The sequence below is a fragment of the Xiphophorus maculatus genome, chromosome 6 (genome assembly GCF_002775205.1).
Source record: "Xiphophorus maculatus strain JP 163 A chromosome 6, X_maculatus-5.0-male, whole genome shotgun sequence".
Classification (NCBI taxonomy): Eukaryota; Metazoa; Chordata; class Actinopteri; order Cyprinodontiformes; family Poeciliidae; genus Xiphophorus; species Xiphophorus maculatus.
Window position 1 is genome coordinate 25,959,841 of NC_036448.1, and position 144,179 is coordinate 26,104,019.

The 144,179-nt window shown below is 37.4% G+C and overlaps 3 protein-coding genes across 3 annotated transcripts; 2 read left to right on the top strand and 1 right to left on the bottom strand.

Annotated features, from left to right (window-relative positions):
* Positions 1 to 2,811: 2,811 nt before the first annotated feature.
* On the bottom strand, positions 2,812 to 85,781 carry LOC102225079 (neuropilin-1a-like). Its single transcript, XM_023335050.1, has 18 exons — positions 85,129 to 85,781; positions 83,910 to 84,084; positions 61,855 to 62,039; positions 51,449 to 51,676; positions 47,080 to 47,250; positions 43,633 to 43,799; positions 30,876 to 31,031; positions 29,805 to 29,949; positions 28,226 to 28,401; positions 26,650 to 26,805; positions 25,847 to 25,991; positions 22,884 to 23,069; positions 21,921 to 21,959; positions 17,843 to 17,980; positions 15,471 to 15,775; positions 14,026 to 14,122; positions 13,890 to 13,934; positions 2,812 to 7,065 (listed from the first exon to the last, which is right to left on the bottom strand). The coding sequence occupies exons 1-18, from the start codon at positions 85,214 to 85,216 to the stop codon at positions 6,788 to 6,790; spliced, it is 2,880 nt and encodes a 959-aa protein (XP_023190818.1). The 5' UTR covers positions 85,217 to 85,781; the 3' UTR covers positions 2,812 to 6,787.
* Positions 7,536 to 9,602, top strand: LOC111608826 (tripartite motif-containing protein 16-like). Its single transcript, XM_023335052.1, has one exon. It carries the CDS (start codon positions 7,613 to 7,615, stop codon positions 9,260 to 9,262), a length of 1,650 nt encoding a protein of 549 aa, XP_023190820.1. The 5' UTR covers positions 7,536 to 7,612; the 3' UTR covers positions 9,263 to 9,602.
* On the top strand, positions 10,634 to 13,059 carry LOC111608825 (tripartite motif-containing protein 16-like). The gene has a single exon (XM_023335051.1). It carries the CDS (start codon positions 10,874 to 10,876, stop codon positions 12,608 to 12,610), a length of 1,737 nt encoding a protein of 578 aa, XP_023190819.1. The 5' UTR covers positions 10,634 to 10,873; the 3' UTR covers positions 12,611 to 13,059.
* Positions 85,782 to 144,179: the final 58,398 nt, after the last annotated feature.

Genomic DNA, 144,179 nt, shown 5'->3' on the forward strand with positions numbered 1-144,179 from the left:
TTTTACACAAAGTAGAGTCCCTAAAACATGAACGTTTTTCAAGAAGAAAAGAAGAACAATCCTTGTGTTGGTTTGAAATCCATTACAATCCTAAAATTCCTCATTAATAATAAAGAAGTCAAAGATCAAGAAGCAATTTTGACACTTAAAGAATAGTTATCTGTTGAGATCAGATGATTAAATTAAACATGAAACCCTCAAGCCACTTTCAAGGCGGCTGCATTGCAACACAGTGGATTCTTGCGATATAAACACTATGAAATATCTATGAGAAATCGTACTGAGGTCAGAAACCTCAACCAAGCAGAAGCTGGTGTGACTGAAGTTCACACCAGACTCAGAACAGGTTGAAGACCACACTATCTCAGGTATATTTTTATACACTTTGAGTCATCCATCTTTATGTTTTCCTTTTGGCATTTTTGTAAACTTTTTATGTAAAAACCCCCCAAAAATAGTCCAAAAGAAACTGAAATGATCAAGACAGCCTTCAAGAATTTAGTGTTGTCCAAAACTTTTGTACATTACTGTCAATTAATTTAAAAATAATAAGAAAAAAGGTAGCTTTGATACGGCAATGTTGCATTTTATATTGTAACACTGCCACCTTGTGGCCAAAGAGGCAAACAGCAGGCGATTCATTTGACAGCCGTTTGTAAAATTAAACAGAACCTATGAATTATGATAACAGTTAAAAACATATATAAAAGATGGCAAAAATTACACAGGAGCCCCTGTACATTAATAAATTTATCTAAAATATATGTTAAAATGTAATACTTGTAAAGAAAACACCGATATGATCCTTTTACTTACAGAACGGCAACAGGAAAAAAAGGGGGAGGAGCTGTCAGTTACTGGTTGCCATGGTAACCGCAACATACCATAACTTATGAAGCAATAAATATGAGAAAATTACTTTTTTAATTAAACAAAATATGTTTGAAGAATAAATAAAAATTTTTGGACAAACTTCACATCTTTAATGTCAAAATAAAACTCTGTTACACTTATAAAAATATATTCAGGAAAAACAATTTATTTGAAGAAAAAAATAAAGGAGAATATTATAAGTAAAAATAACTGGATTGTACCTGATTTAAACAATTAAACAAAAGGTGAATTAAAATGTATCTCCAAATACAACCCAATCAGATTTAATTCAAACTGGACTGTACCTGATTGAATTAAATCTGACTGGGCTGTATTTGGAGATACATTTTAATTCAGCTTTTGTTTAATTTCTTGTTTTGGGAAGAAATACCACATTAAGTTAGTCAAACAAATAAAGTAATCTGAATTTTTGTTGGAAAGGGATGTGTAAATTATTGTACATTCAAAACTTTAAAACGTTTTGAGAGTTTGCCTAAATAAAAAAAGCATTCAGTTTCCAAATTTATTTCAATCTTGACTGAAAAAAATGATTTAAATAAAGATTTGGTAAATTCTGAGCAATAAAAACAGAATTAGTTTGTATTGAAGACAGTATTTTTCTATTGCTATGAAGGAGAAAGAGGTAAATGTGGTGAGAGAGCTATTTTTCTATTTACAGCACAGACTTTCAACAGATGTACTTCATAATTATGCAATTAGTAATACTTAACAAAACCTGGCAGGATACATTGAAAATGCAATCTAGGACCAAATGTGAGGTGATAGAGAGTATAATTTTGATGTTTCTGACTAAAATCATGCTGTTAAACACCATCTGTTTTCATAAAACTGCAGTTTTAATTAGCACTAGTGTAGAGTGCACCTGTAGCTACAGCCATGATGAACAGAAAGTGCAGCCCTTTAATGGTTTTTAGTGTGTATTTTTATTTTAATTCTATAATAAGCAACAATATGGTGTCGGTGTGGCAATATTTTTTATGTACTTGAGGTTAGATTTTAGTTTCAATGGTGGCTAAACCAGATAATTCATTTTGTGAACCAAAGAACTGATCATGGAAATTTTTTTTGATTAGCGTAAGCCTGAATTTAAGACAACAATAGTTACAACAGTTAACAGTAATGTTAACTGTTAGCAGTTATTGTTAGTATGCTAACAATAACTGCTAACAGGAATCAAAGCATGTTAAGTGAAAAAGACTTTCACCGTCCTATTCTTTTACTCTCACAAGGGACAACTATTTATTTATTTTTGTCATTGCTAATGGCTAACTCTTTATGCTAACAGCAACGGCTAATATTAGCGTACACATGCTAAAATAGAAGTTATAATAAAAGGTATTGTCTAACCTCAATTTACCTGCCTTTAATGTATTAAGTGATAATTAGTGAATGATCACAGCTGAAAATTAAAACACTACAAATTAAATAGCATGCTAACAGTAACAGCAACCAAAATTAGCATTATCATGCTAACATCATAGGAGTACAATGTATTGCGCAAACTGTGTCAACCGCTTAGACTTGGAGATGGAAATTTAAGCAACAACAACTGGAAACAATTAAGAAAAACAACAAAACACACTATAGGGGCGTGCCGTGGTGGCGTAGGGGACAGCGCAACCCATGTTTGGAGGCCTTGAGTCCTTGTCGCGGGTTCGATTCCCGGACCCGACGATATTTGCCGCATGTCTTTCCCCATTTCCTGTCAGCCTACTTTCATATAAGGGACATTAGAGCCACAAAAGATCCCCTGGAGGGTTAAAACAAAAAACACTGTAAAAACAACATGAGCTAAATTATGCTAGCGTAAGCTAACACATTTTTACTATATAGTGTTTGGTAGTTAGTGAAAGGATGGGTAGTTCCAGAAATTACATTTTTGGGTAAAATTTAAAAAATAAAACAGACCAGAGCAAGTTTTATTTAAAACATTTATTTGACCCAATTCTTTGGAATGTAATAGTCAATGATGAGAGTCCGAAACAACAGAGATGGATGAGTCGGGTGCGGAGCAGAAAGTCAAAGTACAAACAATACTTTAAGTCACATAAGGCCTCACAGCTTTCTGATTCTTTTTACTTCCTTGTTTTTCTTTGTTTTTTTTAGACAAGAAAACTACAGAAACGGTACAGAAAATAAAACGCTTTCTCTTGTCATCCAAAGAAAAACAGAAGAAAACAATGGCACGTACATCAGTGACGGTACAAAAAACACAAGGTGATATTATACCAAGTAAATAAAATCGTTACTCGTATATAAGCTTTTTCGAGAATGAAAAACATCTCTGTAAATTGTACAATTCAGAATTATACCATGGCTGTCTAAAACCATGTTAAAAAGAAGCAACAATAACACTGTCCTCTCCGTCTTTCCTCCTCTCTTTTCATAAATCAACATCATAAACACATAGATTTTTTCTTTTTTAAATATATCAGTGCAACATTTGTTTTCTGGACGAGTGCTGCAGCATCCTTTTTCTTTAGAAGAGTCAAGCTGAAACATCAGAGATTCCTATAGAAAAGGAGAAAAGACTTTACGCATCTGTTTCTCCCAAAAGTTTCAAATGATGATGTGTATTTATCATTTATATCTGCTCATGAACATAAACAAGCTGTTGAAACAGTTTTTCTCCCAGAGTTTTCTTTCAATTGTAAAGCAACATTCCCTATGTTGGTTTAGAAAGATATGAATCCACTAAAGTAAAAAAAAAAGGCTTAAACAAAATGAAATTATTTGCTCAGCTGAGATAAAACTAAAACACATTCAGGATTTTCTTTTCCAACTAAATGGAAATGTTCATATCTGTTCTTTGGAGAAGGAAATGATCAACTTTTCTCACAAGGAGTGGATCTTCCCTAAATCTTCAAAAATGATCATCTGTCATATCAAAAATTAAGAAAAATTATCCCTGTAATGAAGAAGAACTGTGTCAAAAGGTGGTAAAAATGGAGGAAAGGAACAGATGTCCCCCAAACTTTTCCAAAATCATCTGAAATTAAGTCACTGAAGAAACAAAAACACAGAAATTCATCCTCCAGGTGATTCTGAATCCCAATGCTTTTCCAGGCTTGAAGGGATTTTTGGTGCCTCTAGTAGCTGAGTTCCCACTGATCATGCAATTACTAAAATAAATTTGCTTAATAGGAACACGCTAATTTTGAAAAAAGAAATTGGGTTTTCAGCAGTATCTGAATTGGTGTATTTCACAAAACTGCAATGGAAACACTTTATTTGCATTATAGAAGTTTCTATCCAGCTGCTTATTTGTAGGCATTAGCCTCCTTGGACAATGTAACCATCAAGATACTTGAACTGCTCTGCTTAAGGCCCAATGCAGAAAAACAATGAGAAGCAAAGCCTCAGGCTCTGAATAGTAGACTCTTCTTAATGTAAAGACTAATGGCTTAATGATGCTAATAGCATCATATCATCTGCAAAAACGCAAAGATGAGACCCAGAGGTCCCCACAGCAGATAACCTTCTCTCCATAATGAGCCTCTGCCTTGTTTCCACTGAGCAGAATGGCACACATCGGTGTAGATTGGTACACCATTTTGTCTGTTTACATTGTAAAAATAGAACCGACTCATACTGGACTATTCCTGGGCTGCCTGCAGTTGTAGGTCCGTAGGACAATGGTACGTTACAGTTAGGTTGGCGATACTGGCATCAGGCAACACAGTCCACTGATTGGGGGACAGAAAAGCATCACTGCTTCTGACAGGCACGAGACATTTGTTGTCCTACTAGTAGGACGATACGATTTAACCCCGCCTGTCCAGTAAGAGTCCAACTGGCAGTGGAAACGGTCTCTTGAGACCCAGATGTTCCCAAACCAGGTAACCTACTCTTCTTAATAGACCTTTTCCTCGTTTCTACTGAGAGATATGGGGCGAGTCGGTGTGGCTTGGTTTGATATTTTATGTCTGATTCCATTGTAAAAGTGGCCCATACAGTCGACCTGTACCCATTCCTGGGTTCCCTTCAGTTGTAGGTCCATAGGACAATGGAACGGTACGGTGAGGGTCAGGGATCAAATGTACTCAACAACCCAATCTACTTTGGAAAGGAGTAAAGATGGCCAGGAGGAAACGCTAACCCAGAGACAATGTTTGACAATCAATTTGAAGTCGCTCTACTGTTGGAACAAAAAACACTATTTCCAAGAAATCAATGGGAATTGGTTAAAATTCAAGCACGAGACATCACCATGTCACCATGTCAGACATTTGGCTTTAATCCAGTGAGAGTCCAACTGGTGGTGGAAACGTTCTCTTGAATATGGCGAACCATAAAACAGAAAACTGCACAGACAACAGGATCTGTGGCCAGAGGCAGTTGTAATGCCAACAATGCAAGCAAAAGCTCTTGTTTTGGATTTAAAGGACTGGGCCGCCCATAAAAAGCAAACCTGGCATTCTGTATTCCAACAAGATTCATCAAAGGGACATATTTAAGCGCTCTTTTGATCCATGAAACACAAATGGACTGGACAACCCAATCAACTTTGTGAAGGTAAAAATGGGCAGCAGGAAAGTCTAAAACAACAACAATTTCCCAGAAAACAATGGAAACTAGTTAAAATTCAGCATCTGTACTACAAATTAAGACTATAAATCAAAGTTATTTACCTTTCTGAAAAGAATGTTAACTCTAATGTGTTGTTTCATTGCCTCCTATTAGGTCTTCAAGCCTATCACCAGAGGTTCTGCAGCTAGCCTGCATTGCGGCGGCCATGTTGTTACATACAGGTCCCTGTAGTTTGTATTCTGGTACCTCAACATTACATTCTCACAAGATGAATACTTGGAGGCAGTTTAACAACGTGTCCAGCCAGATCCAAGTGTAATCAATGAAACCCCTTTGACTTTCTGTCACTGTAGCTGCTGAGGTTGTGTGTTTTTACCCTGTTAAGACATAAATTCCCTTTCATTGGTGCGTTTTCTCCTCTGAATCACCAGGGATGGTAAACATCCTTCAGCGACTGGTGTGATTTGAAACAGAAAGGATACTGCAGCACTGGCGTCTTCCTCTATAGAAAAGGGCGCTCAAATATATATTAAAACCTATGTACAATACGTTGGATGTGTCATGTGCCATGAATATGAGGCATTCAGGGCTCCTACACATTTACCATATTGGGAATTTTCATAGTTTTCTTCAGTTCTGCGAATATAAACCTGGAACTCAACAGCTGAGTGAATGCCAGGGTAACCAGATGCTGTTTTATGGTAAAATTACAGCAATAAAAAGATGCTGCTTTACAGACACAGTCTGGAAACCGTTCCCTGTAGTTTGTATAGGAACCCTGGAAAGAATGCCAGCCGATGGGAAAACAACCAGCAGAAAACAAGGCAACAGAAAAACAGGAAAAAAAAGGCACTGTCGGAGCAGGTCAGTGGTCCTGCGTCAAGATCACACACACACACACGGTTTGTATAGTCAGACACACCTCAGATGCAGATGTATATGAATGAGACGTCCACACACACTTCCACTCGCGTTAAGCTAGCTTTGCTCATTCTTCAAAACATTTGAACGAAAAGACGAGAAAAACAACAAACAGAAACATTAAATCTTTCTGCAAAAGTTCACTAACGATACTTTCGTCTGAATTGGTCTCAACACCAGCATGTGATTACGTGAAATCAACAAAGCACGCCGAAAAACAAAGAGAATCCTTAGTTTTCTTCTTTTTTGCTGTACATGTTCTTTATACACAGTGCCCCCTACAGGTGAGTCCCTTCCACCAACGCTCCTGAGAAATAAAAATGAAATCGGCTCACTGTTAGCCCACCCTGCCGTCCCATTAGTGGTGTCAGCCCCGTGATTGGCTGCTTGTAACGTGTCCGCTAGTGGAGCTGCCAAAGCTCCGGCCCCTGCGCCTTCGGGCTCACGCCTCTGAGTAGTTGTTTGTCTGTCCGTTTATCTTGTCCTTCTTTAGCTTGACGCCGTCCACCAGCTCAAAGTTATAGTTCTCCAGAGCGGATAAGTTCCTGTCGGTCATGCTGCCCTGCGAGCAAGCGCAGTACAGCACGACGCCGCAGATGGCGCCCAGGAAGACGCCCAGAGCCGACATGGCGATGATGGTGATGAGGATGGGGTCTATCGTCTTCAGCATGTTGCCCGGCCTGCCGAGTTCACCCGTTTCCTGAGAGAGGGAGTCCATGGCTGCAAGGGACAAGAAGACGTTCAAATTAGATGGTTGAGATCAGGAAATATTTTCAACTAACTAAGTATTTAACTGAGATGGGTATTAACTGGTTACATGGAGAAGCAGAATTCAGCTTCTATGCACCACATATCTGGAACAAACTTCCAGAAAATTACAAAACAGCTGAAACACCGAATCCTTGAAATCAAGACTAAAAACCCATCTGTCTAGAGTTGCTTTTAAAACATTATAAAAGAAACATTGACCAACATTTTGAGAACCGGTTCTTCTACACCAACAATGTCTGCACTAATATGGTTGCTTTTTCTTTATTACAGGACAAACTGGCTCTTTCTAATTTCATTCATTTGCTTAATCTTCTTCCAGCCTCTCCCTCAGGCTGACTTTCCTGTTCAAACATGCCTTGAAGCTGGGAGGAACCAGCGGCTGAAGGTGAAACCTGATTAGCTGAAGCCTCTGCACTGAGGTGTGAATCACAGATCAGAGCTCAAACCGGTTGCTGTTTTCAGTAAACTCACACAGCTACTGTGACTGAGAGCCAGAATGGAGCACAATCATCTGGCTCAACAAACTTTATGCTGTTCGATCTGTCTGGATCTACTGAAGGATCCGGTGGCTATTGCCTGTGGACACAACTACTGCATGAACTGTATCAAAACCCACTGGGATGAAGAGGATGAGAAAGGAATCCACAGTTGTCCACAGTGCAGGGAGACATTCACACCGAGGCCTGCGCTAAAGAAGAACACCATGCTAGCAGCTTTAGTGGAACAGATGAAGAAGACTGGACTCCAAGCTGCTCCTGCTGATCACCGCTATGCTGGACATGAAGATGTAGGATGTGATTTCTGCACTGAGAGAAAACTGAAAGCCATCAAGTCCTGTTTAGTCTGTCTGGCCTCTTACTGTGAGAAACACCTTCAGCCTCATTATGATTCAGACACATTTAAGAAACACAAGCTGGTGGAGCCGTCCAAGAACCTCCAGGAGAACATCTGCTCTAAGCATGGTAAGGTGACTGATATCTTCTGTCGCACTGATCAGAAGTGTATCTGTTATCTCTGCTCTGTGGAGCAACATAAAGGTCACGACACAGTGTCAGCTGCAGCAGAAATAGCTGAGAGGCAGAGAGAGCTGGAGGAGAGACGAGGAAACATCCAGCAGAGAATCCAGGACAGAGAGAAAGATGTGAAGCTGCTTCAACAGGAGGTGGAGGCCATCAATCACTCTGCTGATAAAACAGTGGAGGACACTGAAACCATCATCACCAAGCTGATCCGTCTCCTCCGGAAAAGAAGATCTGATGTGAAGCAGCAAATCAGATCCCAGCAGGAAACTGAAGTGAGTCGAGTCAAAGATGTTCAGGAGAAGCTGGAGCAGGAGATCACTGAGCTGAAGAGGAAAGACGCTGAGCTGGAGCAGCTCTCACACACAGAGGATCACAACCAGTTTCTCCTCAACTACCCCTCACTGCCAGCACTCAGTGAGTCTACACACTCATCCAGCATCAACATCCGTCCTCTGAGACACTTTGAGGACGTGACAGCAGCTGTGTCAGAGCTCAGAGAGAAACTACAGGACGTCCTGAGAGACTCATGGACAAACATCTCACTGATGGTCACTAAGGTGGATGTTCTACTGTCAGAACCAGAACCAAAGAGCAGAGCTGCATTCTTAAAATATTCATGTGAAATCACACTGGATCCAAACACAGCACAAACGCGGCTGAAATTATCAGAGGGGAACAGGAAGGTGAGACTGATGGGTCAATCTCAGTCTTATCCTAGACATCCAGACAGATTCACTCATTGGCATCAGGTTCTGAGCAGAGAGAGTCTGACTGGACGTTGTTACTGGGAGGTGGAGTACAGCGGGTTAGTAAACGTAGCAGTTACATATAAGAATATCTGCAGAGAAGGAAGAGGGAATGAATGTTTCTTTGGAAATAATGACAAATCTTGGGCTTTAAATTGTAATGGTTCTAGTTTTGGTCACAACACAATCTGGACCTTCATCTCAGGTCCAGTTTCCTCCAGAGTGGGAGTGTACCTGGATCACAGAGCAGGTATTCTGTCCTTCTACAGCGTCTCTGAAACCATGACTCTCCTCCACAGAGTCCAGACCAGATTCACTGAACCGCTGCTGGCTGGACTTAATGTTTATAACGGTGGAGGTTCTGCAGAGTTCTGTTAACCCAACTAGAGTCTCTCTCATCTCTGATTCTTGATTAGGGTTCATTCTGCTGTTATGTTCTTTATCTTTCTGGTTTAAATGTAGATTTCTGTGTTCCAGGAGCCATAAAAGAAAACATCAGCAGCGTTTTCTTTTATTCTTACATGACAGAAATATTTCTCCACATGAACATCTAAACTTCTCTGGGCTCCAGTCAGTTTGGTTTCATATTTCTATTGATGTATTTCAATGTTGTTGTTCTCGCTTAAATCAGTTGAAATTTAAGTGAACTTACTTCTGTTTTTTTTATTGTGAATCAATGAAAAAAGTGAAACTACCATCGACTCAGAACTGATGCTAGTTTTCTTATACATCTTTATATGTAGATAAGACAAATAAATGTTTTGTTTTCTTCAATAAAACAACTTAATTACAAAGAATTTTTTATTTGTTTTTCTTCATTTTTACAATAAATTGTGAGATTTGTCGCCTAAAGTGCAGAAACATTTTCTTCAGAAAGTCTCAGGTGATGGTGGAGAAGATCAGACCAAGATCTAACGTATACAGCAACAGTTTTACATATTGGATGGATGGATGGATGGACGGACGGACGGACGGATGGATGGCAATGAGGGGCACCAGGACATTTCCCAGTGGGCGGGTTATAGGCCCGCTCAGAACCGTTTTGGGATTCTGACCCAAAGGTTCAGTTTGGTTCGGCTTTGATACAAAACGATCCATTCTGTTTGTGCGTCTCACTCTGGTATCTGCTGACTAAAACTCCCACAAGTTACCCAGGTCCCTCTTGAAAATGAGATCTAGATCTCAACGGGGTTTACCTGGTTAAAAAGAGGAATAATGAAAATGAATGAAAATTTGAAAAGGGAAAAAACAGACGCACCATGTTGTCCACGTTGCAATATTTCCCAGGTTCTGGTACTGGTGTCACTACAGCCTGTTTCCAACTGTTATGTAATGTTCCACATTCCCATACTTTATTGTACAACTCAATTTCAATTCAATTCAGCTTGTTTGTTTATATTGCACCAATTCACAACAAATCACCAAGGAACTTTACAAAAATAACTAATTTAAATTCAGTCACTCCTGCATATTCCAACTGATCGTAGTTATCAAACAGTACAATACGCTAAATTAATTATGCTAAGTAGTTTAAAAGTTTATATCTAAAGATATAAGAAAAGAAAAATCCAATAAGATTAACTTTTAATGTTCCCTAGGTACACTTATAATATATCAGATTTAATCAATTCCTGGAGTTGACATCTTAATCTTTCTTAAAGAATGTCGTAACAATTTAAAAATTCATAATAATGACATTATCTCTCTTAGTGTTGCATTATTTCCTTAATTTGTATTAAAGTTGCTACTCTACATTGCTCATTAATATTATTTGTACGATGTATTTTGGAAAACGTCTGCACTAACATTGTAGATATTGTTCATTACAGGACAACCTGATTCTTCTCATATCATTCATTTGATTAATCATTCTCCAGACTCTCCCTCAGGCTCACACTCCTCCCATCTTCCTGTTCAAACATGCCTTAAAGCTTTGAGGAACCAGCAGCAGAAGGTGAAAGCTGATTGGCTGCAGCCAGTGAGTCATAGATGAGAGCTCAAACATGTTTCTGTTTTCAGGAAATAAAACTCATACAGTCTTTGAGACTGAGAGCAGAAATGGAGCAGCAGGCAGTTCAGTTGGATAGAGAAACTTTTTTCTGTTCGATCTGTCTGGATCTACTGAAGGATCCGGTGGCTATTGCCTGTGGACACAACTACTGTATGAACTGTATCAAAACCCACTGGGATGAAGAGGATGAGAAAGGAATTCACAGTTGTCCACAGTGCAGGGAGACATTCACACCGAGGCCTGCGCTAAAGAAGAACACCATGCTAGCAGCTTTAGTGGAACAGATGAAGAAGACTGGACTCCAAGCTGCTCCTGCTGATCACCGCTATGCTGGACATGAAGATGTAGGATGTGATTTCTGCACTGAGAGAAAACTGAAAGCCATCAAGTCCTGTTTAGTCTGTCTGGCCTCTTACTGTGAGAAACACCTTCAGCCTCATTATGATCTTGCTCCTTTAAAGAAACACAAGCTGGTGGAGCCGTCCAAGAACCTCCAGGAGAACATCTGCTCTAAGCATGGTAAGGTGACTGATATCTTCTGTCGCACCGATCAGAAGTGTATCTGTTATCTCTGCTCTGTGGAGCAACATAAAGGTCACGACACAGTGTCAGCTGCAGCAGAAATAGCTGAGAGGCAGAGAGAGCTGGAGGAGAGACGAGGAAACATCCAGCAGAGAATCCAGGACAGAGAGAAAGATGTGAAGCTGCTTCAACAGGAGGTGGAGGCCATCAATCACTCTGCTGATAAAACAGTGGAGGACACTGAAACCATCATCACCAAGCTGATCCGTCTCCTCCGGAAAAGAAGATCTGATGTGAAGCAGCAGATCAGATCCCAGCAGGAAACTGAAGTGAGTCGAGTCAAAGATGTTCAGGAGAAGCTGGAGCAGGAGATCACTGAGCTGAAGAGGAAAGACGCTGAGCTGGAGCAGCTCTCACACACAGAGGATCACAACCAGTTTCTCCTCAACTACCCCTCACTGTCAGCACTCAGTGAGTCTACACACTCATCCAGCATCAACATCCGTCCTCTGAGACACTTTGAGGACGTGGCAGCAGCTGTGTCAGAGCTCAGAGAGAAACTACAGGACGTCCTGAGAGACTCATGGACAAACATCTCACTGATGGTCACTAAGGTGGATGTTCTACTGTCAGAACCAGAACCAAAGAGCAGAGCTGGATTCTTAAAATATTTTTGTGAAATCACTCTGGATCCAAACACAGCACAAACACAGCTGGCACTATCAGAAGGGAACAGGAAGGTGGTATTGATGGGTCAATCTCAGTCTTATCCTAGACATCCAGACAGATTCACTCATTATTATCAGGTTCTGAGTAGAGAGAGTCTGACTGGGCGTTGTTACTGGGAGGTGGAGTGGAGTGGAGGACCAACTATCATAGGAGTCGCATACAAGAATATCAGCAGAGTAGGAATAGGAAAGGAATGTTTAATTGGAGATAATGGCAAATCGTGGGCATTAAATTGTCATGATTCTAAATTTGGTCACAACAACATCTGGACCTCCATCTCAGGTCCAGTTTCCTCCAGAGCGGGAGTGTACCTGGATCACAGAGCAGGTATTCTGTCCTTCTACAGCATCTCTGAAACCATGACTCTGATCCACAGAATCCAGACCACATTCACTGAACCGCTGCTGGCTGGACTTTATGTTTATAAAACTGGATGTTCTGCAGAGTTCTGTAAACCCAACTAGATTTTCTCTCTGATTGTTGATTAGGGTTCATTATTCTGATTGTTCATTAGGGTTGATTATTCTGTTCTACAGTTTTGTTTCTGATTTTTTGGGTTTAAATGTATTTCTCTCAGTCAAGGAGCCATAAAGGAAACCACTGCTGACATTTTCTTTTATTCTAATATGACATAAGTATTTCTCCACAAGAAAATGTAAATGCTTCTGGGATCTAGTAGTTTTTCTGTAATATTTCTGTTGAGCTATTAGGATGTTGTTGTTGTTTAAATCAGTTGAGATTGAAATGAACTGAACTTACTTCATGTTGGTTCCTTTATCGTAATTCAAAGAAGAAAGTGAAACTACCATAATCTTAGAACTAATGCTGTTTTCTTATAAATCTTTATATCAATATCAGTAAAATAAATTTCTGCTGTTGTGTCTCTTTGGCTTTCTTCAATAAAACAACTTGATTACAGAGACATTTTGACTTATTTTTCTTAATATTTACAAGTTTTTTTTTACAAGTCTTATCGTCTAAAGTGCAGAAACATTTCCTTCAGCAGGTCTCAGGTGATGCTGGAGAAGAAAAGATCCACATCTAACGTATACAGCAACAATCGGACCTGAGTTAAAATTGATTACATTTATCTTTAAGATCAAGTTCCCATCCTGGAAAGTTGTGCCAGTTTATGCCGGGATGGATGATTGGATGTATGACTGCATGAATGTATGGATGGATGAGAGACGACTGGTTGGTTGGTTGATGGATGGATGGATAAGAAGATATACAAATGGATAGTTAGATGGATGGACCAATCATTTGGACCAATCATTGAATGGTTGATTTTGTTGTTGGATGGAAATCTGAATAAATTGGTGGCATTAACTAGCGGTTAGATTGATGAATGGAAGAATAGAAGACTTGGGAGATTGGTTGGTTGTTCTGGATGGATAGTAAGAAGAATGGATGAATTGATGGAGGGACGGAAAAATGGATGAATGGTTGGATGGAAGAATCATTGATTAGATAGAATCACTAAAGGAAAATCTTAAAACTTTGGCAGAAAACATGGAGACCTATTGATCAAAGGAATATGGAAAGAAATAAGAAATGACTCAAAACTTTGGCCCAATCCTGTCTATTGAACAGGAGCGTACACAAGGTCATTACAATGAAAAATATTATATATATAAACGTTTGCTGAGACTCTGCAAAGACGTTCTTGGTTAAAAAGAATATATTTTACTAACAAATGTGTCAAAATAAACATTAGCAGGATGTAAAATACGCATCACTTACGTAGCATTAAGATCTTTGTGGGTGGAGATGTTGGAGCTTCTGGATCTGGAGACAAAAACAAGAATTAAGAACAAGTTAATTCACTTCCTGAAGGTTTATTTCACCTTAATATTGATAACTTATTATAAATGCAAACCCTTGCAGTCCTGAATGTTGAGCCCGTCCATGATTTGGATGTCGTCCACCGCTATGTGGCCTGTGGTGCGTCTGTTTCCGATTCCCTCCACCAACACCTGGAAACAGCAGCAAACAGGAAGCTCAAACAACAAGTAAACAAGCTTCTTAAATGGTGTCTAATGGCCTATTTAAAGAGTCACTTTGGCTGTTTATTGCATTTGGGATGTGGACGTTTTAAATTCACATTAAAGATGTCATTTTTTTCCTGGGTTTCAGCTCTTTCAACTGTTATTCATCAAATCACAGTAGAACTAACACCCAAAAAGCTTCACAAAATATTTCTTTAATCGGTTGATTATCTATACATGTACACACAAATATATAGCAGGGTTTTATTTTAATATTATAGATGTAAAGTTGGTCAAAATTGCTTTCTGTATTCTTCAGATTCATTTTGTTCAGTTAAAAAGTTATTTTCTCCTGACATTTATTGCTATAGAATTTCTGCTCTTGGCAGTTGGTGGTTACCGTAGCAACCGGTAACTGTCAGCTCCTCCCCCTTTTTCTGTTGCTGTCCTGTAACTGTGATACATATTATTATAATCATTAGGATCAGAACCATGAACCATTACTCTCTACTTTATATTAAGGTTATTTATTGTATTTTATTTACTGAGTAAGGCCAGAAGCTGCTGGACTGATGATATCCAAAAACTTGATTTTTTCTTTTGTTAGAATAAATTCAAAAAATATAAATGAGACAAACATAGAAGGGTTACAGCATCATATGCTTTACATTGTTTTAACATATATTTTAAAAAAACAAACTTCACTCTGAAGGCGTGAAGTTTTATTCACTTTTATTTTCGTGATCAATTACATGTACACTGCCAAAACACAAAATCTTATCAAGTGTTTTTGGTCTAGTTTCTAGTGCAAATATTGTAATATATGTGAATTAAAACAAAACTAACTTACAAGAAACTTTTCAGCAAGACATAGGAGCTTGTTTTATAATAATAATTCCTTAATATTGGTTGAAAAAGTAAGTGAAATGTCAAAGAAACAAGATATTTTTCACATATTGTAAGTTAAAATTACTTCCTCCAATGGTAGCTAATTTCTCTTATAACTAGTACATTTTCATCAATATTTAGGAATTAGTCACTTAACACAAACTCATATTTTTTGCTGAAAAGTTACTTTTGAGTTAGTTTGGTCTTTTCTCAAGTGTACCAAGATATTTGCACTATAAACTAAATCAGAAACATGAGATAAGAGTTTGTTTTTTGCAGTGTAGAGGAAACCCTGGATGTCATGCTTGTTTCTGATTCAAATGTCAGTCCATCCATAAGTTAATAATGTTGTAACTGGCAGAAACGTCTCTGGCTGAGCCTCTTTTTGTTACCGTCAACACAAACCCGCCATTTTGAATTTTTCTCAGCTGTTACAGACGCTCCTTACTTGATAGGAGAGTCTTGTTTGAGGAAGTACGACACGGCCTTCCCTCCATCTGCTGCCCTGATGACCGCTATTTGTCCACAGGACCTGGACTTCGTCATCGTCGTCGTGGCGATAGCTGATGTGCAGCGACCCTCCACGCTCGCCAGCCATCTGGTACCAGAAGGACATGCAGAGGCTTGCGTCCGGCGTGGTGATGGATAAACTGACCAGCCGGGCCACCTTCTCCTCCCCGCTCTGCTCCTCTCCAGGCTTACTGGGTGTGATTGTGTCTGTCAGCTGCATGTAGATGAAGTTCCCTGAAGCGCCTGCAGGGGGCAGCAAAACACCAACCATGGCAGACAGAGATGAGCTTCAGAAAAGGCTCCATGAATGAAACATGCAAGTTTTTTTTCTTTCATATTTCTCAGTGAGAAAGAGGTGCTTTATAAAAAGCCCACACAGCTCTCAAGGGTGTTCTGGTCAAAGAGTCTTTTCACTTTCCGAATATCTGCCTCAAACACTCCGAAGACATCAAGGACTTCACAAGGTTTTTCAGGGAAAACAAAGGATCGGGTATCAGGAGAAAGTCAGCCCTGCCGTCACAAAGAGCTCATTTTTTTACTTGTGATCTGGTTAAGTCAAAGAATCAAGGAGAAATCATTCATTTTGGCGCTGCTGTCGCCTCCACGCAAACATCCATCAAATCCATCCAATGGAGAAGAAGGCCAGAGAGGTGAAGCATGCTGATGGATTTCTCTGTTGAGACGTTTTTCAGAAAAAAAGTCGAACACTTCAAGGTTGTTCCATCGCTTAGAGAAATGTTTAAATGCTGCAAACTTCTGAAGGTTCGCTCTATTCAACATCCTGCTTATTATCAAGAGTTATAAACCTCTGGATTTCTTAAAGCTGCTTTAAAGAGACAGGAAGGAAGATTTTATAGGAAAATCTCTTATTGTGGAAGTTATTGTCGTCATGTGTAATTTATGATCACTATATTATCATAAATAACTTCAACTGATTTTAACCAGGACAGATTTTTAATCCACACATGACTAAAATTACACATAAAGCCTAAACTATTTACATATTAAAAGGTAAAACATTTCCCATTTTATAGATAGTTTTCATTCCACACCGTCGTTTTTTATTTTTAAGCATTTGTGAGGGACGTTAGCAAAACCTTAAACTGCTGCTGCACAAGTTACTCAATAGGTTGTTGCTAGGTAACCAAAGAATGAAAGAGTTAGTTGATGCCACCAACCCAGCTTAGCTAGCTGTGAGATGTTGAGCGGCTAAAGCCTTTCCTAGACCTACATCTCCCAGAATGATGTGCGGTTCTGGATCGGAGTTCAGTGAACATATTATCTGTTGATATTGATCACGTATATATAATGTCAACGATTTATTGCTTAGCTCTATGAGAAGGTAGCCTTTAAATTCTCAAAAGGTAACCTGTTCGCTACAGTTAAGTACGTTGTTGGTCGTGAGAAACAAAAAGTTCAGGAAATAAACCTGCAACCTTTACTGCAGGAAAACTCATATTCAAGAAAGAAAGTTCTGGAAAGGAAAACTGCTGATGTAGAACCAATGAAAACACACTGTAAGTTCTGGAGACGTAATCTCTAAGTTATGGAAAGCAACCTCTATTTCAGAAGACAGTTTCAGAAAAGTATTGTTAAGTTATAGAAAGTGACACATTAAGTTCTGGAAAGTAACCTGTGAGTTAGTTACACAAAAGTACTCTGTAAGTCCTGGGAAAACAAGCTCTGGGATAGTATCATGTAGATCCCAGAAAGTAATCTACACGTTTCAGAAAACCGATAGTTGAAGAAAAGTTTGATTTAAGTTCTAGAAAGTAACGCGTAAGTCATACAGAAGTACTCTGTAGGTTCTGAGAAAACACCCTGTAAACTCTGGGATTGTTCCATATGGTTTCCATATGTCAGAAAATAATCTTAAAGTTTCAAAGCGTAAGCTTTGTGTTCCAGAAAGTAAACTTTGTATTCTGGAAAGTAACTCTCGTATTGCTCGCGTTGATTATTGGTCAATTGATTACTTTGAAAACGTAATTTTTACACCAACATTCTACTATGATCACACCACCAATGAGAAGTTTTAAAGATTTAATTGAATGTGAATAGTTAATCATTTCACCGCAAAAAAAATGGTTCAAATAAATCATTAAAAACCTAAAATTATTACTATATTTGAGTGTAACTCCTGACCAGAGCTGCTTTTATGTGAAGACAGAAAAGTAATGCTGTTGTTTTCCTCCTGCATTGGGAATGAAATGTGTTATTTAAAGATTTTATGAACATGCTTTGCTCAGCAGAGTCCCAAGGCTTGTTTCATCCTGGAATAAACTTTATTATTATTATTTATGTGTGGCCTACCTGTGTGGTCGAGCGTCGGGCCTCTGTGGACAGCCGGAGCCTCGCTGCTCTGGATGAACCACTCGGCTCCTGAGCCGCTGTCCTTGGTCCAACCGCACAACGACGAGAAGTCGAAGTTACAGGCAAACCAAACGTAAGCTGGAAGACAAAACAACTTTTTCAGAACAAAAAAAATTACAGCCAACGTTTGAATCTAAACATTGACCTGATTACTCAGGCCTGTCATAAATTTGCTGGATGATAGAAGTTATTGCAAAAAATGATAACATTGTTGTTTTGAGACCATTTTTAATGGCATAATAATGGAAGAACCCATTCTCAAAGACAATAAACTTTAAATTCTAATGAGCATTTAACACTGAAACTGGAAGACATTTTAAATATCCAAAATAAATAAGCACAAAAACAACAAATAAAATAAATTGCAACGTCTCTGTAAACAAAATTGTTCTTCAAAAAAGGCCAGACTGAAAACTTTTATCATTGAGTTTTTGGTAAATAAATGGAAATAATTGAGCTTGTTTTAACTTATCATATAATTAATAGATTTTTTGCAATATAGTCCAACTTTTTGCCATGTTGGCCAAAATTGTCGACACAAAAGAAGTTGTGGTCCAAAGAAAACAACCTAAAATCAAGCAAGTAAAGTAGCTGGATGTTTATTGTAGATCTAAAGTTGAAAGGATTCGGTCTATTAGGGTCCTAGTAGATAGAAAAAACAAACTAAACTTCCTCTAAAAACTCAGAAATGTTGTGATCAATTTCAGAATTTTCTGAGTTTTTTGCTGAAATGTACAACTTACTACTACTTTATTTTTTCAGGTTTGCAGTATTAGAAGAAAGACATCTAGTTTTAAATTTCTTTTGGGCTTGATTGAATAAATTTATTTTCAGTAATACGAACAGGATTTGGGTCGCTTTCTTTCAAAACGCTTGATATATTTAGCCGTTGACTTTTCAGTAAAAGTCTCTGGATAAACTTGGCTTTACCTTTTGTTAAAACTTAGTTATAAGTACACACTTTATGTCATACTTTACATTTTCCTATGTAAGACAATTATGTTGGTAACCATTTTTACCCTGGTTGCAAATTAAATAGGTACAAATTGCATCTATTGGTCAAATTTGTATCATGTTTACATTTCAGTTTTGGCCCGCACAAAATTAGCCCAAGAGCCACAAAAAGCCCCTGGGCCACACTTTGAAAACCCCTGATTTATTGCTTATTGCGTACCTTTAATATAATCTCTGATAAAGAGAAAATGAACAGTTTTGTTGTTGAACTTCACTTTCTTTTTGTTGGTTTTCAAACATTTAAAATGCACCAAAGCTTTGAGGAAACACCAAGTGATCGTCATAAAGAACAGCTCTGATAGAAAACCTTAAGGAGTTGATTATCCTTCAGCTGAATCCCAAGTATTTTATTAACTAATGAGCTTCCTCTCTCAAGCAAAGCTCCCCCATCTGCTCCAGTAAAACCTTACAGGAAGCCAAGGCAGGGATTACTAGAAGCTTCCTGGAGCCAAGCATCATATAGTAACTTTATAAAGTTGAATACTCCAATCTCACGCTGTGTTTACCAACTCGTTTAATTCTCTCAGGATTTTGTGGCATCTCTATTAAAAACACATGTACTCAGTTGTGTGTATTTATTCTCCAGAAGAAACGCTCCAACCAGCGACGGGTGTTGCAAGATGCCGCCATATTTGAAACAGGTTGAAAACCTCCAAATTGATCAGGTTTTGCTGTTTTATGTGTCTATGAGGAATCCTGTGTCTTTCAAGCTTCATGTAATGTCTCGACTAACTGCTGGACGGTTTGAAAACTGAATTTGACTTGGTTGCTAGTTCATTGCTAATCTAAAATATAAATGTTCTCTGGGGTAAAATGGTAGCCATACATAAAATAAATCTACAAACTCCATAGTTTGTAGATTTATTAGTTAATCTGCTAACTAAAAACTTACTTGCGCTAACCCTAAAGCACAAATAATAGTTCTGCTAACGCTAAAGTGCTGCACCATCGTCAAATTTAGTGGAGCTAATGCTAAAGCGCTAACTTCAATTCAAATTACATCTGCCTGTGAAAGACTGCAACCTTGATATAATGTGTTCAGTTCTTTTTAGTCACAATGTAACATTGAGGATATGGAGATGCTTCAGTCTTATGTTTTTTATTAACATTGGTTTTCTACTGCCATGCTCTAACCTACCCATCATCGCCCAGGCAACCGTTACTATAGCAACTGTGATCATTCTAAATATGTAACACCTTGAGCAGCAATTTAATTTTGAGATTTTAATTTACATGTTCTAAAATTCCCTTAGATGTTGTATTTATGTTTCTCCACTGTCTTGTGTTATATTTGCCCCTGTTGGCTTCTTGTCTGAAATAAAGTTATTTTGGAGAGGGTTGGTCTGGGGTGCTAATCTAACGCCGCAGAGTTAGATTAGCTAATAGCAGCGGTAGCTAGTCTACCACAGCAATCACTTATTAATAATCTCAAAATAAACACCAAGCCTAAAAACATAACTGGGTGTTCTGTTCTTAATGTTCAATTCAGTTGTTGAATCCTGTTTCAAAAAGTGGCGTTGTTGTCTGTTGCTATGGCAACCAGTCTGTGTGTAGCGTAAGTGACACAGGGAGTGAGAAATATGCGGTTTTCTGGATTATTTTCTGTTTTGTGGTGGCGAACTGCACTGAATTAATAATACCTACATGTTTCAGGTTTCATTTTGTCAACATAAACGTTTGACAGCGGCAGCGCAGCTGGTAAATAAAAAAAAAAAAAAGCCTTTTTGCCGTCCAGCGTTGTGCGCAGGCGCAAAATTTCCTTGTTGTTGAAATGTGCTTTACAAATAACCTTGACTTGACATTTTCTACTCCCTAAAGTTTCTAAGTTATGAAAAGTAAACGGTAATCTAAAGTGTGTCGCTACCAGAGAAACAAAGCACCACCTTTAGGAAGATTCCCCAAATAAAAAGAGTGACAACTGACTGGGATCATGTTGGGTTCATGCATACGTTTGGGGTCAGAGGGACGGGAGAAATCTCTGTCCGTTGCTGCTCTGGCAGTGGAGAGGCGCCAGCAGCTTAACCGCAGCATTCAGATGCATTCAGAAGTCTGTGTGAATTGGACATGTTTTTTTTTTACAGGCTAATAGGATGCAGAGACGACTGTGGAGCTGCACTGGCAGACCCCAAACTGCCTTCGTGTGATGCTTCAGCTCGGCTAATTGAGACCCAGGAGGCTTTTATTCTTTCTCTCCAGGAGAAATCCTCCCTTCATTCTTCTCTTTTATTACAACTTTCCCCTTTTTTCTTTCTGTTTGTCTTTTCCCCCAGTCCGGCTTTTATAACTTAACTTTTTCCACTAAATTCTTTCAGTTTAGGCCACAAAATGTGGTGAATTCAAGGGAGATGAGAACTTTTACAAGGTTCTACCGTGGTTAAATGTACGTATTTCTGCAGTTTATTAACATTTTCACTCTGCCAGTTTTTCTTCCTTTGTTAGATTAGCTCTGATTTGTTGTTTTGTTGACTTTTGTTCAGAATTTTTTGGATTAACAATCATTTTTGGACAAATGTTTCCCAATGGTTTGGGATGCTGTGCAGCTGGAAGGATATTTGCTCCATCTTTATTTTGTATTTTTTTTTTATCTTTGAACTGTTTCTAGAATACGTAGCCATGGCAACAGGGTGTTTTTACAACAGCTGATTAGCATCTACAATAGTTAAATATAACTTGAACTATGAGCAAAGAGCAGAGAGAGAAGAGGAAGGAAGAGGAAGTTCAAACCAGCTCTAACATCCTTCATATCCCCTACTCCAACATCTCTCATATGAAGCATTTCCTTAATCAACAAACTTATAATATAAGACAAATAAATCTAAACATGTTTAGTGATTAAATTAATTTTGCAAACCTTTGAAAATCATAAACTTTGAGCAGATTTCGTCATTTAATATATATATATTTTTAGCTTTCGTTAAAAAATGATGTAACTCGACCTTCGATGTGACAGATTTTATAGGACAGACTTTGTAAACATGGGGGACGTTCTGGAGAATATCCTCACCTGGAATGTCAACCTTGGGGTTGGGGGTCATGACGACTCCTGTTACACACAGATGGGACAGTTAGGGTTAGGTCAAAGGTCAGAAAGGCACGTCCCAACCACACACGTCAACACAAACACAAAATACTTGTGTCTTAACAAAAAAACCAAACATAATAATTCAGTTTTCTAATAAAAGCCTCTAATACTTAATGGTCAGAATAATCTGATAGTTAAATTAATAATTTAGCCCAAAATACATTTTTTCAACTGAAATATGTGTTGCTCAATATGCTGTTCAAAAATATATAAGCTGCAGGCTTTCCTTCATAATTTGAGGCTTAAAGGAAACATTTAAGTCAAAGTGAGAGCTTGATTTTATAGTTATTTATTTATATAATAACATATACATTATTTATCTAGCGCCAATTCACAACAAATGTCGTCTAAACGCACTTAAAAACAAATTAAATCATTCATACATTCCAATTCATCGTAGTTATCAAACAGAACAAAAAGCTCAATTAATTATTCAATTAATTATTTAAGTTATTAGAGAGAAATAAAAATCTGCAACTATTTAAAGGAGCAGCTCTAAAAGGGAACGTTTTTTTTTTAAAAATTATAATTACTGAACTTTTTCAAATATGAAAAATAGAAAACATAGATTTAAACAAACATTGAACATCCCCAACCCCCAACCAACACTCAGGATAGAAAATAAAATAACATAAAATTAAATAAAATTCAGCTAAAAAATGAAAATAAAGACAGTAATAATAATAAAAAATAAAGTACAAATGCTAAAAGTACTAAAAAACTAATGTAGTATCGCTCTTTTAAACATTAGGTATATAAATGAATATTAATATTATTAATACTCCATTCCACTGATTCGTTTCAGTTGGTTACGTTTCTAAAATTGCATGAATGTGTCCCATGTTTCCTCTGACCACCCATGTTTATTTCTCTGTGTCATCTTACCAAAACGTTCGTCGTAGACCAGAGTGGTCTCCGTTTCCTCGTCGGAGTCCTGCTCCCATTCCAGGCACTCCGGACACGACATGCTGGTGGGAAGAGTGGTCGGCGCTGCGGTGGTGCCACCGAACGTGGTCATGGGCAGCGTGGTGGACGGCGCGGTGCTGCTGGGAGGCCCTGTCGTGGTTTTCTCTGGAAAAACAAATAAAAAAAATTTAATATTTTGTACAAAAGACTAAAATGTGAAGCGCTGAACTCACAATTTAGCCGTTAAGGAGGATCAGGTTGACAAAAACTTTCACAAATGTGTTTTCTTTTTCCTGTAAGATTTAGAAAGTAAACCGTAAACTAGAGCTGATACAATTAACCGCAATTAATCGATTATGAATCAAATAATTTAGTAATCGATTAATCTCTAACTGAAGTATACGGAGTATATATACAAAATATACACATTTTACACTAAAGATAAAAAAAACTTTGTATGTATGTGGCAATTTTAGATTCACCTGGTTCAAATTACATACAAACTCCTTTTAAGCATCTTTGGCTGCTTCTTATTGGCCATTCAATTATTAGTTGATGAATAAAAGAATAACCAGCAGATTAGCCGTATGCTGTACTGATGTTAAGTAAAGCAGGAAAAACTGAAGTTTTCATATGTAAATGTCAGTTTTTTAGCTGCAGATGCATCTTCTGCAAGCGTTCACTAAAGATAAGCTACATTATTGCATTTTAGACAATAAAATATTTATTTTCTTATTAAAAAAATTATTTGTTTATTTGTATCTTAATGTATTTTTAATATTGATGGCAATATAAGGTGTTGTTGACACATGGAAGGGAACATGGTTGAAGTTGGCGCTTTAGCATTAGCGGAGCTAATGTTTATAGTTAGTGCTTTAGGGTTAGCTCATTAGTTAGCGGTGATTTTTAGGTACCTCTAAATTACAAATTTACATCTATGCTCTAGAATGTAAGTTCCTGCAAACCGTTTAGGGTTAAAAATGTGATATATGAGCTCAAGAACACGTAAGATGCAGAATGTATGCAGCAAGTTCTGGTAAAGTATTGGGTAAGTTCTAGAAGGTAACATGTCATGTCAAAATCATCAGGTCAAAGTACTTCCGGGCCATCAAAATAATAAAAAAAAATTAAAAAGTCAGATTTTTATTTTCTTTGTAGGAAAGAGATGTTAGACCCAATACTGGGATAACTAAGATTTTGCAAATTTTCTAGATTATAAGAAAGATATCTAGTATTCAAATTCTTTCAGGCTGAGTTGAACAAATTGATTCTCAATAAAAACAATTTCTGTCACTTTCTTTCCCGAGCGGTTCCTATATTTAAGTGAGTTTAACAAATTAAATAAAAGCTGATTTGGGTGCAGAAAACTTATCAGTAAAAGTCTCTGGATTGATTTGGTTCTACTTATTATAATAGTTTGTGATATATCTAATATTTTCCATTGCAAGAAAACCAAAGCCAGTAATAATTTTTGCCAAATTTAAAATAAAAAGAAAATGTCCTCTGAAGATGTTCAGAGTTAGTTAAATTGACCCAGAATGGTTCAGAAAATTACAAAGTTTTCCCGAACTCAAGTAAGTTTTCTCTTCTTTTGCAAATAAAATCCATGTTTTATGGTAATAAAATCAACCAAGCTTGAACAACAACGACAACAACAACAGGCCCCGGATCCCAGATGGTCGAGACGTAATTAAAGCGTGTTTGTGACATCCTGAGTGGGATGGATGGAGGTTTGTTCTCACAGCAGCGAGGATGATTTAACTTTCAACCAATCTGCAGGCGCATCACGAAGCTCGTTAAGCTTCCTTCTGCTCCGCGAGTTCTTCTTGTGTTTTCGGTGAAAACAGAAACGCGAGCGAGCGCTCTCACATTTTAGATTTTAGTTCCAAAGAGTTTTCGTTTTTTAACAGCTTGGAAGAGTTTTTTCCAACTCAGACTGATTTCTTATCCTCTTTCTGCTGTTCTGCTCTCTTTCACCCGCATATAAAACATATCTCATCTGCTTCTGGCTGCTTCTTATCAGTCTCCCTGCAGGGCAACCAGATCCTCCACTTCCTGCCTTCATCTGTTCCCTGCTCTCCTCCTGTGAGAGGTCGCGCCCTGCCTTCCCTCCCGTTGTCCCTGCAGCTCCGAACAACTGGAGCAGCAGCAGCGCAGAGACAAAACCGCTCAGCTCAAACCTCGAAGGAGCCAGTAAAACAAATACCAACAGCAAGTTCATGCAAAGTTATCCAAAATGAAAAAAGAATATTCTAGTTAATTATGAGTAAATACAATATTACCTTCACAGTTAGTATTAGTGTTAGCATTACTTTAGCAGCGAGACTGACAGACAGCAGAAACTTTAGTAGGTTTTTGGATGGATGGATGGATGGATGGATGGATGGATGGATGGATGGATGGATGCATGGATGGATGGATGGATGTTCAGACGGTTGGATGGATGTTCAGATAGTTGGATGGATGGATGGTTGGTTGGTTGGTTGTTCATATGGTTGGTTGGATGTTCAGTTGGTTGGATGGATGTTCAGATGTATGGATGGATGGATGGTTGGTTGGTTGGATGTTCAGTTGGTTGGATGCTCAGATGGTTGGATGGATGTTCATATGGTTGGATGGATGTTCAGTTGGTTGGATGTTCATATGGTTGGATGGATGTTCAGTTGGTTGGATGTTCAGATGGTTGGATGGATGTTGAGATGGTTGGTTGGATGTTCAGATGGTTGGATGGATGTTGAGATGGTTGGTTGGATGTTCAGATGGTTGGTTGGATGTTCAGATGGTTGGATGGATGTTGAGATGGTTGGTTGGATGTTCAGATGGTTGGTTGGATGTTCAGATGGTTGGATGGATGTTCAGATGGTTGGTTGGATGTTCAGATGGTTGGATGGATGTTGAGATGGTTGGTTGGATGTTCCTATGGTTGGATGACTCAGACTGACCTTCCTGTTCGCAGCCCAGCAGCTCCAGTCGGAGGCCGATACCCTCTGCTGTCGCTCTCTCTGGGTAAATCCGGATGAACCGGGTCAGAAGCGGGCCGAGTGACCTCATCTCCGGGGTTTCATGGTTCTGGTTCCCAATGAAGATCTAGAGAAACACAGAACCAGGACCAGGTCAGGTTCTATAGCAGATCAGGTTCTACATCAGGTTCTACAGGCAATCAGTCGTTCATCATTCCTTAGAGTAAAGGCGACAACCAACCATCCATCAATCCATCATCCATCCAACCAATCAACCAACCAACCCATCCATCTATTCATCCAACTGTCAATCCAATCATCATTCTAAGCAACCAACCATCCATCCATCCATCCATCCATCCATCCATCCATCCATCCATCCATCCATCCATCCATCCATCCATCCATCCATCCATCCGTTTCCTCAGAAACAGATGGATTCCCAGAGTATTTCCTGTTTACATTTCTCCAGTTGCCCCATTGTCGTGTACTGGCTGAAGTTGTCCTGAAAACCTTTAAGCCCAGCCAGAAACTGAATCTAAAGTCCAAACCGTTCACTCCCTCTCATGTCGATGAGCAGCCGCTGTTCTCAGACCTGCTCCAAGATGGCGCCGCTTGCATCCAGAACCATCTTGTACGGCGTTTCATGTTTCGTCTTTTGCTTCAGCAACAATTCTTCCCCATCGCTCTAAGCTTTCCTCTTTTACCCAGAAGCAGCAGCTGACACGCTGAGCGCCAGCTGCAATCAGAACAGTTGTGTTTTAAATCAGCGTGAGCGAGCTAACCTTCGGCCTGGTGGTGTTCTCCTCCTTAACGACCGTCCAGTTTTCACCGTCCAGGCTGTGGCCGACCTTGAACCTCTTCATGTAAACGTTGCGGTCGTGGTGTTTTCCTCCCTGGATCACCACACCGCTCAGTATCTTGTCCTGGCCCAGATCCACCTGCAAGGAAGGAAATGTAATGATTACACACTATCATAGGATTATATGCATGTAAAATACAACCTGACCCAGACCGCAGTGACTGTTGGTCACTTCTAATGTGGGAGCTACTGAAGAGGAGTCACTTTAATTCACACACATTTAGATTTTCTTTTGTTGTTTTAGAAATGCATCCAAAAATATCTTAAAAGTAACTAATTATGCTTCCTTGAACAGGTTAGCATTGGTCTTTGGGATAAATAAAACATATTAATGACTTTTTTTTAACAAAAATGTGATCTCTCCTCCTCTTTTCTGTTAATTTTGGGGGTTTTTTTTTCCAGAATTTGCTGTTTTAGGGCTTCTGTCACTTTTATGCAAAAACGCTGCTGCTGGCCACACCCCAAACTCAACATTTAAACTTTATACATGTGAAAGTGGGTCAGGGTTAGGGTTATCTTTAACCCCGAGTCAGACCCAGAAGCAGAAGAAGAAAGTTGGATACATCAGAAATTATTCAGTAATTGTGTTTCCATCTCTTCTTTAGTGTTTTAAACTCTTTATCCGAAAAGATAAAAAAGACCTCAAACTGTTGCATTGAATTTATGAATTTATCTCAGACATTTTACCATGAGAAAAAAACATCTATAAAAGTAGCACCTACATATTTCCAAGTTTAAATGACAATAAAATACCAACCAACCATATATACTTATAATCAAATACACGACTTATTTGGTGAAAAGGAGCATAAAAAAGATTAACGTTTCCATCATGTAGTTCATGACATGAATAAGATTATTACAAAACATTTTTACAAAATTGAGGAAGTCATTTCAAACATTGTCATTTCCTTCAACCTTTTCTAATGCCATACTTCCAAAAAGGTGCCAAAAATCTGCAAATAAAAAAAAGGTTTACACATAAAATGACGCCACACAGCTCTGGGAGAATGTTGCACATTCAACATGTTGTTCGCTGCAGCCAACAAGAAAAAACATTTATCTCTTCCAGAAGCCAGTAAAGCAAATACAGTCACTTCATTATTCAATTAATAATAAAGTAACTGGAGTTTCGCTTGGGTTGCTAGGCAACGGTGTGGGTTCCATTGGGGTTGCTAGGTAACCGGGCAATGCCTTGTCGATTCTGATTTAATAATTGAGTTTTCTTTTTTAACTGTTCCTTTTCCAGACATCAAAAACAAACTTATTGCCAGAAAATGGCTGGATGAGTTTGGCTTAGTGTTTGGACTTTTTCTCGAAGCAGTTGAGACCCAAATGGTATTAAAAAACTCACAAAAAGTTAATTTTACATAATAGATTCCCTTTAATCCACTTCATAAATTGTACAAATACTCATATCTCTTGAGATATGATCATATCTATTGAGACCATTCAGAGGTTTTGCCAGGTAATCCAAGTCGGCTGAGCTGCAGACTCACCTGTAGCCACTCGTTCTTGAAGGGCTGCTTGGACTGCTGCCCGGTCCATCCCGACCTGCCCGTCAATAACCGGACGTTCTCGGCCACCCAGCCCCGGTCGGCGAAGGACGAAGCGTTGATTTGAGGGTCAGAGATCAGCCCCGACACCATGCCTAACATCGACGAGCACGGGTAGTCTGAAAACAGAGGAAGCAGAGGTCAGGGAATTTAAATAGGAACCAAAAACACAAAACTGATCAGGAATTTCCACAATGGATTCATTCAAATTGATGAAGTCACCTCAAACTCTAACTATGATCTTTTAACAAGGTAACAAGCAATTCTTCTAAAATGTATGGTATTAAGTTGGTCAGTTTATCGGTGGTATCGGTGGAGAACGTCTTAAAGAGGTCAGGGAAAACTTTGATTAAAAGTTCAACCTTTATTTAGCTTAAATTATATTTTTAATGCTCATTCTCAAACATAGAAATAGTTTTCATGATCTGTTTTACTTTCTTATTGCCTATTGGAATATTTATAGATTAGATCTTAGGATAATTTATCATTTTCAGATTGTGTCAAATTGTAAATCCTTTTTTGAAATCTCATTATCGCCACTTCAAAATATGCAATATCTCGTTGGTAAGGAAATAAATCCTCCCTCAGGCAAATTTTTATACAGATTTGAAACAAGTTAGTGTTTAATAAGACTTACATAAATACATTAACATAATTAAATATAGTTTAGAAAAGCTTATAAATCCTAAGGAACGTCCAATACTGTTAAGAAGGATTTGACACAAGAACTCAAAATGAAATAAAATAATCTTACTTTAAAATATTTTCTACAAAAATATATTAAATAAATTTTCTATTTCTTATTTTACTGAATTATGTAAAGTTGTAAGGAAGGAAGTAAGGAAAAGTACAATATTTTTATCTGGCAGATGCCAAACACTGTTAAGCTGGATATGACATAATAACTCTGTGCAAATAATCAAAATACAGTGAAATAATCTTACTTTAAAATATTTTCTGTAATATTTAAACTTATAGGAGTTACAACAGCAATTCAACAAGGTAATTCAAATAGTTAGACCCTATGATTGTTGATTTGTCTACAGAACCAGAGCTAAGGGTACAAAATGTCCTCTCTAGTGGAGAATAACTTAAATGTATTCATAGCCCGGTCCAGAGCAGCCAGATCTCCACTCAGCTGTAACAACTTCACAGAGCTCCTTCTGAGAGTTTCACATCAGAGATGGGGAATAATGTCTGAGGATGATTAATGAGCCAGAATGATCCCGCACAGCTTTACTGTAATGAATAATTGTGTCCTTCATTAGGGAGGTTTCGCTCTCTTTGGAAGTAATAATTATTTAAAATCAACAGAAAGCAGTGGGAGTGTAGCTCCCCAAATGATAACTGGATAAGGTTGATACATGATGTGCAGAAAAACCGGCAAAAAATATGTTTATGGGAAAGTCAGAAGTGAAAAAACAAATCAAAACAAGCACAGATGTCAGTGTATGAGGAAAAACATGCAGAATGAGGCTGAATCAGTGGGTTTAACAGATAAACATGGAGTTCTGCCTCACACCTGATATTCTGCAGCCGTAGACCTCAAAGCGCATGCAGATGCCTTGCTCCCAGGTAAGCGGGCGGATACGAACGAATCGGGTCAGAGTCGGTTTGGGGAGGAAGGCACGGACTTCGTCTGTTGGATTGTGGTTCCCCAGAAAGATCTGGAAATTAGAAGAATAAAAAAATTGTTTCTGTTTTTGTTAATGGACTCTTTATTGCTAAAAGTTCTTAGAAAACCAACTAAATATTGTGACAGAAAAAGTTTGAATTGAGCTGATTATCATAAAGTGTTCAAAGGCTGGAATTTTAACAGGCTGATAACATATAAAGTATAAAATAAAAACTAGTTAGCTACCTAGCTAGCCATTTAGCTAGTTAGCGTATGTACAAGCTAGATATTAGCAGCTAATTAGCAGTAATCTGAAGTCTCAGAAAGAAATGAAGACTTAGATAAAATCAAAGATTAATAAAAGTATTTAAGGCCAACTTGCATTTTTAAAAATTAATTTAAGATATTTCAAGAACTTAATTTTAGATCAGTACTATTACTACAAAATAATATAAAAAATAATAATAATTGTTATTATTATTGTTGTCAGAATATTCTGACAACATTTAGGCTAAACTCACAATAACAAGCTTCCCATACAGTCTGTAATTTATTTTAATCATTTTCCAGGCCTGGATAAAAAAAGTGGAAAAATTATCTGAAAAAACATTTCAGTTTCCAGACTTTATTTTTCTAGAAAGACAAATATTTTCTAAAAACGCTCTGTTGTCCAAATTAATCACTCTTTAAACGGCATATTTTATATTTTTTGATTTGCGACATTTGCATTTATACCAACAATATTTGTGTTTTGTAGTTGCTTTCTGTCATTTCATTTGGTCTGCAAGAAAAGGTCACCAAATCTGTAAGAGTGATATTTTGCAAAACAAAATAAATGCATCAAAATCCACAATGTGGGGTTTATGGAAGCAAACTGACAACGAGACCTGAGAGATACAAGCCTTTTCAAGGTAAATATAAAAGACAATAACACGTATCCAGACAGTGAATTAAAACAGTGAAATAGTTGATCTTTGCCTTTTGTTTCGAGCCCTCCTTCACTGTGATCCAGTCCTCTCCGTTGGTGCTCAGGTCCACTTTGTAGGAGCGGACGTAGTAATGCTTCTTGGTCTCTATTGAAATGGCTCCCTGGGTCCCGATGCTGGAGACGTACCTGAGGAAGCCCAGGTCGACCTGCAGACACAGAAAACAACAACAGGTCAGTAAAATGGCTTCCAGGAAGGTTCTGTTTAGCCTGATACATGTATTCTTATTTTTATAAAGTTGATTCATTCCTCGTTTCCGCCTATTTGTAGATTTCTTTCTGGAACGTAATTACAAATTGTTTGCCGGAAATCTGTTTATTTGTGTTTTTTTTAACTGAGCTTATCTAAAATATTTTTAAAAGAATGCAGATTGGGAAGCTAAAATACTTAGTCACAATGCTAGTTGACGTGCTAATGCTAATGGCTGATGTTAGCAAACCAGCCAATCCAGGAGCACCATTTATTTTCCTCGTCACCGATTGGTTTGTTTATGCTGAGATTCATCCATAATTCAACATATGGTTTAGTTTTATTAAACTAACTAATGCAGTAATAGTTTTAGTTTTTTCATACTTTGGTTAATCTGTAGGAGCAGAATTCAAAAGGTCAAAGTGTTTCATTGTGATTATGTGTAGATTATTGAAAAATTACTAATTCCATTGGCAGATTATCTAACTTTTAACAAGATGTTTTTCCTGTGGTATAACTTATGATATAACTAAAATGATCTATGAATTAAGTGATTTTTCGTCTATATTAAAGAGTTAAAATAAACTCCTAATAAATTACTTGTAAGTTACTTTTATTTTATTTCAAGTGTACTTGAAGTAAGACTTGATAATATTTGACAACATTTTCTTAAGAGATTTCATTATTCAAGTGCAAGACAAAGTATTTTTCTTTAATAACAATGTTTAATCCCAAAAAAGTTCAAATAAATATTTACCTGTCACTAAAACAGCAACTGTGCAAGACCCTGTTTATATTTTAGAGTTTTAAGAAATATTCACTGCTCTCAACGTGAACATTTTTGGCACTAATGGAAAAAGTTTGGACACTCCTGTGTTTGGGTAAAAAGCACAAATAAAGTCACTAGATAGACATCACAAGACTCTTCAGGCAGCCTTAAAATAGAAAAGAAATTCAATTACAGCTGATTTGATTTTCCTTTACTGCAAGTCAGCTAAAGGCGAACACAGTCAAACTTAATTACTTTTATATTTCTAATAGCAAATTGTGATCTTTTTTTCTGTCTTACATACTCAAAAAAAAAAAAAAAAAAAACACGTCTCTTTATCTGTAAGTCCCAGTATCAGAATCACATTCCTTTGAAACAGTTTTTCTTTTATAATCATGAAACTGTGATCAGAGTAGATAAAATAAAATGTGTGGAGTGTGAGTGCTGTTTAATCTGAAAAGGAGGAAGTTCAAACCGTCTTTACCCAGAAAGCAACAGTGAAAAGATTAATAAGCTGATTGTTATCAAAGAGTAGCAGAGATAGCAAAAAGCCTTATAGTCTTTATGCTGTTAAAGGGGAAATATTATGCAAAATTCACATCTTGAATGTTTTTGTACTTACTTTCTACTGCTCATAAAAACAACCCAAGCTCTTAAAAAAAACCCATTCAACCAGTTTTTGGCAATAAGTTAATGTTTTTGGTGTCTAGAAAATGATTAAGTCATATTCATTGGCACTGCGTCGTTACCTAGCAACCTCAGCCCCATCACCTAGCAACCCCAGCTGAGCTCCACCATGTTTGAGCCGCTGGTTTTACCGTGTTTTGAAGTTAACTTATCATCCAGAAACCACTTGCGGCATTCTTGTTGTTTGTGCAGCAGGCTCCACTTCTGCTTTTCAAAGACGTATGGCTGTATAATTGTGCATCTTTTTGCAGCCATTTTCATATGTGAGTCCCAAATGTTGAGTTTGGGGGACCTGGCCAGCAGCGGCTTATTGAGATTTAAAACAGCAAGATGCCCAAAAACAGCTAGAAACTCGGAACTGAGCAGACTAAAATCTCAAACGTAAAGAACATGTATCGCTCATAAACCTATCCCAACTTGTTCAAGGAAGCATAAGAGGTCACCTTTAACAATTAGTAGGGGCTATCTAAATTGAAAATGGTTTAAAGTTGTTCTGCATCACAGGATTTCCCTTTGAATCAACCATGGAATCTATGATGCTACTCTCAGTTCGACTTCCATTACAATCCTGTTTGTTGAGTTTGAGCATTATGAGGCCAGAATAGGCGCTCTGCTTCAGCGTGTGGGACGACCGCCGCATGCAGCGTGTAATTATACGACCGAAGAGAAGCTGCTCTACATGGGAAGGCCCCACAGGGTGGGTGCTGACTGCTCCTGCCGAAGCTTTTTCAGGAAAGGAGCAGGAAATGGCACGCCACAGGTCTCTGCGGGATCCATGATTGACAGGGAGACCCCTGGGAAATCATGTTGCGTGGGATCGCTCTCCGCCGCTCCCACGTCTGTACTCATCTAAATTCCCACGAGATGCAACACTTGTTTGCACTGAGCCCATATGAAAAGGTCGCATGTAGGAAAAATTTCCGCGTTGCTCATTAAAGACTAAAAAACGATGCCTTTTAAGTTAAATCATGTTTATTTGTAACTCAGCGTCGCCTTCAAAGAGAAGTAAAATCAAGACATAATTTTTACTACATAGTCTGGAAGATTTGGTTCGATTGGGGACAAAAACTGCAATATTTTTGCTACATTTTCACGGCACTGTGTCAAACAAACAAAACCCTTTGTGAAACCTGTTCCCCTCCTTGCCTCTGGGGGCGCTGCACCAAGAACCACTGAAGGAAATTACATATAAATCTCAAAAGAAGAGGCAGAGCACAACTTCTATCTTCACAAAATGTAAACAAAAATGGAGTAGCGTCAGATTTTATCGGTTGTAGGATTTCTCTTTTGTCTTTAGTAAAAACCATGAGCCGTTTCTCCCGCTAGCGCTAGTTAGCCTGTTTGTTTTGGTTGTATTCACCCAGAATGCCCTGTGCTGTAGTCCACTTCCTGCTTTTGGAGCGGACTCTGATCTGCTTGTCGTTCATATGAATTCGAACCACACCAGAGTTCACTTCCACCAAAATGAGGCCGAGGTTTGTAGGTGAACTAGTTTGTTTTTTGGTCTGCATTATGGCAAAAGGCCACAATCAAATCAAATTTTGGTGCTGGTAATACAGCAAATATGTCTTTAAGCCATCAGCTGTCTGACTACTGACCAGAAATCATTGTTTTGACCAACTGTTGGATATCATTGTAATTGAAATTATTGCAATTATTATAATGCCACCTGAAGTCGGCTTTAGTTATGCTAGCTCCTATGTAGCTAGGAAGTCTAGATACACAGACATAGCTACATAGGAGCTGGTCACTACATAGTAGCTAGTACCCATAGTTATGGAAATGCTAGCTACATAGTCATAGCAACCATATCTAAGTAGCCAGCATGACTAGCTACATTGGAGCTAGCAGATATTGCTAGAAATTGTTAACTTGACCATTTACAATAATTTACCAGTTACTTTAAGTTAGTATTTGTATTTTCTCTCACCATTTGATGTTTGTTTTTTTTTAAAGTCAAGCTGGAAGTTTGATGTTAAATCTACATGGAAAAGGAAATGACAGATATTTACTGTTATATTTGCTGACACTTTCTTCCTGATGTTTGGCAACATCAATAAACCGTGGCTCAAACAAATCATGAACAACAATTTCAGTTAAAGGTTTTCACAACAGATTTAGTCCAGTAGGGGAAGCTACACAGCAATGTTAGAGCATCTTCAACTCAAATCCACTTCTAAACTAATTAAACAATTCAACTGAATGAGTGTTTAAACAGCCGCAAATTGAAGGAGGAAGTAGGTCATACAGTCAGTTTCACATTTAAATACGTAACACACAAAAAGTCAGGAAAACTTGACGTAATTATAGATGAAAACATTCATATTATCCAATATTTAAATGGAAAATGAGTTGATGATTAAGTTCAAATACAGCAAAAAGAGGCTAACGTATGAGGTCCAGCCTCCAGAGATTAAAGTAACAGCGCAGACTGACTGGGTTTTCCTTTTGAAACAGGAAAACTCTCAGTGTTTACAGTTATCCTTTGGCTCATTGTTCCATTTTCCACACTTTCTCCATCAACTGGCTGAAGGTAATTGGCCTTCCATCTCCTAATTGCTCAGCGACTGGCACTGCCAACTATTTATAACAGAGAAATACTCTCACTTGGAACTTTTTAATGAAGGAAAACAAACTACAAGACGGGAACATAACTCGTTTAAATTTGGCAAATTAGGATTAAACTTTAATGATGCCACAACCTTCCAAATGGGACTTAGCTATAACAAAAATAAAACCCTTAATTACACCATTCTTATCTGGGGGTTCAGCACTCGCTGAGTTTCTCTGTGCTTGTATTCAGTTACACCACAAATTGGACTTCACCAGTTATTTTCGGAAATTAGTAATGATAGTATTTCTCATTAATCTTCTCCGAAGTAAAGAAGCATTTTGGAGGCCTAAACATATCTGAAAACAAAACAAATGATGCACACACCTCAATTATTAGTGAAATGTATTTATTTAAATGGACCTGAAAAGGTTCCACTGGCCTATCTCAAATATTGTAATGTAGCCTAGACATTTGAAAATTGGTACACAAAAATAACTCTCCAAAAGAAGAACAAAAAAAACTATCAGTCCAAAAAAAACAACAATAGTCGGCCATTTTATGTCAATGGTAGTTTGGTAAAAATCAGCCCCCGTTCTATTTGCTTCGTGTAGCGGGTTTGGACGGTTGGCTATTGATAAATGATTGCTTCCTGTTGAAGTTTTAAATCTGATTTCACTCAATCGCTAACGTTTGGCCGTGGTGTTTGTAATGAACAGCTTTGTACACTGCCTCAGCTGCCATTGCTGAAACTACAACCAGATTACAGACTACAATTCTAACACAGAAAATCAACATTTTTGATCCCAACTCATCCTTTTGTTTTAATTCAACTGAAGTAATCAAACTGAATGGGAGAAATCCAAGATGGAAAAGTGAAGAGAGATGAGAATCAAGCAGAATTGCGTACAGACTCTTTGGTTTTTCATCCAAAATGGAGAGCAACTTAACCAGAACTGTTTTGTTTCAGGAAGTGTTTTCCTTGATGAACCTCATGCTTCAAATGCATCGTGAATCTGAAAAAATAAACGGTTTACTGGAGTTCCACAAGGTTCTGTGCTTGGTCCAACGATCTTTACATTACATTATACTTGATTAATTAAACTGAATCAAAATTTAAAAATTTTAAAGTTATTGCTAAACAATGTTAAATATTCAGGAATATTGAATAATTGCAAGATGATCCCATTTATCTTGTGAACCATGAGGTTTTCATGGTGTCCTTTAGTGTGATCAACCTGTTTTAACAAGTTTCTCCTGATATTTTCCAGGTTCATAAGTAAACATGGAGAAATCTGCTCCGGGTCGGGCAACTCTTAAAGTTCTCTGCAGGAACTTCATCCGTATTGTTTCCCAGAGCCCCGACGTTGACAATGCACCTCAGGCAGACAAAGCCTAATGCGTTCTCCAGATGTAAACAACCCAGCGCTTCCTGATGGCGTCAGTGTAATCCTGAAGTCAAACGAGAGACGTCTCTATAAATACCTGAAACTTAAGGAAGGAAGCATTTCCTGGTTCCACATCGCTGCTCAAAAAACACTATCAACTAGTCCAATTTTATTTTCAGAGACTTTATAATTGACTTTATTTATTGTTTCTGTTGTTTGGTTTATTTTGATTATTTAAAATATCTTCCAGTTCCAGTGTTAACTGTTCATTACAATTTAATGTGTTCATGCATTATTATTACCATTATACTAATTGAAAATGCTCTCAAAACAACAATATTATCATTTATCGTAATAACTTCTGGGACAATTTATCGTGCAGGAAAATTTGTTATTGCAACATTTCATCTAGTATTATTGGTTAAATATTGTTCAGTTTTAGTTTTTATTAGTAGTTTTTTCATACGTTGGTTAATGTTTAGGTATTGTATTGCGATTATGTTTACATCGATTGGATAATAAATACTCGACAGAAGAATCAATTATTGTTGAACAACAACTGACTCTGTACCAACTTTTACTGTCGCATTTTGAGACATATGGAGCGCCGTAATTTGCCGAAAACCGACGTAAACTAATTAACAGATTCAAAAACTAATAATATTATATCTACGTATAATTTGTTATGGATATAATATTAATTTTATAATATTTTATAAAACACACATAATTTGTGTGTTTTAGTTAATTTTATAAGTTCACTGCAAAAACACAAAATCATTCCAAGTATTTTTGGTCTAATTTCCAGTGCAAATATCTTAGTACACTTGAAATAAGACAAAACTAACTTGCAAGTAACTTTTCAGAGAGAAATACAAGCTAAAGTTCTTAATGTTGCTGAAAAAGTGCTTGTTTCATTGGCAGATAATTTCACTTATAACAAGATATTTTTCCATGTTATAAGAAAACAATCTGCCTGTAGAAGTAGAAGCTTTTCATCAAAATTATGGAGTTATTGGTTTAAAACAAGCTCCTATATCTTGCTGAAAAGTTGCTTATAAGGTAGGTTTTTTAAACTCAAATGTACTAAGATATTTGCAGCAGAAACTGGACTAAAAATACTGGGTAAGATTTTGTGTTTTTGTAGTGTTGTAATTTTCCCACATTAACTAATATTTTATGTATTTCAGTAAAAGTGTTCTCTAATTTTCAGTTTTCACTAGTTTTAGTTAACTGTAACTGTTGAACTGAACCAAAGCTTCTCTGATTTTTAATGTCTAAACATAAGAGCTCATAATTTTATTGCAAATTTCCAGCATGCAGTTGAAATGAGTCACTGCTGTGAGAAATATGATTACAGAGTCACAATAAAGCCAGATAATGAGCCGACTGTCTGCCTCCAAGCAGACGGCCAGCGGGACGCTTCACCCAGCAGTAACCTGAAAATAGTATCGATAAAATATACATGGCTGTAAATAATTAATAGAGCTGCCTGCAGTGGAGGGGACAGGCATGCAGGAATTAACCAAGTCATAATTTTCATCTTAAATAAGACGAATCCAAAGCCACAGGCGGAGAGACGCGGTGTGGAGCTGGATCGCAGCACACTTAATCAAATAAAATGGAAAATCCTCTTCATGAAAAAACCTCCAGTCATTACTCTGGAGGCTCAATGAGGCAGAGCAACAGGCCCGGTTCAGAGGGACATAAATCACACGGCCAGATGTAGCCGCGCCGCTGTTTCTTAAGGAGAAGCTGCCAGAAAGAGGCTTTCATGAACAGCAGAGATAAACAGAGATGATTTCATGCAGCAATCAGGACGTGATTTCATTTTTTAAACAATAGGTTTGTAGATCTTGTGACCAGATGAACTGAATTTGAAGCTGGAGGGCAGAAAAACATTTTGCTGTTTACCGAGAGTCTTACCTCCTCTCTCAAACTTTGGATACAGTCAGAAAATAATCATTAAACTTGTTTTATTTCAGTTCTGTCGCAGAAATATGGCAGACGCTGCATTTCCTTCACAAATGTGCACAAATTTTTGTTGATATTCTGCTAATGTTGAAATTGCAATGTTTCCATTAAATAAGAAATTAAATTAAAATCACACCTGAATAAGTTTGTTCACGTGATATAAATATCAGATATATTCATAATCAGCAAATCAGAGGAGACGTTGGTGTCTTATTTACATCTGGGAGCAGATATGTATGCATTTAGAGAAACTGTAGTTGTAGCTAAGGACTCAACTTTTAATGAACTGTGATGCTGTGAGAGGCTAACTGTCTGAAAACACCAAAAACTAACCACGAAGAAGACCATTTCCTGTCATCTTTGTTGTAGTTTCTGCCAGTAGCAACACCTGACAGTCCGGTGGACTCGGCTCGATTCGGGACCAAAACTGCAACATTTGTTACAATTTCAGCTGCTGCGGTTCTCTTTCACTCTGCACTGAGTCAAAAGAACTAAATTAATTAAAAAACCTGTTCCCCTCCTCGCCTGTGGGGGCACTGCACCAAGAACCACTGAAAGAAACAACATAAAAACCTCTGAAGACACTGAGTGCAGCTTCCTTCTTCACAAAATATAAACAGAAATGGAACGGCGTCAGATCTTAGCGGTTGTACAATTTCTCTTTTGTCTTTAATAAAAATCCACAAGTCATTTCTCCTGCTAGCACTAGGCTAGCGTGTTTGTTTTGGTTACATTTTCCCAGAATGCCCTGCTCTTCCTACTTTTGGAGTGGTGTCGGATTCACTTGGCGTTCACATATGCATTCAAGTTTGCTTCTTTGGTTCTCATCAGAGTTCGATCACAGATTCAAACGTCAACAAACGAACTGAACTTTCCAGTAAAATGAACTGGAGTTCTAAAGCGAACCAAACAGGATCAGTGTGAATCCAAATCAAAGAAGATTGGAGTCGATCCAATGGGTTTACCAAAACTGATTTTCAATGTCTTTCTTTCCGCTAAATTTGGATCAGATCAGAATAAAAAGCAAAATTTCAAAATATTTGATTTTGCCAAATAAAAATATTGCTAACCTTAAATACCCAGAAGAAAGTGGTTGATTGTAAGTGTAATTTATCCTGATGCATATTCAAAAAGAGAATGTTTTCCATATGAGTGCAAATAGGGTTTGGATATAAATATATATACAGCAAAAAAAGGAGCAATTGTTTGGGAAAATGCATAAATGTTGTGATCCTGTTACCAAACTGAATGCTACAGTCCTGGGGTCAAAGTTGAGTTTGTGGAGTTTGAACAGCATGTTTAAAAAAATCCTCTTTAGAAATCAAAGTAAAAATCAAGCGAAAATAAAATGTAAACATAGTTAAAGTCAGGTTGTATTTCCAATTAAATATAATTAAAACATCATATGAACTACATATGCAGTCGATATTTTCTCACGGCTCTTTCCTCACATTTTAAGAACTGACCGAGTCCATAATTAACCTTTTCTTTAACCCGAACCGAGACTTTGTCATCACCCACTGTGAATGCACACTAGAGTTTAACACAACTATCTAAATAAAGTATAAATTAGAAACGGGAACAGGAGACTAATGAACGTCCACACCTCTAACATTTCTGCTGAAACATTAATTGCTTTTGCAGAGCGGCCCAGTTATTGATCCAAGTTTCTTTGTCAACTTTACCGTCTCATTAGTTGTGTCCTCATTATTTCAGCACTTCAAAATAATTTTATTCAAAATGGCCACATTTTTAATGCCGTTGGTGACCTTCGTGTAAAACCAGCGGTTTCCACCCAGCGCGTGAACCCATTAACCCCAATTAAATCTCCGTCCTTCATTTCCTGATATCCCAGAAGCCCCGGCGGTAAAAAACGTCCCCAGACAGACAATAGAAAGCCACAGTTACTAATCCGTCGCTGTGGTGGCGTTCCTGTCTACTTCCTGTTGTAACTCTCACAGGAGGGAAGTGGAGGTCTGCTCCTGCAGCAGAGGGCATTGTGGGATTTCCTCTATGAGTTCCTGTCCTGGACAATGGGTCGGCGCTGGACACCAGACACACACATCCATACTGGTTTGATAATTCAGACTGAATCCAGTTGTTTTCTTGACCCACAGGAGAAGCAAACACGTCTGTTTGGGCTCGTAAATTAAATTATGGGTAACAGAGTTTATGTAAATATCTAAAGATTTGAGCAGCTTGAATCATGGGGCTGAATCTGAATTAACTGTTTCTGCTTCCTGTGGTTTTAGCTTAATTTTCTTTTTAGAGGCTTTAGAAACAGAAAAACGTGTATTTACGCCATGCTTAACCCATGAGTAACTTTGTTTAGTTTAAGAGCACAATGTGCTGCACAGAAATGAAACACTCCACCTGAAGCCTGAACTTAAACCAAATTTATTTTAAAACAAATGAAGAGTAGAAATAAAACAGTGCCAAGTGGAACTTAAAAAGTTAAACTAAAATACAGTTTCACTAGGTCACAGCTTCAGTTAACTGCAATTTCTGGAAAAGAGATAAAATTAAATAAAATATATAAATAAACCAAAAGAGTTTAAGTTATCTCAAAAGTCTTGAGTTAAAATAAGATTATGTTGATGTCCATAATTAATGGACATTTTTATTTTCACTGACTCGAACAAGAATACCCCTCAAAATCAAGTCATGTTTGAACATGCAAGCAGTTAGCGTCGTTAGCTTCCAACCTACTTTGTAGCATGGCTAAACGAAGGCTAGCTGCTACCTAAAGATTTGATTATAAGACCAAAACTTACATTGTTGAAGAACAAATCTCTAAATAACTTTTACTGTTTCATTTATTCTCCATTATGACAAGAAAAAGCTCACCTGTGTAGCTGCTAGCCTGTGTTTACACACAGCTAATTATTGCTAACAGTGAAGTAAACATTTGCTTTAACAGAATAATTCACAAATTGGATACTATAGTTGGAGCTCAGTCTGTTGACATCTCCAACTAGGGCAAGAATAGCAAACTGAACAAGTCATATATATAATAATTAAATAAAAAACATTCAAGATATAACTATTAAGCTATATTTTAGCATACATAAAAGGCTAACTGCCAGCTATACAAACATAATACTTTTCTTATTCACTCCTCTCTGTATTTCCCGCTAGCTCCAGCATCATGATTACATGTGGATGAATTTGAGTGAAAAAACAGTAGTAGCCTACATTTTAGCATCATTATGAACAACGTAGCTGCTAGATAAATCGATTTCAATACCCAAATTTACACTATTATATTTTTGTTCTCTTATATTTCTGTATTTAAATCTATAGAGATTTTAACTTTCACCTTTTCAGTTCCCTAAAACAATTTCCAATTAATTGTAGTTGAATTTTTTGTTGTGTTTTCGTCCTGCAGCTGAATCCCAGCCTGGACGAAGTCTGCATGTTTTCTCTGTGCGTGTGTGGGTTCTCCCCAGGTACTCCGACTTCCTCCCACGTCCCAAATATATGCATGTTAGATTAATTAGTCTCTCTAAATGCGCCTCAGGCCTGAGTGTGTGTATGGGTGTTTGTCCTGTGTGCGTCTGCCTGTGGTGGCCTGGAGAACCGTACAGGGTGTACCCGGTGTGGACAGGCGGCCAGTCGCCACATAAACATAATGAATGGATGGATGGAGAGTTAAATGGAGATGCAGCCATGAGAATAACTAATCTAAGTGGAAAGAAGAGCTCAAACTAGCACTGCAGATACTTTAGACGACATGCAATTAAAGTTTATTTACTGTATTTATTTACATTTTTAATATTGCTTATGATTTGTTTTGGTTTAAACATCTAAACTATGAAAAATATTAATTGGTTCCCTTCTTTCAGGTTCTCGCTGCAACTTTTTAACCTTTTGACCAAACCACCTCTAAAATCATCTTTTTTTTAAAACATAAAGTTGTCAAATTCAGTTTTTTTAGCCTTCATCAGTGTTCAGATGAGTAAATGTTTCCACTTTAAGCTATACACGAATGTTTTATAAATGTTTAAAGTCTACATTTAGTGGCTGAAGGCCGTTACATCAGATTTCAGAACGAGGCAGGAAACTGTGCAGCAGAAGCAGATGTAAATAATTAATTCATGTTGGCTTTTTTCCCCGTCTACCATCACTATAACGTGTGTAGAAGTGGTACAAATGAGTGAGCAATATTCAGAGCAGATGTGAGCGAGTTCTCGGTGGCGCTGTGAAAGGCAAACAGAGGAGCAATGTTTTTCCGCTGGGAAATCAGAGGCTTTTATTTTGAGCTCAGACTCTGGAAGTGAGGATTAAAGTGACATAACCTCCAACTGCTTCACTTGGAAAAAAACATCATGTGCTAAAAAAGGGCACAAACAGTGTGTTCAATGCATGCAAAGCTGATTTATTTACTAACATGTTTTTATCTTTATATTCCCAACTTAAAAGCCGCAGTTTGAAGCTATGACTGAAATGATTAATCGGATTAATTCAAATTCAAATATGCTTTATTGATCCCACAGGGAAATTAAATGTCAGGTTAATAAAAGAGTTATTGGAGGTGGTGATAGAAAGATCATGTAGCGGTCTGAATTTAAATTATACATTCATTCAATTCTAGATTAATCACGATTAATCGATTATTAATATAATCGTCAACTAATTTAGTGATTGATTAATTGTTAACTGGAGTTTACAGACTCAAAAATATATACCGTACATTTTGCATTTAAGATATGATAAAAACTTTCTTTGTAGGTATATTCAACCCTGAACTCCTGACGTAACAGTTTTAGCTTCACTTGCTTCAAATTCTGAAAATATAAAACAAATTGAGTTTATATCCAATAAATAATAATCAGATTATTCATACACTGCATTGATGTTGAATCAAGCAGAAAGTTGAGCTTTTCTCTAGTATGTTTTAAATGCAGATTGATCTTTCGCTACAAATAACCAACTGTTCACTAAAGCTGTTGTTTCTGCATTTTTGGCAATAAAATGTGTATTTTCTTATTTAAAAAAATTATTCAATTGTATATTTTTACCTTTTAATACATTTCCAATATTGTATAAAAAGGTTTAAGCGGTGTAATGACAAATATCCAAAATGTACCAATTTTTAAAATTTGATTAATTGATTAATCGTCAGAATAAAATAATCTAATTAGTCGTTAGTTGCAGCTCTATTTGAGACCGTTATTAGGAGGTGTCTGACCTGAATCCATTCCCTGATGGTGTCGTCTGACGGAGTCCAGCCGTTCTCCTGGTAGTTGAGCCGGGAGCGTTCTGGGGACCAGTTGGAGTTATACTGGGAGGACGCCCTGATCAGGTCTGAGGGGATTTCCCCAGACTCCATGCCCAGTGGCTCCATACAGGCAAAATCTGAGAAACACAGAGGGAGGCTATTACAAGACGCAAATAAACAAATAATTCAATTCATTTTTAACAAGAAAGTAAATATTTTATTGCCTAAGATGTAATAGCAGGATTTCTTCAGTGAACGATTTGTGCCAATTACTGCTCTGAGCATGTTGGTATTTCAGCAAAAGGCCTTTTTTGAGTCTATATACAGCAGGTAGCGATTAACTGATTACTAAATCAGTTGGCGATTATTTATTTATTTATTTATTTTTTTACCCCTCCAGGGGGTCTTTTGTGGCTCTAGTGTCCCTTATATGACAGTAGGCTGACAGGAAACGGGGAAGGAGAGGGGGGAAGACATGATGCAAATATTGTTGGGTCCGGGAGTCGAACCCGCAACGGCCGCGTCGAGGACTCAAGGCCTCCAAATATGGGTCGTGCCAACCACCACGCCACCACGGCACGCCCCAGTTGGCGATTATTTTAATAGTTGATTAATCATGATTAATCTGATTAATTGTTTCAGACCTAATCAATAATAATTGTTATTCCAGCAAATGGCCTTTTCTGAGTCTATGTAGGGCAGTTAACGATTAATCAATTACTAAATTATTTAAATTATTTCAATAATTGATTAATCATTCTTCATTGAGTCATATAAATAATCCATTATTATTTGTTATTTCAGCAAATGGCCTTTTTTGAGATTGTATTATGCGAGTTAGCAATTAGCCAATGACAAAATGAAATTATTATATTGATTAATCACAATTAATCAATTATTATTTGTTATTTCTACAAATAGCCTCTTGAGTCTATATACAGCAGTTAACGATGAATAAAATACTACATTAGTTGACAACTGTTTAAAAATCAATTAATCACGATTAATGTTGTTGCAGGAAATTACCTTTTGTTGCCAGTTAAGAATTAATCAAATACTAAATTAGTTGATGATTATTTCAATAATCGATTAATCATGATTAATCGTTTCAGATGTAATAGTTTTAATACTTTAATGTGGTGATTTTGATGAGTTTCTGCATGTTTGTGTCGTCGTTTTAGCTAATCTGACACTAACTTTAAGAGAAAGCATGTCAAACTTTAAACAAATCTTTAAACGAGACGCAGCTCTGCATCTGAGACTCTTTTCTGTCACCGCAGAAGAACCTTGGGAAGGAAAAGGGAGGAGGACACAAAAGGAAGTGTGAGTGTTTCTGAGTGGGAGACACAATGTCTGCAAACCTGACACAAACACTTTGCATCAATTCCTGAGTTTCACAAACAAAACGTGGGCAGAAGTTTGTCTCAAAAAACTTGTTATTTTGGTAAATCGATATTTATCCATCTCTTCCATGTCCAGGCAGGACGCTGATATCCCAGAACAAAGAAATAAATCCTGCAGTCGCTTCAAAGTCCTCCCAGTCCTCCCAGTCCCAGTCCTCCCCCCAGTAAAATCAGTTTTGTTTGACGTGAATGTTTCCCCAGAGCGCCAACGTCAGACACCATGGGACCCAACATTCCTGAACCGGGTCAGCGCCGGCGACAACCAAAGGGTTAAAAACGCCTTTTAGACCTCTACAGGAATCCCAGCTATGCAGAAAACTGGCAACTTCTGTCAGGGACCAGAAGGAATAAAATCCCCAGAAAGCAACTTTAACAGAATCGGAGATTCCTGATAAAAGTCTGGTGTGAAATCGGTCAAACAGATTGCTTAGCAGCAGAAGATAAGAGCTGAAAGTGGGTCACATGATAAAAAAACGAGCTATCTGCTCCAGGAAGAAACTCTGAATCGAAATAATAATCTAATAAGAATAAGAGACGATTACATTTAGATCTCACAACTGATATTTACATTTACAAACTGTGGCTAGAGATAAATCCAAAAGTTGCTTCTTCTGTTCTTTCTGTTGCTTAAAGACTGAAGATGTTTTTGTTGTTTTTCATGATTTTTATTTTATTATCTTGCTCTTTCGTTTTCTCACTTTTATTCTCTCTGCTCAGGTAAATATTTCAGCTCAGTTGGTTGATATTCTGACCAGTTTAACCTGATTTCTCAGAAGCTTCACTACCATTAAATCCAGCTTTGTTTCTGTAAAACTACTTTGTTTCATCCTTGTTAAATACATTTTGGTATATTTATCTACACATTTTCTGACCAGTAAATCTAGTTTATATCAATCCATCTTACTGAAGCTGATTCAGGATCCTAAATAATTCTTGAAACAATAAACTGAGTGATGCTACTGCTAGAATCTAATCCCTTTTTATTGGTAATTAACAGAAAACTGACTTGGAGTCATCATATAAAAGACATTCAGACATTTTTATTGAGATATAAATGTTATAATACTTTAAACAGGAGAAATATCTTTTGTTTTGATTCCATTAATGAGTTGCATGACTTATTAATGATTTAAATACTAGATAACATTTCATTGCGTGCTCAGTTAGAGCTGAGAAATGTGTCAGGTTGCAGGAACAGAGGTGTTAAAGCAGTGAGTCAAAACAAATCACACATTATTAACGCAACCTGCAGGCTCCACTGGCTGAAAGTGTTTATTTACCAAGAACAAATGAACTCTGACCTGTGGCAAATATTACTATTATGAGAACTAAAAAGTTCATATGACATGCAGAAGTTTTGATTTTAGAGAGATTGTTACAAAATATTCAATGATGTTTGAACAATGTTGAAGTGAAATCAGTTTTTTTTAAATTTCATATTTAAATATTAATTATTTGATGATTAAAATTATTATTTTGTCATTGCGATAAATAAGAGCGGGCTCATATTAATGACCGTTTACTTCTAGATAGATTATACAAATAACTAATTAGCTAGACATACAGGTAGCTAGATAGACAGACAACATGCCAGATAGATAGCTAATTAGCTAGCAGAAAAGGTAGCTATATAACTTGCCAAATAGCTAGCTATCAAGCTAGATAGACAGTGACATAGATAGCTAAAATAGATATCTAATTAGCTAGATCACTAATTAGCTTGCTAGATAGCTAGCTAGATAGACAAATAAACAGGACGATTGCTAGATACCTAGCTAATTACCTAGCTAAACAAATAGCCAGATAGCTATCAAGATAAATCAATCTATAATGATAATATATAGCAATATTAGCCTAAATTTAAGACTTTTGTTTACATTTTTTAAGATAAAAAGCCCTTTTTAAAACTGAATAGAAATATTAAAGAAATAACAAAATCCCAGCAAGTCCAACATTATTGTTGTATTTAAGAAACAATCTTTAACAACGTCCGTAAAAAGTGTTAGCGTCTCACCGTCGTCCTGGAGCCCAGCGGGCGGCTCCCTCTCTCGGATGGTGTAGTTGGCCGTGAAGCCCTCCTTGGCGATGGCGCTGTCGGTGGTGATGGTCATGGACAGGATGCCCGTGTGGGAGATGATCCGACCCGGCGACTTGTGGCCGCAGTACCTGCCGATGTGAGGACCCACTGAGGAAGAGGAAGAACGAGACAGTGAGCTTCATCAGCACTTTCCATCTTATTCACACCATCTTACATTTTCATACGGCTGCAAACACGCCATGGTTATTAGCTTCCATTTATAAGAGGAGAAGTTTTGTCATGAATCGTTGGGATTAAATAGAATCAGGTTTCAAAACAGTATATATGTTAGGAACTGTATTTCTAACATTTACTTTGTTGCTTACTAATATCAAAAATAAGATTTCTTTACATATATGAATGATGGCAAGGTCATTGATAAGTCTGTAGATTAAAATGCAGATAATAAGGTTAGAGTTGTAGAGCATGATGGCTTCAGTCAATATTTAAATGTATCTTTTAAATATTCCTGTTCATATATGGTCGTCCAGTAGGGTCAACAAAACAAACGCTAGCCAGTTTAGCATGAATTCTGTTTTAACAAAACTTTTTCTTGTGGTTTGTTACTGTTGCTTTGTCTGTTTTGTTGGGTTTTTGTTGTTGTACCATGACTGTTGTTGCCTGGAGAATTGTTGTTGTTTTGTTATGGATCTTGTTGTGTCCTGACTTCTTGTCGTGGATTTTTCTGTTGAGTTGTGACTTTTGTTGATCCATTTTTCCATTTTGGCTTTGTGACATTTTTGCTGTTGCATTGTGGTCTTCTTTTTTTTTTTTTTTTTTTGCATTTTGTTGACCCTTCTGGGCTACCGTACTAACCTCCCTGTTAAACATTTCCTACTGTTGATGTACGACTTATCTTTCTGATTCAATTATTTCAGCTTTAACTTTGGTCTTTGCTCTATTTTCAAACTTTGATTACTTCAAAATTTCTTATGTTTCTACAAATTAAATATAGCTTTTAAAACTAATCAGAGAAAAGGCCATTTTAATATTACAAAGTAGTATTAATATTGTTATAAATGACCAACTTTATGTTCCTACTCTGGAACTGTCTCGTTAAATGAACTGCAGCCATTTTTTTTAGATTTCTCTCCATAATGCAATTCCTTGACAAATGGTGAGCTGGTAATTAAGTGTCATTAATTATCTGAAAGCGTACCGAGTGAAAAATCAATACCGTTTTCATGAAGTAACAAATGCATTCGGTCCTTCTTATGAATACCAAAGCAAATTGGTGAAAGTAATTCTGCTGTGCACCAGGCGGATCATTTTAAACCGAGATAAACACAAAAAACTGATGTGAGCATTTGTTATTCAGGGAATTAACCCGTCGGGAAAATAAATATCTAAAAGTGAGGAGAAATTTCTTCTTCTTTCATTAAAAGCACAGAGAGACATGCCGTTTTATATCTAATGACATTTAGAGTCCCCAGCCGGTCACACATTTTAGCTTTTTTCTTATCTCCAACTCGCAAAAATGAAGCTTGTAGTGCTGCCTGGTGGAGATACTGTATCTCCTCTTACATGATACAAAAATATATTCTTTTAATTCAGCTTAGAGGTAAAAAGCTAAAAATAAATAAATAAAAAAAGAGACATGAAGCACTTGCACAGGAATGCTGAGCTGCAGTAATCTGATGGATTACGCTTATCAGTTACAGTCTGAAGCAGGTAGTCGGCGATCTGTGACGGATTACGTTTGGAGCCATTTCAGCCTTATCGCAGGACGTGTACTGGAAATGGTTTTTACTCCAAAGCCGTCGGCTGATGAAATCACACCTAAAATAACGAGGAGAAAAAAAAACATCCTGCAGGCAACGTGGAGCCTCACACAAACTGGATAGAGAGAGAGAAGAAGAAACTAAACCTGAGCGTTTTTAGTAATAGTAATGGAGCGTAAAAACCTGACGTTGAACTACAGTTCAAATAAACTGTATCTGTATAGATATCTATATTATATTAATATATTTCTGAATGGAAAGCCCAGGACAAAACAGGTGTCAGCCATTGTACAGATCAGAGCGGTAAAACTAGCTGACCAAACGCTGGAATTCCGCTTGGGTTGCTAGGTAACGGGGCTGGGCAAGGCTGAGGTTGCTAGGTAACGGGGTTTGGCTTAGCTGGGGTTACCAGGTGACAATTTGTTACATTTGGATTTGCTGATTTTGTGTGGATTTGCAGATTTGTGAAAAACTGGAGGGACTAACTGATGTAATTTGGAGTTTAAAGGGCCACATGAAGAGCTATGGCGGGCCGGATTTGGCCCCTGCGCCTCGGGTTTGACACATGCTTTAAATCAAGGCTAAAACCCATGTTTTTAGAGTTGCTTTTGATTCATAATAAATGGAACATTAAGCCATATTTAATGTGAATTTGACGAAATGTAATGATGTTTTATGTTTTCATGATGTAAAGCTCTTTGAACTGCCTCAATGCTGAAATGTGCCACAGAAATAAACTTGACTGATCAAATGAAAACCTTGGAAGCTGCAGATGTCTGTAAGTCTGATTAAGTTGACTGAATTTTAATTAAAGGGAGCAAGTTGAAAGGAAATGAGATCAATGCATGTCGGAGTGAACCCTCCTGCAGAGACGCTCCCTTATCTTCCCTGACAAACACGTTTGGCTCAATCAAACCCACAAACGCTCTTGAGCACAGATGCACCTGAACGCGCGCCGACACGGATCGTTTGACAGGAAGAGTCCTGGCAGGTTGGCGCCGCTTTAAAGTGCGTGTCAGTTTCTGTGTACCTGAGCCAGTCCCTCATGTTCCCGAGCCAGTAATCGGGGAGAAAAGGCTCTCTGGGCGCCACGGACCAGGCGCCCGGCCCAGGTTTGCAGCTCTGGCGATTATCGGCGCGCCGTACGGCTAATTAGGCAACAATGGAGGCAGAGACGAGCCGTCCAAGCTGGAGGAGGGGGAGTGTGAACAGGTTGCGTCTCCGTCATTCATGTGCCGGTTTTCCAGACGCGGTTGGTGAAGGAACAATGAGCGAGCTGCGTGGGAGTCTCTCCTCCGCTGTCAGTACATCCAGATGCCATTTGTGCAAAGAAGAATTGGTTTGGAGTCAAACAGGACAATCATTACCTGCTGGATGATTCTGTTTATTACTCATTTTATCAGCTCCACTGAGTTGGAGATCCGATTTAGTCCCATTTAATCAAACTTTAGTCCGTTTGCCTTGATCAGGGCTGCCCAAACTTTTTGCCATTAGTGCCAAAAATGTCCAATTGAGAGCAGTTTTTATTTCTTAAGACTTTTGCTGTTTTTATGTCTTCAATTATATACTAAATAGAAAAGTAGTCTAAGTTTTGTAGAAAAAGAATCTGTAAATCTGTAAACAGATGCACTGCTGCTGTTTTAATAACATTTTATTGTCCTCGTCTGTTTTTTTAAAAACATTGCTATTTAAAGAAAAATACCTTGTCTTGTATCTAAATAAATAAACATTTTAAGATTTTATTTGTCTGTAGGAGTTAAATTAATCGGTTAAATTAGTTCACTTGAGATAAGACAAAACTAACTTACAAGTAATTTTTAGCAACATATAAGACATTTTTATGTAAGTAATTCCTTAATATTTATTTTTTTAAAACTTGTCCCACTCGTAGATTATTTCAGTTATAACATGGAAAAAATGTTTGGTTGGTTATAAGTGAAATAATCTGTCAGTGAACTGGTCGTTTTCCATAAATATTAAGGAAATATTGACTTAGAAACAAGCTCAGATTTCATGCTGAAAAGTTTTGTCTTATTTCAAGTGAATTAAGATATTTGCACTGAAAACTAGACAAAAAAAAAATAGTTAGTAAGATTTTGTTTTTTTGCAGTGTGGACCAAAGGGCCAAACAATGTTATGCAGAGGACTGCAAATAAACTATAAACTCAACATTTCTTGAAAATATTGCTCAAAATTCATGTTCAAAGTAAATTCATAAAAAAATAAATGTTCTCTGTTCAAAATGTAAAAATTTGGAGCTAAATTTATTGGGGAACTAGTTTAATTTTTACACAATTATCATTAAAAATTTGAAATCTTTGCATTAAAGTCACATCAGAGGTAAACTAGTCTTTTCATGTTTTTTGTTCAACATTTGAACATGAAACATGAAAAGTGAATTTTCAGTGTTTTTCAAAAATCTCATTTTTGAAAAGTGAATTAGTTCAATAATCTTGCAGTTCAAAATTAATAATCTCAAAGCTATTCAAAGAGAATCTAGTCCAATTAATGTATGGTTGTAGTTTAAACTCTCTGAATTTGTGATTTTCATTTCGTTAACGGAGCGTCTGGTTCTGGTTCCTCACCGGCGGGGAAGCCGTCCCAAACCTCCAGCCAGTCGTAGCGGCAGACGGCGCCGGCCGGAGGCGTGGTGTCGGGCTCCATGTTGAAGCTGTAGAACTCCACCGTGATCTCCGCCATCTTGGGGGCGAATATCATGAAGGTGCACTCCAGGTTGTTGGGGTATTTCTCGGGAAAGCCCGGCGTCTCGATGACGCCGCTGGGAGCCGTGAAGTTCCGGGAGCATTCTGGACCTGAAGGCGACACAGATGAGGAGTCAGAACTTATCTGAAGCTGAAACGTTCAGAAATAAAACCAGTTCAGTGAATTCACGTTTCCAATTCACAATTTGAAAATTTTCATTAAAACTGCAGTATGTAACTTTTACAAAATCTATATATATATTTTTACATGTCTGTTAAATAAAATATGAAAAGTTAATCTGGGGGACTAGCTGGAAACAACTAGAAACAACCAATCAGAGCCAGGAGGCGGGTCTAAGCGCTGTCAATCTCATCCTTCTTCCCTTCTACCCCTTTGCTCTGTGCTAAGCTATAGCTAGCATAGCTTGATTTGAATGCTAAGGCTAGTTAGCATAACCATCGATGACAGCAGATAAACTGTTTTCCTGTAACTGTGAATTGTTTGTTCTCCGTTAACATTTAGCAACATGTACATGAGATTGATTGACAGCGCTAAGACCCTCCTCCTAGCTCTGATTGGTTGTTGGGAACAGCAATAGTAGCTCTGGGAGATCAATTTTTTGACAGATTAAAAAATTCTCTCTTTTAATCGATTATCTGTTTACAAATGTTAAATAATGCAGCTTTAAATTCACATGGAAAGTGAACTAGTTCATTTTTTTCCCGTTAAACATTTAAAGAAAGGTTTAAAAAGTGAAAATGTTCGTCTCAGATCCTCCTCTATACTACACAGTACATCCCAGGTGCACAAAAAAGCGTAATCATAGATCATTCCTCCCAGCAGCTGCTAAAATTCTTAAATAAAATATAATATAATAATCACTGCTCTCAAAAAATTGCTTGTGTTTTCAGGTTTTACTAATTTGAAATAACATTTCTGCTGTTTGCACAGTTTTGTTTTCACTTCTTGCATTAAGAAATGCATATTTTGTACATTTTTTTGGACTGCAGTTCAATATTTTTGACAACTTCACACATTTTATGTAGAAATGTTGCCCTTGCTGTACAGTATGATATTCTTAATTTAATTTTTATGTGAAAGTATGTGCCTCGATTGTAACATCTGAATGAGGAGTTGTTTCCTTGTCTTTCCCATTTTGAAGATGTTTAACAGAAATGAAAATGGTAATATAACTAGACTCTGATTTTAATGTTAATTACTTAAAAAACTGCTGTATTTCAGATTTTTCCCCCAAACCTAAATACACAAACCCATGTATCAGAGGCTGCTTTTGTACATATATATAATTTTTTTATTTCCTGTGAAACATTTTGTTGCTGCAATAAAACAGATTTTCTTAGATTTAATTAGACATTAGCCCGTGCCCAGTTTGGCTCGTATTTACTGGCGGTTTCAGGCAGTTTGAAAGTGTCAACATGAAGCAACGAGACAAAAACTCGAAAACAGACAAACACACAGACACAGAAATCCATGTAATTATTTACTCAGAAAATCTGTTTCACATGTTATTTTTCTAACACGACAAACAATTAGATAATAATCTTATCATCGGCTTTCTGTCAGAACTCCAGTATTTTGGGTTTCTTTTTGGTTTGACTACATTATTCTGCAAAAATACAGAATTTTGTAACCAGAATTTAATTATTACTAAGCAATTATTAAACAGAATGGAATATACTTTATTGATCCTAAAGAGGAAATTACTTATTTTCTGACAAGCATCCAAAGTGTTAAATATTGGTAAATACAAATATAACTATAAGCAATATAAAACTTATTTTAAAAATATGTACATAAATGTGGTATTTTAAGTCATTTAAATATGACTAATAATCAAATAAATAAATAAATACATAAATAGACAAATTAATAAGAATGCACATTGAAATTTTATTAATCTATAAATAAATCAATAAATGCTTTATTTGGTAAGAGAAATATAAGAAATAAGGCAGAAAAACATTCAAAACTGTTTTGTTATCTACTGAGAGAAATTATCGGTTAATTATCTGTAAATATCAGCCACATGTAAATCTTGTAACTTTTTAACCACAGTGACGTTTTCAGTGAATATTGTTCATTTCTCATTTCTCTCCATGGAAAAGCTCAATATATTATGTTTATTCTTTATTTAAAAGCATTAAAGACTCAGATTTTGCTGATTTCCATCTGTTTCTGTTTTAAAACACAAGTTTTTGCTTGAAAGTCGAGGTTTTATTCCAAACCAAACCAACATCTTCCTTCCTGTTGGTCAGATCTGGACATTTAACAGTTTTCCCAACAGATCTGTGGCTCGTCCAAATGACTTTCAGTAAATCTGCAGTCGGGCAGCTGTGTTTTATCACTGCGTGTCCATTCACGCTTTTATTCAACTCTCTGAAGAAAAGCAAAATGGTTCAGAGACGTTTCATGGTTGTTTTTAGCTTGGCTGGCCACTAAAATAGCTCCTGTTTGTTCTGAGATACACAAAGAGTCACGAAGACATTTAAAATTCATTAAAGCTACAAATTCTGCAAATTTAAGTCATTAGATGACAGAAAAGACAAACAGAAACATGTAAGACATGGAGGATAATCAAAACAAGAAAGGTTCTGCTTTTGATTTTCACCCAGAGAAAAGAGACAACTTATCTGCCCTCAGATGTCTGGAAAAATATCTTTAGCTTGATCTTTTAAAATCTTTAAAAACTCTGAACGTTTAAAGGAATCAACTCAGAATCAAAGAAAAGAAACCCAAAAGGTGCAGAACAGAGACTCTTTGTGCTGATACAAGTTAAAAAACAGGTAAAAATAAATCAGCTCCTGCAGAGAAACAGTTTTTTATCTGCTAAATTCTCCACCAAACAGTTTGAAAAAATAAATTGATCTTATATTTAGAAAAACTCTTAAATCAGAAAGTCAACGTGAAGAGTCAGGTCAGGTCATATTGCAGAAATGCTGCATGATTATATGATTCAATAGATCCTAGACTAGGGGTGTTCAAAGTGCGGCCCATGGGCCATTTGTGGCCCTTGGACTGATTTTGTGTGGCCCCCCACTGTCATTCACAAATGATACGAATTTGGCCCATAGATGCAGATGGAGACTTTTGATTTGTAATCAGGGTAAAAACTGTTACCAACATAATTTTCGTATGCAGGAAAATGAAAGTACAACGCAAATTATTCATCCTTTAACAAAAGAAAAAAATACGTTTATCCAGAGACTTTTACTGAAAAGCCAACTTTTCTGCCCAAATCTTTAAACTTGGATAAATATAGCAAATGTTTTGAAAGAAAGTGACCCAAATCCTGTTCATATTACTCAAAATAAATTTATTCAATTGAACCTAAAAAAAACCCTCTGAAAACTAGATGTATTTCTTTTAATACAGAAAACCCAAGTAGTTTGAAAAGCAGTAAATTTCTGCCAAAAACTCAGAAACTTTGAGAGTAATTTCAGAAGTTTTCTAGAAAAAACAAGGAAATTTGAAATCAGGAATTTTCTACACAAAATTTGGCAATTTCTGAATTTCAAAAGTTTGGACACTCCTGAGATAACGTGATCATTTATAGCATTATTGAAGTTTTGCCATGTGGGCCAAAATTGTTGACTTAAAATAGTCATGGGTAAAAAAAACAAAAACCTAAAATCAAGCAAATAAAGAAGCTCGATGTTTATTCTACAGCAAAAACTTGAACAGGATTTTTCTAAAGGTGTATTAGGACCTTTGTAGATGGAAAAAGGGAATAAATTTCAGCCAAAAACTCTGAAATTGTGTGATTCTTTTGACGGAAATTTAAAAATGTTCAGTTTTCAGTTTCTTTGGACTCAATTGAATAAATTTGTTTTCAGTAACAAGAACCAGATTTGGGTCACTTTGTTTCAAAGCGTTTGCTATATTTATGTTTAAGAACAAATAAAACCGTTCTGGGTGAAGCAAAGTTAAAACTAAAAAGACGAATAATTTGTGTGGTACTTTAGGTTTTCCTGTGTAGGAAAATTATGTTGGAAACAATGTTTTAAGTCTCCATCTGCGTCTACGGGTCAAATTTATATAATGTTTTAATTGCAGTTAGGGCCACATAAAATCAGTCCAAGGGCCACAAATGGCACCCGGGCCACACTTTGAACACCCCTGGTATAGTTGTTATAAACTGCTACCAATCCTGTGTTTACACAAATTAGCTGTTTTGATCATAAACTCACTTCATAAAATAACAGATGAACATGTAAACAGAGGCAGCAGACATTTTTCCTTTTTTTTTCTAGAAGCCTGCGTCGCCTCTCATCCGTCATCGGCGCCCGCGGCCCGCACCTCGACGTGAGCGATGTCACGAGACAGAGAGCGATGTTGGGGAAACGGCGTCGACACGAGGCGCGTTTGAGGGCGAAGCATCGCTCCGAGGCAGAGGCTGCGCGTGTGAAAGTTACCGTGTTGGAGGAGGAAGAGGAGTGTTTCTCATGATGCCGGGTCCAGATGGGACACGAAGCGAGACGCACACACACACACGCCGACACACACACACCGCCGAGGACCCCTTGCTGTTGACACAGGTGGCGTCATTAAGGGGTGACATGATAAATGATGAGGAGGGACGGGAGGTGAAGCATGTTTCGATTCGGAGAGAGAGTCTGAGAAACACGCAGCTGGGGCCGAGAAAGGAGGGAAAATCAGCGCAGATTTGCCAAACCAAATTTTTTCAAAGATCAATTTTACACAAAAGCTAAATAAATATTATATAAGAATTTAAAGCTGCAGTATGTAGCTTTTATAAAACTCATGTAATTTTCCAGCAACATATCGGTTCTTGTTTTAAGTAAATAATTCCTTAATATTGGTTAAAAAGTACTAGGTCCACTTATTATTTCGTAATCAACTGGCACTGCACCGTTACCTAGCAACGCCAGCCAAGCGCAGGCCGTTACCTAGCAACCAAGTTCTAGTTCCGCTGGCAGAGCAACACAGGAAAATGTCTTGTCATAACTGAAATAATCTGCCAGTGCAACTAGTACTTTTCAATCAGTATTAATTAATTATTGACTTAAAACAAGTTCCTGTATCTTGCTGAAAAGTTACTTTTAAGTTAGAATACTTGAATTGAGACAAAACTAAGATATTTCCACTAGAAACTAGACCAAAAGTACTTGGTAAAATTGTGTTTCTACGATGTAGACCGCATTAAAGCCGCATCATGTAACTTTTATTACACTTACAAGTAAATTTTCACAAGATATAGGAGCCTGTTTAAAGTCAATAATTACTTCATATTAACAAAAAAGTTCTAGCTCCACTGGCAGATTATTTAACTTAAAACTAGACATTTTCCCCACATGATAAGTGAAATAATCTGCCAGTGGAGCTAGTAATTTTTCATCAATAATAAGGAATTATTTTCTTAAAACAGGGTCTTATGTTGCTGATAAACTACTTGTAAGTTAGTTCTGTCATGTTCCAAGTGTAATAAGGTATTTACATTAGAAACTAGACCAAAAATACTTGGTAAGATTATGTGTTTTTACAGCGTAGACCGCATTAAAGCTGCAGTTTGTAAGACTTACAAAACTTACAAGTAACTTTTAAGCAAAATGCAGAAGCTTATATTATATTAATAAATTATCAGATCATATATTTTGACTTTATCACCAGATAATAAAAATTTTCATCACCATCCCTTATTTTGATTATAAGAAAATATGTAATATTTTAAACTAATCACATCAAATTGTATTTATTCCCACGGTTCTTATGGTTCTTGCAGCTGCATATTCCTTGAAAATGGTCTCAAAGCAACAATATTATTGTTTATCACAATTTACCACGCAACAAATTTTGTTATTGTGACAGGCCTAGACGACGCCATTCAATCAGCAATGGCTTTAAAATGATCTCACAAAAAACAGAGACATGTGTTTTTGGTTAAAAACCAACATCTAATGTAGAGTTGGGACCAGTATAGTCCCAGTATGATGGGGAGAAATGTCCCACTTGGCTATCATTTGTAAATGAAATCTTCGCTGTGGTCAGAAGAAAGGGTGGAGCGACGCAACCCAACGCTGCTGCAAAACGCTCATTACCGCCGCCATCTTTAAGCGCAGCGGAGCGTGTCGTCTGGACGAGCATCGCAGCGCTTCAGGCTGTGTTTAGGGGTTTCATGTCGTAATAACAGGCAGGGAAGTGAGGGCTGAAGCCACAAACTGATGCACAGAAATGCAGAAAGGAAGGTGGGGAAAGATTGCAACACGACTCACTTCTGGTTCTGGTTGTTAGAAATCGGCTGTAAATCAGGAAGAAACGGTTTTCTGCATCCACAACTATCGAAGCAACTTCCTCATGCTGCGGTTTGCTTTTTCCGATGGGGAAGCAACACCACCCTCCCTTTCTAACTCTAAAAAATCAGCTCAGCACGACCACAATGACTTCATTATGAACAATTATAAAACAAATGTTGTCTTTTTTGCATTGAGTATTTTCATCCTCAATGCAAAAAAGCAACAAATAAATGAGTAAATTAGTCCAGACAGAGTTTACTGTAACATCACCTTAATAAAAAAAAGACCAGGGTTCCTAATTTAAATATTTTGGATCCAACATTAATTACCCTGAAATAATACTAATTTGCTATGAAACTAATTAGATGCTTTGGATCCATTTACACAAGGAATACTTAATTTAATTCCCAGTATAATGAATTGAATTTGAACGATAATATGTTGGATTGAATTAAAATATTTTGGACTGCACTTGACAGTTTAAAGGTTAGAATCTGAATAAAAGGGGTGAAACTGATATATATATATTTCACATTTGACTTTTTAAATTAGATTTCAAAATCAGTATCTGATTTTATTTGACTAACTAGCTTTAAAAAAGAACTACCTTTTGAATTCAAATTGAAAATTTGGATTTTGAAACGGTTAAATTTACTAAAACTATAACCTGTTATTGGTTTGGTTGTATATTAGAGCTATATAAATATATTTAAATTTTTTTTAAACATCCAAAACCAAATAAATTTCAGACAGAAACAAATCAAATTACCAAAATGAACCAGGAACTCGGCCAAAAATGTGGCTCCATATGTAGGTTAAACAGGCATAAATTAACTAAATTAATGTTTTTTCAGTAATCTTTTGATGGGTCCTAGTGGCACCACTGGGTTTACTGTTCAGAATAATATCCCAGATCAAAAGACAAATCAGAACGAGAGTCACAATGCCACAGAGAGAGAAAGCTGGCGACTGAATTTAAAGCCTATTTGTAAGCAGAGCAGCGGCTCCATTTAGCAGCCGGTTACAGTTTGCTGCTCCGACTGTAATGGATTTTAAATGTGGCGAGAAGAAAAGGCAGCAGCATGGCAGGGGGATTACCTGAGTGAGAACAAGTGCTGTTTTTAACTTGTTAGGAGGTGGAGGACCCATATTGAGGCCAACACACACACACACGCCGACGGAAACACACACTTGTGTCCCAGTTTCGTTTCTCTATGCCACAGCATCCGTCTCATCTGCAGGTCACCCCTGTTGCCTCCAAGGACAAACAGCCCATTAGCTAAATGAGCCTGAGGTCCCACACACCTGTCTGTTACTCAGACACAAAGGGACAAAGAATGGCCGACAAATGCAAACAGAAACAAAAAACACCAGGCGGAAAACAGAGCTGGACACTCAGTGTTCAGGAGATGTTAGCATAGATAAATCCTACAGCTTGTTGCTGCTCTAAAAGATTTTTATGACATTATAAGTGTAAGGTTTCTCAAAATTGTAAAAGTGTAAAGTTTATTCTTCAAATACGTTTTGTCTTTTATACAAGTTGTTTTCTCCTCACTTTTATTGCTACATAAGTTACGTTATGTTGCGGTTTTCAGTTGGTGGTTACCATAGCAACCAGTATGTATCAGGATCACACTGCAAAAACACAAAATCCTACCAAGTATTTGGTAGGATTTTCAGCAGAGCTCCAGCACGTTTGGTCAGCTGGTTTTACTGCTGCGCTGTACAATGGCTGCTGGAAGAGACAAGTGTTTTGTTTTTGAATTACCATCCAGAAACCACTTCCTGCACTCTTGTTCATTGTGAAGGAGGCACTATTAACGCTTTTCAAAGATGTACAGTTATGTAATTGTGCATCTGTTTGCAGAAATGTTCACGTGTGAGTGTAAACGTTGAGTTGGGTTTGTGGCCAGCAGCAGATTATTTAGTTTTAAAGTGACAGATGGCCTAAAACAGCTCATTCTGAACTGAACAGACTAAAATCTCATTATCTGAGAATGATTTTGTGTAAAAAAAAAAGTAATGACCTGTTCAGGGAAGCCTAATAGGTCACCTTAATAAGTTATCAATATATCTCTAATTCAGGCATCAAATATCTAAATTTGTCTCCAAACAGTCGTTGATCGAAGCTAATACTAATAAGCCCTGCGTGTAAACGCTTCCTTACGAATCTGCATTTACAGAACTGTAACCCAGACTTTCTAATGTCATCCTGACCTCCATCAGTCCGAACGGTGCTGTGCAGAAATTTGTTTTCAGTTCACAGAGCAGTAAAGCATAATGAGCCGCGACTCCCAAAATACCCACATAGGGACAGACGAGGACCTGCCTATCTGTTTATCACAGCAATCTGTAACCTGCGTTCGCAGGGGATTGTTATTTCTGGGAGACACATGAACGCTTGTTGCTCTCTGGGGAGCTAACATTAGAAAAATGAGGAGGACTCTCATGCAAGCTCCGTTTTCATCTGATTTATGTCCAGCCTCCCCCTTAGAGTGAAAAAATGAAGTGGCCACAGGAGATTCTCTGTTATTGGAGGCTCAAATAAAGCCAGGAGGGAAGAGAAAACACAAATGTAGGACAGAGGGATTGGGGTTTCTCCCAGCGCTGGAAGTGTTTATGTAGGTCTATCCTGATACGTCCTGCTCCAGCGGGACGCTGACTGTTTAGCTGGCGGTCCAGAGGTCAGTGTACCAGAGGCTCCGCTCTGACCAAGGACGTCAAACAGAAGGATATTTATAAACCACGCTTTCCCACATTGGTAAAAACAGAACCAGAAGTTCCCCTTTTCAAATGGTCACTGGTATCGGCTTTGCTGCTTTAGAGATCATTGATGTGTAATTGTCTTCAAAAAGTCTCCTTTAGTTTGATAAAATAGAGTTAATAATCAGTTTAAACCAACAGTTTTCTGTCCAGCAGATGGAAACACACCAATTAATTTATTCATGTCGAAATTCGCCTGACAATTGGATGGAAACTGAGGAGTAAAGATGAGCCATTCAAACCAAAAAACACTGTAATAATGTTTAATACCAGTTAAAGCATGGTGGTCTTCGATACCACTGGTACTGGTGGATTAAATCTTCAACTTCCTGTTGAAGACTTCCTGTTGACAGCTGGGCGAAACGTGAACACTGGTTGACGTTTCAGGAGTTCACTGATCACAAACATGGATCAAATATTGGAAAAAGCAGCCACTTCCCAAAGTCTAGACCTCAACATTGGAGAAAATGTGATTATTTTGTTGAAAAACTGGATCTGTACCAGGAAACCATCAAGATTTATGCCAGAGGCTTGGAAATGACAAACAAAACATCTGTGATTGAGGTACAGTTCGCCAAGTGACACTTAACCCAATATTGTGGGTCTGTGTGTATATTTGAGTCTGTTTGTATAAGTTTAGGATAAACAATAGTGAATAAATTACATAGAGAGGGAAAGGGTCTTGTTTTAGTTGGGGGATTTAATCTAGATGTGAACAAAAACAATATTTTGAGTTGCTTTTATCCATCATGAGAATGTTTTCATTACAATCACGGCTTGGATGGCACGCTATAATCTGAGCTGTCATTGACATAAAGCTGCAAATAATGCAGTCTGAATAAAGGCTTGGGCGAACAATAAAGCAAAGGGAACCAATGTTTTACAGATGAAGCTATTATCTGATGTCAGTAAAATTACATCTGAGACCTAATATTGAAAAATTAGGTCTCAGATTTTTTTTGAGACCTTACTGAAAGGTAAGGTCTCAAAGATATTCTGAAAGATATTCACAGAAATCACTAAAATCAAAACTATGAGACACAAATAGGAGTATTTCTGCTCCATCTGGCCTTCTTTCTGCTGTATTTCCTAATTTATCTAAATATAAGTGTTAGAAATTACATCTAAAACTCTTCAAAGTCACAAAAAAGCTTTAAGCCTTTAGGAGAGATTGCTACCAAACAGTCAACCATTTTAAGGTTATTTATCTACATAATAGGAATCCAAAGGTGACATAATAAAAACTAAGCTACCTGTCTTGAAGACCTCGTATCGAACTGAGAATCCCGCTCCGTGGGTTTCATAGTCAGAGACGAACTTGATGAGGAGCCGGTCGCCGCTGGAGATGATCGGCGACGGCGCGATTTTCCCGCAAAACTTCCCCACCATGGACGAAGCCTCGTCTACGCCGCCGTTGTAGACTTCCAGATAGTCATACCTTAAAAGATATTTCAATTAAAACATAGACATGATACAAAACAATTCACACCTCCAGAAAAACACAGACATGGATCAATACTGATCAGGTTTTTAAAATATGTTGAAGACACAAACAATCTTAAACACTTTTTGTGTATATTTAAACATAAATACTTAATGTAGAGCTGGACGAAATGGCTGAAAAATATATTATAATAAAAGGATTACATATGAGTCGATATCGACAGTTATTCATTCGTGTTTTTTGTTTTAAATAACTGAAATAATTCTTGTTTTATCCACAGTTTTCACTTCACGCCGTATATATATTTATATATATATTTTTTAAAATATATTTTTTTATTTTTAAGCAGCTTTGAGGCACGGTGGAAAAACATAAAACTGCTGCACCGGAACTTTCTCAACAAGTCGTTGCTAGGTAACCAGAACTTACTGAGCAGGCTGTTGCTAGGTAACCAAAGACAGAGGGAGTGAGTCAATGCCACCAGCTTAGCTTAAAAGCTGTGAGAGGTTGAGCGGCTAGTGCCTGTCACGATACATACTGGTATTTATTTATTGTGCAGTTCTGCATCAATGATAAAAAAGAAAACCATTTCTGTTGATAATTCCCTTGTAAAATAAAAACTTAAAACTATCATTAAGCAAAGTAGTTTCTTTTATATACACACCCGTTCACAGATAAAAGAAAAACAACTGGCTGTGTGTGTGTGTGTGTGTGTGTGGATGTCTCTGCTCCACACACACCGATAAGAAAATATCAGCTCTTGCTCAAGTGAGTAAATGAAAAGCATATTAGAAAGATAACAGTATAAAAAGAGTTGGAGGGGATGACAGAGAGAACATGAAGTTCCTCTTTCTCAAAGCGAGGAAGGAAGAACAAGGCAGCGATATCAGCAATGTGAAGAAAATTACTCCCACCGTGAAGTTTTATCTGTCTTCGCTGTCTGTAAGTCAACCTACTACCACCTTTACCAACAATGATGTTTCTTTTTCAGCATGTATCTCCAGTTTAAAGAAAATTCTCCGCAACATCTGGTCATAAACTAATATTACTGCCTTGTTTGTTGTCGTTTGTTCACATTTTTCAGCCAAAATGTGTTTTTACTAGATTTAAATCACCTAAAATACGATTTTAAAACCTCAAAAAAATTTCAAAATATATATCCCAAAAGTACATAATAGAAAAACGCAGTGATTGTATGTTTGGTAGCCATAGGCTACGAATGATGTTTCTTAAAATAAAAAGTTAAAAGTATTGTCAAGTTTCTTGATCTTTGATAAATTTCTGATGAAAATGAATTAAAGCAGTATCAGTTTTCAGCTCAAATGGAAACCTTTCACTAAAGGCTAATCACTATCATGCTAAAAGCTAACACCAGTCAAGCTAACTGCTAGCTCTTATTAAACAAGTAATCTGTGTAACCAGGTAACCACTACTCAAAGTCAAGGTAACTGCCAATTAGAGTCAAACTAAGTAGCAATAAGAGTGAGGCTAACAGCTAATCAGAGCTAAAGAAAAAAATAGTTACTGAATGTCAAGCTAACAGCTGATCAAAATTAAAATGACAGCTAATCACAATAAAGCTAAAAACTAATTCAACAATTAATGTCACACTCAGTTTTTCAGCATAAAGTTAGCAGTTATTCATTCTCAAGCTAAGTCCATCTTACTTAAGCTAAAAGCTAAACAAGGCTAGATAGCAATTAATCATAGTCAGTCTAGCTTTTAATTAAGTAAATCTCTAGGTAGAAAACATGCTAACAGCTACCTGGTCAAGCTAACAGCTAATCAGTATCGAGGTAACAGTTTATCATTGTTAAGCTAACCACTGCTTGGAGTGACGATAGCAGCCAATCATAGTTAAGCCAACAGTTATTGTTTTGTAGCTAAAGAACAACAAACATCAGAAGTAGTGTCATTCCCTCTGGCACCTGTAGCACAGATTAGATGCATTTTGCTAAAACAGAGGGAAACTAAAAGCTAATTCTAGCCAAGCTAATCAGAATTGAGCTAAAAGTCCATCAAAGTCAAGCAAAGAGCTTATCATACTTAGCTAATTAGAGTCATGCTAACAGCCATAACTGAAATAATTGTAAATGACAGTCAAGCTAATAGGTAGACATAATAAAGTTCATAGCTAATAATCCCAAAGCTAATGGCTAATTAGTGTCGAGCTGAAAAGGAAAACACATTAGGAGCAACGTGATGTCCAGTGGCATCTGTTATCCAGGCTCCATTACGCTAAAGTGGGAGCGATAACTGGATTCCAGATGATCAGATAATGTTATCAGAAGCATTAACACAGCAAAAAAAAACAACTAAGACAGAAAAAAAAATCAAGATTACCATTGATCAGCATTAAGCTATAAATCCATAATGTGACAACAGAGCAGAAAATATCCAGCGAACACACTCTGACTTTTTACCTGCAGAGTTATGAATAAATTATGCATTTCCATCAGTTTACATCATAATCTCTGTCTAAAGTCAAATACAATTCCTTCAAGATTGGAGAATATAATGCAGTAAAACAAAAATGTTGACTTTTTAAAGAAAAATATTTAAAGCCAGAAAAACTGCCACACGATTTCCTTCAACATCAATTAACCAAAATATCAACGGACAACAGACATAATAACAAGGTTTACTGGTTATTGAACTCCATGTTACAATAGAGCTACAAATTGTAAATAATAATAAAGGTGAAAATCTTCAAAATGGTACAAAATAAACCAAGAATTCACTGATTTATTAAAAAAATCAGAAATGAAAGCTGAAATGTGTAACAGCAGAAGCTGCTTCAGAACTAAGACTTCACACTTTGCTGAGAATCCCCAGCAGCTTTGGGATCACCCTTTTAAGACCGAGTTTGACCTTTAACCTTTGTGACAAGAAACAGGGTAGAATATCAAAATATTTCCTCAGCTTGAAGGTCTCAGGCTCTCGGGTAAAAATCTGGAGAATTAAAGGAATGTGTGACTAATGAGACCAATTTATGAGGAAACACCAAATCTGAAACCAGTCAATAGCTAATTTATTATTTTTATGTTACACAAAAACTTGAGCCACTTTCAGAAAAAAAATTATTCTTCATTTTATATCAAAATGGTGTGAAAAGACGAGTATTTTCTTTCCAACTCCATAAGAAAAAAAATTAGCTAGTGATGGTGTAAAAAAACATGAGTCTAAATGTGTCACTCTTCAGAATTGTGCTTGTATACTGGAATCACACTTTCACTGTGATGTCACAGTTGGTTTTTATTTACCTATCTTTATTCAATTGAAATGATCAACTCACCATCTGAGAAGGAGATTTTTAATGCTCTAAACGTAGGTAATGCTGTCAGCTTCGCTTTCAGTTTCTAGCATCATGCATTCTGAGGTGAGTAAAACATCTACATCAGTGTTTTTCAAGGTGTTAGAGGGAAAAAGAGAAAAACTATTTTTTAAATATATCATGTGATTAATTGATTTATAGTTATTGTAAATATAACAAGTTATTTATTTATGAGCAAAGTATCAAACAGAGTTATGTTTAAACCTGTAAACCAGTGTCTGTTAGGCAGCTCAGGGCATAAACATGTAAAAATGGGTAAAACGTCCGCCGCAGGAGAATGAAATTGGCTCATTTTCTGCTTCTGCGCTTGGTTCTTGTTGTGTCTGCTTTAAAGCCCCCGGTGAGAAATGGATTTACACGCTCAGCTGTAAAGCATTAGCGTCAGCGGCCATGTTTAGGTGATTTCATTCATAGCTTCCAGACTTCTCATCCCTCTCCTCCAGCTTCTCGTAAAGTACGACCGGTAAGGAGGGAGAGGCGTGATCAGCTGCATGCAGATGGCTGCACTCACTCAGTCAGGCGGTGTTTACACAGACAGGCCGTTTAATGAAGTGGCTCTGTCTCTTCACTCTCTAGTTAAACAGAGGCTTTCAGTCCGCAGCCCTTCACATCTCCCCATTAACCACAGAGGCTGTTCATGCCCTGCAAAGGCAGCTGTCCGTAGAAAATGCCTTGCTCAAGGGGGAAACAGTCATCCGTCCATCTGGAAGCCCAGGGCAGATGCTTAAATTAACATTTTATGCTATTTAGTAGCCTCTCTTCCTCACAGTGAGCAACAGACGCAATTTGGACGTCATAAAGTTGTCATGAATGCCGCTAACACTAGAAAATATTTAAAATTCAATAATCAAGTAGAAATTTTGTTTAAACTCCAGGCAGTATAATCAATTTCAGCTCTGATAAAGAAGTTTATCCAGTAGCTAATTGATTAAGCTAACTGCTCATCATATTCAAGTTAGCTGCTGAGTCAAGCTACCAACAGATCACGTTCAATTCAAATTCAAAAATGCTTTTTTGATAAAAAAGGGAAATCAAAGCTAGCCAAAAAGAAAATATTCAGGCTAATAACTAATCTGAAGAAAACTAACTAGCTTAGATTCAAGCTAAAAGCTAGACACTCAAGCTAAACCCTAACTAGAGACAAGCAAACAGCTAAAACACTCAAGCTAAGATCTACTCAGACTCAAGCAAACAGTTAAAACACTCAAGCTAATTTCTAATTACAGACAAGCTAATAGCTAATTAAACAGTCAAGCTAACAGCAAATAACAGAGAACCTAACAGATTTTTACACTCAAGCTAACAACATATTAGGCTCAAGAAAACATCTAAACACTCCTAATTACAGACAAGCTAACAGCTAACTGCTCTCAAGCAAACGTCTAAACAGTTAAGCTAATCTGAAATTAGAAACAAACTGATCAATTAAGTTTATTTGTATAGCACATTACTGCAATAAGGCCTTTCAAAGTGCTTAACCACTAATTAGAGACAAGCTAAAAGCTAATTAGACTCAAGCTAAGCTCCACTCCAACTCAAGCTAACAGCTGAACTGTTAAGCTATTCCCTAATTAGACCCAAATTAACAGCTAAGATATACTCATACTCAAGCTAACCCCTAATTAAATACAGGCTAACAGCCAATTGGACTCAAGCTAACAGTTAAACAGTTTAGTTAACCTCTAGTTAGATTAAAGCTACCAGCTAATCTGAGTCAAGCTAACAACTAATTATAAGTGAGATAACCATTAATCATTTTCCACCAGCCAGTTACTTGTACTCAATCTACCAACTGAAGCCAACAGGTTGACTTGTTCAACCTGTTAGCTTCAGAGTTTAACTCCTGGATAACTCAGTAACTGGACGTCACTCTGCGAAAAACAGGAGTTTTAGAGAGTTAAAAAGACTCAATAATGAAAACAATCAGACTAATTTGATTTGAAAGTTTTAGTTTTTGCAGCTAAATCTATTCTGAATTTGTGAATTCATCAGATTTCTTTGTACTTATTCCACCATTTTACCGGATTACTGCCTCAGTTTCTGTCCCATCAGATTTTGCTTTCTATTTGTGTGGCTTCTTAATTTCCTCCAGGAAGTTAATAAACTTCATCTTCTTGTTAGCTTTTGGTTTTCCCATCTTTAACAATTTACCACAAAACTCTGAAAACATCAATTATAATTTTTTTAAAACTATGAGTAGTAAGGAAACGATGAATTCTGCTCAAAGAAGGTAGAAAATTACCACAAATAAAAACAGAAAGGTTGCAGGTTAGTCAGGGTAAAGGCGAATTATCCCTGGGAGTAGTGAGTAAACTATCACTAAACACAGCAATGATTCTTACTGCTAAATTTAACGCATCCCACTTTAAATAGATCCGACCCAAATGGAAGCAGGGAGTTTCTTTTCTTCCCACCTCCTTCCCACTTCAGAGTGGCGGGCTGTAAGCGAACACCCTGATCTGCTCGTATATTACAGCTCATTAACATGCCACGCCGTGCTGCGATGCGATCCCCTGCGGCCGGCTTCTTACGGCACATCTGGAAGGCATCGCAGAGGAATTTACGGGCCGGGTTCGGAGACGTTTGCCTCCTGCAAAGCGAAGCCGGAGCTGGAAGTGATTCATGGTGTCTGCGGACACCGGCCCAATTTTTTTAATCAATCTGTTTCTTAATGTCAGTAAAAACACAGCCGGCTCTCATCCTTCCTCTTCTTACCAAAAGCTTCAGCAGGACTGAGATTCTGGTGAGAAAAGTCGGAACAAACAGAGACAGCGGTTCTGAAAATTCCTGGCCAGAGCCGGCCAAAGCCTTTTTGGGGCCCAAGGCAGATTTTAATTTGGGACCCCCAAACTATATAAACATTAAATTTTTGCTTTGTACACACAATGAATATTTTTCACCTCCAAATTTTGATTCTCCCGCAAAATAATTTTTATTTCCAGAAGTGTTTGTGATTTTTCCACCAAATTTAGACTTTTTTATATCCACCAAATTTTTATTCTTTTCACCAAATTTTAACTTTCTTTCCACAAAATTCTAGTTTTTCACTGTGGACAAGTTGGAATACGGGCTTTGCGTTTCAAGATGGCCGCTCCTCGCACCAACAGTAGTAAGGTGTGGTGGAAACATGTTTATTTTAAAAGTTAAATGTGTAAAATTTTGCTTTTAATCACTCTTACATTTAATGCCTGTAACTTTAAACCGAAAAAATGACAAGAGGTGATTGCTTATGAAACAGGAACACTTAAAATTATGTTTATAAAACTTTTTCGAACAATGTTTAAGTGCGTTGTGAGGCCTGGACAATACATTGTCTGAGAAGTTATAGCGATAAATGATAATATTGTTGCTTTGAGTCGATTTTCAAGTTATATAATGGTATCATAATGCAAGAACACATTCTGGGAGATCAATAAACTTGTAATTTTAATTTAACACTGGAACTGGACAATATTTTAAATATCCAAAACAAAAACAACAAATAGAATGAATTACAAAGTCTCCGTAAATAAAATTATTCTTAAAAAAAACGCCAAACTGAAAACTTTTGTCATCCAGTTTCCGGAGGAAAGAGAAAAACAATACAAATTACTGAGCTTGTTTTAATTCGTCGCAGCGTTGTAACAATGTTATCCGTGACTGCATGTGGGAGTCAGAAGGTAAACGAACCTTTTGACTCGGCCCTTTCTTCCCTTCTCAATATTTACCCAGAAAAAGTCTGGCTTCAGAAACGCTGAGCGATCTGAAACAGCTGAGAAATGTGGCAGCTCATAAAACCCGCCAACGAGAAAGTCTGAGGTCCGTTTGATGCGTGCATTCCTTCGCCGCGGTTTTTTGGTCACATCCTGGCGACTTAAATTAGCGCTCAGAACTTCAAGAGGGCTCGATCGAAACGAAGCCCTTCGCACAAACACTCCCAGACAAGCAGATTTTATGTCTTTATCTCTGACTCAGTCTGACTCGCTAACCTGAACCCACTTTCATCTCAGAGCAAGCGAAGCCGCCACAATGCGACCGTGGAGCAGCTTTTCGTCAGCACACAGTTACACAGAAGGCCGCAGCGTTTAGCCGCTGTAAAACACGAGGAGTTTCTGTCAGACGGCAGATAAACGCAGGCCTGTCGTCTTCGGAGGGCTGCAGATGGCGTCTTTATGTGTGCTTAGAGTTGGAAATACCCAGCGAAGCCTCCTGCTTTTACACTCTTTTCACACTTCCCATGTTTTCGACCTAAAATAGCCTCTCGCTAAATGACTCACACGGCTGAGTAATTCATATTCTGTCACAGACAAACGTTGTTTTAGTTGTTTCTCTGCTCATGTGATGAAGTACTTTTTCGCAGATTCTGTGAAAGCTGACAAAAATGTATCCAAAACATTTCTGTTGTGTTAGCATACATGTGAAAACTCACTGATTTTGGTGAATTTGGAAGATTTGGTGGAAATTTCAGGCACTTAAACGTCACAATGGAAGATTAATCTTTAAGTAAAAGGGATAAAAACCACATTTAATGTAGTTTAGAAGAACAACAGTGTGTATTTTTGTCTAGTTTCTAAAGAAAATATCTCTGTATATTTGAATTAAGACTACATTAATTTACAATAATTTATTAGCAAGCTACAGGAGCTTATTTTAGGTAAACAATTAACTAATATTGATGAAAAGTTGGAGTTTCAATGGCAGATTACTTCACTTTTAAGAAAAATGTCTTTAAAGTAAAATAATCTACTTTTTCACTAATATTAAGAATTTATTGACCTGAAACAAGCTCCTATATCTGGCTAAGCTCAACAAAAATGCTTGGTAAGATTTTTTGTTTTTGCAGTAAAGCAAGTCAGTTGGTAAGTTTAAAAAAATAATAAAAAAAATACAAATTTGTACAACTGGACTCCTGAGGTGACCAGCACTAACCACAAATAGCTAAAATCTGCAAATATTTAAACAAAAACACTCATTATTTTAGTAGTTAATGCACATGAAAATGTAATGTTATAAATGAAAACCGCTTTTGGACAAACCCAGAAGCTACAAACTTACTTATTTTTGCTTTTGCGGGTTCAACCAATCAACTCCAAAGAAAAAGAATGGTGCTCCGGGATTGGCTGCTTTGCTAACGTTAGCCAGTAGCAGGTCAAGTAGCTTTTCACGCTGAATTTTCTTTTGGGGTACACCGATAAATTGGGCCCGTTTTCCTTCATTTTTGGCGATCGGATGAAACTCGCATGAGAAACTGATCATATCTACTTCAGCTAAGGTCTAAAAATCAGATTATGTCCTCGTTTGCTTTGCCGTGAGAGACAGACAAACCTGCCCACCACGTCACGTCTCAAACCAACTTACTGCTGCTAAAAAAAAAATTTATATCTGACAAAATCAAAATTTTAAAGATCGGTGGTGGACCAGGAAACTGCAGGAAACTGGTGAAACACTATTGGGAATAATTTAGATACGCTCAAACTACGACTGTCCAATGAGTCACATGATTTGTGTGAAAGTGATTTTATGGTTTTTATTTTAAGAATAATCCTGATAGTGGCACTCTGCGGTTGTTTCTCTTATTTTGTGGTTATAAAACAGCTTTACAATAAATAAAATTCAAAAACCAAGAATGCTTGGCATTAAAATAAACCATCTGATTTTTGATTCATGCCAAATTTTCTTTCTCTTGCTTAAAGCAAAAATCTGGGGTAGACTTCTATGAAACTAAGAAATAAAGAATATATCATAACAGAAAGAATACCGACAAAAATCCTCTTCAACTTCAAAAATAGCTTCAGGAATCTACATTTTTGTTAGATATGCAAGAATAGAAGTACAGAGAGCCACAAAGTGCTGCTTCAAGCACAATCATGCAGCTTGGAGGATGTGGAAAAGTAAAAATAAAAAGCGCAATTCATGCCAGTTTTCACCAAAATATTAGCTAATTCACTCTTTTTACATGATATTAGTTATACTAAAAAAACAACAATTATTTCTGTCAATAAAGTGATCATATTCACAGTGAAATGTAATTTTCTAATAGGTCACGCCTTAAAAAAACGCCACATGATACTCTGGAGTAAAAGCTACAAGTACAAAACATTTTCCTTCAAAGAAACCCGCAGGAATCGCACAGAACCAGCTACAAACAAATAAACCAGGCCAAGCAGCAGGAGCAAGAACGAACTCATCCTTCACCTTCGAGCCGAGACACGAACGAACTGTCTCGGCAATTCGTTTCCCGGCAATCCTGCCGGGAAATTAAAACCACGGCAAAAAAACTGCAGAAATTTGTTCCCGTTTGAGGAGTTTTAATCCCTAAGACAGACGAGGAAAAGGGGAAAACGGCGCTTCCCCCCCCTGCTTTCCTAGACGGTTCAGGGAGCTTGAAGGATGAAATGAGATTTTATGGAGTTAGAAGTGAAATATTATGCTTCCTCTGGCAGGCTCGGATCTATGGGCTATACAAAACACGTTCATCACATTTCAACACAAGATTTATAAATCAGTAGATTATCCACTGATTTAAATTGAAAATATACATTTAGAATTAATATTTAAACCAAAAAACGTTGGGGTCCGAATAGAAAACCAAGTGTTTTTTTTTTATTTAGCAGTTGGGCTGATTTTAGAAACAGCAGAAACCCACGAGGAAGCACAAAAATGTGACAAATATGAATTTTGCATAATAGGTCCCCTTTAAATCACTAGCAGATTATTTACAACCTGAACTGGTAAAACCAGCTGACCAAATGCTGGAGCTCAGCTTGGGTTGCTAGGTAACGGTACAGTGTCCGTCGAATAAGTTTTTGAAATGGCTCATTTTCCAGACACTAGAAAACATCAAGTTATTGCCAAAAACAGGTTGGTGTTTTTTATTTAGAGCTTGGACTGTTTTTAGAAGTAGCTGAGATTCTAATGGAAATACAAAAACGTGCAAAAATGTGAATTTTGCTTTGAAAGCAGAAAGTAGTAGAAAACTTTGTTGGTTGACGACCGATGGTTTTCTTCTTGCTGTACAGAAAAATGGCCGACAATCTGATCACTTTAATCAAAAGTGCCACATCCCGACTCAGGCTGGGTAACCCGACTCTTAGGAAAACACAGAAAGCTGTCTGGATCCTGAGCAAAGCAAAACCTTTCAGGCAGCACCTGAGAGGTTTGGGAGGAAAATGGCGCTTTGTCAACAGACACTCAATCCACACCTCTCTTAAGTGAGCTAAGGCCAAAGCAATAAACACAACGTCACTTCCAATACGCTGTGACACGCGCGGGTCTCCGACAATATTCACAGCCAGGCTTAAATGCAGGAGACTTCCTCCCTGAAAACATTTGTCTTTAATTATCCCACTGTGTTCAGGAGCAAACTTTGAAACTCCAGCAGGGAGAATCGCTGACAGACGGACAGAGAGGAGGGTTTGGAGGCTGAGAAACATGAGAAAAATGTAACCGCCTGCTGGTGTTTGGACTTAATGACAAACATTTGAAAAATAAACTTAGTTATATGTAAATGAGCCCATTTGAGGAATTAGATTTTCAATCATACAGACATAAACACCCAAATTATTCTTGTTTTCTTTAAGGAATCCCACTTCTGGAGCTCCAAGCTAACAATTTACCATCATAATTGACACGCTGGGAACAGATTTTACAGGAATGGCGTGTGATTGATTTAAGGTTATGAAGCCTATATTCTCACGAGGAACAAAAGATATCCCCCTTATGGTGAAATCTGTTAACACCAACACAGCATTTCTCAAAATGAAGGCGTTCATTTGCAGCTCAGATGTTCTCCGTAGGGATGGCGTTTCAGCAGAGTGACGACTTTCTGTTATCTATCATCCTTATGTGAACCATAAAAAGCGCCAGAACAAATTTCCGTCCAGTTTCTCCCTTCAACACTCATGAAGACGAATGTTTTAATTTCCTCAAAGCCTGATGAGCTCCAGTAATTCAGTAGCCTGATTCATTATTAACTGAAAAGTTGGAATAATAAAGTTTCAATGACATGAAATACTTCAGAGTACAGAGCGCTAATGGTAGCTATAGCCCAAACATTTATGCATCTGATATAAATCCACTCCATCTTTCGTTTCATCTTATCTGGGTTCACTGGGACAACTGGTCCAAGATTCCTCCACCCAGCAATGATCTCCATCTATGCAGACTCCAAGGCCTTTCCAATCGATGTCTAGCTCCCATTGCAGGGTTTCCCCCAGTGCATTATAAGCCTGGCGGGCCACCAGGCTTTATTGTGTCCCCACCAGGCTAAACGTTACTTATTTATTTAAGTCTTTTTAAAATGTTTGCATTTTTTAAGACCTTATAGTTGGTGCCCAGGTATTAATCTTCCAATCTTTCAATAACACATAATTATTAAGTTTTAAGATCTATAAGAGGTGCTAAAATCCCAAGTTCAGATTTCCATGATTAGTTGAAACTGTTTTTCTATTCTAAAGAGGGCTGAGACGTCTCTTTTCTTCAGCCAAATTTGGCTCTTTGTGTATGAAAATAATTTTTCTGGCGCTTTCTGCAACACCTTTTGATGTGTTTTGGGTTGTCATGGGTTTTTCCCAACTCTGTGGGAGTAACAACAAACCAAAAATCAAAGCTGGAACTGAAAACAAATGGAAAACAAATGTACAGTTTTAAGTATGTTTCAGTGCTTCTCCATTGGCATCCCTTAATGAAAGCCCAAAGTGTTGGGTTGACCTCAGAGACGTGGGTCACCAGACTGAGTATATTCCAGCATCTATGCTTTTAATATCTGTTTATGCCTCCTACATGTTTATCTGTCTCATCTTTCCACTGGATCCATGTGAATAATATTCAGTTTCTACAGCTGGAGGTCAGTCGGTGGCCTTTCTTACCCAGACAGACGTTCTTTCACAAGCCCAGCCACAGAAAGGCTTTATTGTCCGTCTCTGGCTACTGAGCAACCGCCGCTCCGCTCCACTGAGGGAAGAGCTTCCTGTCACACATGTAAGGAAGGACAGAGCCTCCCAGGCTGCTCATCCTCCAACAAGGAGGTCGGGACGCAGCTTAACCTGCTGATTGACCTCCGACCCCTCGGTATCCTGACAGTGACCTCATGTTAGGCTGCCATCTTGTTTCCATGGAGGATTTGAATGGGAGTTGGATCAAACCGAGTGAAGTTCGGTCACGGTTTTCTGAGATCAGATGTAGGTTGTTAAAACTCATAAAAGAAGATTTTATATTGAGTTCATCAGAACAGGAAATAGATTTTTACCACAAAATCAAAAGAAATGTGGTTTTCTTTTTGAACAAGTGTGCATAAGTTAACATAACAGGAACATGAAGGAATCTTCATGAATGTTTGTTTTTTTATTAAGTGTCATTTGGTAAGTAATGACACTTTTAATGCAAAGTTGATACTTTTAATGCAACTTTCGATTGCATCAAAATGTCATTATTTGGTATGGAATAATGATCTATAATAATTGTCCATTATTGACCATTATTTGTTAATATTATCAACAATAGTGGATATTCTTGTGTTTATTATTTGGCCATTGTTTATCAAATAATGTCATAATTTGGTAATTTTATTACCAATAATGTCATTGTCATTATATACCAATCACAATTATTATCATTATTTACTAAATAATGGCATTTTATTATTTGGTAAATAATAATGCAAATAATGCAAAGTTGACACTTTTAATGTAGCATTTAGAGGAGCTTTGCATTAAAAGCATCATTATTTACCAAATATCACTTCATGACAACAGCGGAAAGCATTCATGAAGACGCCTTCATGTTCAGATGTTTATATCATGTTTATGACAGTGTTGTGTCAGTCTTATGCACACCCCTTCAAATAAATGTTACTAAATTTTGTCTTGGGAGGAAATGCATAACGGCTTTTCTTCCATAAAGTGAGACAGTTTCCGTTGTGGTCCGAATTCACCTCCAGTTACCAACGTTTGAGCTCCAGCCTGTTTGGGCCTGAGCTCCGTCATGAGTCCAGCTGTTCGTCCTGACATAAGTCCCTTTGTCACAGCTGGGGGTGGGCAGACATCTGGACTGCATCAGCGACGCAGGCTGTAAATCCTGGGATTGCCGCTGATGTGTGACGTTGCTGAATGAATTTCCCAGCAAACCCTGTTCTCGTTAATCTGCTCGTTAAGAGTCAGATCTGCTGCGTGTGAAATGCTGCTCAATGGACCCAAAATTCACTGCAAAAACACAAAATATTACCAAGTACTTTTGGTCCAGTTTCTACTGCTAATATCTTATTACACTTGAACATTTCAGTAACATTTCAGCAAGTTATAGAAGCTTGTTTTAGGTCAATAATTTCTTAAAAGTGCTTGTTCCACTGGCAGATTATTTCACTTATAAAATGGGAAAAAAAAACTTCCTGTTATAAACAAAACAATCTGCTTGTGGAACAATTTTCTGTCAAAATTAAGGAACTATTGACTCATAAGCTGAAAAGAAGTTACTTGTAAGTCAGTTTTATCTTATTTCTTTTTTTATATATATTTGCACTAGAAGGTAGACCAAAAATATTTGGTAAGATTTTGTGTATTTGTGATTTTATTGCTTATTTCCAGGTGTGTGGGCTTTTATTTTGGTAACTGTGCATCATTTTTCCCAGATGTGCGAATGGATTCACATAGTTTGTGGCCGTAATTGTTTGAAAAGCAATTCTAAACAATATTCCTTTAAATAAGAGAAACAAAAGCAGGATTTATATTTCCCTCTTCCTCCCATTGGACAAATATTTGCTGCTGATAGAGAAGAGGCAGCTGGTGAAAGTCTTTGTGCTCCAGCGTTTTCCCACTGTTCTGACTCTGATCTGGGGAATTTCATAATTACATTTGCTCCTAAACTCAATTTCAGCTTCAAGTCTGGAAACTAAACACAACAAGCATAAAGAATAGTTATTGTCATTGTTGTCTCGCATAGTAGTGCTGAAAAAGGCATGTAGCAATTTAAATTGCATCAATATGGCAGCAACAAAGTGTTTTTTAGGAGTTGATGAATCATTTCCAAAGGTTGTTGTCATACATTCATGTCTATGATGAAACATGAATGGCCCCCGGGCCGCATATTGGACACCAGTAATAGATCTACTGGTGCTTTGGTTATACTGGAAGCAATATGGCGGCTGCGTTCATGTGTCTTTTGACAGACAGAACCAGAACTCTGGCTGCAAAGAAGTCTAAAGTTCACCTTCATTTGTCAAACTCAGCAGAGGAAGGCAGAGCATATGGTGAACAGACGAGAAAATGGAAAAAAGAAGAGAGGGATGAAAACAGGACAAGTGCAGATGGAGTTCAGAGCGAGAATAAAGAAACGTGTCAGAAGAGCCCGAGGCAGCAGGAGAAACAGTGAGAGGACTGTCCCAGAGGTCAGAGGTCAGACTGACCACAACAACCCTGACAGACAGAAAGCTTAAAGTCTGGCTCCTCTAACCGCTTTAGGCCTCAGTTCTCTACACTTCAATTCAGAGTGAAGAATGATTCTCCATCCGGTTCCTACAAACACTGATCGTCACCGTAGGACCAGAAACTTCTGGAGACACCGAGCGCAACTTTTAACGGTTTTAAGATTTCTCTTTTGTCTTTGGTTAAAGACAAAAGAGCCGTTTCTCGTTCTAGCGCTAGGCTAGCATGTTTGTTTTAGTTGTATTTACCCAGAATGCCCTGCGCTGTAGTCCACTTCCTGCTTTTGGAGCAATCGCCAGTCCGCTTTGCGTTCACATACGAATTCAAACAGATTTTACTTCAACCGAACCGAACCGAGGCAGACAGACAGACATCCAACCATCTATCCATCCATCCGTCCGTCCGTCCATCCATCCATGTCACAACATCCAACATTCATGGTATACCATCCATCCGACGATTCATCCATCCATCATATACCATCCATCCATCCATCCATTCATCCATCCATCCGTGTCACAACATCCAACATTCATGGTATACCATCCATCCAACGATTCATCCATCCATGCCTCTCTCCCTCCCCACAATCTTTTTTTCTGGCATTCATGGGTCTTTGGCCCAAAACTTATTTTCTTCCACATCGTCTGGAGGAATAATCGATCGATTAGTCTCTGTTTTTGTCTTCCTAACGTCAATCCTTTAACCCATCCTGCCTTTATTTAATCAGTCCTCACATCAAACTTTACATTTTTCTGGACTGGTTTCCATTTGGACACTTAACCCCATCAGCCACTCATCTGTCGATCCATTAATCTAATTTCATCATCCATTCATCATTTTCATTCATTTATCCTCAGCAGGTTTATTCAATAACAATCAACCTGTTGCCATCCATCCATTAAATAAATACACATCTATGGTCTCCATCTTTAGATTACCCACTGTCACAACTCAACACAAAAAATATGCAACATACTCTAAATCAGGGACGTCTAAAGTGCGGCTCGAGGGCCATCTGTGGCCCTCGGACTGATTTTGTGCGGTCCTCAACTGCAACACAAAAATAATTCAAATTTGGCCCATAGATGCAGATGGGAGACTTTTAATTTGTCTTCAGGGTAAAAACTGTTACCAACCTAATTTTTTACACAGAAAAATGCAAAGTACAAAACAAAGTTTGTTTCATTTTATAACAAAGTTTTAACAAAAAGTAAAACAAAGTTTATTCAGACACTTTTTCTGAAACAAATCAGGTTTTATTCTTTATTAAACTTGGTTAAATATAACAAGAGTTTGGAAAGAAAGTGACCCAGTTCCTGTTCTTATTACTGAAAATAAATTTTGTCAATTAAGCCCAAAAGAAACTGCAGAAATAAAAGTATTAAGTAGTAAATTTCTGCTAAACAACTCTTTTTTGAGACTAATCTAAGAAATTTCCTCACAGCATTTCTAGAAAAATTTATTCAAAAAATAAAATTTTTAGCTTCATGTGAAAAAAATTCTACAAAAAACCCCCAAAAACTTTCTGAATTTCAAATGTCAAAATTTTTTGGACATTTTTCAGGAATTTCAAAACAAATCACAAATTTTTAGAGTTTTTGGTGGAAATATACAAATTATTTTGTCTCTGCAACGGCTGTCGTAAAGATCCCTTTCAGGTTTTGGATCTACAATAAATACATATCCAGCTACTTTATTATCATGATTTTAGTTTTTGTTTTTGGCCTGTGACTATTTTTCAGTCTACAATTTTGGCCATAAGTTTGTACGTCCCAGCTGTAGATGAATGAATAAAAATACGTCGAGCTCCCATTGTACCAGCAGAGACCGGCTGTGAATCAAACCGCGAAGATGTGTGCATGCAAACATCCTGGCCTGTTTCCAGCTCATGTCACGCTTTAAGACGTCGGCTGGTCTTGTGACTCAGTCTCAGCTCCAGGAAACGGTTTCAGTAAGGAGCGACTGGCTCCCCTTACACTCTTGCAGAGATGATATCAGATGATGTGTTTCAGGGAATTTTCCTGGAGCAATAAAATCTTGAATTAACGTCACACAACTAGCAATACAACTGGGATTAAAGTGATAGTTCTGATAAGAAGGAATTGGTTGATTTAGCTTTAAATTTCCCTCTTGGTGCATGAATCTGAATGTGCAGACTGTGCAGACTCTCGCTGTGCGAACACCAAGCATACTGTAAGTGACAGAAACTTTGAGCTGCCAGGAAGCGTGAGCCTGAGAGAGAAGAGTTGAGCTGCAGCTGTGTGGGAGGGAAACGGTTTGGCCAGCTCCTAAAGAGAGACGTCCCAAAATTATCCGGGCCGCCGACGCATGTTCCCCGCCCGTAACCCGACTTGGATTTTTCCCGCTCTCTGCAGGGATTCACTTCGACATCTATTTCCGTGGCAGACGTGAAAGAAGACTCGATCTGGCCGTCGCTCCGGAAACGACGAGAGAAAATGACGCTCAGTGTGGGATTATGAAGGATTCATGAAACAAAATCAGAAACTTATTGACATGAAGATGTGATTCTAAGTTTGTTGATCATTTCAGTAACCAGTACTGAAAAAGTTGCAACTTTTTATCAAAAACACCTGTAATTAGTTTGATTTTTACTTTAAAACTTTTCTTTTATTGAAATAAAGGAGGCGACCTAATAGTGATGCTGTTCTGATTCTTACAGTTGTTTGGTGTTTAGCTGCTGACTTGTTCAGGGCTAAAATAAAGCAAAATATAGAAAAGTTTTCAAGGTCAGAAGCAAAATTATACGCAGGATTCCTAGTAAATCTGGAAAATAATAACCAAATAATGAACTATTTCATCACAGTGGTAAAACGTTATTTGTGCTAACCCTAAAGAACATAGAGCAAATGCTAAAGCACTAGCTTCAACCCAAATTATATCTGCCCTTGAAAGACTACAACAGATTTAGATGTTATAATTTACAAGTTCTACAATCTAAACTATGGAACATTATCCAGTTCTCTACTGTCTGTGGTTCATGTTATTCGTGTATGTTTCTTGTTTTAAATAATTTTGGGGGGAAGAGAAAACATGAAGAGAGGAAATGGAGATGCTGCGTAAACAGTTTTAGCCCACTTCAAAATAAGAGCATGAATTTAAACTTCAAGATACTTACAGACTTCTGAACCAAAATAACCAAAACTTCAACACAAATGTTCAACTTTAAAAGTTTACAAAACAGCCAAGAAAATTAGCGCTTTAGAAAAAATTAACTTAGGTTTTCAAATCTAGCAAAAGTGCCAAGCTAAAAATTAGCCCTGGCTAATCAACAATGTTCACCCTGGTTACATGTCACATACTATTTATCTAAGATCTACCATTAATCCATGAAAACTGTCAAGTATTTTAGCAATAAATGTCTAGAAATCCTGTTTTTAAGGGTGGAACTTAAATTTAATGTTGCAAATTGACAACAGCTGAATTAAAGATCAGTTTTCCAAACCCGAACGTCAAAGTGTCACTGACAATAAATAAATATTTATGTCCAAGCAGTGTTGTAGGAGCAAATGGTAATAACTTAATAAAGTGACTAACACACTGAAACCAGATGCAGCCTGGAGGAGACGGACACTGGTTTAAGTCTTCGAATAAAACTAAAACTACTCTGATCTAAATGATAACAGCTGCTTTAGGATGACTGCCTCATCAGTTTATGAGGCTTTAAATATTAAACTTCGTTGTTTTCTCTAATTAAGGTGATGTTTTTTTCCTCCAACCTGCTGGCAGAAACAAACAAAAACATTTCCAGTGTAATAAACGTGGTATTTTGGCCATATTTGAATAAAGTACACAATTAGTACATTGTTTATTTTGGAGAAAATCCTTAATATATTGCTGCTTTAGGAACTATTTGGTTAGATTTTTGTGTTTGATAAAGAATTGGAGCTTTTCTTGCTAACATGTAAGGTGGTGTTGATAGTTTTTCACACTTTCTTAAGGTGTTTAATTAAAATTTTCCCATTTTTATTTGGTTAACTGACCATTTTTAATGGAAAGGAGAGATAAGTTAAGTCTGCCATCTAAACCATGCAAACATAACATTTTCAATTAAACCAAGGGAATTTGGTTGAATCTAAAACTATACATAGGCCTGTCACAATAAGCCAATTTAATAATAAATTAAAGTAAGCTTGATAGTTTCCATTCTGATGATTCATATTTTTTAAAAAGTAATTTTGTGTAGAGACTAAACGGTTCATTTCATTTATTTTGTTGTTTTTCATTGTTTTATTTATTAATTTTGGAAATTTAAATGGTTTTCCAGATCCAGTGTAAAGTTTATTGCTCTTTGAGAGGGTAAATTTGCATTATTACACCGTTATTTACATTACTTGGTGTCAAAACGATAAAATCATCACAATAATTTCAGGGAAAAGCTAAATTTGTTATTATAAGAAGCCTAACTTTACACAAAAATACACAAATAAGACGATTCCTGAGGACATATTAGCTGGAGACCTTCAGAAAACAAGCACGACTTCTGAAAAACTCCAATTAAAAGTCTCGTTTCCGTTAAGTTCAGAACACTAGTTATTAAAACGCAGATATGAATCTCAGGAAATTTTTGAGCGGGAATGCCGTCTCGCCAAAACGCTCAAGGCCTCCCTCGGCGAGTACATTTGAGTCGTTCCCAAAAACAACATCGCTCCTGCCAAGCCCAAGACTTACGAGCTACACCCGACCATCATCCAACACAAACTCGCACAGCAAATAATGAAACCGATCGAGCGGAGCGGAGGCCCTCCAGGCAACGGCCAAATGACTTGTTGCAGTGGCTGCTGGGTGGCCAGGCTGTTTGATTCCTGCAAGTCTCAGAGTGGAAACGATGCCACCGTCCACTGCAGGAAGGACAATCAGGCATCAACAGCGTCACAACTTCAGAAAATGCTTCTTTTTTCTCCCCTCTGCTATTTATAAGCTAGTAATTATCCATCAGGAAATCTTTAATTTGGAAATAATTAACTTAACCAGCAGCGTTTCCCAAAAACAAACCCGTTCCAGACGCATTTTCCCCAACGCAGACAGAAGACGTGCAACCCAGTGAAGGACACACGATATCCAGTATCTGTCCGAGCACTAATGGTTTATTAGTCCCTTGGTGCTGAAATGTGATCCGATAGTATTGGACGTAACCTCCTGCCCCACATCTGTGAGGCAGAGCTGGACAGCAAGCAGAGATTTACACCAGAGGCGTTTACTGAGCTTTTACAAAGGAGATGCCATAAAAACACACATGATGAGCGCAACAAGCGAACGTTCGCCATGTCAACCAGGCGGACTGTGGCACCCTGCAGGTCCGGTTCTGGGCTTTCAAACACCATTCAACAAACATGCAGCCAAAAAGAAAACCTTACCATACAAATCAAGATCATAAACGCTCTTAAAGGGCCGGTTGTGCCAGAATGTATTAACAAAACCTGATCACAAACTGTTAAAATATCTATGAATCCTTAAAATTACATAATATTCCTGAACATCTTTTCAGTCCCTCCAGGATTTCATGATTCTTTTTGTGATTTTTTGCAATAAAGATCAAAGTGTTTGTGGTGCTAATCTGGAAAGATTTACAATATTTGTGCTCATTTATGTGAGTAAATGGGACTTTTTACTACTCGTTGTTTAGATCATGGACTATAATCCGACATCAATTAAAGCTGAGGAAACCGTTTAAAGAAAGAAAAGCTTTTCACAATTTTTGAGAAAAATCTGCAATAAACTCCCAATTATGCATTGGCTCAAAAAAGTGTGGGGTTTTGTTGATTTTCTGTGAATTTCCATGATAAATCTCAAGAAACTGGAGGGAATGATTGGTATATTTGGCAGTAAACAGATGAAAACTGCATTGATTTGATTGATAACATGATATTTAAGCACATTTAGTGTTTAGTCTAGAACCCAGAGGGCCACATAAAACGCTATGGCGGGCCAGATTTGGCCCACAGGCCTTAAGTTTGAAGCATGTGCAATAAATGGTACATCTGAGGAAAGTCACTGTGTCAAATTAAAAATCAGGATGATGTCTAACGGTGTTCCTCATGGATGTTTCTTTAGCCCCTAATTTATTTGATAATTTTATAAACAACTCTGGACTAAATACAAATTAATATCTCGTCCCAAAGTAATAAAATATGATGTGTTTTGTTTTCATTGTGACTACAGAAAGAGTAATTTAACATAAATACCTGCGATGATGATCACCTCAGCCTGTGATCTTGTTGGAAACTTGATGTCTATATCTTAAAAAATTATAGGTTTTTTCAATTTGTCTGGATTTTTGTGTTTATTCCCAGCAACAAGTTATGGCTTTCTCCTTCTTCAAACTTTTGCCATAAAGTGAAAGTCTGCCCTCGAGTAAAAGCCACTGAATGTTTGTGGTTCTGTTTACTATAAAATGTAATTAAATGGCTGCTTCCATAATTAGAAAACTTTAATTTGTATCTTTTTTGAAAGACAGTGAACTCTTAACTGAAAGATTTTTTTTAGCCTCATCAACCTCAAATCAAATCTGGAGCTGGAAAAACAAGTTTGTGCCATTTTTGTTTTGTGGTCGGAGGCCAGATAAATTCAGTTCATGGGCCACAAGTGGCCCACGGGCCCCACTTTGGACACCTCTTCTCATAGAAATAAAAGAAACATGCAGGAATAACATCTCTGTCATGTTGTTTGATAAAAAGTGGGTTATTTAAAAGGTTACATTTAACATCTTTAGTTCTGTTTTTACTTATTTGCAAGAATTTGTTAAGCAATGATCCTTTCACATTTCATTCACAAAATGACAAAAGAAAAATCCAGTTACTTTATCTGTGCAGACAGTTTTCAGGTAGTAAAATAAATCCACACAACAGATGAAAATCATCATCTTCGTTCCTGCAGGGAGAAAACTGAACTCCATCGACCAGAGCTGCAGCAAACGGCTTTCTGCTGCCGAACCTTCTTCCTTATCAAGAACGAAACCCATCAAACTCCATTTCCTCTGAGATCACCTCCGTCTGAGAGCAGAGCCTCTTCACCAACAGAGGGCAGAATTTGCCTCTGTATCCAGGCAGGATTGAGTGGAGAGAGAAAGTGAGGAAGAGTGAAGAGAGAGAGAGAGAGAGTCGGGGTTCTTACTTGCAGTCTCGGTCCTCCAGGTCAAAATGTGGGTTGAAGTTGATGAGGATTTTCTGCCCGGGCTCCGGTGCGGTTATGACCCACACGCAGAGCTGGGAGGGCGGGTAGGCGCCGGGGTAACCCGGGGAGGTCAGGTAGTTCGCCGAGTGGATCATGATCTCTCCGCCGCATCTATCTGCACCACAAAGGAAGGCGGGAAGTGATTACAAAGGATGTAAAAAATGACAGCAGAATCCAGAAAGAAAGTGGTGGTTTTATGGGTGATAGGGCTCTTCACTCAGGGCGCAGCTCTATCAGAGGGCGGCACCAGTACCACGTGACTTTTCTATTCAAGCCAATTTGTAGTGAGCTGCCTCCTGAGTGTAAACAGTCAGAAAACATGGCTGGACATGAAGAAGAATGCATGAATTAAAGGGCGGCTTCACTGTTTTTAAATGACAAAATCTGGAAATCTCTTTAAACCACAGTTTGAAATTTAAAAATACTTATTCTTTTCACATTTGGACCAAGTTTGATTAAAAGAAGCAGAAAAAACAACCTGGAGCGGGTGATGATTCTACTGTAGTTCTGGATAAATTAACAATTTAAATGATTAAATATGACATAATAACAGTTTTCTCCACTCTTTTTTCCGACCTTTAACATCTTGGACACAACCATCTGTCTCCATCCAACAGGCTGAATATTTCACATGCATGTAACTGAGAGGGCGCAGGAGGGGTCGCACAATGCGCCTTTTTCTTCCAAGAAAAAACGTTTTCCAACTTTCCTGCCGTGTATTTCAGAAGAAATGTGCGACACAAAGTGAAGCCGAGTCGCATCCGCGCCATAAGGTGTGATCGCGCTTTTCAAGGTGAGGAGCAGCAAAACGGGCGGCGCGATAAAATTAAATTTTCTCTGAGTGGTTTATGAAATTGCTTGTTGCCTGGAGATCATGCTTCAGCGGGTTTGGATGGAAATAAAACTAAATTATTTAGATATCTTTACCATTTTAAACCATTCTCACTTGATTATTAATTTGTTATTTCTTCACTTTTGTTTCATCCTACGCTTGTTTGTTTTTTGTTTTTTCCCCTCATCTGTGAATAAATTAAAAACAAATCGATTCTGGTTCCACTGCAGGAAAGCCAGGTGGGAGCCAACAATGCTGATAACAACATGCAATAAAATAAAATAAAATAAATACGGGTCAATAATAAATGATGTAATGTCAACCTACCAATGTAAGTGAACGGAGACACCGAGATGATTTGGGTGAAAAGGAACAATAGAAATCCACAGCGCATCCTTAGATTATGGCACCACATCGATAATAAGATAAACCAACCAAAAACAAGACCAAAGAAGAAGAGGAGAGAATCAGAAATAACGGATATTCTCTCAGAGTAAGGGATCTGGTGGTTGTAGAGTCCCCAGCATCCTGCGTTTCACAAGCAACAACTTGGCATCTCCTGGAAGAAAATAATCCAAACGCCAAAAAAAAAAAAAAAAAAAAAAAAAAACAAGAAGCAAAAACCAAAATCCAGGGGCAAAAAGTGGCACCGCTGCGCTCCCGATCTGACACCCGGCAGAAATGATTCACATACTTCCAAAAGGAGGAATAAAAATAAATAAATAACGCCACAAAAATCAGGGTTCAGCCGAAAAATACCCCGGAGCTCTCCTGCTGTGGACTCCGTGCGGTTCGAGTCCAGCTTCTCTCTCTGCTCGCAGCTGAACTGTCAGGAACACGCAGTCTGGTTGTGAGGAGGCAGAAACGGCGGAATTTCCACTCCCCCTAAAGATAATAATAAGAAAAATCCCTGCTCCGAGACAACAGCAACAAGCGACCGCTGCAGAGGAGGGCTGGAGCAAACTGACACCGGTGCGCCCTCTGTGCGCTCCCGACGCGCGTGTGCGGGGCTGGAGGAGGAAGAGGAGGAGGAGGAGGAGGTGGCTCACGCAAACTCATGATGGCATGCGGCTCCGTGACACAATCAGATGTGGACAGTAAGATTGAAGCAGATGAATTTGTTCCCGCTGAAAGGACACGCACGCCTGTTGTCACGATGATCACATTAAATGCTCGTTTAAATCCTTTTTAAATGTCACAAAAGTTGTTCTGAAAGAAGTCTATTATATTTTATGTTTTAAATGAACATGTTTTCGATGACAGCACTAGGACGGAGTCATGAGGCAATAAAAAAAAAAAAAATACGAGAATAGTCATACAATTCCGGGAATAAAGTCATAATACACGAATAAGTCTGAACATTTTGAGAATAAAGTATTACGAGAATAAAACAGGATAAAGTCGTAGGAAATAGTCATTATAAAAGTCGTAAAATTACCACAATAAAGTCTTAGGCTACAAGACTATGTCATGTATTACAGAATACAGTCATAAGGTTGCGTGAATAAAGTCAGAATAAAGTCATAATATTTTGACTTTATTATCGTACAAATTTATTCTCGAAATATTATAACTTTTTATTATCTTTTTTATTACTTTTATTGTCTTTTTATTACTTTTTATTATCTTTTTTATTACTTTTATTGTCTTTTTATTGTCTTAGTCTCTGTCGTAGACCTGCCATTTCGATCATTCGGCGATTTTTGGAAATGTGCTCACGAAATTTGTCACCAGTTTAGTTAAGCTGCTATTAGCTAGCATAGCAAGCAGTGAAACGGAAGTGCGCTCAAACACCGGAAGTGTGCTCCATATTTACTTCCGCGTTCGAAAATACGGTGGCTAACTTATTTTCAAGAGCTACTTTTAATGTGACATTTCCCATCCTCATGAGTCTTTAATTTGATCAATTTGTTTTATTTTTTGTAACACCTCCATTGTAAACAAATTTTACAAGCTAGCATTAGCGCAGAAGCACAGCAGCCACATAACCAGCTTAAACATAAACCCCAGTGGTGTTTATGTTTAAGCTGGTTTATATTGTACAGTGGACCCCTGCCTATTCTGAATCAGTATTCACTATGTTGTTGATTTTATGTGTAACATATAGAGAGAATACTAAAAACAGATAAAGCTGAGCTTCTGGCTTTTCTTCTTCTGTATGAAAGGTAGCATTTGCACCAACATTATTATTAAGCTAACAAAGTAAAAACTTAAAGTTTTTGTTAACTGAAATAAATAGAATCAGTAATTAATGGGAGAAAACGTAACTGTAACTATATAGTGTGTTTATAAAACAAAACATACTGTAATTATATACATAATATCCTTTGTTTTTGTGCTCATGATTCTCTTTATTAGGCTTTCGAACCGATGTGAAATTAATTTTTTCCCTCCACACAAGCAGTTTACATCAGCTGTCGGAAAATTACACTTGTCCACAAAATGGCGGCAGCAAAAATTGGGAGAAAACACCAGAGTCAGTTGGTTGTTCAACATAAACTGAATAAATCTTTGAAAATCTTTAATCGAGTATTCATTACCCAATCGATGTATAATCACAATACTTTGACCTTTTCAAATTCTGCTCCTAAATAATAAAACAAATAATAAACAAATAAAATCCACTTCTTCTTTTGGTTTACATACAAGTTAGGGTTATCCCTCCAGTACAGCCAGCTCTTACAAGAGCATAGAACAGCAAGATTTTAAAGAGCTAATTAACCAAAGGTTTCACAAGTTGAAGGATTGCTGTTAGTTTGCGTTTTATTGATTACTGTGTCAGTTATTTGACACAGTAAAATAATTACTGTGATTTGGTGTAATTTACTGTTGCCATCAACGTTGCTTTAATACTGGCAATTCTTATGGAATATAATAAAAGTCAGAATAGATTGACAAAAATTGTAATAACACTGTCCTGTTTACAAAATGATCTGACCTAAATATCACTGTATATGATCTAAAAACTAGTTTCCTTCCATTTACTACATAAAAGAGTTTCTCATCCACTTCCTGTGTGCCATTTTTTTCATCAGATTACTAAAAAGCAGCAGCGAATCCTGAAAAGGAGATTAGCGTTTTGTCATATTAGCTGACAAACTTCTGCAATCTGGGTCAAATCAAACCTCCCTTTTCCATTCATTTTTATCGTAGGTAATGCAAACGACTGCACGAACATAAAATAAGCAAAATGAAAGCCGTAAACAACGGCTGTATTTTTTATTCATGACCTCAGTCTGTCTAAAATCCCCTCTGCATGGTAAACACAAGACTTTAGCGCCTCTAATTAACAAAAGCTTCCTTGTTCAGCGCATCTTTAGTGCCAAATAAAGATAAAATTGTGACTATAAAACACTTTTTTAATCTTGTAAATTGTGATTTGGTGTAATTAATTTAAGCTAGGCTGGTCAACCTTCAAGTCTGTTTGCGTTTTGTGAATAAGAGCTGTTCACTTTCAGTTCGCCCGTTAATCTCTGCAACAGTTGCTCAGATTAAGGTCAACATCTCAGAGGATTTATACTTCTACAATGAAAGTAAAATAAAACTAGTAAATTACTTTCTAATTTAAACAGTAGCCAGCAGAAAAAAACACACACACACACACACACACACCAGTGCGTCTGAGTATTTTCAGCTCCGTAAGCTGGATATTTACCAAATAAAAGCAGTGAGAACAGGAGCAGAGATTTACCTTCAGGCCAGCAGCTGGGCTATAAAAATTTAACACTTAAAAAAACAAACACAGATGAGAAAACTCACTGTCACATTGAATACAGAAGCATAAAAATATCAGCACACTGCTGCTCCAAACACTGAAAATAAATAAAAATAAAGATGATAGATTCCTTTAAATATTTAAATTGAAATCACTGTACTTTAATCTTTAAATATATTAACAGTTACACCTCTTTTGGTAATAATTATGGCTTATAAACTACACTGAAATGAGATCAGCTGTAAAATGTTCCTTTTAAGATCTATTTTGACTGGTGAGATGATTTATATGCAACAATTGTATTTTAATGCAGCTTAATTTATGCAAACTGTTCTTCTTTTTACAAGAATATCTTAAGTACAGGGCTTACACATAATGAAAACCTAAAATTTAATTTGTTGGAAAATAAGACTTAGAAATAAACACTTTAACTCAGTGGTCCCCAAACTACGGCCCGCGGGCCAGATGCGGCCCGCCTCCACATTTGGTCCGGCCCCCTGAACAATACCAGAGTATTTTCATATATGTGCATTTTTATTTGATAAGTTGGACTTTTGCAATAAAATGTTCCTTAGTAATGAACTTTATTTATTATTAACTATTAGTTAGTAACTATTTTATACATGCATATAATTGACCCTATCCCTTTTTTTTATGTGGAGAACCCAGTGTTATTTGGTTATTATTTATTTCATAAATAGTGTTATTTCCTGACTTTTGTTCTCTAAAGAATCCAGAAAAGGTTATTTGATTGTGCTTTCTGAAAAACAATACATTTTTATGTTTAGCACTCTTACAATCGTCACACTTTTTCTGTTACAAACTGACCCCGGCCCCCCATCAGAGAAGGGACAAGTTATGTGGCCCTCCCAGGAGAAAGTTTGGGGACCCCTGCTTTAACTAAAGAAGTGTAACTTTTTGAATTGAACTACTGTAATAAAATGACCTTCTTTAACACTTTATTTTAGCATGTCTCCAATGGAGGTTATACAGCAATATGTGCACCACTGGTTTAATCAGACTGTCAGAAATGTCAATGTCAGATTTATTTATTTCTATATTTAAAAACAACAGCAGCAGCAGCTGACCAAAGCACTTCACAATTTACACCAACCATCATAACAAAAACAAAGACTAAAACAATAAAATAAAACATAAAGATGTTTAACAGCAAACAGAAAACAAGTTGAATAAATAAATCAAATAAAACAGCAACTCAAGCTGTATTGAAATCATCAAGTGTCTTATGGTACCAACAGCCTTAAGGTGTGTGGCGGCCATCTTGGATACTGAACTCAGCATCTGACTGTATTTAAAACAGGAAGTCCGAAAAACACACATTTATCCCTAAAACTTGCTTGATTCCCACCTTACCTCATTCCTTTTAAATGACACAACATGGCATCATGGTCTGATGCTGAACTGGGATAAAAATAGAGCAAAAAAGCAGCAAAAACTCAAAAAGGACAACTTTAAAGAGGCAATGTTATGCGTTTTCCAGGCACAAAGAGCCATTTAAAGCACAATTAAATAACAAAGACGTCTTGTTCTTAGGAAGGAAAATATAAGAAAATGAGAGATACGCCACATAAACTGAACCGGATAACCACAAAAAGAGAGAATTATGAAGTGGATGACTGGAGATGAAAGCAGCGTAAAGACCAACCAATGAGCCGCTGACTTTCCCTGGCATAGCAACTCGCTAACTATCCTCTCAAACAGTTTGTATTACAATCCGAAAATCCCAACAGACTTTAATGCTTCCGCTCCAATGTGATTCAGAATCCAGTATTGGTCCGCAGATTATTTTTCCACACAGTGGAAGATGATATAAAAACGGTTGGCAGCGACGCACGCCCCCCGATTCTGCCAAACATGACAGCGGAGCCATCAGTCACTAAGTCAGTGTTATTTCTGCAAAGCCAGAACAGAACTTCAGCTTTTCAAGACTGATTACTACTATTTGCCTTTCTGTTGACGGATCATACTTTTGTTATCGGCGTCTTGACATTTTCACATTTCATGCAAAGCACTTCCATTAATTCGCAGTCATTAAACAGCCTGATAAATTACTCTATGTTTACGATCATTAATCATCAGAAGTTTGTTTTGTTTGCTCTTCTTTTTTAGGTCAGAGTGGAAAATATTAGGCTGCAAACAGATGTTGAGTCAAATTCAGCGTCTCTGTTGTGAAAGATGTTTTTGATTTTAATGGGACTTCCCGGTTTAATTTACATACTTATTTGTGACTCAATAGGAAACATTTTCAGTCAGAAAACTGAATTTGATGACAGAATCAATTGGAAAAATGTGTGAATTTAAAAGACTTTTTCTTGAGGTGACAAGTTAATGAGTGCAACATCTCAGTTTTTACTCGGGATGAAACTGCAGAAAAACATTTTTATCACATCTGTTGGTGCCTGCAGTTGAGCTTCCATTACAAATGTTCGTAAAACTTTGTTATTCCGCGAATGTAAAAAAAAAACAAACTATTTTGCAATTGCGATGTTTCCATTAAATAAGAAACAATTAAAATTAAAGTTTGTTTATGTGATAAGTCAGTAAAAAACATGCGGCGACATGACCCTCCAACTACTTCCTGTTGTCTTCTTCGTGGTTTGCGCCAGTGGCAACATCCAGCTTAAAATATGGCCAAACAAAAAAAAACATCTTGTCATCTTATGTCCAAAACTTTTAAATCAATAAACAAGAGTTTTCGAAATTGCTGTTTCAATTAAAGGGGCAGTACAACGCATTTTCCAGGCACACAGTGCCATTTTATAACACAATTAAGTAACTATCTTACATTCAGTTTGTATAAAAATGCTACAAATATTAAATATGCCTTAAAATAAATTTAACTTTGTAATTTAATGACTGAAAATTGGGTCTATGTCTCTTTAAAAACTCCTGCTCTTTCTGAAATTCCTCCTCCTCCATTAACCCTTTAAAAACATTTTTACCAGCATTTCAGTGAGAAGTAGCTCCTATAATGAGCTCAGTAGTTCCACCAGGTGTTTGCTAATTGCTGCTGGCTAGTCTGAAGGAGCTGATTGAGGGAGGAGCTGCATCCTTGAAGGCGGAGCTAAGGCCACCTAGGCGTTTTGCACAGCTGAATGGTTGCCATGGAGACTAAAGGATTTCTCCAGGTATGTTTTTGATGAGGGAGCAACATTATTTAATGATGTAAAGTAAAAAAAAAAATGTCATAACACTGCCCCTTTAAGCAAATTTATATTTAAAATGTCAAATTGTTACATGGTGAAAGGAAACGCAGCTTGTGACTCGTCTTTTTCTCTTCTAACCAATATCATCTTCCTCCTAGATATACATATATGGAGAGCGCTCTCATGAAGTGCAGTAAAAAGCCACTTAAACATCCATAATATTCACAGCCTTTAAAAGGGCCGAATTAAATGAAAGTGGGAATTTGCAAAGAGGGCAGAGACGACGAGTGAGTGAACGCATGAAGGCTGGGAAGTGCTAGAAAAACTATTATGGATCCTCATGAGGCGTCAGCATGCAGAGGCGCCACACGCCCACACACCTGCAGGCGCATGCAGGTAACGTCTGTGGAATGATGGAGGAGGGACCGCCTTTCCACAGCGACACGGACAGACCTCAGTAATTACAGGACATGCAGACAGGGATCCATTCCCTGCTGAGGTGAGTTTACAGCAACAGCAAGCTTCTGAATCACTTTGTAATTTAATAAAATACACATTTTCTATCAATCTATGTTAACTTTGGCATTTTTCATAGATTCAGAACAACATGAATGTGTTTTTTCTGATAAGCTGCTGGTAACTAATTTACTTTAATTTGAAATCATATTGCTAAATTTTCAGCTGTTTGAGTAAACAAAACTCTCTACACCCAAATAACAGAGTTAAGTGCTTTAACGTGGGGGTATTATATATTTTCCAGGCACATAGTTCCATTTTATAGCTCATTCAAGTAACTGTTACTATGTCACTCTAAAAATGAGTGTAAAAGCACCACAAGACCAAAGAAAAACTTTAAAAGCTTCAGAAAGTGTCAAGAACTATTGACCAAAACCAAGTTGAAAGAAGAAAACTGGAGAAAACGACAGACTGCACTCTCAAGATGTCCGCTTTGTGCCTGATTCACATGTCAGGAGTTTAAAAATGTCGGGTGATTCTCAAAACCTGAGACTCTTACAAGGTATTTTAGGTGCAAACGTATTTGTGGATTGTAACTGAAAAGTTGAAGTGGCAGAGGAAAATACTACAGGTTTGTAACTATATATTTCCTTTTTCACAAATACAAAGCATCAGCTTCACCTTTTTGAATCCTTAAGACACAAATCGTGTTCTCTGAGTCGCACTTTAAGAAAAATGTTACATTTACCGTCTTTCCCAAAATTATCCAAACCAAATGGTGGCAAATAAAGAGTCACATGATCAACAAATGGATGTTACTACTGAAGGAAACGACAACGAAGACAACAGGAAGTGGAGGGAGAATGATGGTGCGATATGGTTTTTTTTAAGGATTTATCTTGTGAGCAAACTTATTTATGCGTGATTTTAAATGTGATTCTTATTTAATGGAAATACCCCATTAGCTAGATTGTGTTTTTTCTACATTAGCAGCATAGAAACTAAATTTGGCAAACATTTGTAATGGGAATGCAGCTAGCATCATGAAGTTTGATAAAAGTACATTTCAGTGCTTTTATTGGATCTGGAGCACCTGAACATCATAAAAACAAATCTGATATGTCAGGCTTTGTCCTACAATGTGCACCAGAAACAAAGAGATTTTACTTCCAAGACGGGAAATCTCATAAAACCTCTCGAGGTGAAACCGAAGTTCAGAGAAAACAAACATGGCTGACAAAAAGGAAGCAATGGTTATAGTTTGTGGACTATTTTTACCAAAGAAAAAACACAAAAAACAGTGTACCATGGTTGTTTTGTCTTCTGTTGTTTGGATTCTGCCTCCATGTTTTTGTCACTTTGCTTTCTGATTGGCTACACGTCACATTCATGTTGTTCATTTTCAACATGTTAAATATCCCTAATCATTCTTTCCACAAGAGGAATATCCGCTAAGATTATCCTCATAGACATCACAATAATCAGAGCGTCCTCAAGGGAATAATCAGAACGCAATTCAGCAGTGAAATCGTGTAAATCTCAGCTTTAAAGAATATTTCCTAAAGTTTCCAGACTTTTTTCCACCAAACGCTCGTGTGCAGACGCTTCTAAACATGCACACTTAATTCAACCCCAATCTGAACGGATATCTTCACACAACATGAGGTCACGACGCGGATAAGATCTCACCGCCTGGGACCGAAACAAATGGCCTTGTCTGGTTCACACAGCAGGAACAAGCTTCTATTTTCACCCTGTTTTAGAGCCACTGTCTGCATCTGCCTTGACCTCTTCAAAAGACCAAATGAAGGAACAACATGATCCATTCTGGCCAGAAAAACGCCTTGTTTGTCAGGATTCAGGCTGTGATGATTACTGCGAGTATGAAGGAGAGGATAGAAAAAGAGCAGCGGGTAAAGCTTGATCTGTTCTGCTGCTAGCTTGGCCCACGTCTTTTTTTTAATATGCCTGAAAACAATACATGACATGAGGTTCGCTTTATGTTATGAATTTTAAACGTTTGCCTCAAAACAAAACCGCAGGGATGACTCATCCACATGGTCTGTGAATACTTAGAGAAAAATCACATTTTCCCACCTTTTGAAATCCATTCAGCACTCTTTGCTGTGATTGTTTTGCTCCAGCTCAACAGCTGACTCGAGCTAATTTGTAATTGCAGATATTAGTTTAGCATAGGTGCATTTCATAAGAAAACTAGTGTCAAAGTTTTTAACAAAATTAATGCTCACATTAATGCTCACAGAAAACAATATAAAAAAAGATATTATTTGGCAGATTGCACACTGAATTAAATTGAAAACATATAATTGGAAATGAAGGTATTAAAATTAACATTTAAACCCCAAAATTTTGAAGTCTGAATATAAAACCAAGTAGAACGGCTGAAGTTAAAAATCTGAATATTACAAGAAATCTCATTCCAGTTATAATGTTGGATAGGATATTGCCTATAAAGAACATATTCATGTTTAGTTGTTTTAATCTTCTCACTTTAAATCCAAATAAGCTGTTCAACGTTTACACTCACAAGTGAAAATGGCTGCCAAGGAATGCACAATAAAACTGTAGATCTCTGAAAAGCATGAGTAGAGCCTTCTGCACAACCAGCAAGAATGCAGAAAGTTGTTTCTGGATGGTAAGTCAATAACAAAACACTTGTCCTTTCCAGCAGCCATTGTACAGCGGATAAAGCGGTAAAACTAGCTGACCAAACATGCTCAGCCTGGGTTGCTAGGCAACGGCGCAGTGCCTGTCAAATGTGACTCAACAACTGGGAAGTTTGTGAAATGCCTCAATTTCCGGACGCCACAAAACATTAACTTATTGGTGAAAAAGGGCAGGGTGTTTTTATTAGCAGCTTAGACCCAAAATGGAAGATCAAAAACATGCAAAAAGTAAAACTTGCAGAATAGGGCCCCTTTCTAAAACTTAAACAAAGAGATAAAACTGTAAAAACTAACATTTTCAAATGAGCAACGGCAATATTCAGGTGTAATACAGATTTTCCGCTTAAAAGAAGTCTTAAAAAGATTTACAATCACAAATACCATGAACAAAAAGAGGAAAAACGAAAACCATAAGACACCTTTTACTCTGTTATAATTTAAAGATTTATTGCTGACAAGGTCATCCACTGAAATGTTATTGCGAAGTACTAAAAATAATAAAATGGAAGCAATAAAGGACACTGCTGGCTCGTTTACGGAGAAGCACCGCAGTTTGCCACTGAAATGCAGCTGCTCACTGTGACATGTGGTAATTATTACCATGATTTGTGTACAAGCCTTTTGACCTGTGAGCTCAGGTGAAAATCTGTTATAAATATGAGCTCAAACTGGGGAAACTTCGGCTCCTACTTTCAATAAAACTATAAAACTCACAGCAGTTCAGAACTTTCTGTGAAATGTTCAAGGTTGCCGTATAAAATCAGATTTCTGTCAAGCCGATCCTCATTCGTTGTGAGTCACGTCTGAGTCAGAAACGGCTGAAAGTCGTACCTTTTGTGCCTGTGAGCAGGAACCGAGCTTCATTACTCAGTAAGTCTGAGCAGCAGTACAACAGTGAGTCAGTGTTGATCCCACAACGTCCAACCAGATGAATTAGGCAACAGTTTGACTGAATCTGATTAATTTCTTCAAGGTTCTGCATTTTAAAAGGTAAAGGCAACAATGTAAGTCATAAATACGTATATTAGATATGCTATAAATCATCACAAGCAACATCTTTACCTTGCTAGAACTGAGTTGGACCCCTTTTACCTTCATTTTTCTTGAGCCCTTATGGCATAGAGTCCACTCTTTAGAGCTCTTGAACCATTTTGACGTTTATTTTCACAACCAGCAGACAAATCTCCCATTCTAGCACATCCAACAGGATTTCTACTGGACTGAGATCTGGTGAAACCACTGGAGAGAAGTGGACTTAGACAGTTTGAGTTGGTTTGGCCTTCATCAAACATTGCTCTGTCATGTTGGGAGTCTGAGAATGGGAACACGGTGGTTATAGAAGGATGAACATGGACACAAATATGCCGTTTTCCCACTTTAGACTGAGTTCAGTTGGAGACCAAAATGTAACATTTGTTATATTTTCAGCTGCTGTGGTTCTCGTTCTCACTGCACTGTGAAAAATACAACCAAACCCTTCGGAAAACCTGTTCCCCTCCTCACCTGCGGGGGGCGCTGCACCAAGAACCACCGAAGCAAATGACACTAAAGCCTCTGAAAAAGACATCGTTCTTTCAAATTAGAAACAAAAATGGAGTGGCGCCAGATTTTAGCGGTTTAGCTTGTCATTGGTAAAAAACCACGATTCATTTCTCCCGCTAGAGTTCGACTCTCGTGTTTTGATTGTATTTACCCAGAATGCCCTGCACTGTAAGTCCACTTCCTGCTTATATGCATTCAAACCGCATCAGAGTTCACTTTCACCAAACCCAGACCAGTACATTTTTTATTGTAACGTAAACAGTCTTTATTATGGTCAAATAGACAAGAACATTTTGTATGTTTTTAAATTAACCAACTCAGTAGCACATTCCTTTGGACTGCTGTACACTACATGTTGAAATCTTGCCCTTGCTGCGCAGCCTTTTTATTCCTTACTTTGTTTTTACATATTTTATATTCTTTGTGTGATTCTTTTTACTTTGATTGCCTGTCACTTTGCTGCTGTTGCACTGAAATGTCCCCATTGTAGGACAATAAAGGATTTTTCTATTTTATCTGTTAAACCCCCACCTGCAGCTTGAAAAAGAGAAGGATATTTTTATTATATTATATTATGGACATTTTCAGCTAAAGACGTCTGATGAATCAGCTTTCACATGTGTAAATAAGGTTTTAAAATATATGGACACCAACACAAAATCAGTAGTTATAAAATAAAATAATAATTATACACGGTCTTAAGTGTATTTTGGCCCAAAAGCTACAAATAAAACCATTTGTTTTTCAGCTCAAACGTGTTCCTTTGTTTAGGTTGTATTGTTTTAACACAGTGTAAGTTATTTTAAATGATCTTTTCAAAGAGCTGGATTTACAACTTGTCTGTCATCCACTTGTGTTCTTCATGTTTGCCCAGAGCGATGTTTGCTTCGCTTAATTTTGGGGACAACTGTTCAGCATTTTCCACTTCCATGCTCTTGTGTTGGCACAGTCGTCAGCGGTTCAGCCTCGCTTGGCACCGAGAAACCACCGTGGGGAGGCTCTCGGTGCCGCTGCCAGAATCTGACACTTCCAGGCAATCCACTACTTTGTCAAGTATGAAGAGCTGCTCGTCAAAAAATGGAAAACTGAAACGTCCAACAGAATCCATGTCTGTGAGGAGGAGGAGGATGAATCCGGGTGGAGTTATATCACTACAGATTCACAAACATCAGTCTTAGAGTGTGTTCAAAAAATGCTTATATTGTATGTTATAAACCAAAACAGACTCTTAGTAGTGCATTTTAAATTAGTTCACTCCATACTTTGTACAGAGGAAACTGAGATTTGTTCATTTCAAACACCATTTCGTTCTCTTTTAGAGAATATCAGGTAAATATAGCAACATATTTATGCAGTATTTTTCTAAATGGAGCTATAATTAAGAAGAAATCTATTCTAGAAAAATACATTTTTTGTCCTCTCCTATTCATGCAAAAGTGAAGAATCTGCATTGTTTCTGGATGGTAACTCAACAAAAGACTTGTCTTTTCCAGCAGCCATTGTACAGCAAAACCAGTGCGGGGCAGAGTACACAAAAATTGCACTCAAGTGAGAGCAGCAGTACTTTAACATATTTTTAATCAAGTAAAAGTAAAAAGTAGCCATTCAGGAAATTACTGAAGAGTAAAAAGTATTTGGTAAAAAGTCGATTCAAGTACTGAGTAACTGGTCGATAATATAGTCAGACCAAATTATAAAGTTAAGTGAAAATGTGGGAATTTTAAGGACAAAATTGACAATAATTCATGTAAGTAATAAAAAACAAAACCAGGCAAAAGACATTTCAGTTTCTTTCAACAAAAGAACTTTTTAAATTTTAAACAAACTTTTGGTTAAAACACGTTTGTTCTTCATTCAGTTCATTAATGAATGATGAGCGGGTACAGAATCCAGAAATTTTACTCAAGACTAGCGATACTTTATAACAAAATTACATGAGTAAAAGAAAAAGTACAGCGCAGTAAAACTACTCCTAAAAGTACATTTACCTAAGTAAATGTAACTCGTTACTACCCAAGTTTGAGTAAAATCAGCAAAAAACCAGCTGACCAAACATGCTGGAGCTCTGATTGGGTTTCTAGGTAACGGTACCTGCTCATTTGTACATTCCGGAAGTTTCTGACATGGGTCATTTTCAAGACACCAAAAAATAGTAACTTTAAGCGCTTTGGCTGTTTTCAGAAGCAGTAGAAACACAAATTGAAGTATATACTGTATATACTTACATGTTTATATATGTAAGAAACGTGTAAAATGTCCTCTTCAAGTTAAGATGGCAAAACAACTGTGCCTAATGCAACTCAACAGTAAGTGGCAGATTTAACCAATTAGTAACACACTAACCAAGATGTATCTAACTTGGCACTTGGGAGCGGGTGGAAACGTGAGAGCGTCATGACCCAAAGGTCACAGAAAGTGTGGTCAGTGACCCGGAGTGAGAGGCAGGGAGCAACCAGACTGTGGTGATCGTGTTGTGCCAACAAACATTTGGGTTAAATTTAAGACCTTGCTTTGGTTTGAAGTTTCGCAATGGGTCAGGCCAGCATCTGAAGGTTAGGCCCATTTTTAAAGAAAATTAAAGAAAGTCAGAGCGTTATGAGGTGATGCAGCCTTTATGTTTGACAGATCTTTCATTAGAGGAAACCTGAAATAACAGACGCAGCGAGACGTTGAGGATTGTGTTTGCAAACTGGAATGTAAGGGAGTGTATGTGACGGAGATACGTCATGCTGAAACTTTTAAGATAGCGCAAAGTGTGAGAGAAAGAGCGTCTGTGTTTGTTAGATAAGACTTTTACAGAACTTGCTGCAATTGGTCCCAGGATTTTTCAGCAGAACTGCTATAGGAGGTCATAGAGCGGCGAGGTCGCGTCCGTTGACCCCCGAGAACCCGAGCGGTTAATTATTACCGGAGGTCAAGTCCTGACCAATTGTCAGTTTTATTAAATGTTCAAACAGAGCACTCACTGCTACTATGGAGGGGTTATTTATTTTCCTTTAATGTTTGAAAAGAGTCAACTACTCCACATGGCCAGAACAATACTTCTCATTGTAGCTTATTTTATGGGAGAAATAGCTTTTTAGAACAGCTGGAAACCTATAAGTAATTATGGGAAACCATTACTGCAATAAAATCCTTGAACTTATAGACACATTGCAGTATGACGTCTTGCCCCCCATATCCCTGCTGGAAGGCTGCTATCTGACAAAGACTACCATTGGTTTTAGCTATTGTCAACATAATGCGCTAAATCTTAAATCTTTGCGTGATATATAAAAGAAAGAGGGATGCAGTGGCTTGCTACCAATTGTAAACACTACAACAACTACTTGAGATCAGGAAAAAAGTTTTAATAAAAAAAAATAGCGAGGGAGAAGGAAGTAGGTTAGCTATGCTAGCTTGACTTTGACAACCTTAACATGTAGATGTGCTGCAGAATTTGGTCCATTTTGGTCCAGTTAAAAAATGGGAAACCTACACACCAACTCTCATAGATTATCCATAGAGCAGATGTTCAAATTTGCCAATTTATTATCTACCATATAAATAGCCAATCTACCACAGCAATCTCTTATTAATATTGGCATTAATAATCACAAAATAAACATTAAACCTGAAAACATAAAACGGTAATCCAATGAATGTTCTGTTCTTCGTGTGGGAAATGTCCAAGTGTTTTTATGTTTTGAATCCTGATATATTATTGCAGTTGTTGTTGGTTTCTATAACAATGGGCAGCTGAAGAACTCAAGTTCTTCAGCTTCGAGTTCTTTGAGTTTTTGTCAATGTTTTTTCTGCATTATTATTACCCTGCCTGTGGCACACTGCACTAAATTAATAACACCTACAGTACAGACCAAACGTTTGGACACACCTTCTCATTGAATTCAATGAGAAAGTGTGTCCAAACGTTTGGTCTGTACTGTACATCTCCAGTTTTCATTTAATTAACATTGTTCTATCACTGCAGCTCGACTATGGATGACAAATAAAAGTCATATTTCTGACTTCCGGCGTTGCACACTAAAACATATTTGTTCTTTATTCAGTGAATTTACTCACAGAGGGTAGAGAATCCAGAAATTTTACTCAAGTAAGAGTAGCAATACTTCATAATAAAATTACTTAAGTAAAAGTAAACAGTACAGTTTAGTAAAGCTACTCCTAAAAGTAATTGTTTTCCAAAAGTTTTTCGAGTAAATGTAATTGAGTAAATGTAACTAGTTATGACCCAAGTTGACCAACATGCTGGAGCTCTGATTAGGTTGCTAGGTAACGGGCTGGGCTTTGCTGGGGTTGCTAGGTAACAGCGCAGTGCTGCTCATTTGTACATTCCGGAAGTTTCTGCCAACAGGTCATTTTCAAGACACCAAAATATAGTAACTTTAAGCACTTTGGCTGTTTTCCAGAAGCAGTAGAAAGTCATATCAAAGTATTAAAAAAAAACAACAAAAAAAACAGGCAAAATGTTGATGCGCAAAATTTCTGGATGTAAACAATAACATTGTGGCAATTTAACAGTTTAAAACAAATTTGTTCTGATCTTTTTCCTTCTCTTTTACGCCTCCTATATGGCCCAGATAAAGGCAAAATGAATATATAGTCGTATAAAGAGGAGCTGTGATTCGGTATAAGAAGCGGGAGGTTCGTTGAAGCCATTGTGTCGGTAGCAGAAAGCCGAACAGCATACGTGTAACATCAGAGCAGGCTGGCAGCATGTGAACACGCAGCCTTCTTTGTGGGATTTCTTGTGTCTGATAATGTGGATCAAAGATTGGATGCTAGCTAAGCTGCTTACGTGCCAACCATTGTATTAACATAATCTGCTTTTTCATTTGCAATGGCACGGGAGCGGAGGAAAAGAGCAACAAAGAAGAGGAAGACTTTTTTATTTTACACCTTCACTTGAAAACTTATTGTTTGAGATCCTGAGAAGTATTTTTTTATAAACTCAGAGGATTAAGAAGTAATTGTGAAAGTGACACAAATGTGTTTGTGGGTTTTGCATTTAATGGGCATGTTTATAGTAAACTGAAGAAGAAACAAGGAGATTTCATAAGTTTGAATGGTATTCAGCAGTAAATACACTTGTGATCTTTCGCTAGTGTTTATTTTTTATTTTACTTGCTCAATAATAAAAAAACAACTTTATTGATCTTGCCATTACCACTGTAATACTTGAAAATGTGCTCAAAACAGTTTTATTGTTTATTGCAATAATTTCTGGGACAATTTATTTGTTATCATAACAAGCGTAGTTATAACATAAACCAAAAGCTAATAAATTGGCCTATTTTCAAGTCATATATTGATAATGGTATAATAATGCAAGAACACATTTCAAAGATATATAGACTTCAAATTCCAATGTACATTTTAAAATGTCTTCCACCGGAACTGGAAGACATTTTAAATCCAAAATAAACAAATAGTAGGGCTAGTTGAGACCAAAGCCCCAGACTGAAGACTTTTATCATCCAGTTTTTGGTAGAAACACAAAGAGAAAAGAGAAAACAATAAATAATCCAAATGGAAATTATTAATGCAATTAATTGATTAATTTATTTATTACTTATTACGACAGGCCTAGAAATAAAGTGGTGCATAAAGATTTAATATGCATCTGGTTACTCTACATAGTTATTTCACATCAGTTTTAATTAGAAGTAGAAAATATAAAGCATTTAAAACACCGACTGTGCATCAGCTTCTGTTCTTATAACCCCGTTAAAACCAAATTTAACTGGCACCATCAACCAAAATGGCACCATTTGCCACACTGATGTGGGTATACGTCAAAATGCTACACTGCAGTAATCAGCATATCCCAGTGTAACACTCCCATTACCAGTAACCCCAGTGAGCGTTGTGCATCACCAGCCCCACCATCACTGTATTTACATTAGCTAAAACAAATGACTCCAATCCACAGTCCCTAAATCACCAAGAGCAGCCTGACAACATGTTCAATTTTCCAGCTGCCTCGCCTCATTTTTATTCTGTGTGTAGCGTCCAGAGTCAGGGAGCAGCGCGCGGTTCGCAGAGGAAGAGTGCAGAGGCCAGCGACGGTTTAAAGCCCCATGCATCTTTCCTGTCTGCTGGTTACCCAGTCGATGGTTCACTGGGCCGTGAAGGAGCCGATTTGTTGTCCGCCCCGAGACGAGATCCGGACTCAGAAAGCCGCCAAGCTCCAAGAAATAAAACATGATCCGTCTTAACAAGTAATTTAGTACAGTACAGGGCAGGTTTGTCGTGAAAAGAGGGAAGGAAATGCATATTTCGGGGTGTTAAAAGCTTTCAGGGTTAAAAGAGGACCATGAAAAATGCTTGATTTGCAACCCTTTTTTGTAGGTTTGATATCTACGGTATGCAGTTACCATTAGGATTGCTTGAAGATTGGATTTGTTTATAACTACTATTAAAAAAGGATTATAGGATTTAGGGCTTTGCAGTTTTTTATGGTTGCTACATACAGCTGGAAAGACACCAGAAGTCTGAAATGTGACAAGAACTTTGCCAAAAAAATAGCTGAGCATAGCTTTTGCACATTGAAAGATACTAATATTTTTTAAAATATGTACTATATTGTATATATATTTACATTAAAAACATGAAGCAAGTTGTTCATGTACATCTGCAGTGATTTTTTCAACAAAACCCTGAAATCAAATTCAGTATTTGCTTTATTTTCCCTTCAATTAAAGCAGTTGATTTGCTCTTTTAGCCGATGGTAATTTGCAAATTACAACCTGAAATTGTGATTAAACAGAGACAAATAGTCTTTCACAAAAAAAGGATTAAACCTTTAAGAGAAAATGTAATGTTCTGTCCTTTGTAGAGACTTAAAATAACAGATGGATGAATGTTAAAATAGTGGAAACAGACAAGACGATACATCTTTGGCAACAAGATCTTAAAATATAAAAACATAAAAAGCCACAGATATTTATGAAACCATAAGCTGAGAACTTTAATAAATGTCAGTTTCAAACTAAATATTTAGCTAGCAAGACAAATATTTAGTTTGAAACTAAATATGTGAGCAAGCTAAATATTTAGCTCTGCACTAGTTAAATTTTAGTTAGTTCTGAGCTAGCTAAAAGAGTTTATAAAGAGGTTTGCAAAATGCAGCTTTTATTTTGGTAGTCTACTTCCATTTCTTAGCAAGTCAATTTGAATATTATCTACATATTTAATTTGAAGCTAAACACTCAGCTAACTATTTAGGTAACTACATAGTATGCTTGGTATTTAGTTTGAAGGCAAATATTTAGCTGCAAATTAAACAGTTAGCTTGCCAACTACCTAGCTTGCAAAATAAATATTTAGTTTGAAACTGTGCTATTCATAAATGAATAACACGGTGAAAATATGATGTTAGAACATGTTTCTTCTTCGCTTATGACTAGTTATAAAACTCAAACTGTTGGAGTTTGAGTTTTACACAAACGTTACACAAATGTTGCAATCAACATTTGTGTGCCGTGTAACTCAAAAAGAGTTACAGAAATAAACATTTTAATGGTATCCTCATCTACCAGGCTGCAGCTCCGCAAACCGATGGCTGGATGGACAATTCTGGAGCAGAACGCACATTTTTCAGGAAGCTGTAATAACCCCAAACACTGAGAGCGAATCATTATATCGGCTGATATTTAGCCTCTAACCACTTTCACTATGAACCCGTCCATCCGCCCAGTCAAAGCCCGCTGATGTAGAAACAGAAACGCAGCTGATGCTCTGTGGTGTCATCTCCTCTGCTGAAAAAAACGGCAGAATGACTCGTTCAGAAAGTAGTGAGTCTCTCAGCAGAGACACTGTCACTGCAGCGCATTGATTACTCGCTCAGACCAGACGACAGTTTACAGGCCAATCAATAGTTTGTGTAAATTTTAGTCAAATGAATGAAGGCAGCTGCTTTTTCTGTCACTCTTGGAGTTTAGGGAATACATCCGCACGCTGACACACCAATCTATGACCTTTTGCATCATGTGAAACAGGTCAGCTTTACATTAAAAAGAACCACAAGGACATCAAACCCTGAACTGTGTCAACTCAGCAGAACTCTCTGCAGAACTCATTCATCTGGAGCTGAAACTGCAAATTCCTCCATTAACTCCTGAAATCGTGGCTTCGGCTCCAACAGGTGCCGAACAGGCTACGCCGTTTTATGCGTCAGCCTCGTCAGGATTTGATTTATTGGCTGGAAAGGACTCCCGAGCAGATTTTTAAATTCCCAGCAGAGAAATTAAACTTCATAACGAGATGACTTTCCTCAGACTCACTGTTCTCTCGGTCTGATTTACAGTTTATAAAGAAATATTTCTATGTAACAGGTGTCCTTGCAGCTTGAACAATGGTTGCCTAGCAATGCTGATTAAATAGAAAATCTGCTGTAGGCAAGGTGAGCGCTCGTCTGTGCTGTGGTGGTATGACACAACTCAGTTTGTGTTTAAATTGCTCCTCTGAGTGGTTTCCTCTCCACAGTGATGGCTTGTAACGCACATTAACAACATTCAAACGTGATTTCACCGCAACAATGTCACATTAACAACATGTTGGAACGTTTTTTTATGGCAGATTAAAAACAAGACAAGATACGGTTCTAATTTCACAGTTTTTGGGATAAAACAAAAACAATCGAACATTCTGACGATTAATCGCATAAAAAATTTGCACATTCTGAAGATTTATCAGTTAAACACTAAACATTTTTATATATTAGAAATACAAAAGATACAAATTAGCTCTACATCCTTGAGCAAATGAAGAAAGTGTTTTATTAAAGAAATTCATGTTTTACTGTGCCATAAAGATTTTATGATGTCCTGATTTAATGATGTATTTATGTTAGTTGTGTTACTACCCCCACACCACTAGAGGCAGAAGCAGTCCCCAAAAGATGCAACTAAGGACCAGATTTAGAAGGACATAGAAAGCTACAGAGTTTATGATGAACTATGAGCTTTGCTTAAGTAGAAGAGATAAGTTCAAATCCATTCTGAGAGTGAACTTTCTTCCTAAAGTTGAAAATGTCACAGATCTCAAAAGAAAATAAAAACGGGAGACAGCAGATAATATAGGACAAAGCTTCCCCTTCATTTCCGGAGTGGAACCGTCCATATAGTTTTAGCAATGGCAGCGGAGGAAATGAAAGAAGACGTTCAGTCCGTGTTGGCTACACCTCTAAATACTGAATAAATATTAACCGCCATCGGTTCGGATCAGTACTTCTCTCTTAGCGGTGGCCAATGGTTGTTTACAGAGCATGTAGGTAAGCTTCATAGCGTCTAACTGGCGCATTACCTACATCACGGGCAAACATTAGGGTAAAATTTAAAACCTAAATAGAGTCTCCAGTAAGCCAAAATACTCAAAACACCTAAACAGTTTTCTTTCGATGCAGAGAACCATCAAAACTACACACCAAGACACCCCATGCAGTTACCAGCAGTCAGATAAAACAGGAGACAATTTCGCCAACTAAACTAATAACTAAAGTAAACAAATTTCAAGCAGAAAAAAAAAAACTATACTTACATTATAAGAGCGGCGGATGCCATTTTCTGCTACGTTGAAGCTGTTTCAGGGCACTGAGCCACACGAAGGACAGAAAGTAACTAGCTAAGCTACGAGGAAGTGGAAATACAAAACAAACAGGTGCATCATGGGTAACGTAGTGCAAAATTAGGGGAGGACATTTAACAACCGTTAAATGGCGCTGCAACAAAAATGGAGCATCGTCAGATTTTAGCATTTTCTTTGGTAAAGGACAACGAGACATTACTCCTGCAAGCGCCCAACTAGCTTGTAATTCCTTAGGCTCTCCATCGCATCTCCTTATTTAACGATCTTTGTCTGTTTCGCATTCAGAGCTATACGTAAATATTATACAAGCAGGCTGATGATGATCTTTGGTACAGGTTTATAGATATTTAGAATACAAACAGAAACAGTATTTACCAAAGTTAAATACTATCAAAATTAAACTACATGTATAGACAAACAATTGAGAGACAGGCAGGGGAAAAAAGCAACTAAAAATACAGAGATCTAATATCTAACAACAATAAAAGACAAACAGCAAAGACTTGTAGATTAGCATTAATTAAAGCCCATTTTTAGTGACTGTAGGTGTGACTAAATTGAAAACAAAAGACTGCAGATCAATGTTTGAACAGGAAGTGTTTAGGTTTACTTGTGTGTGTGTGTGTGTGTGTGTGTGTGTGTGTGTGTGTGTGTGTGTGTGTGTGTGTGTGTGTGTGTGTGTCTGTGTTTTAGGATGCCCTGGGCGCTGCTGTTGGGACTGAAGCCAGACGGTTTACAGTCTGAAATTTGATGAAGTCTGTTGTGTTTTATATGCACAATACATTATGAATGAGGCCCACCTTCTGCCAAAGGGATGAAATATACAGGGAGGCACTGGTCGGAGCTACAAAGACTCATTGATCATTATGGATGCTGAAGCATTATTCTGATTCTTTGATTTAAAGTTCTAAGATCGAACACAATTTAATTTCCAAAAATTAAATTTCCAAACCAACCGGACCACCTCTGTGAAAAAGTACAGCTGCGTCATAAACCTAATTAATGCTTGTGTCACATTTGGCAGAAACAACTGCCAGAAAGGATTTGTGTACAAACGATAGCAAGTCTTTCATGGTTGCTGGGAAGGAATCGGATCCTGCCGCAACTTCTGTATCAAATTCCAGTCCGGACTTGAATTGGGTCACTTCAAAACCTTCCTTTTGATTGTTTTAAACCATTCAGAGGTTTACTTGTTGACTTCTGGTTATCTTCAGTGAGGCTGTTGATTCATTCTTGGAGTAATTTTAGGGTGTAGTCTGGTAGACTCGGCTTGATTGGGAACCGAAGTGGCAACATTTGTTACATTTCCAACTGCTGTGGTTCTCTTTCACACTGCAAACCCTCTGAAATACTTGTGGTGGCGCTGCACCAAGAACCACTGAAGGAAACAACATGAAATCCTATGAAGAACACGCTGAGAGCAACTTCCTTCACAAAATGTAAACAAAAATGGAGACTTTAGTGGTTGAAGGATTTCTCTTTTGTCTTTCGCACTAGAGTACCGCGTTTGCTTTGGTTGTACTTCACCCAAAATGCCCTGTGCTGTTGTCCACTTCCTGCTTTTGAAGCGTTCGCTGGTCTGCTTGGCGTTCACATAAGCATTCAAATATAACTCACTTCAACTGAACTGAGTCCAGTTCACTGTTTTTGGTCTGCATGAGAGTTCGGCTATGTATTCAAACATCCCCAATTAAAACAGACTTTCTAGCCAAAAAAACTTAAGTTTGATTAAAAAAGCTGCATTTATGGATATTGGCTCCCAACGTGAAACATCCCCTGATCCTTTCCATTTGGTTTTCTCAACAGCTGTGTTTCCATTACAAATGTACTCAAAACCTTCTACATTTTTCGCTAATGTAAAATAAAAAACAATTTTGAACATTTTCAACTTTTGAAACTCAAAAATTTCAACATTTTTTTTAGAAAATTTCTGCAATTGATCAAATGTTTTTAGGTATTTTTTCTAGAAAACATTAAACTTTTGAAACTCAGAAATTTCACAATTTGTCCTAGAAAACTTCTGATTATTAAAAGAAATAAAATGTTTTGGCTGACATTTACTCCTCTTTTTTTAAATATAACAATGCCTTTGCCCTGCTGTATGGCGCCGACTCACACAGCAGAATCTGATCCAACTTCAGCTCCGTAAAATCTCTGCAGACCTTAACCCAAATTGATTTGTAAACAGAAAAACAAACCACATATGTGCTGCAGTTGAAACATTTTCCAACATTTTTGTGTTGTTGCACAAACACAGAGACAACATTAAAATGTTTATCTTATCTCTTATGGGAGCCATTTATGGCTCCTTCTCTGTGACCTGAACTGATTTAGAGTTTAGCGTTGAAACACTTCATCTGAGCATCTTAAAGTCCGGCCTCGCTCCTCCCCGAGGTCTCGCTTCCTCCCATTCCCACAGACGTCTCCTTCAATGATACGCTATTGATTTATTGCCCAGCGGATGACAGGGACGGAGCGAGGCGCGCTGAATGAGAGACAGTAATATCAAACTGTGGAGCAGAGGCTGAAAATGAAAGATTTTATTAATGTCGCTGAAATATTTGCTGTTGTCCAGCTGTCATCGGCGAAGCTTGATCGACTGTTCAGACTCCACCTACAACTTGACATAACAAAGGTCTGATTTTATAGCTGTGGAAGAGACAAAAAGAGCAAATAAATGATGTTTGATATATATTAGGACAACCTGCACATTACACTGCAAAAACAGAATCTTATGTATTTTTGGTCTAATTTCATACTGAAATAAGACAAAACTATCTTACAAATAAGGTATAGGAAGTTGTTTTAAGTTAATAATTTGTTAATATTGATGGAAAAAAGTACTAGTTCCATTATCTTATTCATAACAAGACATTCTTCCCATGTTATTAGTGAAATAATCTGCCTTTTCATCAATATTATGGAATTATTAACTTAAAACAATGACTAATGTCTTACTTGTTCAAGTATACAAAGATATTTGTAGTAGAAACTAGACTTTGTGAGATTTCTAGTTTCTACAGATTTCTGTAGTGTTTTATTCTTTTAATGAAATGACATAAAAACATTTTTTCACATTAAACTTTAAGACCAAGTGGTATAATGACACACTGAGAAATATGTAAACCTTTCTAAGCTCCAAACATCATAATTATCTCAAAAAACGAATATTCCACAGCGATCAGAGTCTTTAAACCAAAAAAAATGGGTCTCCTGTCAATCCTGAAAACTCAATATCATGTTAATATCATTATGAACCCTATTTGGTTTGATTTACAGGAGCCTCCTCTAATCTAATCCCACCTGCAGTTAATTATTTTAGTTTCAGCAGGTGTACAAACATCTCAAGAGTCAATTGGTGCAATCTCTGTATGGGTTTTAAAACATGAGTCCTATGGTGGAGCATATCATCCAAAAATAGAATATCCAGATAATTTCACTGCAAAAAGACAAAATTTTACAAAGTATTTTTGGTCTATTTTCTACTGCAAATATCGTTGCATACTTGAAATAATACAAGTAAACAACCCAACGTCACGCGAAGGGCAAAAAACTTGCTAACGTTGACTTGCTTTGGTTTTAGCTATTAAGTTGTCAATATAACGCGCTAAACCTTAAGTGTATGTGTGATATATAAAGGAAAAAGGCACATATAATTGTCAATACTTTGACAATTAGAAAACAAGTTCAGAACAAAGTTTTAATTAAGAAAAATAATGATGAAGAGGGAAGAATGTCAGTTTTGCTAGCTTGACTATGGCAACCGTAGCATGTAGATGTGCTGTGGATTTCTGTGTGTTTCGGTCCAGTTAAAAAAACAATAAAAAAAAGAGCAACTAAGCATCAGCTCTGACAGACCATCAGTAGAGCAGGAGTTTAAATTAGCAAATCAACCACCACTGTGTTAGCTTGGCTAATAGCAGCGGCAGCTAATCTACCACAGCGATCACTTAATAATCTCAAAATGAACATCAAGCCTGAAAACATAAAACTGTAACAGACTGAATGTTGTGTTCTTTGTGTGGGAAATGTTTACGTATTGAATCCTGATAAATATAGTGGAGCTGTTGCCAGTCAGTTGCTATGGAAACGGGTCTGTGTGCATGTGGGCGACTCAGAGAGCGAGAAAAAGGAAGAGTAAGTGGTTTTGAATTGTTCTCCAACAGTTTTTCTGTGTTATTTCGTGCTCTGCTGCAGCACAGCGCACTAAACTAATAATACCTTCTTCTCTCATACGCAAAATTTCAGGATGTAAACAATAACATGCAACGTGTCTACAGGAGCTTGTATTAAGACAATAATTCATTAATACTGATGAAAAAGTACTAGTTCCTCTGGTGGATTATTCCACTTATTACATGACATTTTCCCATTTTAAAAGTGAAACAATCCGCCAGTGGAAATGGTTCTATTTCATTAAAATTAAGGTATTATTGACTTAAAAGAAGCTCCGACATTTTGCTACTTGTAAAAGTTTTGTCATATTTAAAGTGTATTAAGAGAAACTATACCAAAATACCTGGTAAGATTCTGTCTTTTTGTAGTGTTGCTCACCAATTTAGTTTTATTTTTCAAAATAAATTTTGTCACATATTAATTTTTTTCTCAGGCTCTCCAGATATTCATGCTGAAACATTTCAGCGAAAGCAACTTCAGCAGCAGCATAATGGCGGATCCTGTGTCTGTTCCTCCAACACAAACGCAGAACAACCTCCCTCGACACGCCAAACAGCTCATCTGTCTCAGGGAGTCCAACACAAAATTAGGGCCACTCTCTGCTCTCTGTTTCCAAGGCAACCGCTACGGCGGCCGGCAGAGTGGCCGCATTATTTACCTCTGCCAGCGGCTGTATAATCCTCGTCACCTGCCTGCTGCGTCGCAAACCATACCTTTGGAGAAGAACGTCCAACCCCCACGAGCAACAGGACCCCCAACGCACACACACACACACACACACATTTATAAACGTAATGTAAATTCGTCATGCTGTCACACACAGATGAGGAAACCTGCAGGGGAGAGAGAGCAGCAAAAATCCACCCTGCTACACACTATTGAGATAAACATGTTTGCAACCGTGTAGATCTAATTTGAAAAAAAAAATCTACGCTATACGACAGTGAATTAGGGCCACTGTAGTTAGAAAAAAAGGAGAAATTAATTTCTGTATTTTGCAGAAAGAAACTAGGACATTTCTGAGCTCCAAAAGTTGAAAATTTATAGAATAAAAATAAAAATATGAGATTAATCTCAGAAATTTTCTGGAGAAAAACAAGGAATTTTCTGAGATCCGCAAGTCAAAAATTTCCAAGACAAATTTTAATATTAATCTCAGAAAATTCAAAGATTTTTCTAGAAAATTTCTGAGTTTCAGAAGTTTAAAATTTGCAAGAAAACCCCAGAAATTTTGAGATTACTCTAGGAAATGTTCTAGAAAGATTTAGAAGATTTTTGTCTGGAAAATTTCTGCATTTCTAAGTATGAAAGTTTTCGGCTATAGACGTTTATAAATTTCTGTGTTGTTCTATAAAATTTCTGCGATTGAGCTCTAAATTTCAAAAATTTTTCTTGTAAACTTTTGACATTTTGAGTCCAGAAATGTTCTTGTTTATTCAAAAAAATTTCTGAGATTAATTTTTTATTTTTATCTTGCAAATTGTCAACTTCACCAACTCGGACATGATTTTTTCTAGAAAATTTCTGCGATTGATATCACAATTTCCAAGTGTTTTCTTCTACATTTTTGACCTCTGGAGCTCAGAAATGTTCTGTTTTTTTCTAGAAAATTACTCAGATTAACCTCAAAATTTCAGATTTTCTTTCTTGCAAATTGTTGACATTTCCAACTCAGAAAATTCAACATATTTTCAATAAAATTTTAGAGATTAATCTCTCAACTTCTGAGGGTTTTTGTGCAGACATTTAGTCCTCTTTCCTATCTACAGTGGCCCTAAAGCGGTGTTGTAATACTGACAGGAAATGTTAAATGTGAAGAACATATTTATAATAAAGCGTGTAAAACACCTTTATTCTGCACGCTGGCTTTCACAAAAACAAAATCCACACACAAAACGCCTGAGCCCCCTGTGTTCGCCCCATCAGTCAGATCCATAATTGGCCATCCATTATGCCAGAGTTCATTTGCATGGTTCCGGCTGAAGTGTTTACCAGATGTCTGTGGGTGTCGCTTACATGATTAGGCAGCAGTCCTGCTAATTTACTGGGCTGATCCTCTGGGTGCTTGTCCATCACTGGTGGAAATCAGGAAAAAAGCTACAAAAACTGCTGTTTGGTGGAGGAAAACGTGATGTTTTATAATAACGATGGTCCTCTGACTAAGACTTGATTTGGCACCTTGTTGTCTCTGTAAACTGACGGCATCAAAAACAAGATCAAAGTCTTTATACTGAAGATGGTTCAGGAGGATTAAGGAAGCCTGAACAGCAAAATCTGCATTTTCTTTTCAGTTTGATGATGTTCTGTAGAAATTGTGCCCCACAGAGCCAGTATGACGGGTTCAGTAGGGGTGGGCATTTATTGGATCGTTTATCATTTATTGTGAAAATTTTTTGTCACAATAAGAATTTTGACTTATCGTCGTCTCGATAAATTTCAGATACAAACAGTAAAAAAAAACCCCAACTCATTTCCGGAAATGTTTTAAGTTCCATCATGTCATTAAATTTTAAAATATATTTAAATGTAGCTACATTTAAATATATGTAACTGTATATAGGCACATATTTAAATATATATAGACATATATATTTAAATATATATTTAGGAAGTTAGGTACTAACTAGTTACTACCTAACTACCACAGTTAGGTAGTAACTAGTTCCATTTACTCAATTACATTTACAACAATTTTATGTTTTAAGCTGTAAAATTGCCAGAATGGAGCAAAAAATAACAGACACGTTGCATGTTGTTGTTTACATCCAGAAATTTCGCACATGAACATTTTACCTGTTTTTTATTTTTAAAAAAAACTTAAAAACTGCTTCTGGAAAACAGCCAAAGTGCTTAAAGTTACTATTTTTTCACGTCTTGAAAATGACCCGTTGGCAGAAACTTCTGGAATGTACGAATGAGCAGCTGAGCTGTTGCCTAGCAACCCCAGTAAAACCCAGCCCGTTACCTGGCAACGCAATCAGAACTCCAGCATGTTGGTCAGTTGGGTTTACTGAGACGAGGGTCCTAACATTTACTCAATTGCATTTACTTGAGTAACTTTTTGAAAAAATGTACTTTCAGGAGTAGTTTTTCTACGCTGTACTTTTTACTTTTACTTCAGTGACTTTATTATGAAGTATCTCTGCTCTTCTTGAGTAAATGTTCTGGATTTTCTACCCACTGAATGAAAAACAAACATGTTTTAACCAAAGATTCAGACACACCCGCAGTTTTTGTTAAAGCTTCATGAGTTTTTTATTAAAAGAAACTGATTTAAAAAAAATATATTTTGCCTGATTGTTATTTTTTGTTACTTACATGAATTATTATCATTTTGGTCCTTAAAATACCAAAATTTCCACTTAACTTTATAATTTGGTCCATGTGATAATGTAAATTTTTAAATATTAAATGATTGATAATTTGATTAGTTACTCTCTACTTGAGAATACTTTTTACCAAATACTTTTTTACTCTTGAATGATTTCTTGGACAGCTACTTACTTTTACTTGAGTAAAAATATGTTTAAGTAGTGATACTTTTACTCGAGTACAATTTTTAGTATCTGTGAAAATCACACTTATTTTTAAGAAGCCAATTGAAAATGGGAAAGTTTTTCAGGAGGAGTATTTGTGTTTGTGGCTCCATGATTTCCGTTTCATGCATCAACAGCCATGAAATCACCCAAAAATGTGTAATAAATAGTTTTTTAAAAAACATTTTATCATTATCACAATACCACCATGAAATTTACTGACAAGATTCCAAGTCCATATCGCCCATCTTTGCTGCTTAGTTCTCCAAACATGGAGCTAGATTCCAGGCATCAAGTTCAAACTCGGCTGAAAAACACGTTAAAAAAAAAAACTGTAATAAATGATTGACTGCACAAGATTTCCATTTTGTAAACAGGAGGCGTTTCGCTCCGTCATCCAGAGAAGAGACGTTTCCATTAGAGCGCCGGTGATGGACGCCCGCACACAGAATCAGCTCATACATGTTTCCAATCATTTGTTGTGACACTTGGGTATAAACACAGGCGAAGGCACACAAGCACCTGCTGAAACATATAGAGTATGAACTCTGCAAAGTGACACATGCTCATTTGCAGCCGACTCCCGCCTGTCACAACATTACGTTTAATGGACGTCTGGCAGGGAGCTTCCCCACTTCATCCAGAAATTTCTGCAGAATAAGAGCGTCACCGACTATCCAGACAACATCCAAATAACACGCTGGGTGTCGCGCCGATCTGAAATAGCAATCAGCAGATGTAAATGTCATCGGGTTTTCAGCTTGAGGGTATTTTAATAGGAACATTCTGATCCTGGGATTTAAATCCAATATAGATGGCTTATCCGATCCCTGTATGTGCTCCAGGAGAACGGTGAGGAAGTGGTTTCAAATGCCACAGAAATGTCACAGATAATATAAAAGTACACATTTCTTACAGGGTTTGACTAACAGACATACTTTTAGTTGCATTTTCACTGTAAATGGGGAAAAAGGCTTTGAGGAATTACAGTCGTTTGGTTTTTAACTCATCCTCGCCTAATAAACTCGCTCAAATTCTGTTAAAGAGGGAAAAGTTGACATAAGACATTGCAAGTACTATACATAACATTACATAACAATGTTATGTAAATTCAACATAATTATTTAAATATATATATATATATATTAGCCAAAGTTTGTACAAAAAGTCCAAAGAGACACTTGCTTGCTTTGAAAACAAAGATTAGGCATCCATGGACCATCCTTAGCGACTAGCATGCTAATGCTAGCACACGGATGCTAGAGAAAAATGTGGAGTAAATTGTAAACTTTAGGTTTAGATTATATAAGATACTAATAACACAAACTAACGTTACAATCCTCCAGGTTGGGATGTTTGAGTCGCTCTCTGGCCTTTAGCCTCACCAGCTGCAGGCAGCGGCGTTCGCACCCCATCCTGCTCTCTGCGGTTTATTAGTAAACCGTGCAGCAGGCCGGCTGGATTAGCATTCACTTCCACCTTCGTGAAGCACAGGGAGGTTGGGCAACATGTTATTCAACTCGCCCCAGTCGCTGGCAGTGACCTGCGTCGGCTCTCTGAATTAATAAACCGTGACTTGGCTACAGTGACCCATAAATTACTCCTGTTGTTGAAGATTATCGGCTCCTTTGAAATGCACTTCTTTGAAGGCGGTGGTTAGAGGGCAGCGGTGTGACCCGAAAGTTCAAATCCTGCGACCACAAACGTGTCCGTCAAAAGTCTCCAGAACACTAAACCTGCATTCTTCCTCACTGCTGGGAAGTTTTCCTGCCTCCAGGGCAAACTGTGGAGAAAACTGAACATGCTGAAGAAATAAACAACTGGACGTTATATTAAAATGCACTGCGTCGTTGTGGATGTGCTGATCTCTGACTGAAATCTTAATTTGTGTTTTCATTAGTCTGTGGAAGTAAAATAATGCCTTTCATAAAACACAAAAGCCCCAGAGATTGAACTGATTCAGATGGTGGCGAGATGCACTGCTCAAGAATATAATTAAGTGTTTCATGAGGATAATCAGCATAACAATAAACTCTGAATGTCAGTTCCAGGAAACTAAAAGCTCCTGCACAAACCGATAATAGCGTCAAAATTAGGTTTTTATATTTAATGTCAGTATATTAAGAGCAACATGCACTAAAACTTTGGTTCATTTTATAAATTCATGAGGTGAATTTATAAAATTCATTTTGCTGGTCTGAAATAAAACCAGAGTAATACCACCATCAGTTTGGAGACGAGATGCTGAGGGAGGAGAACTCACTTTCCTCACTATTTCCCAGCTTCAAAGGTAAAACTAAATTACTGAAGTGGAGCATCTTCTATTTGTTTCAGTGGTAAAACAAAAATATTCATTTACAAAATTATATTTCAGTAATTCAACCGACGAGACTACAGGTTTCTGCAAAATGGAGCAGAGAAATTATCACAGTTTGTAAGGATGTTGATTTATTTTTATTTTTACTTTTGCTTGTTTTGTCATTTAGTCAGAAATGCATAGTAATGTGTCAAAAATGTAATAGCAGGGAAGGCGCCAAGTCGTAAATAAATGTTTGCTGTGAAAGCAAAGTTTGCAGAATAAGATTACTTTTTTTTCTAAGCAGCTCTCTGCAACAAACCATTCATCATGTTGGCATCTGAGTTTATTGCAAAAGAGGCCCTAAAATATAAACTAAAAGTTTTTAAAAGATTCGATGAAAGTGAAAATATAATATTGGCAAGAAAATTAGAGGTGATTTAAAAAAAAATCCACAACTAGTAGTAACAATAGACTTTAAGAAACATTAATTTAATGTAAATTATGTTTAGTTTTTATAAATTTAGATCAAATATTGTCACACAGGCATTGTGTTTATGCGTTCATTTCCAAAAAAATCTAATTTTGAGATTAATCTCTGAAATTTTCTGGAAAATAAAAACAAGAAACTTAAGATTATTCTCCAAAATCATCTAGAAAACAAGCATATTTCTGCAAGTTGAACATTTCCTAGAATAACTCAGGAATGTTGAGATTAATCTAAAAGAAAAATTCTAGAAAAAAACTTGAATGAAAGTTTGAAATGTCGAAACTTTTCAAATTTTGGAAATTTTTAAAAATAAGTTGACTTGAAATTAAGACATTTCCAGTATATATATATATGTATATATACAGTATATATATTTAATTCTCAGATTAATCTCAAAATTTCGACGCAAAATTTCAACTTTTGGAGCTCAGAACTTTTCTTGTTTTTCTCCAGAAAATTTCTGAGATTAATCTCAAAATTTCAAATTTCTTTCTAGCACATTTTTGACTTTTGAAGCTCAGAAATTTCCTATTTTTTTTCCAGAAAATGTTAAAGTTTTTTTAGTGGAAATTTCTTCCCCCTGTGGTCATAATACGCTGGAAAATTACAAAACATTTAGGACAACATGTTCAACTGATTGTGGATCCCTTTAGGACTTTAGCACAACACTAATACCATGCTTGTATTTCTGCTTTACAAAAACAATCAACTGGAAGCACAAACCGATTTTCTGCTGCTGTAAATTTAGTGATTCCTTGCCAGTGAGTTCAGACTTTCACAAACATCCAGAGTTTAAAGGCTGTCAGTCTAGATTCGACTCAATAGCAGCGACGCGCTCTTAAACGCACCAATAATCCAAACAAGCCGCTGTGTTTTCACACCGTCAACAGTTCACGGCAGCAAACGTTTCAGCTGTAATCCTTTTACACGCCGTATAATCCCACCCACCCTCACAGCGGAGCCGTGTCACTCAGACTTCAACTTGGACATCTGTTAACAATCCGCACAGAGAGCAACGTCCGCAGACACTTGATGGAGGAGTCCTCGACTCGACAGGAGGAGACGCTCCGGCAGACAGCGAAGTAAACAGGGCGCGGAGATGACGGACTGCCAGCAAACCTGGCCTACCACCTGCGAGCCTTCAGGCCCCCCTGCAGGGCGCGAGCTGCTGTGTGCTCATGCCAGGAGATGATAGCAGGCGGCGAGCAGACGGAGGGTGAGGGTGTGTGTGTGTGTGTGTGTGAGAGAGAGAGGCTAAGATGAAGCTAAAGGACGTCCAGAGATACAGAATCCCTGAGAATGAAGCTAACAAGGACAATGGATGAACACAAACAGCTGGGATGAATCTGATTTTCTTATACATGTGACCCACAACATAAAGGTTACAGGGGAGGATTAGAACCACTGAAGAAGAAAATTAAATGTAACTTTTTTCTTCTCAAAATTTTGACTTTTCTTTCAGAATTCTGAGAAAAGGACAGAATTTTTAAGTTGAAATCCGAATTTCGAAGAAAAAAGTCAAAATTGAGGAAAAAATTCTGAATTCTGAAAAAATATTACAGAATTATTATTTTTTTTAACTTTGTCAGAATTCTCAACTCTGACTTTTTTCCTCAAAGTTTGGAATTGAATTTCAAAAATTCTAACTTTTCTCAGAAAAGACTGAGAAAACTTCTCTTTTTTTCTGACTAGTCAGAAATGTGACTCAGACTATTTTAGTCCGAATTTTAAAAAAAGAAATCAAAATTCGGAGAAAATAAATTTGAGATTAAATCTGAATTTTGAAATTAAAATCAGAACATTAAGGGGAAAAAAAATCATAATTTTGAAATTAGTCATCTGAGATCAAAGACAAAATGTTGAGATTTAGTCAGAATTTTGATAGAAACGTCAGAATTTTCAGAAAGAAAGTCAAAATTTTTAGAAAATTTTGTCTCTATAAATTATACCAGAAATAACTGAAAAATATTAAAGGTGACCTATTATGCTTCCTTTCACTGCCTTGGATACTTTTATGAGCGATAAAATACAATTCATTAAAAATTTTTTGCACAAATCTCAATTTCTTACATAGTGAGATTTTACTCTGCTCAGTTCTGACTTTAAATCCAAATAAGCTGCAGCTGGCCACACGCCCAACTCAACATTTACACTCACAGGTGAAAATGGCTGCAAACAGATGCACAATTATACATCTTTGAAAATCAGAAGTGGAGCCTCCTGCGCAAACAACAAGAAAGCAGTAAGAGGTTTCTGCACAGCAAAACACTTATCTTTCCAGCAGCCATTGTAGAGCGCATACAGCAGTAAAACTAGCTGACCAAACGTGCTAGAATTCAGATTGGGTTGCTAGGTAATGGGTGGAACTCCACTGGAGTTGCTAGGTAACGGGCTGGGCTTCGCCAGGGGGTTTTAAAAAGGTCATTTTCCAGACACCAAAAAACCTTAAATTATTGCCTAAAAATGTCGGGGTGTTTTCCTCAAGTGCTTGGAATGTTTTTAGAGACACAAATGGAAGAACAAAAACGTAAATTTTGCGTATTAGTCCCTGTTTAGGAAGTGAGAAGCTACTCACTGGATGAGTTGGAGTTTGTTGGGGTTGTGCAGTTACCATCCAGCAGGAAGCTCATATATATTTTATTAGTTAAACTGTAGAGAAAGAGACCACGTCTAAAGTCAGGCATAAATCCAGCAAGAGCATTTTGAAGATTGCTTGAGGAGATCGATAAATATGTGTGAAAAGCACAAACACACCTGCTGCAGCCAAACGTCTAAATAAGCAGCCCTACTTGAGGATGTATGCAGATTTAATCACGCCTCTCTTCAGATCCATCAGCTCCATCTCCAAACCCTACAACATAAATTCAGTTTTCATTTCAAACCAAACTCTAATCTTCCTCCAATCCCCTTCGCAGAGGCTTCCTAAAGCACACAGATAACGAAGGTAAACACATTTTCAGCACATATGCATGCCTTCAGGTGTGCTGATAACGTGCGAGGATGCACACACCTACACATGCATCTCACCCTGAAGGGAAGCGAAAAAACAGAGTAAATCTAAGATCTACACCGTCTGGGAGATAAAATGAGATGAGGGAAACATCCTGATGATTGAAGCTGTTGATACTCTGTAGCAAACATTCTGGGTTTGAAGAAGTACAAAGTATTTATGATTGATTGCATGTTATAAGCAGAAAGAAAACGGTTGAAATGGAAATGAAATCTTTGGAAAAGGCAACAATCAAAAGGTTTTCCTGAGTGGTTAATATCTGAATCAAAGAACATCGTGAATAAATTTAGCATACATGTGAAAATATGTCACACTGAGGTGAAAACGTCCAACATGCACAGCCTTGTATTGCTGATATATTTATATCTAGTGTTTAATTATCACAAAAAGCAGCTTTCATGATTAAACAGCTTAATGGAAACTAAACTGGGATCCTTCTATAATCAATTTGTTGTCATGAAAATATTAAATTTGACATCCTGCATTAAACATCTAACATATTTAAACAACTATTTATACTTTAAACCAAATGCAATTTGGTTTCAGCAAAAAAAAAAAAAAAAATTAAAAGCTGTATCTTTTGTCCAGAAAAACAATTAAAATTACATACAGGTGGTATTGCTGACTAAATATTTAGTTTATTAACAAAATAACTAGAGTAGCAATGTTTAGCTTCCTAACTATACATTTAATTTGGTGCCAAATATTTAGATTGCAAATTTATATTTAGTCTGAAGTTTAATATTTAGCTAGTTAATTAGTATTTAATATCAAGCAAATATTTCTAAATAGTTAGCTTTCTAATTGGTATTTAGTATGAAGCATAATGTTTAGCTCAAATTAAATATTTGAATATTAGTTTGAATCTTCAAACTAATCAGCTTAGTTTGAAGTTGAATATTTTACCTGCTAGTTAGTATTTAGCTTGAAACTAAATAATTAGCTCGTTAACCAAATATTTAGCTTGCTATTTGGTATTTAGATTGTAGCTAATTTTTCCCTCCACTAACTATTTAGCTAATTCATGTTTAGTTTCAAACTAAATATTTAGCTATTAGCTAATTTAAATCTAAATTGGCTTATTAACTGATATTTAGTTTGACGCTCAATATTTTGCTTGCTAACTAAATAGCTTGAAACTAGATATCTAGCTTGCTAAATAGCTAGCAAGCTACATATTTAGCTTGCTAGGTAAATATCCAGATTGTTCAGTAAACATTTAGTATTAATTTGGAGAAAGTGTTTAGCTTGTGTCTGAAATATTTGAATAAATTTGTGACCCAAAACAAACCAGGAAATCTATTACGGACCGTCTCAGAATTGAATGGAAAATCCTGGGCCTAGTCAAAGCCCACATCTTGATCTCATTGAGATGTTTTGTGTCAACTTTAAATGTAACATCAGTAATGGTGTTAAATAAGTAAATTAATGTCATTTTTTAACGTTTAAATGTGATTAAATCACTTTAAACATTGATATGTTACCATCAAACTGAATATTTAATGAAGCTTCCTAATTTTTCCACATGGATGCAAATGAGCTTAAATGTGAGCCAACGTTTCTTTCCTCTTTACAGCAGAGGCCATGTTTGGACAGCGAAACAGCGTTCAGGGAGAAATACAATCCTAGAAATTACTTTTAAGCATCAAGTCTCAGCTTTAATATGCGAAGGCTAATGCTTCTAATAAAATAACCTGAACCTTCAGAGCACAAAACTATAAAGCTGTCCAAATAATTACAGCCTGCAATAATGGCTCGGTTAGATCTCTAATGGGAAATTTTCATTCCTCCTGCTGCTGACCTCCGGCTGAGAGAACCGTCGCCTTAAATTCACACCAGAGCCACTTTTAACCGCTTGCTCATAACTGACAATGACTGCTGAGGTTTTATTTCACCCAACGGACGCAGAGAGGAAGATTTGAATCAGGAACAGCTACTAGAGGTAGCCCGACCCAAACTAAGGCAGATTTTAGAAATGGCTACTAGAGGTAGCCCGACCCAAACTAAGGCAGATTTTAGAAATGGCACCTAGAGGCAGCCCGACCCAAACGATGGCAGATTTTAATAACGGCTACTAGAGGCAGCCCGACCCAAACGATGGCAGATTTTAGAAACGGCTACTAGAGGTAGCCCGACCCAAATGATGGCAGATTTTAATAATGGCTACTAGAGGTAGCCCGACCCAAATGATGGCAGATTTTAGCAACAACTACTAGAGGTAGCCCGACCCAAACTAAGGCAGATTTTAGAAATGGCTACTAGAAGTAGCCCGACCCAAACGATGGCAGATTTTAGGAACAGCTACTAGAGGTAGCCCGACCCAAACTATGGCAGATTTTAGTAATGGCTACTAGAGGCAGCCCGACCCAAACTATGGCAGATTTTAGAAATGGCTACTAGAGGCAGCCCAACCCAAACTATGGCAGATTTTAGTAATGGCTACTAGAGGCAGCCCGACCCAAACTATGGCAGATTTTAGGAACAGCTACTAGAGGCAGCCCGACCCAAACTATGGCAGATTTTAATAACGGCTACTAGAGGTAGCCCGACCCAAACTATGGCAGATTTTAGGAACAGCTACTAGAGGCAGCCCGACCCAAACTATGGCAGATTTTAGTAATGGCTACTAGAGGTAGCCCGACCCAAACTATGGTAGATTTTAACAATCAAAGTGTGGAAGCTGCTGCTTATTTTTTGCTGAAATAAACATAAAATGTTAAAAGTTATGAAATGTATTGATTTCTCAATTCAAACCGAACCAAACTGTAGACAGAACCGAACTGATTCTGCCCGCTTTGGTCCCATCAGCGACAATCTGAACATTTTTGATCCTTCAGTTTGGTCAAAAATTTTATTTTATGGTCTTGAAGTCTGGAAAAGAAGGTAAACATAAAGAAAATATTTTAATTTTCAATATATAATACCTCTCTCATCGTCTAAAAGTGCCTATGAATTTTCTTCCTTCTGTCCTTCCTAGTGTCCCTCCATCACATTTATTCCTTTTGTTCTCTTTCTGTTGAAGTGTCCTTACTTCCTTCGTTTCATCTTTTCAACTGTCCTCCTTCCGTTCCTTCCTTCCTTCCTTCCTAGAATCCTTCCTTCCAGGGATGCACCAATTGCATTTTTCTGGCCGATTGCCGACTATCGAATTTTTAAAAAGCTTATTCAGATTTTGGCAGATACCAGTTTTTTGTCTGAAATGTTGCTCAATATATCAAGAGAGTTGCTGAACTGGCAACATTGGGGCGACTGTTGTTAACTGTAGCTGTGCACAATGACCCGGTCAGCCAGTTTGTCAGTAAAACCTTTGCCACGGGAGAAAAAGAAAAGCACAGCGGTAGATTTATAAACCTTTGCTGAGGTCAATAACATCGGTGGATCAGATCGGCTTCAGGTGTAAAAAAGAATAGGCCGATCACGATCTCCCAAAATTAAGGAAATCGGCAAACAAGTTTTAAAAGGACTTTTAAGAAAAGATATTAAGGTGTAAAAAGCTAACAGTTTTTCTGTTGCTCAACCTTGACGAAATTTATCTTGATAAAAAATCCTAAAGTTTAAAAAAAAACTTTAAACTCTGATAAAGAACCAAAAAGAGCTCAAAGTCATTTTATTCCCACAGTTTTGTGAAAAATCCTGAATAATTGATGAGTCTGACTGAAGGTTTTCCACAGTGTTGTCATCACCAGTGAAGCGGTTGGAGGACATAAGGGGGTAAAACCGTCCGTCACGTCCTCAGATGGAGCTGCAGCTCACCTTCCTCCATGTTTTAAAGCCTCTTTGTTGATGAGGAAACGCCATTTGACCCAGATTTGAATAAGAAAAGTATTTTTTCTAACAGGATGTCAGTAATTAGCGTCCTTTCATCTCGCTGCCACTTGCAGAGCGGAGCGTGAAAATCCGCCATCTCCCGCCACCAAACCGTGACCTTTCCAAACCCCCGAGGACCTTCAGCTGCATATCATTAAAAGGAACGCGGCCATCACTGAGCGTTTATTCTCAAATAAGAGACGGAAAACTGTCTGCCTCGTTCCCGCAGAGCAAACCTCCATACGCCTGGACAAACCCAATTAACACCGGCACTTATTAGCGGCAGCGCCGAGCTTTTCTCCTCTAATCAGTCGGCGTTTGAACAAGCGTTTTCCCGACGATCTTCCTCGGGTTTGAACGTATCACAGAACGCTACGGGATCTCTGTCTTCCTCCCCGATCTTTAAATCAGCCCCGTTTATGGATGTCGATGCCAAGCTATTAATCACCAAATCATTAGCTATGCATCAATTACTCAGGATGCCCACCACGCTTTCTGACTAGAGGCTGGGCAAGGCCTGGTCCAGTGAATATTCATAAATTATCTGTTAAAAGCATTCTCCATCGCTGCATCAGAAACTCTCAATTCAATCTGGGAGAAACGCGAGCTCCTTCAAGACGTTTAGAGACACTTTTACATCGTTCGGCTGTTTCAGAATATTCACTCCAACCCAATGAACAAATAATTAATCTTTAGGTTTTTATCAGTCGCTCCAGTTCTGTCGCAATTTCACAATGGCGGAAATTCATGCAAACTCAGCAGCATTTTTTGGAAATAACGCAAAGTTGTGAGTTTATTCCACATTTCTTTGCAATAATGTAATAAAGTCAAACTGCAATTGTCCAAATGTTTTTATTGGCTAAAGAACTGTAACTGTAATGAATGTATTGCAAATTTGCTGCAAAAATGTTAAAAAAAACATTTGCTGAAAGCTGCAGTATGTAAATTTCATAAAGGAATTTTTTATATGCATTTGTAAAAAATGTCAAAACCGTTTAATATGAGGCAAATAATCTGTAAAAAAAAAAAAAATCAATCTCCTCCGCTCCCGTTCAAAAACAACCAATCAGAGCCAGGAGGCGGGTCTTAGTGCTGTCAATCATCTCATGTACACGCTGCTAAATGTGCTAATGGCAGAGAAACAATGTACAGTTACAGGAAAACTGTTTATCCGCCATTATCAGTGGCCATGCTAACTAGCCTTAGCATTCATGACAGATGGGAATGAGCAGCACCACACAGAGGATGATTGACAGAGATTAGTCCCGCCTCTTGGCTCTGATTCAATGTTTCCAGTTTGTCCTGGGAGAAGGCTAACTGATTGTCTGTCTTATAAAAAACTGTTATAACATGGTAACAGTTTAAGCAAATGTGTAAAAAATATATTTTTTATCAAAGTTACACACTGCAGCTTTACGTGATGCTAACTCCTACCTGCAGGTGGCAGCATTTTTGTTACTTGATGTCAATTTATAGCCTGTAATCAATATGGAGAGTAACAAGAAAATGTATGACCAATCTGTCTGCTTATTATTTGATTGTTCACATCTTTTTCTTTTTGGAGGGAGTTTAATAAGGAAAAAATATAAAATTCCTTACAAAAGTAGGGCCACAATGATTGCAAAAACTCAAAAACAATCCAAAAACCTTGAAGGGACTGTCTTACTCGGAATGGGAGATTATCGTTACCATTTATCAATTTAAATTAATCGGAGCAACATAAAACTAAATGATATTTGCAAAACTCTAAAACATGGGCATCACACTGCAAAAACAAAATATTACCAGGTATTTTTATCTAGTTTCTGTCCAAATATCTGAGTACATTTGAAATAAGACAAATTAACTTAGAAGTATCTTTTCAGCAAGATATAAGAGCCTGTTTTAAGTCAAAAATTCTTTAATATTGACGAAAAATTACTTATTCCATTGGCAGATTATTTCACTTGCAATATGGGAAAAATGACTTGTAATAAGTTAAATAATCTGCCCAGCAATTATTCATCAACATTAAGCAATTATTGAATTAAAATAAGCTCACATGTTGCCAAAAAGTTAGTAAGATATTTTTTCTAAGAACAAAACCAAAATGACTTGGTAAGGTTTTGTGTTTTTGCAGTGCATCATGGCCGCTGTCCACCTCTAGTTTACCAAACTGACTTAACTTCAGAAAGTTTTTGAAACAGAAACAAAGCCAAAAAAGAAAAAGAGAAAGGTCCCCATTAACTGACTTCTCCTAAAGTGACTGCCTTTGAGCAACTCCTGAGTCAGGCCCTAATTAAAGCGCTTCGTGGCTCGGCCTGTTAGCCGCGTGGTGCTAATGACCCGCTGCTTCAGATCTTCAGGCAGAACTCCTCCAGGACTCCTGCAGGAGTTCGGTCTCATGGTGCATCATGACAGAAATCACTGCGATGCCAAACCGATTGCAGTTTATGGTTGTTGGTTTCTAACTCCTTTGGAAATAAGGCCGGGATTTTTCCACAAGTAGGAGTTAAAAAAATAAGAAATATTAATAAGTAAATACATTTTTCAATCAAACCGAGGTTATTTTGATTCCAGATAAACAAACACTTGAGGTAAAACATGAAATATCAACAATAACTTCATTGTTGGTCAATTGGATCTATATGTTACGGTTCTTTAGCCAATAAAAACATTTGGACAATTACAGTTTGACTTTATTACATTGAAAATTGCAAAAATGTATTAAATTTAATTGATAAATAATTATTAATGAAATCTAATGCACTTATAATTGCTTCAACACTGTATTGATTAAGCTTCAAAATACTTATGTAACCATGTTATTGCAGCTAGCTAAAACGTTAGCTGCGCTAAACCTAAATCACTAAATCATAAATATTAGTTCTGCTAATGTTAAAGTGACAAACCAACATGTCGTATGGCGGACGCTAATGCTAAAATGCTAATGTGCCAACTTCTTTTCAAAGTTGGCAAAAATGCTAAATGGCTAAGCGAAAAATTAGCACCAATATTAGCACATTAGCCAAATAAGGTCGACCACTTTACCTCATAATTCTTACTTGAACAGATTTGTTTAAGTTAAATTGTAAAGAAACTTAAATTAAAAACAAGAAAAAGTCTGGAAATGATCTATTTCTATCATTTAGAGGGCTACTATACACAATATAAGCACATACTGCATGTTAGCATTATACAACAATAACAGCAACAGGTAGCCATGTATACATGCCTATTTGATTTTAATATCTGATGTTTTCACTGTTTTCATATGGGAACAAATTAAAATCCAAATTTTTTTGGTTAAATCCAAAAAGTCTGGACATTTAGATTAACCTTAAAAGAGTTTTAAAGAACATCACAGGTCATAGTGAAACCCACAACTTCTCTGATTGTGTCCTGACTGAAAGACTGATTTGAATGTCTGAATTTGATCGTCTGACTTTTTACCTCCACAGGCTATCTGAGCCAACCGTCCTTCATGTACAGTTTAATTTCAAAATAACAAACTCTCCCTCCGTTTGATGGACGTTTAATTCTATTTTCCATCTCCTAAATCCTTTCCCGAAGCATTCAACTTAAAAATCAGGTCTGGAGTCAAAGTAATGGAGGTCTGGCGCCCGCAGGCTAACCAAAACACGAAGGAAGTTATTGTATTCGTCAAAAGGCAAAGGCTGAGAGTAAAAGCATTTTAATAAAAACCTAGGTTAGCGGACATGAAGAGAAAGTGCAATGAAAAGCTCCTCCAGATTAATTGACACTTGTGGGTCCATTAAATACTCGCAGTAGCCTGGTGTAATTTCTCTCGATCAGAGCACTCAATTCAGCGAGGTTCAAAAGCGATCATGGGAGTTAATTACGTTCAAAGGAGTGCCGCCTTTTCATCACACAAGGCTGTGAGGATTAATGGCAGGCGTCACCAAAAAAAAAAGAAATCTAATGGAAGAGTGATTAGCATTCCCAGAAGAACGTCAAAGATTCGGCGCATTGGTTGATAATCGGAGCGCGTTGCTCTGCCTCAACTTGACACAACATGTAATTTTGTCGCAGAGGGAGACTGGATTGATCAAGAGGGTTGAATCGTCTCTAGAAACTTAATAAAAACCGTCCAGTTGTCCTTGGAACGAGTAGATTCACTACTTCCCTCTCTCTCTTTCTCTCACTGTTTTATTCTTAATGAAAACTTTTTCCTGACCTTATTATCTAATTGTTGTATTGTTGACAATAAGTAGCAAAGCGCTGCACCATTTTCTCTTTTACATTCCTGTTTTTGTGCATTTTGTCAACAATATAACAGCTAAAACCAAAGCTAGTCATTGCTGACGAAGCAGCTGTTTGCCCTCCAGCAGGGAGATGGAGGATAGGTCTACTGGACTGTCATATGTGGAAACACCCTGAGATTGGTACAGAAAATCAAAAATAATCACCAAGTTTCTGCCATAGACGGTTTTTAGAGCCGATTAAATGTTTAAAGTTTAGATTTTAGGGTTACCTCGACGCTAAACCTCAAACAGCAGCTGGCAGCGTTTGGGTCGTATAAACCTGGCGACCGTCAGAAACGCACCAACGGATCTCTACCAAGTCGATGTTTGTAGACGCAGCGGGCGGCGCCGGCAGCCCTCATCCAGTCCACCCCTCCCAAACGTTGCTGAAGCGTTTCATTGCTCCGCCTCCACCCCCTCAAAGCTCCAGGTTCATTTGATTTCAATTAATTAGCAGAAGTTCACGAGCGTGGGCCTCCTCCCTCCCTCCCCTGACAATCTAATATGCAAATGTTAATTAGGAATTGATGTATTGCAGAAGGGCTTATAGTAATGACGTCCCACAGGGGAGAAACTTCACCGGAAAATTTGGTAATCTTCACCGACAGAGTAGCGGCTGCAACACAAAGGGTCCAGAAAAAACGCCTCCGAGCCAAACATAGCAGAGATAAACAGAAACTAGAATCTGAAGCCAAACATGTTGTGAATCGCAGGCTGTTATAAATATGTTACTGAAGCGAGGAAAACAACGAATGAGAATACTAGAAGGGAAAGTTTGGAAGCTTTGTGGCACATTTTATGTTAGATTATCTCAAAATACCTCTAATTTACAGCTAAAGTGTGTCGTTAAACACAATAATATTTTCTGCTGAATGATAAATTGTTCCAGAAGTTATTGAAATAAATAATATTGTTGCTTTGAGACCATTTTCGAGTAAAATAATGGTAATGGCAAAATAAAGCAAAAACACATTCTCAAAGAAGATTTTAAATATCCAAAATAAATAAAACAACAGAAACAACAAGTAAAATTAATTATGAAATCGCTGTAAAAAAAACAACAACCAGAAACCGGTAGAGACCAAAACACCAGACTGGAGACTTTTGTCATCCAGTTTTTGGTTGAAAGAGAGAAAAAAATAGAAAAGTTAAAAATAAAATATAAATTATTGAAATTGTTTTACATTGCAATGTGATTAATTGCTTATTGTGATAAACCTAGTTAAACCCAAAAACAAAATGCTTTTGTGATTTTATTGTAACTTTTAGGATAAGGATAGCCGACCGTATGTAAACATAAACAATGGCTGACTCCATTATTGTTTACGTTTCTGTTGCTCACTGTTTGGTATTTATTATGTGAGTTCTTAAGCAGTAATAAATTATATATAAAAGTGAATTTAAACTGTTTTCTTAACTTCACCTGTCTTGTTTTATCTATAGAATATGGTGATGGAAAAGTTTGAAAAATGCTTGAATTTTACAGTAGAGAAAGGTGTATTAATCTTGTAAAACATGGGTGTCCAAAGTGTGGCCCAGGGGCCATTTGTGGCCCTTGTAATTATTTTGTTTGGCCTTTTGACTGTGGTCAAGAATGGTCAAAATTTGGCCAATAAAACAGAAAACAACTGATGAATCGTCCAAAACAAAATCGTTATTGATGGACTTCAGAAATATTTTGTTTAATAGAGCAGGTAAAAGTTAAAAAAAGAAGAAATATTGAATTTTCATTTGCCACTCGTTTAAATTTGCCACTTTTGGCTTCCAGAGCAAAGATTTAAATAAATAATAAATAATAATAATAATAATAAAGATAAATAATTGATCATTCATGCCGTAAACTGTGCAGATACCAGACGCTTATGATGTTTTTGAGGAGTTAGCATTTCCACATAAAGGCAGAAATATTCATGCTTTCAACGGGAAAAAATAAACATTACAACCAGCATCAGGCAATGTATAACCATTATCAGAGAAGTTTCCAGTGGTTTTCTCACATTATTTCTTTTACAAGCAATATAAAAGATGTTTTAATAAATATGTGGTCATAAAAGTACATTTTTTTACAGCGTTTTCCATTAAGTGGGGTCATATCATCTGATCTGAAGGCAGCTACAAACTTTATTCATGTAAATACGCAGCACATGATGGTGACAGTGACTAAAAGAGGGAAATGTTCAGCAGCATGAGAAAAGAAGCCTTTGTGCATGAAGGTCAACTGAAGGACTCCGGTTTGTGGAAATAACCCTCGTCTAATTGGAAACATTATAGCCTGGGTTAAGGAAATGCCAAATTAAAAGTGCCATTAAAATACAAAAAAAGGAATTTGAGGTATTGGGCAAAAACAGCAACTGAGACTGTGCTGTTGTTCTTCGATAGAAAATCAATGAAGAAGCTCTTAGAGAGAAGATATAATGATGATGAAGAACAACCTGGAGTGAGCCGGAGCATAAACAGATAAATCACTAACAGCGCCTCTCAATGCTAACGCAGAAAACCACGACTTCCTCACAGTAATTCACTCACCGTTTTAATAATGCCCACAATGCATTTCTAGGGAAAAAATCCCCCTCAAGACAAAATGTATATTTCATAAATTCATTTTATGCACAAATTACACTTCAGGCTACAAAGCATAGACTTCAATAGCATGGCATGAATATAACTGATAATTATAATTAGCATACTTTGCATATTAATCTGCAAAACCTTGAAAAATCAACGCACATTAATGGGACTCCGAGGCAAATGTTTGAGGGGATATACATTAAGAGCAAAAGTGGAAGTAGTGCTGATCTAGGAACTATCGGATCTTTCTGAGAAAAACTAAACGTGTCTTTAGCTTCTCCAGGTTCCACCAACTCAAATCTAAGACTTTTTAAGACCTTTATGAATGGATTTTAAGACGGATATCTCCACGGAAATGAACCAACGAACAATAAATCTGCACTTACCCACTGCAGATGCAAAAAGCTAGCTACCTAGTTAGCAACGTTATGTTAGCAGCTAGTTAGCGGTAGCGTCAACATCCTCGAGTCAAACACAATGAAAATGACTTTTCAGTAGTTAAAACCGTTTAATCCGTTGTTAACATGTCGTAACCTGTTTTTCCGAGCCGCCTTTAAACACAACAGGAGCGCTAAGATGCTGGGTTCACACCTGTGTGGCAGCGAAGGAGACCTGCTGCTGTGCTGCTGTGATTCTAACACACCTGTGCAGAGCTGCACAGGTGTGTTAGAATCATGGCAGCAAACCAGCAAAACGCAAAGAACTTGGCACAGTTTTTCCTCCAAACTAACCGACTGAGCTGAGTAAAGCTGCTGGATGCAGGTAATGTTAGCTAAAAGATGACTAGCTAATACCAACACAGCACCTTAAACTTGCCTATAGGCTACTGATGTTTATGTTCAAAAGTGGGCAGTATTGGTTACATTCTCTTCAGTAACTTTTTTGGAAAAAAAGGTTCTTACAAGAGTAATTTTACTGCACTGTGCCTTTTTCTTTTACTTGAGTATATTATTGTTGCTACATAGATTAATTGCTAAACTGGAGCCAAGGCTGCATTGTCTAAAGATGCTGCAAAGGGTGACAATAAATGTCACTGCTCTAATTGAAGTACTTAAACAGATCAACCCTTTGGTTTACTGAACCTTTAAATTGGTTAACTAAATGATTCGCCCGTAGTCATGAACTGGAAGCCTGTGGGATCTAGAGGGGATTACCGAAACAAAACTAAAACTACTGGAGATTTAAAAAGAAAAAATTAGAAAAATGGAAAATGCATCCATTAGCCTGAAACAGGGGTGTCCAAAGTGTGGCCTGTGGACCTTTTGTGGCCCTTAAAATGATTTTGATTGGCCCCCGCTGACCAACTGGTAAAGATTTCATAAAAAAACAATTTTTTCATTTTAAATTCAACACATTTTCTGGCCTGCGAGTTGTTTTAATGTGCTACCGAAAAGTTTGGACACAAAACAATCAAAGTTTTTATAAATAATTATCCACAGAGAAAAAGTTGTCCAACATCTGTACCAAATTAAAAACCATATATTTATTAATCCAATAATCTGTCGCTTTGCTGCGCTGGGAGAAAACCAGCCGAGTGAACAGAAAAGTCCTTCAGAAGCTCAATGACTTATGAGACAATAAGATGTAGAGACGGTCGGGCCGCAACAGCCGGCGTCTCATCCATCAGAGCAGTGAGTTTATAGAGGACCATAAACCATTACGCGTCATCATTCAAAGTAAATGTCACGCTGTCAGTCTGGGCAGAAGCAATATCGCCGGCTTATTGTCAAACTATTGATGGAGAGACAAACAGCACAGCAATGACTCTGCAGGAAAAACCTGGACATGAAGGAACAAGGTCACAAAGGATGGAGGCGAAGAGGAGAAGCTGCAGCGACTGATGGGCGGAGAAATTACAACGTAGCCGTGCTGAACAGCGTTTCTGATTCTGCTTAATTTGCATAATCGCACCTGTCAAGTCGTCAAGGAGAGCAGCGTCTGCGGCGGTTATTACTGGAGACGGCGCTGGAATCAGAGTGCGCTTCACTTGGTGGGTCGTTACAGCCAAACGTCTTCAACCCAGAGTTCAGCTTGTTTGTTTTTACAACGTATAAAAGGCAGAAAGGTCCTTTACACCGTTTTTTACCCGTCATTTAAAAACTGTTCTCAATTTAAATGAAATTTATGGAACGATGAATAAATGCAAAGCCTCAGAACATTTTTTAAATATTTCTGTGACGAACAAAAAGCTGAGAACGATGACGGTTCTATGAACGATTTGATCTTTAAAAGATGTTTTCCTCTGGTCAAATGTGACAAAAATAACAGTGGAGCTAATTTGTCATGTAGCGCTTTTGCTAACCTTGAAAACATTTAGCGCATTTAGATGTCGAACTTTCAGCGGAATAAAGTTCAACATCTGTGTTGGAGTTTTGGTTTTTGACTGCTGAGAATTCTTCAAGTAGTTACACATTCATAAATAAATCATAATTAAACAAATAAAGAAATGATGGACATAATAAAGAATACAAAGAAGGACACAAAGGTGGACTGGTAATTTTTAGACATCCTAATAAAGAAAAAAAATTTAAAATATTTTTTTCTATTTGCTTCTTTACTTTTTTCAGTCTGGAAAATGGTGAAATATTTACAAATTTTTCTACTTTACAAGCTGCAAACTCAACAGTTTAGGCTGCGGAACGTAACTTTTATAAAAAAAATATTATTTAAATATATGTTGAATGTGTCACCATGTTGTGAAAGTTTAGTATGAGACAGATAATCTGTGAAAAATTTAGCTTTGAATTCTCCCAGAGCTAAATACTGACCAATCAGAGTCAGGAGGCGGGTTTTATCACTGTCAATCACCCTATGTGAGGTGCTGCTCATTCCCACCTGTCATGAATGCTAAGGCCAGTTAGCATATCCACTGATGGCAGCGGATAAACTGTTTTCCTGTAACTGTAAGTTGTTTCTCTGCCATTGGCACATTTAGCAGCGAGAACAGGAGGATGATTGATAGCGCTAAGACCCGCCTCCTGGCTCTGATTGGTTATTTTTGGTCTGCCTCATAACGTACTGTCATGACATGGTTACAGTTTTGACAAATATGTAAAATATATATATAAAAGTTACATACTGCACTGCAAAAACACAAAATCAAACGAAGTGTTTTTATCTAGTTTCCAGTGCAAATATCTTAGCACACTTTAAATAAAACAAAACTAAAACTAACAAGATATGAGCTTTTTTAACAGAATAATTCCTTAATATTGATCAAAAGTATTTATTCCATAGACAGATTATTTCACCAATAACGATACATTTTCCCCTTGTTATACCTTAAGTTAAATCAGCCAGAAATATTAAGGAATCACTGGCTCAAAACAAGCTGCTGTATGGAACTGAAGTTACCTGTAAGTTAGTTTTGTCTTATTTCAATTGTTCTAAGATATTTGCACTAGAAACCTGGTGTGATTTTGTGTTTTTGCAGTGTGTAACTTCACAAAATCACAATAATTAGCATAAAGACCAAACCTAAACGAGTGCCTATTACATCACCGCTCCGAGAATTAATTTCCCTGTTCAGGATAAAAGGATTAAAGCAACGCGGCCCTTCAGCAATCCAACCTCGGTTTTAACCAGCCGACCTCCAGCCTCAAAGCTTTCCACCTGAACCAAAGCCATAATTAAGAAAACATCTGTTGCACATCCTGCACCAGGCCACTGTCATTACATGCATATTAGGAAATTTATCGCCAAGGAAAACAGGCGGCTGGTCCGCTGGCAGACGCATCAAAGGCTCGTTCTCAGGAGACGGACCTGAAAACGCCGTCCTGATTAAGTCTCCCATGCGGCGGCGGAAACATCCCCTTCCTTCATGTCCGTCTCTCAAACGGCCCGGTTCTCTTCACGCCGTTTAGTTACGTTTCATTATGCGCCTCGACAAGAACCAGAGTTGTGTTTTCGCTGCACTTTTTCTGGCTTTATGAGTCAATTAGCAGTTTAAGAAGTTACATCGGTATTGATGTTTAAGAAATGCCAGACAGTGATGCAGAATAAAGGTCTTGGAGGAAGGATTTTCACTACGGAGACAATAAAGGTGTATGACCTTTCATATGTGAATGGAGTGTGTTTTATTATCTTTCCCTGATAAGGTCACAGTTTGAGTCTCTGCTTGGAAGCAGCACATCTAGCGTGAGCCTTTAAGACCACATAGTGCAACATTTTTATCATTCCCAGATGAAAAACTTTTGGACTTTTGTTATAATGAATACTGTGAATATGCAGGTCAAAATGGAAAATGGAAAATATTTCTCATAACTAACTAAACAGGCAGCTGCTTTAATGCACTAATCATAAACATTAGTTACGCTAACGCTACACCACTACACTGAGAGGGGATTTAGCAGAAGCTAATGCTAAAACAAAACACGAACATTTTATTTAGCAGAAGCTAATGCTAAAGCAGAACACCAACATTTTATTTAGCAAAAGCTAATGCTAAAGCAGAACACCAACATTTTATTTAGCAGAAGCTAATGCTAAAGCAGAACACCAGCATTTTATTTAGCAGAAGCTAATGCTAAAGCAGAACACCAACATTTTATTTAGCAGAAGCTAATGCTAAAACAAAACACGAACATTTTATTTAGCAGAAGCTAATGCTAAAGCAGAACACCAACATTTTATTTAGCAGAAGCTAATGCTAAAGCAGAACACCAACATTTTATTTAGCAGAAGCTAATGCTAAAGCAGAACACCAACATTTTATTTAGCAGAAGCTAATGCTAAAACAAAACACGAACATTTTATTTAGCAGAAGCTAATGCTAAAGCAGAACACCAACATTTTATTTAGCAGAAGCTAATGCTAAAGCAGAACACCAACATTTTATTTTGCAGAAGCTAACGCTAAAGCAGAACACCAACATTTTATTTAGCAGAAGCTAATGCTAAAGCAGAACACCAGCATTTTATTTAGCAGAAGCTAACGTTAAAGCAGAACACCAACATTTTATTTAGCAGAAGCTAATGACAGTGAAGTGAACTCACAGTGAAGTTGGCCGCTTTGCAAAGGCTCAATTCCTCATTTAAACAATCTTCACCCAAACAAACTTAATTCAACTGAAAGTTTACAAAACTGTCATGTAAATTGGTGCTTAAAATGTATCTGGAAAAGTTAATTTAGGGAAAGAAAGGTGTGCTGAACATTTTCCAAGTTAGCATAACCGCTAAATAAAAAAAATAGCTCCTCTATTAGCGTATAACAGACATTCCCCTAAATGAGGAATAGACAAACAGTGTAACTATTTGTATTTTCTGTGAAACTGTTCTGTTGTTCACCTGTTCGGCTGTCATCACCAGAGAAGCCAGCTGCACCTCGATCCTCTCCTCTCCCACCTCATTATCAGAAATCCATGTCGGCTCTGTCAGGTGTGAGCGTCAAGGTGTCAAACCTCGTCTGTAACGTGTCACGGCAGCTCCGAGAAATAACCAAGCTGCTGCTTCACTTTACCTGAATTGGGGATTTCACGTCGGAGTCGTGCAGAAATCAGCTTCGCATTCCTCCAACTTATGAAAAAGCGGTCCGTCTTTGGGGCTTCTTCTTTGTAAATGTCACCCTCCTTCAGACGTCCCTCAGAAAATGTCACCTCTCCACCCTTTTCATTAACTCAGCAGCTCGCCTCTCGATTATACACCATATTCCATTACAGGGATCACAAGCCGCGGGCGAGGCTCCCCCTGCCAGCCGCGGGTGATTGAGAGGCCGCGGACGGCGGCTCTGCATGTTCTGCCGTTACGGTTTGATTTTCGTTCAGCCGCTTATCCGAGATTTTTCACCATTCGCTGAAAACCTGCAAAGGGAAAATAAAAGGTTCAACTCCAGATTTTTTAAAGTGAAATTATGTAAGTCTAGACTTTTAAAGGAGAGAGAAAAATGACTTTTTCCTGTCCTGCTTCTTGAGGTTCATAGCTGGTGAGGCACTGACTTAGTCATAATCAGATTTACAAATATATACCATGTTATTGTTTACATAAGGAAATTTCACGCATGCGGACAAAGCTGGACGACAAAAACACGATTCTTCTACCTGTGATGCCTGGCCGCGCGGCCGCCGTACCATAATTCCGTTAACTCAATCAAACTTGGACATGTAGATGTTATTAATTTCATGCTGTGCAAAGAGAAAAATCGTTAAAGTACAACTCAAAACCACTTCTTTCTCGCTCTCTGTCTCAGCGCAGCTACGCGTTGTCATAGCAACTGTCAACAAAGTCACAAAAAAAAAACCTCAAATATTTCCCACACAAAAAGCAGAACATTCAGTCTGTTGGTTTCAGTCTTAATGTTTATTTTGCAATTATTAATAAGTGATTGCTGTAGTACGAGGAGAAAACTATAAATATATCGCTGCACTTTACTGTACAACTAGCTTGTTACTGTCTCTTACTCTGCAGTTGTGGAGTCACAATGTCTGGGATCTTGAGCGCCCCCTGCCATGAGGCAAGAGAACTGCCTGCTTCACCTCAAATCTGTTCTCTGCCGTTTCTGATCGCTCCTCAGCACAAGAATCACGTTACACACACAGTTGGTGACAAAAAACACTGTACATCATATACATAAGCTAAATTATGGAAAATCAGTTCATACATTAAATATTTTAGCCATTTTATTGGTGACGTACAGACAGGAGGAACATGCTGTCATAGAATAGCAGCCAGTGCAGTTAGCGAGAGGTTGATCAATCCCAGGTGAGGCTCAACTCGTTGCTGCCTCACCGGCTTCGCTTCCGAGCATTTGAATAGGAAAATGCGAAAACTCAACAATTTTGAAGAAAAAATAATCAGAATTGGTTAAGCTACATGAAAAATAGATACTTTATAGTACAAAACACAGGATGAAAATAGAAATAAATTATTTTATCATTATATATTATTTTTCCATGATGACAGGTGAGGCTCTGCCTCTGCTAAATACCAAATTAATGTGGTATTTTAACTGAAGAGTTAAATACCACATTAATTTGGTATTTTGACTGAAGAAATACCACCATTAATGTGGTATTTAACTCTTCAGTTAAAATACCACATGAATGTGGTATTTAGAAGAAGCTAATGCTTAAACACTGTACTAGCAACTAGCACTCAATAAAATTACTTTTTTAGAAGTTTTACAACTTTCTTTTAGTAATACTGCATCTTTATTCTCAAAATTACGTTTTTCTCATTGTTTAAAAAACCAAAACTTTTTGTCTTACTGTAATAATTTGTCGTAGTATTTTTTTATCCATCCCTAACCTTCTAGAATGTGTAAATTATATTTGGACTAATTAAATTCTTGGTAATTGTCATTAAATTAACTTTGAACCTCTTTAAGGTCTAAGTAAGATCATATATTAGCAATAATATAAAACACTGAAGGACTCTGGTGTCTCTGCATCGTTACTTTTTAACTCTGGTTGTAAAAACTACCTCAAGCTGAACATATTTTTTATTGTGGTTTAGGGGGAAAATAGTAACATTTCACCTTCTTGAAGCAATTTATATCCTTAATACAACCGGTAGATTCAAGAGTGCTAAAGAAATGGTCAATAAGACAAAAGAAATGGTCGATAAGACAATGGGAAAGGAGGTCATTCGGTCTGTGTGCTCTAAATAATTAGCTAATTGGGTTCTTGATGACAGATTCCCAATGAGAAGATCCTGAATTTAAAATCCTCAGCTGCACAGGTGAAGAAGAAGAAGAAGAAGAAGAAGAAGAAGAAGAAGAAGAAACAGGTGGGCTTCACCCATTTTCATCAATTTTAAAAAACTTTCTCTATCTAGGATCAAAGATTAAATCTAAAAAAAGTAGTTATGTTTACATTTAGAGGTATTTATTTATAGATCACAAGTGAAATGCACAAATGGTTGAGATTTCCTTTTAGAAAGAGTTATACCTGCCAGGACTGGTTCCAGTGGTTCCAGGACTAAAGTTAGGAACCCAAACTTGTGTAATTAATATCAAAGTTTACAGGTTCACTTTAAAAAACTAATAAATAGATAAATAAATCACTGTCCAAAGTAGAAATGACTTGTAAAGGATTAGTTAACAACCTTGTAAACAATCTCTGATGCAGAATTGTACAAGACAGGTAGGTTTTACAAGATAAAGCCATTGGGTTTAGCCAATGGCGCTAAGTCAGAAATGTACGAGATATAAAAAAGAAAAAGGGATGCAGTGCTAATTGTCAACACTATGACAACTAGAAAAGGTCAAAGGGTATCACAGGTCACTGAAAAGATTTTATTAAGAGAGAGAAGCGAGTCAGTTATGCTAGCTTGACTATGACAATCGTAACATGTAGCTGTGCTGCAGAATTCTGTTTCTCTTCAGTTAAAAAAAAGGAAAAATTAAGCTGTCAGATCATCAGTGGAGGAGGTGTTTAAATCAACCAGATTGGCGGTAAATTAATAATTGCAAAATAAGCATCCCGCCTGAAAACATAAAAACTGTGACTGACTGAACATTCTGCTCTTTATGTGGAAAATACTTGAGTGATTTCTGGTGTTGAATAGTGATACATTAGCGGAGCTATTTTAAGTCAGTTGCTATAGCAATGGGTCTATTTGTTAGCATAGTCGAAGCAGAGAGCAAAGAAAATAAAAATACAAGTGGTTCTGAGTTATTTTTTTCTACATTATTTTCCCCTTTGTGCACTAAATTAATACCTTCACATCTCCTGGTTTCATTTTGTTAATGCAAAATTTTTATTGATATAGATACATATATGTATTGTATATGTATTTCTTTTTTTATCTTAGACTGAGTTCTTTTAGAGTTTGAGATTTGGGTTTTTTTTTTAAAAAAAAAAAAGATGGATTTTTGCTGGAAACTGTCAGATCTGGCAACCCTGATCTATAGAGAGTCAATAAGGCAACATTTCTTAAAGTGGTTGGTGGAGTTGGTTTTTGTCTTTTGTTACAAAAAAATAAACTCCTAAAGAGTCTCTCATCTCTTATCTTCTGTATTAATCCCGTCTTATCTGCATACATCAACCCACCTCATGTTTCATTTTTAGCCGTTTTACTTTCAAACTGAAATCTGGAGACCCGATACAGTCTGAAAAGTAGGTGCAGCAACGCGGAGGCTCTATAAAGGCAAATTTGACGAATCTCAACGAGAGGAACATCTTCCAAATGAATACAAACGCCCAAAACAATCCTCTTAGTCCTCTCATATTACTGTCAGCTGTAAACCTTTTTACTCCGCCATCACTCAAAGTCAAGGACAATATTTGTTGCTGCTGTCATGGAAACGGAGCAGGAAGTAGGAGTTGCACCCTTGACACCAAGCCATAAACAAGCCACCCAGGGCATCTGATCCACGATGCATAATGCAGCGCTGCGTAACCCCCATCCTTCTTCACTTTCCTCTTCCTCCGTTGGTTCCCTCCATCTGCTCTAATCACATCTAGCTCTTCCCCCTTTGCCCCTCGCTCCGTCCCACATCAGTCGGAGGTGCGGAGAAAATTAGCTCCTCCGGAAAGCATGCAGGGGGGAATCAAAGTTCACGTTCGGTCACGGCGTAATTAAAGATGAAAATGCAGATTGCGACATGCAGAATGAAAATAAATTTAATTCAAGATTCCAAATTAAAATTGCCCCCAGAATCGGTCTCCTGTGGATACTTGAGCCGATCGAAGAGGCATGCAATCGTCTTAATGCGTCCGAGAGCCACAGCCGCATCGTATTTTATGATTAACTTCGGTTGTGAAAAGTTAAACCCACCTTTTGTCTAATGAACAAGGATCGAAGGCTGCATGGATCCAGGTGACAGACAGAACAGCAGCAGGTGAAACCAATTAAATCTCACGACAATCACATCCACCTGCAGCACCAAGGAGAAAAAAGAAACTTCGCCGTAAAAAGAAATAAATAAATGAAGACATGTGCGTCAATGAGGCTGTTAATACTCAATAGTGACTAGTTTTATTTTATTCTGCTGCCTACTGACCCTTTGCACGTGACGTCACTCTCTTCGCACTCCACCATGAGGGACGTCAATAAAAAAACATGCGCTCCCGCAAAGCCCGTCAAAAACCGCACATGTGGAGCCTAGTATCGCTTTCATTTAGTTGATTTCGCATTAAAATGATCACAGGATGCTGCACAAACAGACAAGGATGAAAACCAAATTTCTCGTTTTATTTTATACCTTTTAATGAGGAAAGATGCGCGGTGGTTGACAGCAGGCAGCCCTCAGTGTAATCACGGATTTGCAGCGAACACTTTTTACAACGTTCATATAGTTCATAAATAAATATGATAAAATATTCTCCATAATACTGCTTTATGGAGAAGGTACGCGGCTAACCTTCAGTAATGGAGGCAGTGCCGCACCGCCATGTAGCCTAGCATGTATGGGGGAAAACTGGTTAGCATCTCGTCGTTTGTGCGTTTTTAAGGCTGCTGCTGTGTAAAGGGGAAATGCTGTTTATGACATAGTCATTAATCATGTGGTGTGAATTCAGGCAAAGTCGGTAATTTGATGAACACGTCAGGAGGGAGGAGGTATGTGTGGTTTCTAAGCTAGCTACCGCCGCCGCCTGTCAGCCCCAACCAGGCGTGTTGCGTTCAAAGACAAATTAGCTGGACTGAACAAGAAGAAGCCATGAATTAACTGATAAAAACAACTTTGGAAAACAATTTCAGTTGCTCAGTTTCGCTCCGAATGATTAAGTGACTAGTTGCAAAGGGTCAATTGTGTTTGTGACTGAACTGAAAACCAAATGTATTAGGGAAAAATATTAAAACAGCTGCAAAAACATGGTTGCATAAACACAATAACACCGCAGGCGAATGCGACCCAAAGCAGATCCTCATACATTTAAGATTTAGCAAGTCATGTTGACAACTCAACAGCTAAAACCAGAAGTAGTCATCATGAGCCAGTATTTTTTGCCCCCCCAGCAGGGAGACGTCAGGCTGCGATGGGTCTGTAAGTGAGGTAATCAACCACTAATCACTTATTAATAATCAATTTAAAAAACATAAAGTTTTAAAACATAAAACTGTGATGGACTGAATGTTCTGTTCTGTGTGTGGGACATTTTTGCACGGTTTAAAAAAAATCCTGATACATTACTGGTGTTGTTGTCAGTCAGTTGCTGTGGCAACGGGTCTGTATGTAGCATAGCCACAACAGTGTTTAAAAAAACAGAATACAGTGGTTTTGGGTTGTCCTTCAACGCTTTTCTGTTATTTCTCCCTTTGCTGCGGCGCGCTGCACTAAATTAATACTTACATTTCCAGGTTTCATTTAGTTAATTTCTGTAAACAATAACATTACTTTATTATTATTATATTATTTCTTAATATCTTTGATCTGTATTTTTATGGTATAAAATAAAACTAAACTAACTAGGGCTGTTGTAAACGAATATTTTAGTGATCGAATAATCTATTGATTATTCTTACGATTAATCGAGTAATCGGGTTAAAACAATGTATAAAAATATTGGTAAATCTGGCATAACATCGCTGTTACACCGGGGAGACGACCGGTAGACCCCCGTAAGAATGGGGGAGCAATACGGGATATTTACAGCACCTTCAGAAACTCACCTACCAGCCATGTAACACCAGGATGATTTCTGTTTGTTGAGACCGGGATGACATGAAATTTATTGTGCAGTTCGTCCGTAAAGCTACACTTACACTGTAAGCATCAACTACTCAGCCGCCCGCCGTGTTCAGTCTATCTGCTCACCTGAATAAATATTCCCGCAGCGCTCTTCCCGCCGTTCTCTCTGAACCAGCAGCTCCCGGAGGAGAAAGGCTGCCGTACTCCAGGCATCGCGCCAGTCATTTTAAGGATGCTTATTGGTCCCCCAAAAATGATGAAAACCCGGGGATTATCATCAATCGATAAAATCCCCAGGGGCCGAACTTGAAAATTGGACGTTATGCTACTAACATTTAGCTTTCGTCAACAACTCAGAGGCGGAAGTCAGAGCTCCGCACAACGCAAGTAATGTCCCGGCCGGAACACAGAGCGCTAAATAATCAGACGTAAATTAACGAAGCTTCGAGGCAGGTACATTTTCCTCGAGGAATTTTAATAATCGAGGTACTCGAATTATTCGAGGAATCGTTTCAGCCCTAAAACTAACTAGTTACTAGGTTCAATGGTGGAAGATCCAAAGAGCCACTTGTTGCTCCAGAGCCACAGGTTGTAGACCGCAGGAATAACTCACTGAAGCAAATAACTTCACTTCCTGCTCACAAAACGCCTCATAAAAAACATTTTTATTCTTTGGTTCATCTTTTTAATTGTGTTACTTGATATTTCCAGACAGTTATGTGGAGCCCTCTGGCTGTTTTAAAGTATTTTCTGGATAAAGTTGGTGTTTCATTGAGGTTTGGATGACGGTTCTCCACTCAGGGTGACAGGTTTCACCGTCAGCTCTGCGCGGATCTCGTTACACGAAGGTTGCCTTGGTGCCCCGTTCGCCACGGCAACGCCAGATGACACAGCTCTCGCTCCCATCTGTCCCGGCCTGCAGACGCCTCGCAAACCAGAAGCAGCACAGATTGTGACTCTTGTGTGACTTCGCAGGCACAGCGGGCCGCGGCGCTTTCTCCGGGCCTGACGGTCCTAGGTCCCATATGACCCGCGCTGGACGTGGGAAAAGCACCGGTCGTAAGAATGCTCAGTTGGGTATCTCTCAATCTGTGATGACCGCCGCATCGTTTTCAGATTGGGAGGCTTCTTTTGAACAAGTTCAGCTGGAAAAATAAATGGGTTTGTTGTTAAACCCAATCAATGCAGTTGATTATAAAAATAGACGCATCAAACACACAAGATCCCTCCCCAGCTTCCTGCTGGAGGGCAAAACATGTCGAAACTTCATAACTGTGGGGAACTGTTTTATTAACCAATTTAAAGGTCCTGTGTGTTTTGGTTCAGTTAAAAAACAAAAAAAAAGGCGACCTACACACCAACTCTGACAGATCATCAGAAAAGCAGCTGTTTAAACTCAGCTAATCAACCACCGCTGTGTCCTGACGATCACTTAGTAATCGCAAAATAAACATCAAGCCTAAAAACATAAAACTGTAACGGACTGAATGTTCTGTTCTGTGTGTGAGAAATGTTGGTGTGTTTTTCGGTGTTGAATCTTGATATGTAGCAGTGTTGTTGTGAGTTGCTACGGCAACAAATCTGTGGGTAGCGTAGACGACACAGTGAGCAAAAAAAGTGAGTGAAGTTGTTTTTTCTGCGTTATTTTTCCTTTTTCTGTGGCACACTGCAGTAAACTAATGATACCTACTGTACATCTCCAGGTTTAATTCTGTTGTTGGATTCGTTCTACAGCGCCGGCGCGGAAATCAATGCAACGTAAAAGAATCGGTTTCTGTCCTCCAGTGTTGTGCACAGACTCAAAATTTCCAGATGTAAACAATGACATGCAACATGTCTATATGTAAAATCTGGTGCCATCAACATGATTTGCTCTGGTTTTTTGGAGTTGCACAGGTTTTATGTTGTTTTGGGGGTGGAAAATGTCAGATCTGGCAACCCTGAGCATTTCATCTACTTTACAGGTGGGAAATAAATTAACACTTTGACATAAAGTTGAGACAAGATTCATAAAGAAATGAGATATTGTTTTAGGATGACATGGAAATAATGCTCAGATTGGTTTGTGTTTATACAAAAAAGAAAATTGGGCCCATTTTGCGTTGAGATTAATTTTTCATTGAAGGACATAATAATTACACTTCATGTTGTGCTCAGTGGAGCCCTCCACATTATATTCTGTTCATTAAAGAGTCTTTGGTAACATTTTTAATACGTGGTCATTATGTCAGGCATCATAGAAACACAAGAGGGTAATGAATCAGAGAGTTTCCATCATTAGCTTGGCATGTTGTTTTACTAATTGAGTTTTAAGATGTGGATGATTTCTCACGTTTAAAAACACTTGAATGTCTCCTCAAACACAAGTTGACCAAAAGGCCTTTCGTCTTTTTATAGTTTTTATATCTGCCACATCTGATTAATATTTATAAACTATATGCAATTTACATAAGATGTAAAGAGAAAAAAAGCTGGCTCGAAAAACCTTTAAAACGCACCAGATTGCTCCACCTGAAAACTTTGGGTTT

What these genes read in the sequence shown, in the direction of transcription:
- LOC111608826 (XM_023335052.1), top strand. Translation starts at nt 7,613, where the DNA reads ATGGAGCACAATCATCTGGCTCAACAAACTTTATGCTGTTCGATCTGT.
- LOC111608825 (XM_023335051.1), top strand. Translation starts at nt 10,874, where the DNA reads ATGAGAGCTCAAACATGTTTCTGTTTTCAGGAAATAAAACTCATACAG.
- LOC102225079 (XM_023335050.1), bottom strand. Translation starts at nt 85,216, where the DNA reads ATGTGGTGCCATAATCTAAGGATGCGCTGTGGATTTCTATTGTTCCTT. An exon ending in CTGGAGGACCGAGACTGCAA is followed by an intron (nt 62,040 to 83,909) that starts GTAAGAACCCCG and finishes ATATCTTTTAAG; the next exon opens with GTATGACTATCTGGAAGTCT. An exon ending in CCATCAGGGAATGGATTCAG is followed by an intron (nt 31,032 to 43,632) that starts GTCAGACACCTC and finishes CTGTGTCTGCAG; the next exon opens with GTCGACCTGGGCTTCCTCAG.